Here is a 144,179-nt window from a genome sequence, read left to right on the forward strand (position 1 = left end):
GAACCACAGGAACTCAAGAGCCATGAGGATCAGTAGTCATAACAGTAAAGCTAAAACTAGCTGTGGATTTTTAATTAGCTCTCCGATGTGTGATTTACCAAATGTAAACAGCTTCTCCGGGAGCTGGAAAGTCTAAAAGCACATTTGTTTAGCCCAGACATTCTATTACTTGGGTCAGGAATTAAAATCCTGTGACTCAGAGTCTCACAAGAAAAAATTTCACATGTAACTTGATATTTCTAGTATTTGTTAAAGCTTAGGCAATAGCACATTTATTTAGCCAAAGTGGCACAGTTAAGTATCTTAGAATCATAGGTTCACATCAAAAATGAGGAAGAAGAGGACTTCTGGGAGGTCATAAGCCTAGTTGGTGACAATGACATGACGAGCCATAGCTCAGCTCTCTCATCTAGTGCTCTTTGTAACACATTGTGATTTTTTTTTGCCAGGAAAAAAATGATATTGAAAAATTCATTTATGATCCTTGGCGTAGACAATTTTATGAACTGTGGTGCCCTTCTCTCTATTCTCTTGGGAAGGCTGTATAAATTAAATTGAAACCATTTATCTTATGGCATGATCGGTATGGAGACTAATGGATTAGTGTAAAACCAAAACAGCCACTCAGTTCCATCAGTTCAGGGAAACAATTAGGAGTCTTGGAGAAACCATTAGCCCAAAAGTTTATTTAACTGAGCGAGCTAGTTTATTCTGAAAAGTTGCATCACTTGTCCTGGGTGGATGGCGTCCAGCTAGGAGAATGTGCCAGTGACCGTATCATTCCATTCATTTCAGTGGACTTCTCTTTCACCTCCCATTCCCTTCTGAAAATTGAGTGTATTAAGATATCTGTGGAGAATGAACACAGCCAGAGGAAAGGAAGCCATCCTACTGCTGTCTTCATAGTAGATGCTCAATAAATTTATATTGAACTAAGCTGGAGAGTCATGTCTTCGCTTTCTGAATAGGTGATTCTGTACTGAGCTGGAAAATCAAAGTGACATCTATGAATTTTCAACCAAGCTGTGCCTATGCTGGTGAAGGTATTATTATTTTGAGGGTGAAATGAAATATAAAAGGGAAAACATTTTAGAGCCAATAAATTAAATTTACTACAAATTGTTGTATTTCACAGAAACCAAGGATGTTGATTTTGGGGGGCTGCTTTCTCTGTTTCCAATTCTATGGTAATGAATAAAATAATGGCACTGACAAAAAATGTTCTCATGGGTCAACAAACATTAGTTTCATTAATTAATTCATTTTTGGGATTCCTCACTAAAAGAGTGTGTGTTTTTGAATTTTTAACTGAAAGCATCCAGTTTGCTTTCTATGTGGATTCATTGCCGTAGCATCGATATACTGAAGTCACACTCTTCTCAAGGGATTTCATGGTCATGACCTCTTCAGAAACTTACTATAGAGCATGTTGCTTTGAGTTTTCCTCCTGATGAAGGTGTTTTAACAGTAATTTTGAGAATAATGACAATGACAGTCTCCTTTGGATGAGAATTAATGAAGAGAATTATTTCCTGGCCTCCTGTTTCAGTTTGTTGGGTAACAAATTACCTGAAAACTTAGAGACATAAAGCAACCATTTTATTATGCTAATATATTCTGTTCATTTGGTATTTGGGAGGAGCCAATGGGAACAGCGTGTCTCTGTTCTACGGTATCTGGGACTTCAGTTGGGAAGATTCAATGGCTGGAGAACTGGAGTTATCTTAAGGTTCATCTACTCACATGACTGGCAGTTGATGTTGCTGTCAGCTGGTGTCTCCACTGGGGTTATCAGCCAGAACACCTAGACATGGATTCTTCACGTGGCTGTTGAGCTTCCTCACAGCATGGTGCCTGGGTTCCCACAGCGAGTGGCGCAAGAGAACCAGAAAGAAGCTGTATCATCTTTTATGATCTGGCCTCAGAGGTCACATTGTGTCACTTTAGCCCTTGTCACAAGCCTACCCAGGTTCAAGGGGAGAAAAAACAGACCCCACCTCTCAATGGGAAGAGTTGTCAAAATCACAGTGAAAGAGGACGTCTTTGGAAAATACAATCTGCTACATCTCTGCTTCATGAGGAGGTATGCCGTGCCATGTCTCTGTGCTCCGTGCTTTTCCCAGCGCCTGTGCCATGGTCTGGCTGCTTCCCCATATTTTACAGAGTGTGTGGCTGGCTAAGTACTCCACACCTCATCTATTGAAAGGAGACCCTGATTCAAAAGTGAAACCCTACACTTATGTGTTCCAGAAAACTTTGTCACAAGAGAATTTTATCTTTTTAATTTATTACTGCCTTCTCTGTGATAGAACTTTAAAATTGTGTCTCAACTGGTTCATCACTTACACAACGATTGTCTTTAATTCTATACAATTGTAGGATTTGTGGTGGGGATAAAATGATGAAACAGAAATCGCCTTAATCCTCAAGAAGTTTACAGTGTACCAGTAGAGACCTCTGTATGAAATGACTGTGATAAGAGCTATAGGAGAGCAATATTCAGTTCTATTTGGAAAAAACACTTGATGAGGGATCATTGTGTAAACCAGGCACTGGGCTAGGCAGTGGGGCTCCGAAATGAATATGACATGGTCCTTGCTGTGGATGGATCAACTTATAGTTTAGTAGGGGAAACAGATGTACAGCTATATACCGTTAAGGTAACACATTTAATGATTGATCTATTAGAGGCATGGAAAGGATGCTATATTAGGAGCACAGAGGAGGGACATTTATCCCAGCTTGGGATTCAAAGAGAGGGGTGGGTGAGGACACTGGGCTGCATACAGAAAGAGGCTTTATTTAAGGATATTAGTCAGCTCCCTTAATCATTGAGAGAGCTGGAGAAGCAGATTAAGGCTGAGCTTCCTGAACAGTGCTCAGGAATTTTGGTTCATTGAGGTAATTGTCAACCATACAGCATCACTACCACTAACTCAAATCTACTGCAACCACCGCTGTTGCCAGCAATGTGTACTTCTCTTCGGGAACGCCACCATTCAACCATTCCAACTTCTGCAAGCTGGCCTTCTCTCCTGCCATCTGCAATTTACAGCAAAAACAGAAGCTCCACACAGAACCTGTTTCCTCACATGGCCCACATCTGAATTGCGTTCCTGCTCAGGTGCAAATGATGCATGACATAGAGAAAAGGATGATTCCATTTAGGTGAACTCTTGGGCAGTGGTTCTCAGTTTGGGACTTACATTGCACTTGCCTGGATGCTCATGAAAAATACTTACGTCTGGTTCACACTCCAGAGATTCTGATTTAATTGATCTGAGGTTCAGACTTGACAACTTAGGCTTTTCAAAGCTCTCAAGTGATTCTAGTTTATAGCTGAGATTATAAACCAAGATGTGATGATTAATTTTATGTGTCAATTCGACTGGGCCATGGGGTGACCAGATACTTGGTCAAACCTTATTCTGGGTGTGTCTGTGAGTAGTTTTTAGGTGAGATTAACATTTGACTTGGTAGACTGAGTAAGGCAGATGGCCCTCCCTAATGTGGGTAGGCCTCATCCAATCAGTTGAAGGCTTGAATAGAACAGAAAGCCTGACCTTCTCTGGAGCAAGAGGGAACCCCTCCTGCCTGAATGCTTTAGATGGAACATCAGTATTTTTCCTAACTTCAGACTTCAACTTTTCTTCTTGGGCTCTTCCTGGGTCTGGATCCTGCTGGCTTTTGGACTAGAATTTATACCATTGGCTCTCCAGCTTGCTGACTGCAGATGCTGGAACATCTCAGCCTCTATAAGCACATGATCTAATTCCTTATAATCTCTCTCTCTCTCTATTATATATAGATAGATAGGTAGATAGATAGATAGATAGACAGATAGATAGATAGATAGACAGATAGCTGTCTATCTATCTATCTATCTACCTATATTTGGTTCTGTTTCTAAGGAGAACCCTGACTAACACACAAGGACTTAGGGTATAGCTTCTTGCCTGCTCCAACACTGAAGTACCATTTGGTGTAGATTCCAGGCCCCCAAAATAACGAGGTGTTATTCTCTTAGTCCCCTCAGTTCTCTGCCTTGACCCTGAATGTGGAGAATGGTAGGGAAGACTGTGGGATGGTAAGGGTGGGGATAACAGACAAGAGATTGCCAGCTTAACCTCTGTTGCTGTCATGATGAATGACAGGAGAAGTCCTGGTGTGGGAGGTATTGGGGGACGTGGACAGAGCTGATAATGAAAGCATACCTCGCATCAGTCTGGATGTGGCTTATGTTCACTGGCATTAGGATGCAAGATAACTGGCTTAGAAAATGTTGAAAGATTGAGCAAGTTAATTCTCCAAAAGCGTAGTCTTCAGCAGAGGTCCTGTGATATTTGAGAGGCTGTAGTGATGGATGCATGTATGCTGAAAGGTCATAAAGAATCCTCAAGATTAAAACAGAGTATCTACTGAGCATAAATACTGTGAAATCAAATCTGTCTCCAGCACTGTGACGCTTTGCAATTCGTGGGGGAGAACTAGCAGCAAAATTCACACAATCAGCACATGGCTGTTCCCCAGTTACTATCGGGAGAGACACAGACAGTGCTGTGGAAATCAGCTCAGCTCACTCTTTGCTGATAGAGGAAAGGCTATTGCCCTGTGTGCGGCGTACATCTTTATTCTCAAACAGGGAGTGATTTTGTAGTGTTTGTCAGAGACAATGTTCATAAACCATTTGTCATCTTCTGATGGGAGGGTTTGCATTATTTAAACTGAAAATGTAAATTACTACTTTTGTTTTTTCCAGATGATCGAACAACTGCAGTATTCGAAAGGTTTGGCTCCCTCTGCCTTGTGCACTGAAAACACACACATACACACACACAGGTGCACACGAGCGTTTTTTCTATGATAATGAGCTGCTTATTTGCGTGTATGGGAGAGGTAGGCGGGGAAAAGGACATCATTGAAAACCAACCATTTCATATTTTGGATGCCAAACCTGCTAAAAACGAAAATATTTTCTCAGTGAGCAATGTGACAGTTGATGCTAGATGAACTCAGTTTTCCAGTCCAGGGGGCCAAATAGTGTGAAGAATGTCTCTGAAGTTAATATGCGACTGAGAGAATTTGGCTTTCTACACTCAGAGCAGTCCGTGGAAAATGCTTTCCCCAGCAATCGATATTTCACAAAATTCAAAAAATATTCTCAGGTTATTTATCATGCCTAAGCTATTACCTATGGTCCTTTTATCCTTTTTATGTTTTTCTTCTTAAATGTTTCACTTCTAGCAGGTGCATTTCTGTGTTAGATTAGAAACTCATGGGTAAATGAGTTTATTTTTGAAAGTCTCATTGTATTATTTTTTAATTTATTTGAATAATTTTTATCATGATTTTTATAATTAGAAACTCTCTATTTGGCATTATTTTTGCTGCCAAAATAGTCCTTTGGTGTTAAAAATATTTTGTGCATAAAATATACGCCAATCATTGGGTCTCCATCTGTGGTACATGGTGATTCATGAAGAGATCCTCTGTTGACTGGAAATTTAACAAACTGAGGCGGCTGCGACATGGGCCACTTTGTTCCTAAGCAGGATATTTGTCCATGGAACACAAGATCGAAAACACTGGTGCCTAGTGGGCCAAGGGCAGGAATTGTCCAGGAAATTACTTGCACACATTTTCAAAGGAAATGTCTCGTTCCTCTTTTCTAGATTGGCTTTTTGTTCTTGGATCATATTGGCTAGTTTTTGCATGCTAAAACAGGAAAACACAGCCAAGCCACCCAGGAGACGTAAATGAATAATGCCACTACCCCTGTCTTTGTTTGCTCGGGTTGCTATAACCGAATACCACAGCCTGGGTGGCTTTGATGGCAAATGTTGATTTCTCACAGTCCCAGAGGCTGGAAAGTCCAAGATCAAGGTGCTGTAGATTTGTGCCTGGTGAGGGACAGCTTCTGGTCTGCACATGGCCACCTCCTCCTCATATCCTCTCATGGCGGAGAGCAGAGAGAAGAAGTAAGCTCTGTAGTGTCTCTTCTAATAAGGGCACCCTACGACCTAGTTATCTCCCAAAGGCCCCGTCTCCATACACCGTCACATTGGGTATTAGAGTTTCAACATATAAATTTTGGGGGGACACAAACATCCAGTTCATCACAACCCCCTCTCTTTTTAGCTTTTCTTTTCATACATATTCATTATCCATTCAGGTTAAGGATGTCAGATTATCACACGCATGATCTTTTCCTCTTTCCGAAGACCCCATTAAAATGATAGCAAAGGGACCAACAGGGAATAAGCTTACAGGGACAAAGTGAACTGGTGAGGCGGAGTCTGAGCGATTTGGATGGAAAGCAGATGGGGGAGGGTAATCGGTAGAGCAAAGTCAGAGTCACTGCAGCAGGGGCTGGGTGCAGTGAGATTAGCTAGAAGATTCCAGTTTGTCCAGCAGCACTTCAGAGGTATCAGGTTCACAGAGACCAGGTACGGGGATGGGACGTAGAGCTCCGCAATTCTCTTTCTCCACTCACTTGTAGCTTCTCACCAACGAGGCATCCACTCCCAGGCTGGAGGAGAGACAGAAAGTTACCAGGGAAAAGCCCTCCTCATTTTGGCGTCTGGGAGTCCCGGAGCATCAGACTCCTGGTCCCCTTGCACTTCAGTGAATCCCAGCAAACAGCAAACTCTGTGTTCAGACACAGGACTGCCAGTCACTCTTTTAATATTTCCTTAAAATCAATGCAAAGAATAGCGAATAATAAAACGACCACCCGTGTAACCACAAACCAGCTTTATCAATGATAAATCTTTTGTCATATTTGTTTAGATATTTTTAGGAAAAATAAAAGAAGAAAGAAAATGTAATCATGATTTTATACTTAGTGTTGCAGGAAAAAACATGATATATATATTATTTACATAAATTGATAGCAAACAGTGATTTACTTAAATAGTGATATAGTAGAAAGATGAGTGAGAGGTGGTGTGTTAGTAGTATAAAAAAGAGAACTCTTTACCACAATGGCAAATTAATAATGCCTAACATTTAAAAAATTAAGATGCAAACATAAAGTATAATATTTAAAAAAATAGAGGTTACCAACAGAAGAAATAGCCTCGGGAGTAAAACAAAATCACAACTGGGAACTAGCCCTATGGGTGATGAGAGATGAGCAGAAGTCATTTTAAGACTTCCGGTACGTTTGATAATTTTCCCCTTTGGTTGATGAAACTAAATTATGTAAATAAAATTTAAAATAAATTTATCTACGAAAATTGAAAAAAGAATGATAGAATATCTTTCAGACAAACAGTGCTACTGATTCATTACCTGATTGGCTTTTAAATATCATTTTAAATTAGGAGCAAATGCAATCCAAGAGAGCAGGGAATAATTCAATGGTTTAATAGTAATTATTTTCACTTTCTACAGAAATATCAACTCTTGGAAGGCAGCTGTGACCTGTTTTATGAACGAAGTAGACTTGTTTGGGTAAAAATCAGTAAACAACCTATTTTTCACTGGTTTTTCACTTGCTCCTATGATGTCTGAGTTAGATGTGTCATAAAAACCAGCCTCCTCTGGGAAAATCTCTTCCTATTTTTTTTTCCCTTCCCTTCCCTTTTCTTTCTTCCTCCTTCTCTTTCTTTCGTTCTTTCTTTTCTCTTCCTCAGCCTCTTCCTCTTCCTCCTCCTCATTCTTCTACTTCAACCTCTTCTCCTCTTCCTTTATCTTCCTTTATCTTTGTTAAATAAGTACCATCGCATCTGTATTTCTCATTGATTCTTGAAGTCTCATGAATAAGCTCATGAGAAAGAGTTTAATGAACAAACTGGATTTAATAGAAGTAAAGCTATAGAAAAAAAGATTTTTTTTCTTAATGATATTCCCAGGATGATATCTTTGATGATCTCATAGATTTTTCAGTCACTTCCATGTTTTCATGTAGAGTCTTATGTTCAGATTTTTCAGATTATGTTCAGATTTTTTCAGTTTATTCAGTTATAACAGAAAAAAAATTTCATCTCCCATTTACCTTGAGGCTTTCCCTTCCCTCTCAGCTCCCAGTCTGAGGTAGGGTTAGAAGCCTAGACAGAAGGGTGGTTAGACATTTCAGCTATCACTCCTGGGTCTTTCTTTTCCTGCTCTCTGCTGGTCCTGCTCCTCCAGGATTGGCTGAAAGGGAAGAAAGATGGGAGAGATAAAGAGTACTAAAGTCTAGGATGGCTCATGTTGTGTGCAGCTCTCCCTTGGTTCTCAAACGCCCTTGGTCATGGTAGACATCTTAGGGTTGGGTCTTTCTCTCATGGCAAGATTTGTTTTTCCTATGAGAGGACTCTATCTCCCTTGCCAGCTTTGAAACTAGTTGCTATGTTGTGAGATGCCTGTGGAAAGGGCCATGTGGCAAAGGGAGCAGCCTCCAGCTAACAGCCAACAAGAAACTCAAGGCCTCAACATGACGCTCACAAGCAATTGAATGCTTCCCACAATCACATGAGATTGGAAGTGGGTTCTACACAAGTCAAGTCAAGGGTGAGACCACAACCCCAACCAACACAACTGCAACCTTGCAGAGGACCCAGCTAAGCCATGCCTGGACTCCTAACCTGCAGAAACTGTGAGATAACAAATACGTATTTAAAAGTTTGTGGTCCTATTTTTGCATAGTAATAGATGACTAGTAACTAATACAGATTCCTTCAGAAATCCTCCCACTGGAGACTTCTGACCTGGAATTTCATGTCGTACTCTGACTAATGCCTTATTGCTTACTCTTCTGAGGCTCACTCCTCACAGTGTCTTTCTGTTGGAGCCACCTAACTCCTTGACAGACCTTCTAGACAGAGTCTCTTTCAAGATAAATCAAGCCCAGCTAACTTCTATGGGGTCTACTCTTTTCCATCAGTAAATTCCTGAGTGGAATGGCATTTTGCTTTCATGATAGCCTCTTACTTTGCTATCAGGACAACTCCAGCAAGTTCTCATTTTCAGACTTTCTCTAAGTAAGTGTCAGGCACCAATCTCTATGTTGTTAACTCAAGGGGACACATATCAGAGTCTTTCAAATTATCTGTCTCCATACTCTTCTTAATAGATAGGGACTCATGTATCTGTGCAGCTTAACAAGCGTCCAACCAGAAGATGCTTCCATCGTAGAAAGAATCCCCACAGTCTATGAGTAGTTCCCTGGAAGCTTTCCTTGCTTGGCTTGACGTGGAGGTATGAGAGATAAATTACCCTTTTTTTTTAATCACCTCTTATCATGTTCTATGTTGATCATTCCTTTTTCTAGAATATGTGCACACCTAACTCGTTGTATTCCCAACTCTTAGGCTTCAGCCACAGTTTTGTCATGACAAGACAAAAGCTTCTCACTTAACACCTTGCTAACATCTTCATCTTTTTATTTTATGAATGTTCATCTTTCCCTTGCATCATAGTTGTGTGTTTGTGTGTGTGTGTGTGTGGGGGGGGGGGGGGTGCGGAAGTGTTATTTAAAAAAGGAAAAGAAGGTAAATGAGTGACCTGTTGTTTCCAAGAAAAGAGGCTTCCTTTTAACCTTTTTTCACAGAAACTGTTAACTTCACTTTCAAAACACAGAGAAAAGAGAAGCAGCCTGTCCAAATTGCTGAGCGTTGAGTCCAGAGAGATAAATTGGACTGTGGGATTAGAAAATTCCAAAATAGTCACTTGGATCTGGAGGCCAGAAGAGATCAGAGGAATCCCTGGGAGTCAAGATTAACAACAAGCAAGAGCAGAAATGGCAAATAGTCTACTCCCTACTCTACACACAGTAGGCTGAATCGATGTTATGTGTGTAAATGGGTATTTTTAAAATAAAGGTTAATGGTATGCTTTCTTACAGTGTTGCATCAATTCTTCTCAACTAGGCCCTCTTACTCTATTATTAATTTTTTTGAGAGGAAAACGTCCTGTAGTTGCTTTTTAAAAGTAGTGTTCCCATGACCCAGGTGGACACAAATGGTCATCTGGAAATCCCAAGAATTGTTTCTGGATAGGAACATAAACAATGGGGCCTGGTGATAGGAATACTTACACAAATGATGCTCAAACACTAACCATCCTTGAGTTCAGGTGAGTCAATTGTCACTGATTTGGTGACTTAGAAGCTCCATTCTTGGTCTGGGCTTGCAACGTGGGATTAGAACTGGAGCTATTGCTGATTGGGTGACCCAGCCATTACAATGTCCCAAATTTTCCAGAAGTCCATATCCTGGGGTTTGCTAAAGTGCTATCTGGTAGACAGTGTGTCCAAAGCAAGGTGGGGTAGAGATCATTCTAGAAACAGACATTCCAGGGGACACCCATGGCCCTGTTGCATAACTAGAATGAAACATTTTTAGGTCTTCCTCTTGAGTTATTTGCTTGAGTGTTGCAGGCACAGGTTCATCTCCCAAACCTGGGGCAGTTTGTGAAATTACCATTTTGCATCTTGGCCTACAGGTTTCAATAATGCTGCTTTTCAGCTCTTGTGGCATGGGAAATGCGTACAGGAATCTTCTAAGAAAGTTCCACCTAACAGCTTTGAATCTTATCATAAGGGATTTCTTACTAAAGGTGCCAGAAGATCTCTTTATAACCTTTGGATTTGTTCTATTTTTAAACTTACAATGTACAATTCAAGCTCAGTATGAAAGTAAGTTTCTAGTGTATTCTCTATCTTTTCTACTTCTCTACTCTATTGAGAATTATTCGTATTACTATTTGGTTATTATTCCTTTTGGTTATTATTATTATTACAGAGAAACCAGAAGTTGAAGAAAAGCCCAGTGATTTTTCTCTTGGTAGAAACTGTCCTGCACAAGTTTCTTCTGGCTTCTCTTCATTTTTGTGTTTCTCTCTCCCCGAGTTTTTCATTGTACACAGTTGATTAATGTAGTTGACTGCTAATCAATATTAGCAGCCAGGGTAGTAGAGATATTACTGAATTATAAAGGATCTTTAAAGATACATTCTAAGAAGCAATCACTTTTAGGGCTGTATTTGTTATCACAATGTTGACAACCTTGATATCAGGATTTTAATATCCTGTAGGATAATGAAATTTCTCCCCAACACAGCTTTTCTCTGTCTTTGTACTATAATAACTGAATATTGCTTCAGGTTGGTGAATGGTAATATTCTCTTGGCCTCTTTTCATATAAAGATTCTTAAGAGGGTTTCTTTTTCAAGCCACAGGAGTTCATAGACATGAGGATAAAGTAACAAAGGAGAAGTACTTATCCAAAAGGAAAAATGATGTTCTCTTAGCCTTCAGTTGGTTCTCTGCTCCAGGTAGAGGGGCTGCAGGTTCTATTTGGGCTGTCGATCTCTCATCAGCAGTTGACAGGAACAATGACAAGAATCTAGGAAAAGAAAGTGTCTTTGTGGAAGCGAACACTGGAGACAGGCTCAGAGGGAACCTTGCTGATAAGATTGTTTCATGGGAACATAAAGTCAGAGTATCATAGGATCTCAAATATGTATGAATTACTGCAATTGCTGGGGCTCAGGAAGGGAAATGGCCCTTACCCTTCATCTTGCTCTAGCTCTCTATGCAACTCTTCCGTGATTCAGTGTGTTTTTCCAATTTTTTTCCCTTTATTTTGTTTTATATGTTAATTAAAATAAAAACAAGAAGCCAGCATTTATAGACCCTCTTGATACTGGTGGCAAAGATAAGCAATTTTTATATTCTGAAAATTATCATCTTGGGATGCCAGGCATATACTTTCTGATGTTATCGGTTATACATTATTACTGGTATTAGTTAATATGCTTGGGCTGAATATTGGCTGTGTTCAGAACATCAAACTGGGCCCGCCTCATTCCCAGCTCCCATCTGCTGGCGCTTAATTATATGCTGTCCTATCCTGACCCCACTCATGGGCATGAGTCTGGTTTCAGGAATCACCTTGTAACTTTGGTGGGTCAGAGACCAGGTTACATCTTGATTTTCCAAAGTGTAGCATGGCCTTGCCCTCAATAACTAATGACTGAATTGATGGAAAAGAAAAATGAAAGAAAATCTACATTTTGGAGAAACGTATTATCTGGTAACAAGGATTATTTTTTCACCTGTTAGTCTTGAATTGTTTTCTTTTCTTCCAAGTGGTCCGTTTCACAGTAAGTATCTGAAATAGAAAGGTCCTATAGAGATGGATCTGTAAGAAAACTCAAGGAAGTTACTCTAACTGCAGAGGAAGTTATTCTAACCCCAAATATGCTGTAAAACATTGAGATCTTTAAATAAATGGAGAAGAAATTGACACTTTGTTGAAGTCCTATTGGTAAGAATAGTTGACATTTTCCGTGTTACAGGCATCGTGTCTTTTCTTCCTCACCACAGCCCAAGGAGGCAGTCGGGGATCTGGAAACTTAATTTGCTCAAGTTCTCATGGTTAGTAAGAAGTGGGATGGAGATGCGAATCGGCAAGCACCCAACTCCAGAGCCAGCACTCTACCTACCACAGGTACCGCTTGGAAAACCCTGGAAGCAGAGTCAGTGCTCAGAAAGGTCATCAGGCGAGGGCTTCTGGGTGTGGCTGGTTCTTCCCAGCAGCAGGATGGAGGTACAGCTGGATGGGATTTGGCCAGGAAGTATAGAATGCATATTGTCCTAAGAGGAAAGGAACCGCTTAGGGGTAATTAGGTCAGTACTGATGGCAACTTATCTTCTCAGGTCAAGAATAGTGATTCACAGTATAAAATCAGAAAAGCCTGATTACGAATATAAGAAATAGAAAAAAACCCCCGAAACCAAGAGCCCATAAGCTGCTCCATAAGCATGCTTTTATAGATGACAGCAGAATAAGAATGTTATACTTAATAGAAGTTCTTTTGGAAGTGAATTTAAAAACTGAGTCAGCTTATGCACTAGAAAGAAGAGTTAAAATTCATGAGTCCAGTAGAAACTTGGAGCATCCTAAGAGACAGCATAATTAAACACAGCAGACTTCCTGCCTCCAAACAGAAAAGTAAAGTGGAGTGGCTTATATCGCTTCAGTCTGAACTTCTGAAAATCCAGCTGAGGCCTAAGAGATTAGGGAGTGGTCGGACTGAAAAGATTCATTAGTTAGGGAGCAACTGGGGTAAAAATTATCCATGAACTGAAAAGCAGAGTGTGGGAATCAAAGGAAATAAAAAGGAATTTTTATGAAAAGATACTAGAAAGTTTAGGGAATTTGAAAAAGAAGCTATAAATGAGAATCTATCAAAGGAATGATGACTGCAGAGACAGACAGAAGAAAGTAATATGCTTCTATATTAGCAGACGTTTTAATGAGTGAGAAAAATGTGGAATGTATGAAAAGAAAATCCTGCTAAACTGACACAATATCTTTCCTACCAATGACAAAGGCCATGGTCATGGATGGGAGCATGTTTTATATAGTCATTGGTATAATGAGTTGCTGTGGCAGGAAGGAGCAGTTGTCTATGAGGCTATGAAAGCTCTTGGACCTGTTTGCCAATGACAAGTGGTTGACACCGTATTCCCAGGGTATAAATAGCCAAAGTTAATTAGTAGGGCTTTTATAATCTAGTCGTCCTGGAACACTGGCCCCTGTACCAACTCTGTCTTTTTATTCTATGTAATAGGAGCATAGGCATCTACATTACTGAAAAAGTAAAAAGAAATCGGGAATGTTCTAGATCTCATATATATGACTCATTATACCACTAATTTTTTTAAAGCTGTAATGGAAATTTTATTGTTGATGGAAAGCTGGACTGGGTGAGAAATTTGGGCTTCCAGGAATATGTATGGTTTCTGTGTTTGTGAAGCGTTTTGGTGGATACTCCAACCCCCGTGATTAAGCATTTAGAAGAATGTCTGTTTTGCATGCTTAATAAGATTCAGTTAATCAGCATAGCTTGCTTTGCTTGAATTTTTGAATTGACTTAATGTAAAATGAATTTTGACCTTTTAAAGCTTGTTATCATACGAATGTCTTGCCTGGCTTGTCATGCTGGGGTGAATTGCCAATTTGCCACAGTAACTCACTTCTTGTTTCCATCTTCACATTCACCGGTGGGGGACCCTGAAGGCCAATGCAGTTTATGGCTCTCTGTAGATTATGGAATTATTTGATTCCTCTTGGCGGTCGGGTACCATTAGCTTAAATAGACTAGAATGGAAGAAATAGAACAGAAGATAGAACAGATGATTGGTAGCCCAAGTCTGCATCCTCCCTGGCAAGCCATGCCACCCCCCTGTAACCCTCCTTGACTGTGGAACCATGTGGCAAAGTTCGAGTGAACTCTCCATGTAAATTTTCTTTACCAAAATGATCTTTGTAAAACCCAGGGTGGCATTTGATCCTATTTATCAAAAATTTTTTTCTATCTAAAATGCTTAAACTTTTATAACCAGATACTAGGGGCCAGGCTTGTCTCTGAGAATCTATAAATTCAGCATGTTGAATTTTGGGATTAGAAATAAAAACCCACGCAAATACTCATACTATTTTATTTTATGGCAGCTTTGTCCAACATAACATCCTGTTTTGAGTTTATATGACTTCCTGATTGAGAAACACAAGCATAGTAATACTGACCATTTTTATAGAGTTTCTCATTTTTAAATATGCTGTCACCTTCAATGGAAAATAAGGCTGTTTTTATAACTACCGATTTCAGAGTGTTCCCAGTGCAACTGGTATTATTTTATTTGTTCTTGTCTATTTTGTAATACGTGGTTTATTTATTTAATTTTTTGGAGCATAAAGGAAGGGAAAATAAAATGGAACACAACCTGGACTACTTTTCAACTAAAGCAATTTTTTTTTTTATTTTTTTTTTTTTTACCATTTTGGAATTTCTCAGTCTCAAACCCTAAAAGTGCTATTTTAAAATAAGGGCATTGTATGAAAGGGCAGAAAAAGGGTCAAGTTATAAAAACATTTTTTTAAACATGCATAATAGCTTAAAAACTGGGTTCAGTAGCAGAAATCAGACATTTTGGGCTTTGTGATCATTGTAGGAGAATAAAGACATTCAAAGAAGTGGATGAAAATCATCCAGAGCTGCTGCTCACTAAAGACAGGAATTATTGCAGCCGCAGCTCATGCAGGTGACCGTCGGGCTACTTTTTAAATAGAATCCCATCTCCTCATGAGGCTGGATGTTTCATACTGGAAAGGAATTTTCTTTCATTGGCTGAGCCAACATTTGTCCTTCACAATTTACATTTTCTGCCCTTCGTTCCATTACTCCCTACAGCAAAAGTCTTCTTTCATTTTCCTATCCAGTCCTTCAAATACATTTACTTTCTCCTCATTAAATAGCCTGAGTTACTCAAGGCAGTGGCTTTCCAACTTGTTTTGGTTCAGACTCAGAGTAAAAAATTTGAATTTCACATTACAACCCATGACACACACACAGCTTAAATAAATGTTTCAGGAAACAATGCTCACCCTTAATACAGCCATCTTTTTCTGATATTTTCAACTCTCTTCTATTACATTAAAAAATTTGCTGATTGAGACCTACTAGATTACTCATGACCCACTAATGATTCATGGCGCTCAGTTAGGGAGACACTGCTCTTGGCGTTCTTGTTTTATTCCCACAGCTGGAATCTGGAAATGGAGTCCTAAGACTTTCTAACCTTGAAGGTAAAATCCACGACCATTTTAAGTGTGCAATTAACCTTGTAGAAAGGAGATCAATTGAGTGATATTTTACTGATATCCTATAGGCTGTGGGTCCATAGGAAAGCATGTGCCTACCCAGGGTGGGGTTGGGTCAAGCAGATGCTGCCCAGATGCAGAATGAGAGCTCCAAGTAGCAGCTCATACTTTTAAACTTGTGCTCTGGAGTGGTAGTTATAGTCCTAGAAACCCACACTTTAAGAACTCGATATATCTCCTCTCCTCATGGACGTCATTCCCACATCTCCAACTCAAAAGATGTAAGCACTATTCTTGGGTTATGAGTCAGGCCAAAAGTCAGAGCTACCCACAAGGTCGAGTCCGGTGGCCAGTCCTCAATGTGGAGCCAAGGGTGGTAGTTGTCATCTTAGAAGTCCACAGATCAGGAAATGGGCTTACTCCTGGTGGATTCATTATAATAAAGTAGATGAAATTGCTTGATGAGCTTCTCAGCACTTAACTGCTGCCTCCAATCAGTGCCCATTTAATGATAGACACACAGATTAATTCGTGTAAATTGTAAATGCTGAGTAGGCTGAAAGTACAGAGAAAGGGGTGAAGAAGGCCACTACTGTGTTTTTTCAGAAACAGGAGAGTTGCTTTCATTAGAACCAGCTTTGGGAATGACAAGTATTACACAAAGAGAAAAATGAAGATTATGTCTTTTCACACAGAGGAGTTATGTTTAAAATTCACAGTTGAAAATAAAATCTAAGTCACTAGTGAAGATCGTTACGTGGCACTCGAATTATACAATATTTCGGTATATTGTAGGTGATGAACTATTAACATAAAAATAGAATGATGATGGAAAATGTTAACTTAGCTTTGAACCTGTTATAAAACACAGAAATATTTCTGAGTTTTTAATGTGTTGAGCTAAAAAAGGCTGGAAAGAGACTACAATATGCGAGAGTTTTTGGGGGGATTTTGTATAATATCGAGTTCATCGCTTTTGGCAGTTGTGTAAGCACAAATTGTTTTTGGAAAGGGGTAGGAAGAAACAAGGGCACACTATTATGGGCCAAAACAGAACATAAACAGCATCTTTTAGTGTCCAACAACAGTTTCACTTTTCCAAGTTTCCTTGGCTATATCATTTCTTCCTACAGTCGTCATCGTCCTCTTGTTCTTTTTCTTCGTTGTTTTTAACAACTTCACTGTTCTTTAAATAGCTTATCCAGCAGGGTGAGCGTACATCCCGGTTTGCCTGGCACAGTCAATCCTGGATTATAGCAACTGACCTGAGGGCCATCCAGGTTTTGTTCAAGTTCTTTTAAACAGAGTTTTTTATTATTAATGGTTGCATTGATGTGGTTTTTAATTATTATTAATCTTACTATCAATAGTTGCATTTAAAATAAGGCTGGAGGTTGATAGGCTTTCATTTAACCCTTCCATCTTCTGGTATGGTCTCATCCTACATTACATCAAAGGCATTGGTGAAGAGTTCTCCCTTAAAACATGGTTAAATGTAAGAGAAATGTGGAAGATCACCAGCAATAACCTCTCTCTCTTTTTGTGAGACTTTCTAGACCCAAATTCCCTTTTAAGGACAGTTTTCAGGGGATCCAATGATAAAAGCAAATGCTCTTGGACACAAATAGCAGAGTAAGTAACTCCTTCTTGTTTCAGATAATGATAAGAGAAGTATTTGATGCTGCTTATCCAATGCTCCTTGGTGTACCGGCTAGTTGTGTTATAGCCTTGCTGTAACCTTCAAAATGCATAAAATCATCGGGCTGCTGGTCAGTGAAGTCAATGGGAAATGGAAAATTATAGGCTATATATAGATGTATATGAAATTTGTGTGGGACCTCGAGGCTGAGCATTCCCACCACAGAGAGTTTAGAGAGTGCTCTGAATGCTTTTAGTATGCTAACTGTCATCTATTCTATAGTATAAATCTACTATTTATTTCTTTTATTGTTTGGTAATTGAAAAAGTTTTTGCAACAAACCATCCAGAGCTATGACTTAAAAAAAAAAAAAAGAAATACTGCCTGAAAAATTAAATACTGAATTTTAATTTTTTCAGGGAAGTTGATTAGGAATGTGTAACTTACATTTCTGATCTACTAAGCAGATGATAGTGGTATCAGTGACCACATGAAGACCAGAAGACACAAGTCTGCTAAAGAAGCAATATCATTAGGGCTGGCCCCGTGAGCTAGTGGTTAAGTTCAGCGAGCTTCGCTTTGGTGTCACTGGATCACGGGTTTGGCTCCTGGGTTTGGACTTGCATCACTTGTCAACCATTCTGTGGTGGCGACTCCCATATAAAGTAGAGGAAGATTGACATGGATGTTAGCTCAGAGCTAATCTTCCTCAAGCAGAAAAAGAGGAAGATTGGCAGCAGATGTTAGCTTAGGGCTAATCTTCTTCCACACACACAAAAAGAAGCATCATTATCTGTCTAAAAATTAGTAGTTATTTTGAGAATATGCCCAGAGATGACAAGTTATCACATGCACTGTAGAAGATGCGTTTACACGTCTCTTTGAGAAGCACAACTTTTCATTTAGATCAAGTGGCTATTAAATTATTTTGCTCATGCCTTTGGAATAGGGATCACCCTCTAGAGGAGGAGCATTCCTTAGGATGAAGGAGAAGACTGAAATAGACCTGTCCTGACAAAGAATAAAATAAAACTTCACTGGATTGAAAAGATAAGCCAGTAATTAACTGCCTGCCAGAATAAAATTCAATTCTAATTAAAGGAAGACAACAATCCACTCTCTACAATGTATTTATCATCCACAAAGTCCAGCATATATTCACAAATTATGAGACAGTCAGAATAGCAGGAAAATATGACTTATAATTAAGAAAAAAATGGTCAATTAAATAGACCCTGAGATGAATGAGATACTATGATTAGAATATGAAAACTTTAAAACTGCTATTACAAATATGTTCAAGGCCTTAAAGGAAAAGATGACCATAATACATGAATAAACAAGGATGCTTTTTTCTTTTTCTAATTAAAAAAAAAGAAAACTAAGCAAAAATAATTACGTTGTTCTGTGGGATTCCTAAATGAAAGTAAACTATATGGTGATGTGCTGTTGAATGTGTGTAGGGGGTGATTCCTGACTTAAAGCATTTGTCAACTTACTTGGTGTAAATACTCTCACTATCACCAATTTTAAACTACCAATGTTATGTCAGTGAGATTACAAATTTCCTGAAAATTTAACAATCAACTCTTATGAGCCAGTGTAAACCAGCTCTAGTGCATCATGGAAAACATATGACAAAATAGCAAAGAATGAGGGAGCAAATGGAATTGTACTGTTTTAAGATTCTTATATGTCACATAAAGTGGCACAATATTAACTTTAAGAAGGCTGTTCTAGGTTAAGTGCATAATCTGAAATTGAATTATTAAGAATGATATGAAGTTGTATAGCTAAAATGTCAATAGATAATTCCAAATGGATTGCTGAAAAGTAACCTAACATAAAGCAAAAAAAAAAAAAAAAAAAAAAAAAGGAGGGAATAAAAATATGGGACAATTAGGGGGATATCTTCTTCATTTTTTTTTTTTTTTTTGAGGAAGATTAGCCCTGAGTTAACTGCTGCCAAGCCTCCTCTTTTTGCTGAGGAAGACTGGCCCTGAGCTAACATCCATGCCCATCTTCCTCTACTTTATATGTGGGATACTTACTACAGCATGGCTGTCAAGCGGTGCCATGTCCACACCTGGGGTCCGAACTGGTGAACCCCAGGCCACCGAAGTGGAATGTGCACACTTAATCGCTCCGCCACTGGGCAGGCCCCAAGAATATCTTCTATTTAGCAGGATTTCCTCTCTTTATGAAGCACTTCAGCACCAACAGAGTAAGTCTTCTGATTTGAAAGAATGTATTTTTTCACTATTGCATACTGATTGTATCATTAAATCTATCAATATCAACTAACTAAATTTCAAAATACTTGAACATTTCTAACCAGGAGACATTAGTGTAAGATAAATATTTTTGGGAAATGCTCTATATTATGTTCTTTTCTTGGGTTAAGATATTTTGCAAAATCCTACAATACAGACTTACTTAACTCACTTCCAACCAGTGTTTTCCACACAAATGATGGCCCAGTATTGTTCCTGAGAACTCTGTTTGGGAAACAGTACCCAATGAATAGGACATTGTGATTTAAAAAAATAAAGACCATAACATTAATTCCTTATATTTGTTTATAGCTTTTCTCTCACTGTTCAAGAGTTAATTTGTTCCTGAAAAACTCTTCTCAAAGTAAATTCTCTAAGTCAAATATATAATTACCATTAATTTCAGTGGAAAAACTTCTAAAGCCTTCTTGGATCACTTAATACCTATTTATACTAACACAACACTGAATTCTATTAAATGGACCTGATCATGTGAAAAGTTAACATTAGCAATCATGGTATAGCAGGCAGTGGACATTCTGTGATGATTCTGTAATATGGTGTCTTCAAGGCTTGCTCATCCATCCAGCTCTTGGGTAGGTGACTTATGTAACAAATGGTATGTAGCATGTAGGATGCTAAGGACAAAGCTCACAAAAAGTGCAAACAGAGCCAGCCATGACTGCCTAGTGGTTAAAGTTCAGCGCTCTCACCATTTTGGTGGCTCAGGTTTGCTTCCTGGTTGTGGAACCACACCACTCATCTGTCAGTTGCCATGCTGTGGTGGTGGCTCACACAGGAGGCCTAGGAGGACTTACAACTATAACATATAACTATGTACTGGGGCTTTGAGGTGGGGAAAAAAATAGAGGAAGATTGGCCATAGGTGTTAGTTCAGGGCAAATCTTTCCCAGCAAAAAAACCCCAAAAAGGTGGGAACATATGATACACAATGTCTTTATAATTGAACATTTAATAAAAGAACCAAACAGAACAGTAGAGACCAAAGAAATCATTGGAAGCCAGGCACCCATTCCATGAGATTCTCACTACCATAAAATGAGCAAACCACGAGTGTCCTGAGAGAGCCATACGCTACATGTGGCAACAATGCAATGGTGAGGGTCACAAGAGGTGGCTCTTGTTTTACTGTGCCAGCTGCTTGGCATGTGAAGTCTAAATTTGTCCTTGTAATTGAGGGGAAAAGTGCTGCAGTGAGAACCAGGTGTTGAATTAAGCTTCACACCTAATTAAATTCTTATAATCCAAGTGGATTCATCCTAGAGTATGATCATGATGCCATTCGGTTGATGTTTAGATTCTGTTCATTTTCTCATTGGATCTTTGCGGTAACTCTGAGGTGGTACTGTCAGGGCTTAACATCAAATTTTCTAACTCTGAGTTCAGTCCTATTCATTTGGTCTTTTGGGCTCATTGTCTTAGTTCCTAAACTCTCTGATATCCCTACACCACAGGCTCCAAGGTCTTGGCTTTAGAGCCTTGAAGATTCCCATTTGTTTTGAGTATGATACATAAAGGCAATATCAGGTTCGTATTGAAGAGAGCTGGGGCTCTGGAGCCAGGTGCCTGGGTTTCTTCAACTGCAGAGAGTAATAAGAGGACTCAATTTCAAGAGCTATTGACCGGAATAAAGAGTTAATCCACGAAAAGTCCTTAGATTAGTGGCTGGCAGATAATAGACACTAGAAATGGTAGCCATTACCATAAGACATTGCGATACAATTCCACAGATGGTTACTGAGCACTGTCCAGCAGCCAGGTCGTGTCCTGGGAGGGCCACAGCTGTGCTGACACGGCTCCTTTCTTACTAGAGCTTATGGCCAGTGGTGGAAGCAGACACAAAAAAGATAACTCTTGTATAACACGGAACGAGCAGAGACAGAACTATACATGGAAGAGAAGCACTTGAGAGTAAGCCTTTTTTTTGGGGTTTGTTTTTAAATAGCTTTATTGGGGTATAGTTGACATACCATAAACTGCATATATTTAAAGTGCATGATTTGGTACATTTTCACGTATGTCTCTACCCATGAAACCATCACCGTAGTCAAGATAATGAACATACCCCAAATTTCCCAAAGTTTTCTCTTGCCTCTTGGAAATCCCCCCCACACCCCCATCACCCCTAGTCTCAGGTAACCACTGACATGCTTTCTGTCACTATAAGTTAATTTTCATTTTTCAGCATAATTAGTTTGAGATTCATCCACATTGTCGTGTGTATCACTAGTTCATTAGTTTTTATTGAGTAGTAGTATCCCATTGTATGGATATGTCACAACTTGTTTATTCATTCACCTGTTAATGGAAATTTGGGTTGTATCCAGTTTTGGGCTATTGTAAATAAAGTTGATAAATTTTTTTTTTAATAAAACTTTTAAGGTGTACAATTTAATGAGTCCTGATAGATGTGTACCCTCATGAAACCACTGCCACCGTCAAGATGTAGAGCATCCGACCACCCTCACGAGTTTCCTCCTGACCCCCTGTGGTCCACCCCTCCTCTACCGTGATCTCCAGGCAGCCACTAATCTGTTTTCTGTCACTCTGGATCAGTTTGCAGTTTTCAAGAATTTTATATAAATGGAATCATGCTGTATGCATGCTTTTGTGCTTGTCTTATTTTACTCACTGTAACAATTTTAAAATTCACCCGTGAAATTGTGTTTACCCATATTTTATTCCATTTTATTGCTGAGTAGTATTCCATTGAATGTAATACCATAATTGTGTATTCATTTTATGGGCTGTTTCCCATTTTTTGGTTATCATGGAAAGTTGCTAAGGATATTCTACAACTGTTTGTGTGGACTTAGTTTCATTTTATGAATTCTACATAAGACTAACCTTACATAGAAGCTAGCTGTTTACTACTTAGTGTAGTTTCTTCTGAACAGTGTTTTCAGTCTTATAAACCATGTGAATTCATAAATCTTATATTTTTCCCTGTGCTTTGTCTCTAGGATGCTCAGAGGTAAATTTGAGGGCCAATTCTAGCAATCATTCAAGTTGTTATTGTGTGTTTATTTTGTGTGCTAACATGATCCCTGACTTATCCTACCTTCTGTTACTGTTTCTACCCTCACCCTTAATTTTATCATCTGTTAATTTTTTGTTACATTGTATACTTTACAAGATATCCCAAATCCATTTTTTAAAGAAGTTAGAGTATAAATCAAAAACGTTAAATCTGACATAATTTGAAAGGCACCAAAAAACTTCCCTCTGCCCTCAAATATCTTTCATTTTCAGTTGTCAGGAATACTCGAAATTCTTCCATTAGAGATTCCTTTGCATCAAGAAGTATTTCCTATTAAGATAAAATCCCCAGAGAGAGAAGACACCTTAATCTCAGGTCACAGAAGTATGAATTCATTTATCTGAACCTTTCCAAGTGGACAGCAGGAGGTTGAAGTGGATGGAAGCGGAGATGGTACAGGCGGAACAAGAAGCCACCACCTGATGAAAAGTGAAAAGGTGCCAGAAAAAAATTGGAAGGAAAAGAAAGGAAGGAAGGCCATTTTCTGATTTCACTCATCTCCTTGCTGAGATGTAAGAATTTTATTTTAATTAATTTATTTCTTTGCCTTTTTTGCAGGAATCTTCACAAGGTAAGAATTAAGTTAAATAACAATGACAGCTAACTCTTCTTTGCTGAACTACCTGGAAGCATCAAAATGGAACACAGATGAATGTGAAGGGTCCCACTTTAAAGGCACCCAGTTCTGAGTGGAAATCATTTACTTGTATTTCATTCTCTGCAGTACTGATGCTGACACGGTGCCAGCTAAAGCAGCGGCAGACAATATATAGACTGCAATGGAGAGAAAATCCTATTTATGTACTAAGAAGAAGTAGGTGCCAGATACAATGGCTAATCGTGAATATATACCCCGAAATCGATAAACTCAGAGAAGAGTCAATGCAGTACCTGAAAGCAATTCTAAAGAGAAAGGGAGGGAGAGAGAGAGAGAGACAGAGAAAGATACTTCCCATCTCCAAACAAATCAATTAAACAAAACCATGCTCATGCAAAGGAAAACTGGATGTCAGGAAAAGTACTGAGTGCTGGGAAGAATGAGTCAGACGGCAGAAAAAAAGAGAAACAGATAAGGAAGCAGCCAAATTGTGGATTTAGAACAGTTGTCGATTGCACACTCCTTGCTGTTGAAAATCTTGTTGATGCAAGCAAAATTCCTTATGATGTCAAGTTCTTGCAAAGATGTTACCCCTTGTAGATGCAAATCTAATATCATTCCATGGCTTGGTAAATTTAAGTTAAATGACTATATAGACTTGTATTTGATTCAAAGTTCATTTTTGTAGCCACCAGGAGGAACGTCAATCAGGCAGTACTCCATAGAAGACAATAGGGTAGAGAGGGAAAAATGAGCAGTCAGATTCTCAGAGGCAGTGGCTTATTGGATAAAGTTTCTGCACTAAGCTAAGTTTTTTTTGTCACTCAGTACTGAATCCTGAGCTCAAGTGGGAGGTGGCATTTCCTTTTAGAGCCAAGCTATAAACATTCCCGCTAAGGAAATTCAACTAAAAACATACAGGGTATAAACAGATGTACATTACGGCATTTTCTATGGAAAAGGACTTGGGGATAGTTTAATTGTACCACCCCCACGGTGTGGGAGCCTAAAAGGATTATAGTAAATTGCTTCATGAATATTTATTAAAGTGGTAAATAAGGATGGCTGGATGGGTCTCTATCTCAATGCAGCAGTATCCAGGGAGAAGGAAAATGATGTTGGAAACTCTGAAGTTCTTATTGCTGCATATGTCAGAGAATCATATTGCTCACAAATGGCACAGCCGTACTGAATTGCAGCTCTTCTCCACATCACAACTGTATTTTACATACCCATGCAGTTCTCATCTGGTTGCTTTCGCTGCCTGTGGGATCCCCCAGTTTTCTTTCCTTAGACTTGCAGGTGGGGATACATTATCACACACAAGCTGAGCTTTGGAAAGCACACCTCAGGTCTCCAATGCGTGTAGGATCACTTGGCGCAAAGTTAGTTATTTGAGGCCTTTCCATCTGCAGGAGAATGTCTGTCCTTTTCCCTCTGGTCTCTCTCCAGCACTCACAAGCTCTTTCCTCTTGCTTTCCCCGCTGCCTCCATGCCTCCTCTAGTCTACACACCCTTGTTCTACGGTTCCCTCTGAAAATCCTGCTTCACCACTTGTCAGTGGGGCGCTGTGGGGTTAGTGGGTATAATTAATTAATGGTTCTCCCAGATAGAAGTCTTACCTTTGACCAGGAACTCTTATTGCTTCGATACAAAGGAGTCTCTTTATTTTATATGCTGTGTTAGGCTACTTGGGAGCTTTTTTTTTTTTTTTTTTTTTTGAGGAAGATTAACCCTGAGCTAACTGCTGCCAATCCTCTTTTTGCTGAGGAAGGCTGGCCCTGAGCTAACATCCATGCCCATCTTCCTCTACTTTATATGTGGGACACCTACCCCAGCATGGCTTTACCAAGTGGTGCCATGTCCACACCCAGGATCCGAACTCGCGAATCCTGGGCCGCTGAAGCTGAATGTGTGAACTTAACCGCTATGCCACCAGGCTGGCCCCTGGGAGCTTTTTTTAAGTAGCAGGGCCTTATCACAGTCCCAATACACCAACATTTGTAAATTTCAATAATTTCTGACATAGTTGTGGATTCTATTTAAAGGTTTTAAAAAAAACTATATGAGAATCACAGTTTTAAATCGCTTTATCTTAGAATTTCCATTTTGCCCTGTGTGCCAGGAGGACATTGAAGATCAGCAAAATTCTCCTAGTGATAAATCCTGAGGTTTTAATCTTGTGGGCTGGTTCATCCTTCCTTTCCCCGATCAGAACTAAGATGAGCAAACTCTTCACGTCTAATTCATCGGTTGACCCTCTCTGACGGCAGTCTTTTGCAATCCATTTTAAATTTAGGTCGAAAGCCCAAAGATCACAATATTTTTGTTTTTTAAAAAAGAAAGGTAAAGAAAAAAAGGGAAGGATCCCTTATATTTTGTGCTATCGCTCTGTTATGAATCTGCGGTAATTGCTACGCTCATTCACTCGTCTATGTCTTACTAAAATCTTCTTCGATTGAATGGGATTGAACTAAGGTCTATATTTGAGTAATTAGAATTCCACTTTCACACCTACTCTGGTTTTGTGGTTTTTGAAATGATAGTGTTTTCCCAGCCATATCTCTGCCAAATAATGTGACAATCACGGTTGGGAGGTTGTGTTTTTATCCCTCGATCTTTTTAGTATATTAGTCTCCTCAGGTATTATTACTTACTGTATAAGCTCATTTCTGATCTTCAAACATTTCCAGAAATGTGGCTTCTCTAGAACTTTCTTCCACTTCACAAAAGTTCTTTGAATCCCGAAGAAAGTTATTTGTACCTAACTTTGCTTTGAAATCTCCAGGCTGCCGCTTGGGTCCTGCCAAAGCCACAGCTGTAGCTTGTTTCCACAACATCTTGCGGCGATACGGTTGGTAAACACTGTTTACACTGCCTTCTCTATCCCATTGTTGGGCTTGGGTGTAAGTTAGGCAGCACCATAGAAATCTAAACAATTTATGTCATTTTGCATTTCACATACTGAAGGTTTCCCAATCTTGAAAGGCAGAATCTGTTGCGGTCTGGTTTTCCTTGGTGTCACTGACCTTTGTTTTATGAAGATAGTGTTGTCTCAATAGTTGTGTCCATCTTCGGGGGAGGTTTAATGCTGCTTGCTGATTTTCAGCATGCCATCTTGTATTTCTCTAACAGGAGAGGAGACACATTGGGTTGCTGATAGGTGATGGAATTTTCACCTATGCTCTTTTAGCAGAACTTGGTATACCACTGGAGACGAAAGCTAACACTTCATTTTCACAAGATATTGAAATTTCAGTGTAACCATAGCATACCCTTTATTATTTTTTTCTTCCCAATTCATTCTGACTTCTTGCACTGCATCCTGGTTGAAGGCAAACTGTACCATCTACTTATCTACTTTTATAAGATTTTGAGTGTAAGCTGTAGGAAGGAAAAACTTCTATTTAAAACGTAAAAACGTAATTCAGTTGTAAATTCTGGAAAGGCTGGTGAGCAGGCATTTCGTGCTTCGGTTTCTGCTTTCCACTAGTTTGAGAAAGAGCCTGTCCTCGTAGGGATAATTGGGTGGAGGAGGGAGTAGAGGCTGGAGGGGACATTGATAACATTCACTTCCTTCAGCAGCCTCACAGTTTTCAGCAATGTGAATTCCTAGAATGTCAGAGCAAACCCATGTTCAAATATAAATACCCAAATTAACCTCAAAGCTCAATCTAGATTTTATTTTTTCCTTTTTCTCCCCAAAGCCCCCCGGTACATAGTTGTATATTCTTCGTTGTGGGTCCTTCTAGTTGTGGCATGTGGGACGCTGCCTCAGCGTGGTCTGATGAGCAGTGCCATGTCCGCGCCCAGGATTCGAACCAACGAAACACTGGGGTGCCTGCAGCAGAGCGCGCGAACTTAACCACTCGGCCATGGGGCCAGCCCCTCAAAGCTCACTCTAAACTTAAAAACGTTATGCCTTTGTTGTCATTAATAATGGTGTCACTGCTCTCTTTTGACACATTGAAATTTGAGAATTGAATAGATGTCTCTACTCATCAATTTTCCCTCTTAATTAGGGTTGCCAGATTTAGCAAAGATACAGGGCAGCCAGTTAAATCAGAATTTCAGATACACACCGAATGGTTTTTTTTTTTTTTGAGGAAGAGTGGCCCTGAGCATCTGTTGCCAATCTTCCTATTTTTGCTTGAAGAAGATTGTCCTGAGCTAACATCAATGCCAATCTTCCCCTACTTTATGTGGGATGCTGCCACAGTGAAGCTTGACGAACAGTGCTAGGTCTGAGCCTGGGATCCACACCTATGAACCCCAGGCCACCAAAGCAGATGGCACAAACTTAACCAATACACCATGGAATAGTTTTTGAGTGTAAGCATGTTCCACGCAATACTTGGACAAACGTTGCATGAGACACACTTTATACTAAAACATTATTCTTTGTGTATCTGAAATTCAAACATAAATGGATTTTTTCTGGCAACCTTCATCTTAATGTAACTAAGTCATCCAATTAAACCATTCTCTGCTTCCCCTTCTTGCTACTTGCTGATTCTGGACTTCTGACTGAAGAAAGGGTGCCTTAGAGCATCACGCTGAGAATCCCATAAATTCAGTATTATTAGCATCTGCAAATAGAGGGAGAGGCCTTTAAAAAAAAGAGGCATAAAGAAGAAAATCTGACTTTTTAACTATAGCAATTCACATCTATAATCCTTTCCCAGTTCATCCTAACTCAAGTCATTAGCACATGATATTTTGCAGCTGGCTGGGGCAGCTGCTGTTACCAGGCTTCAGGTGGGGATAGAAGGACATTTATAATATTTATTTCAGAGTGCCTTTGCAAATCCAAATAAATAAATATGTAGCCACAGTGATACAAAGAACCAAGGAAAAGAGTTGAAACCAGAATCGCATCATTTGGGCAAACGAAAAATGCAAAATCTAGTCTGTGGTATAAAATTCCGGAATGTAGTGCCTGCCATTTGCTTTTCCCCAGGTGGGATATTTTATATCTGTAGTGTGAAGATGTGTGAGGTTTATATTACTTCACAGCATCTTTGTAAATGGGCCATCAGGGCCACTCAGAGGTATAAATTTGTCCACCAAAATGGTCAAATTACTAAGTTATCCTCCTGATTCCATGTTCAGCTCCATTTTTGAAGTCATAAATTAGAAGAACAGAGCCATTATGTTTGAAGTTTCCTCTGTTAATTGTCCAGACCTGAGGGACTCAGGACTGTATGTCCTACTAAAATGCAGCCTATAATTACTTCAGAAACACCACCTAGGTGTGGCTTTTCTTAGAACAGAGGCCTGGAATGTTATTGTGTTTTGCACCTGAAGACTAATGACTCTATCTTCTGGCAGGGCCGCTCAGGACCAATGGCAAGACTAAACCATCATTGTTGTAATACCTCTGGAACTGGATTCGACTTCTAACATCTGTTTATTGCTGCATTCTTTTTGAAAAGTTGCTCATTTGAAGTCTTTTCCAAAACAATAAAAATGTCTTTCAATTTCAAGTCAGAGTACAACAATTTGTTGTTTTCATTTCAAAATCAAGCTTAATCTTTCCGGAGAGCTTGAGGAAACTCAAGAACTATTCCTATGGTGCTTCGATTTGTTCACACAGGACCTCTGGGGCCGGGTGAATACCATGGTGCAAACTTCCAAATGAGTTTTTGGCCAGGATGCTTTGATCTCTGCCTACAATTGAGAAGGATAAGTGAGTAATTCTCTTTTTATGGCCACTCCTACTCGGGTTACCCCTGGGTTGTGGCCAGAACTTCTTGAAGACGGATAAGAGGTGCAAGCCTTATTTTCCACATATCTTGTCCCTGCTATAAAGCCCTCGGTCACTCTGCATTAGCTACCAAACAGTGTTCTCTCTTTAGCCTGACTTTCAAGACTTCTGAGGATGTTCAATTGGTCCATAATGACATTTCAACAAGACATTGTTGTGGGATTGCCCTGTACATTGCAGGATGTTTAGCATGCATAATCTTTCTGTCACTGTGACAACCAGATATTTCCAGATGCTTCCCAGGGGTTGGTAATGTTCCTAGTCAGCACCACCCTTCAGAGTATGTCCCAATTTGCCCTTCCCATCTATACTTCCATCATTCCATTGGGTGAGTACTATACCGCAGACATAGTATTTGCTATGTGCTGCTGTGAACATTAAATGGGATAAATTAATGAAGCATCTTGTACACTCTTTGCACCTAGTCAAGGCTCTGTGAGTGCAGGATCTCCTCTGCCCTTGTACCTGGCTTGACACAACTTTGCTTTCACCCTCATTCCATTGATTGGGGTGGCATACCCTTTTCTGAATGTCCAAACCCTACCTTCTCTTAGGTACGACTTAAATGACATATGAACTCTCTCTTAACCCCCTTATTTTCTAAGTTCCTTCACTGCTCAGAGTCTACGTTAGGCACTCAAGGACTTAGATGGGAAGACAAATGAAATGGTGTTTACTGTGTGGTATGATAAGTGCCGTGACAAAGAGAAGCCTAGCCTCAGGGGTAGCATAGAAAAGAGTCTTCATGGAAGGTTTCCTACAAAAGTGATGCTTGGGTTGAATTTTGAAGGCAAAGCGTTCATTAGATGCAAAGGATGATGGGAAGCATATTCCAGCTTAAGGGAAAAGTTACGTGCAAAACATGGTGGTAGTAGTTCATTTGGGTGGAAGTAAACAGAGCATATAGAGAAGTGTCAGGAAATAGGCAGGAAAAGTAGCCAGGGGCCAAATCATAAAGGGTTTTATGTGATGAGTTATGGAGCTTAGACTTTATTCTGCAAATTATGAGAGTCGTTGAAAGATGTTATTACTTATCATCTATCTCTACCTTACATTATAATTATATATTTATATGTGTATTTTCCAAACTAGACTCTCTCTTCCTCATGGACCAAGCCTCTATTTCTTTCATCCCTGCGTTCACTACTGAGTTTACCAAAGCATTTTGCAGATAGCAGATTTTCTAGGATTGTTTTGGATGAATGAATGAATGAAATAATGAGCATTTAGAATTTTTTTCTCATCTAAAGAATGCTTATTCATGTGTTTCATTTTAATAGACAGACATGGGGATTTTGGATTTACTTATAAGCTTATGCATCAGGTAACTTTTTTGTGTGTGTAAGCGTTGGCTTCCAGCTTCTTTGGGCACTGACAGTCAGTTGTGAGTAGAATCATCTAGTCCCTGTTCTATTATTTATTTTCATATTCATAACACAATGTGTTGAGTAGAGAGTGGTCACCTGGTGCAATGATAAATCAAAAATGAAAACAGAGTGATTAAAAATTAGAGACTAAAACCCATATAGCTACTCCATCTTTCTTCTTTGGAAAAAATCTGAACCCCAGATAGTCTTGTCACTCTGTCCTAAAGGCTACCTGACTCCAGCCAAATGGCTTCAAGAAAGGAAGGGAGGCTCAGAAATGTGGCTCCTTCATGGAAAAAGGCTTTGTCTTTGTTCTCGAAATTGTCAACATTCACACCCCGGCTTATCTCAGTTGACAGAAAATTGGAGGAGAAATATTTTCAAATCCTCCTGGGCTCTAAGGCTGGAAAGCAGCTGGACTGCTCCGTTCCAAAGGAGCTGAAACTTTGAGGGATGAATTATCTTTGTAGGACATGAAACAGGGGACGTTTCTGTCATCTGTCCATGTATACTCATTGTCTGCAATGCTCTTTTTCCTCTTCTTTATTAGGAAGGAGGAAATGACTCAAAAGTCGTGGGGTTCTGGTTCGAGAGGAAGGTAGTTGAGTGGTTAAATTAGCCTTGTATGCCCCAGGGTTTATGGGCAATCCTGCTGGGAAGAATTTTTGTAGCTCTGATGGTCAAGATTAATTAAGCTGATTTCATGTTTCTATCAAACCCACGTAATGAGGTGAAATTTTCCAAGAAGTGCCAAACTGACCAGGCTATAAACTGGTTTTACCAGCTTTTTCATTCACTAATTTAAATGAATAGAGGAAAAACCAAAGTCAGCATTCTTTCTGTCTGCTCAGTGCAAATTGGTCTGCCTGGGTTGAGGAGCTCAGTAGATCTGTGTTGAAGGTGATGCTCCCTCATTGTTTTGTAGTCTGTGATATGCATGGAGATACCGTCAGAGCAAGAGCAAAAGGGGAAAACACCAAATGATGTAATAGTTGTGTTATGTAATGCCATTTGGGCTATTTAAAATGAATGTCATGCCTTTTTAATGCAGAAGTTTAGAAAAAATTGGTAAGAGTTTGAGTGAGTCCTGCCCCAATCTGATCTCATTACAACAAATTGGTATACCAGGTTGACATATACGATACTGGAACATAGATGGTCTCCCGTGAATATTATAGCCATTATATGTCAACATTACTTTAAGGCAGAGTTTCTCAACCTGGGCACTACTGACATGTGGGGCTGGGTAATTTTTTGTTGTGGGGGGCTGTCTGAGCATTATGGGATGTTTAGCAGCATCCCTAGCCTCTACCACTGGATGGAATAGGAAATCCCCCGGCTCCCTGCGAAGTCTTGACAATCAAAAGTGCCTCCAGATATTGCCAAATCTTCCAGGGTAGAGGGTGGGCACAATCCACTGCTTGAAGGCATAGTGCACTTAACAAGCATTCACTAAATGCAATTACAGACTTAAAAGAGTTAAGAAATCTCCGTCTACAGTTTATGTATCTGTGTGACTAGCCAGCATCCACTGTCTTTCCTTGCACAGCCAACGTTTACCTAGAAGCTAACTCCACCGTCACTGTTCAGGTGCAACAGACCCTGGTGGAGATACTGACCAATAGTTAAATGAATAAACTATTGCATTAAAATTAGAATATAGACTAGCTTCCAATTTGCCACTCACAGATGGACATTTGCCATGAGCTGAAGAGCACATGTCAACAAATATTGAGGCAAAACCCAATGGCCAATCGGGGGCTGGACACTGCAAGCCTTGGTTTCATGTGCTACTGTCACTCACATTTTTTTTTTTTGAGGAAGATTAACCCTGAGCTAACTGCTGCCAATCCTCCTCTTTTTGCTGAGGAAGACTGGCCCTGAGCTAACATCCATGCCCATCTTCCTCTATTTTATATGTGGGACGTCTTCCACAGCATGGCTTTTGCCAAGTGGTGCCATGTCCTCACCCAGGATCTGAACCGGTGAAACCCGGGCCTCGGAGAAGCAGAACGTGGGCACTTAACCACTGTGCCACCGGGCCGGCCCCTGTCACTCACATTTTATCCAAGATAGTCATAACAAATTATGAAGGGGTTAACAGATATTTTGAGAGAGTTTGGCTTCTCCAAAAAGTTAAGGAAAGCCTCATGCTTATTTATTTGTTGGTTTACATTTTGGTCATTTTATTCGTGATGTTTTTCTCTTCCAACTCTCCCTGAGAAAACTCATCTAGGTCTGTAACTTCAACTATCACTTTTGTGTTATGATTGATTATTTTTTTCTGTGTCCAAAATTCTTTTTTTATTGAGATATAATTCACACATCATAAATTGTATGTACATCGTAAGTTGTATACTTTTAAAATGTCTGATTTAGTAGTTTTTGGTATATTTACAAGGTTGTGTAGCCATCACCACTTTCTAATTTCAGAACATTTCATCGCCCCCAAAAGAAACCCTGTATCCATTAGCAATCACTCCTAACTCCTTTCTCCCCAAGTCTTTGGCAACCACGAATCTACTTTCTGTCTCTGTATATTTGCCTGTTCTGGACATTTTACATAAATGGAATCATACAGGATGTGGCTGTTACGGTCTGAATGTTTGTGTTCTCTTAAAATTCGTATGTTGAAACCTAATACCTAAGGTGACGGTGCTAAGAGGTGGGGCCTTTGGGAGGTGATTAGGTCGTGAGGGTGGAGCCTCAGGAATGGGATTAGTGTCCTTATAAAGGAAACTCCAGAGAGCTAGCTTGTGCCTGCTGCCCTGTGAGGTTACAGCAAAGACTGGTGTGAAGTGGGCTCTCACCATGCGCTCAATCTGCCGGCCTTCGTCCTGGCCTTCCCAGGCTCCAGAATTGTGACAAATAAATGTTTGTTGTTTATAAGCTACCCGGTTTATGGTGTTTATGTCATAGCAGCCTGAATGGACTAAAACAGTGGTTTTTTGTGTCTGGCTTAGCACATTAAACACAACATTTTCAAGGTTTATTCTGAGCTCAACACCCATTTCTCCAACCATCTGCTTCAGTGGCTTGCCTGTGCCTCACTCTGCTTGGGTATATATAACTGAACACACCCCTCACCTCCCAACTATTCCTGTTCTCAGCCAGTCGTGTCCAGTCTCCCAAGCCACAAACCTGGAGACCGTCACAGGCATCTCCTTCTTCCTCACTGACAGCATCCAATTGGTCAATGAAACTTGTCCTTCCATGATGCCAGTGCGTTCATTCAGATCCCCACTATTTCATCCCTAGATTGCTCTAACGACCCCTTAGCAGGTCGTTTTGTCTTCAGGATCACCTCAGCTCCAACCATTCTCTATAAACCTTCTGTAGTGATCTTTTGACTGTCTCTCTCTCCGGCTTAAATTCCTCAGCGGTTGCCCTTTGCCCTCTTGGAGCAAGGCTAGCCCCTTCAGCGTGGCAAATCAGGCCTCTTCTGTTCTGATCCTTTCTTACTTCTCCAAGCTGTTCTCTTGCCTTCCCCTCCCCACTTCTACTCACGCTTTAGCTATAGCTAAACTGTGTACTTTCTCAAATGCCCTGTGTGTTTTAACTGTGTCTTTGTCTCAGCACCTGCAATTCCTTTGGTCTGGAATGCCCAGTAGCTCTTCCTCCTCCAGGAAGCCTTCTCTGATGTCTGCCACCCTCAATCTGAGCAGTGTTTCTCTCTCTCTTGCTTCCTTGTGTCAGAGCATTTACCACACTGTAATTTTCTTTCTTTTTTTTTTCTTGCTGGGAAAGACTCACCCTGAGCTAACATCTGTTGTGAAGCTTCTTCTCTCTCTGTTTTTCCCTCCCTAAAGCCCCAGTACATGGCTGTATGTTCTAGTTGTAGATCCTTCTAGTTCTATGTGAGCTGCCGCCACAGCATGGCTACTGACAGATGAGTAGTGTGGTTCTGTGTCTGGGAACTGAACCCAGGCCACTGAAAGAGACCACGCCAAACTTTAACCACCAGGCCATCAGGGCTGGCTCCACACTATAATTTTCTGTTTCTTACCAGCCCCTCTCTCTCAATTGTGAGCCCTTTGATATAGGAATTGTGCCTTTGTATTAGTCTGCTATGGCTGCCATGATGAAATACAACAGAGTGGGTAGCTTAAACACAGAAATTTTCTTTCTTAGGATTTTGGAGGCCAGAAGTCCAAGATCAAGGTATTGGCAGGTTTAGTTTCTTCTGAGGTCTCTCTCCTTGGCCTGTAGAGAGCCATCTCCTCTCTATGTTCCCACATGGCCATCCGTCTGTCTGTGTCCTACCTCCTCTTCTTATAAGGACACCAGTCATATTGAATTAGGGCCCAGCTGAACGACCCTATTTTAGTTTAATTACCACTTCAAAGGCCTTATTTCCAAATAGAGTCACATTCTGAGGGACTGGGGCTTAGGACTTTGATATATGAATTTTGGGGAGACACAAGTCAACCCATAACAGCTTTCTATTTGCACTTTGCCAACACCTAGTCCTTACGTCGAGACTCAATATATATGAGAATAAATGAGAGAGTACAAGATGAAAGGTCATGGAGAGGAAGGTGATCAGGAAGGAGGACGGAAGGAAAAGAGAAGAAAGGTAGGCATAACAAATCACACCAGAAACCCAAGGTCTTGAATTTGCTAAATCTTTGCACTAAATTTAGTGCTGGGCTCAAGTCTGACTTCCTGGGGACAGGGGGAAAAGGAAACACTAAGAGTTATCCTTTATAAAAGGTTAAGTATAGGGGCTGGCTCTGTGGCCGAGTGGTTGGATTCACACGCTCCGCTGCAGGCGGCCCAGTGTTTCGTTGGTTTGAGTCCTGGGCGCGGACATGGCACTGCCCATCGGACCATGCTGAGGCAGCGTCCCACGTGCCACAACTAGAAGGACCCACAACGAAGAATATACAACTATGTACCGGGGGGCTTTGGGGAGAAAAAGGAAAAAAATAAAATCTTTAAAAAAAAAAAAAAGGTTAAGTATAGAGTTAATAAAATTTAGAGAGAGATGTTTTATAATTTTTAATTTCCTCCTTTTGTTTAAGGCTATTCATGTCTACCACTTCCTTTTGGATTTTTGGAATGTCTTTAAATTTGGAAAGCTAGAAAAAAAATCTGTGTTCCAGGACTTATAAATTTTGTTATAAAACTTAATTTCATTTATTTACTTGGCCAGGTGGGGGAATGAAAATAAGTGGTGTTTCAATGTAATTCACTTCTAAAGACAACTTTATAATGCTTAGCATGAGCAGGATTGTCACCACATTTTCTGTTTCTACCCTCCGTGTGATTAAATCTTCCTACCGAGGATTTGACATTGATATTTGAAGGGAATTGATAGAGAACTAGAACCAGACAGGAAACAATTCATTAACCTGTGCTTTGTTTTCAGGAAAGAGGACTAATATAAAATTGTGTCTAGTTTAAGAGTTCAGCAAAGGTCTTTGATTTGGGATGCTGTTAACAATGAGGACCACAGACACTTCAAAGTGGTCTCATATGACACCCAATCCAGCTGGTGCTCAGCTTCTTCCTTGAACAAATGAAGAGGTTGGACAAGGATCTCTAAGGACCAGTGTAGCACCATTATTCTGAAATTTTATGGATCCTGTGAAGTTCGAAAAACTCGTATTTCTGATGTTCTCCCAACAATTTTAACCTGGTAACTGACATCACTATCAATCATCATCATTATTGGCAACATTAATTGAGTAATTAGCATGTGCCCAGTCTGTGCTGAGTGAGTACTTTGTATGCATTATATCATTTAATCTTCATTACAAATGAAATAAGTACTATTATACTATTATTTTACAGATAAGATGACTGGGGTTTAGAAAGAATTAGTAACTTATGGCTAATAAATAGAGTTACTTCCAACTGAATGCTGGTAAGGTGGTTTTTTGGTGGGTTCTAAGCTCTAACTATTATGTTATGCCAGTGAGCATAAGTATTTGATTCGTACTGAGGTTGCTAGAGCAGAGTTAGCAAAGCATGGTGCCTATATCATGGGGGTAAGACAATCTAAAATGATATTAGAACTTTTGAGGTCCAGCTGTCAAAGACCACCAGGAACACATCTGAAGTCAAAGTTAAGATGATTCAACTTGCTGTGGAAGGGAGAGTGCACAGAGGAACCATGGAGCATTCTGCCAGGAAAGAGTTGGGAGCCATCTACTATAGAGTTTAGACTTGTGCTGAAGGATTCTAACAAGGGATAGTTATGGGTTGAATTGTGTCCTCCTCAAAAAGATGTGAACTCCCAACCCCAGTACCTCAGAATGTGACCTTATCTGGAAATAAAGTCTCTACACAGTTAATAAAGTTAAAATGAGGTCATTAGGGTGAATCCCAATCCAATATGACTGGTGTCCTTATAAAAAGGGAAATTTGGACACAGAGACAGACATGTAGAGAGGGAAGATGGCAAGACACACAGGGACAAGATGGTCATGTAGCTGGAGTGAAGCATCTACAAGTGAGGAATGCCAAGAATTACCAGTGAACACCAGAAGCTAGAAGAGGCAAGGGAGAGCATGGCCTTGGTATACCTTGTAGCCTCTAGAATTGGGAGAGAATAAATTCCTGTTCTAAGCCACCCAGTTTGTGGTACTTTGGTACAGCAGCCCCAGGAAACTAATACAGGGGTTGAGGGAGCTGAGCTCAGTTCTGGATTGTTCCTCTCAGTTCGGCAAATGGGTATCTCAGTGATCTTTGCTCAGAGGACGGGAGGAACGAGGGGGAGCTGGGAATGTTAATCGTAAGAAATCACCTACATTTAAAAGAAAAATTCTTGGTCATTTAGCAGCTGCTCTGTGGCTTTGCATAGGTTCTGTTAGAAATATCGCTGATCTTCTATTAAGAACATCCCAATCAGACTACCAACAGGGCTGATTTTTACTTTCTTAGGTTTTATCTTAAGAAGGATTTATTTATTTTAAGTAATTAGCAATTTTTTATTTTTGATTTCAAGTAGTAACATAAAGTTTCCTTTTATTGTAATTTCAACTAAAAAAGCATCAAGGACATGTTAGGACTGTGGTCTGAGATACGGCAAAAATTGTGAAGGGAATGCCTGAGTGATTGAAATTTCGGAAAATTGTGTGACAGGATCACTACAAGTTTCTACCAATTTGAAATAAAAAGAAAAGCTACATTTTTAGCTCATGGATTCTTTTTCAAGTGTTGAGAACTTTCCTAGGTAAACCCTTCCACTCCTTGTGTAGAGGTTGCAGGGATGGGGCACAAGGAGAGAATAATTACAAAAAGCGATATAACTTGAGACAACAGGAATTAATTCAGTCCAAAACATGAACTTTCTTTACATTTACATACACTGAACGTAAAACCTTTGCTGCTTTTACTTCCTTTTTTTTCTTTGTTATAAATTTATGATTTAATTAGGCTAAAAAGATTCTTATCTTGGGCAAGAAACCTTCTCTTTGGCTGAAGTTTATTTGTTTAAAATAAGCTGTGTTAAGCTAAATAAATGACCAGTTTTCCTTGTGACTCAGTAATGCATTTCTTTTTAATTATAAGTCCACTCAAAGAATCAAAAGATTCTTCTTGTTCTGTATACTGTAACGTGAAGCAATTTTATGAAGTTATTTCTCTCCTGAAACCCAGTAGATGGGGTTGGTAGGGAGGGCAGACCTGAGCACTCTCCCTCTATTAAGGGCTGATGTTTCTAGAAAATGTACAGCCGTGTGTCATCCCATGGGGACACATTCTGAGAAATAGGTTCTTAGGTGATTTCGTCAATGTGGTAACGTTATAGAGTGTAGTGAAAGGCAACAAAATTTGCCACCCCAAAATGTGTCTCTTTATCATGAGGATTATTTTAGGCTGATTATTTTTAAGAAACAAAAGACTCGGTTTTTCTTGTTATCTCCCCCTTAACTGCCTAAAAGAATTCAGATGAAAAAACCTGCCTCAGGAAGCGAGCTAGCCCCTTAGCATCACATGAACTGGGTGGTAGATGGGGAGGAAACTAGAAAAAGCTGTTTGTTGGGCTCCCCTCTGTGTTCTTCTGTTTCGGTGTGACCAAACACTTCTTTTCCAATTGTTTACTCCTTTACACCTACCTGTGAATTGTCTTCCTTCCCTTTGAAGTCCCTGATTCTCCCCACTCCCAACATCTTCTTTTGTCTTTAGCTGAGGATGGTATTTAAGGTGAGGGCTTTAGCCATTTTGGCGAGTTACTTGGTTTTCCTGGGTTTCTTTCATTTATACGTTGTTACACTATTGTTTGTTTTCTCCTGTTAATCTGTCTCATGTCAATTTAATTCTTAGACCAGCCAGAAGAACCTAGAAGGATAGAAGAAAATTTCTTCCTCCCCTACAGTACTTACACAAACCTAGATGGTATAGCCTACTACACACGTACTAAACACCTAGGCTGTATGGCTTATGGGACCACCGTCACATATGCGATCCATTGTGATCAAAACATCATTGTGTGGTGCATTACTGTAGTCACCTAGGACAAGGAGAGTTGTGGAAAGGATGGCAGGCCAAAGACTCAAGTCATCTATTGTAAAGTTTCTCTAGGACTAGCCCAGCAACTAAGAAAGAATGAGTCAATCCAGACCCACCACTCCCTTCTGCATATGCCTTGTGGCCACTTATTTCCATACTCTGGCTAGAACCAACAGTTCAGTTATTGACCTGCATTGGAGAATGGCCCCTTCATAAGTTTAGATTTACCTGCCCTTATACAAGTTCTATCTTCAGATAACAAGCTATGAGCAGGACTGATGGAGAGCAAACATTGAGGGAGGTAGAAATTGTACTGACTTTATTCTTCTAATTTTTTTCTTAATTTTTCTTACGACCTCTTGAACTCATTAGTCATGCCCTTGAATCTGGACACTTGTAGGCCATCAACCAGAGGTAAGTTCAGACTTGGAATGAATCATATTTTTCTTCAGCTTTCACGTGCCCTAATGATTATTTTAAATTTCTAATTTCAAATACAGTTTAGTTATTAATCTTTTTTGTTTGTTTTCTTTTTTGAGGAAGGTTAGCTCTGAGCTAACCTCTGCCACCAATCCTCCTCTTTTTGCTGAGAAAGATTGGCCCTGAGCTAACATCTGTGCCTGTCTTCCTCTATTTTATATGTTGGATGCCTGCCACAGCACGGCTTGATAAGTGGTGCATAGGTCCATGCCCGGAATCTGAACCAGTGAACCCCTGGCCACTGAAGCTGAGCGTGAGAACTTAACCACTATGCCACTGGGCCGGCGCCTCCATTTTTTATTAAGGTATAATTTATGTGCAGTTTAATCTCACCCTTTGACAAATCCATCCAGTTTTGTAATCAACACAAAGAGCAGTTCCATTATCCCTCAAATCGTCTCAAGCTCCTTTTTTCCTTTGTAGTCAACCCTTCCCCAGCCTCTGGCAATTGCTGATTTGTGTTCTGTCTCTACAATTTTGCATTTTCCAGAATGTAATGTGAATTGAATTATACAGAATATAGCCTTTTGAGTCTGGCTTCTTTCACGTAGAATAATGCATTTTAGGTTTATCCATGTTTTCACAGGGTTCAGTAATGATAGAAAGGTTGCTGCTGAATAGTATCTCATTGTGTGTACCACACAGTTTGTTTATCCACTCAGCAGGTGAAGGACATTTGAGATAGTCCTAGGTTTTGGAAATTATGAATAGAACTTCTGTAAATACTCGTGTGCGGGCTTTTGTGTGAACATAAGTGTTCATTTTATTTATTTGTTTTTAATGTGAAATACACTTAGGCCCACTAAAAGCAGCAGAGAATCTCTAACTTGTGGAAGAATCTATAAAAGCTTAGTTAGGAAAAATGAGAAACAGATAAGTACCTGCCTTGGGGAGCAGGGAGATGAGAGAACCTAATTAATTCAGCCTGTATTTCTCCATTGACAACTGAGCCTGAAAGCATTTATTTTGGCAAAACAAATTTTTGGGAGTAGACTCTTAAGTGAAAGCAAAGGGAGGTGTTTGGCCAAGTGAAGGGAGATCTTAGAACAAGATATCTTGTGTAAAGAAGGCAACCACATTGCTTGGTAAAATGCATCTTCTGCAACGTATCCTCATCATTGCCTGAGAAGGGATGAGGTCAGCTTCAGCAACATTCTCCATCTATCAATATCTATCACTATGTAACTCAGAAAAGTTAGAAGTTGATTGGTTTTGAAGAACTATAAGTGAGGACCCCAGGAAGACAGGTGTGAAATGGTTCTAACTAGTTGGTACTGGGGTGAGTTATTTAATGATATTACAGTAAGTGTCATGGAGGCCACGTTTCTATCTGATTGGATCCGTTGTGAACTCTACTGGTCTTATACAGTCATGACTCCAATGCCTAGAGTAAGAAAACTCAGTGAACAAGATCCCTTACAGGGTGATGTATAACAAAGATTTTTTTTTAAGATTTTCTTTCACTTTCTTCTTAGGTTTCCATGCAGCCTGCCTCAGCTTCTTTTCATAGATCAGATCCTACATAGGCACTTGGGAGTCATTGAAAGTGGAAGAAAACATTACCCACCAAAGACAAAGGAAAGCCTACTCTGATTGATGTGGATTGAGTCTTAGCCTTTTGTTCTGACATCAGCTACAAAGCATAGATTTGAGAAACTGCCCTGAGCTCAAACCCTTTGTGGTGGTTACACATTTACTAGATACCAACACCATAGCTTTCCTTCCCTTTTCAGTGAATGTTTTCCTTCCTGAGAAAATGTGTTACTACTAATTGAATCTTGTGTCTTTAAGATGCTTTATTAACCAGCCTGCAATTTGTTTTCTTTGCCTCGTCTCCAGGCTTTTGTTTGTTCTCTCTGTTTGCCTCCAAGGAAGCTGAAATGGATGCAGGTTGTCTTGCAATGCCAGGATCTTTTTGAACATCTGTCCAGTCATCTGATCATCCATTTCCTCCTCCCACTCACAAATTCCCACAGAGTCAGAGCTTGCCCAGGTTTGCACATATGGTTGATGTTCACAGCTTGAGAGTGTCCAAGCTATTTAAGTTTGATTTTCGTTTTAATGAAAGCTCATAGTTTTGCCCAGAGATGAAAGCAAGGTGTTAGAAATCCCCAGATTTCCGGGTCGTCAGATCACTTAAACATTAGTTCAACCACAGCTGCTCCATTTTCAGTAGAGGAGTATGCATTAATGGGTAGAATCCCAAAATATCTACCTTACAATTTTAGAGAGCCCAAAATGTACTTTAGGTGGTCAGTTTCAAAAGTTACTTTGAACTTTTAAAATTCAGTTTTAGTGGATTGTATGGTTATCAAATAATTTCTAAAAACCATCAGAAAAGTAGTTCATGGAAATATCCGATTAGGGAAAAAGTGAATGCATTCTTAACTTGCAGCATCCCCAGTTGGATAAAAGCTTTAAGGTATAATTCTTCAGCCAGGATGCTGACCTATTCCATATGTTTTCTCTGGTCACTGGAATTGTGACTGGTCCTTTGGGCTCCACCTGGCTTGTCACGGCAATATTTGGAGGGGGATTTAACTAGGAATTGTAAAAAGATAAAAGGATTTTGAGAATGATTGAACTCATACTTTTTGTATGTCTGGGGCCTATCTAGCACACTTCCTGGTCCATAGAAGGTTTCCAGTAAATTTATTTATTTGAAATAGAATTATACTTATGGAATGAGAACAATAGTTTACCACACAGTTAACTGAAGCATAATCATGCTGTGAACCAGACATTGTACATAAGAATGTTCTGATATAAACTTCTAAACTTTTAATTCTTCAATAGAAATTGATGACAACCTCAGCCAAGTAGGGCTGGGGAATTCTCTTATTTCATCATATATGATAAATATTCTGCTGATTCTGTTTGAAGAGTCCTGCCCCAGACTCATCGTGTGTCATTCTGTATTGAAACTGACTGAGGTACATGGAGAACTAAAAACTATTTTTAAGCTTTTGGAAAAAATTCAGAAGCTTTAGTCTGTACTTGTGCAAAAAACTCCCCAAAACTTGAAGTTCACCCTAAATACAGAGTTTTATCCATTGCTTTTCAAGTGGTTTATTCTCCATCCAGCATTCTGCAGACACACCCGCTGCTGTTATTTGTCACCCCAGAAACGGTGTCGCCCCTGATGTGCTAGTATGACAGCTCCTCTCTGCCTATCTGGGTCTCTTGCTCAAATGCAGCTTCGATCCACTCACTTAGCAGTGATGGGAGTCGTGCTCTTAATTTTTCTTCTTTCATTGGGAAGAGTAACTTGCTCTTTGAGATCAATCTGTAAACGTCCTCTGTGGTGCAGGAAGTCATTTTACAGCACTCCCCGTGCCACACTGCCCCATCCTCCTTGGGTAAGCACGCTTCCTGCTTTCCCCCATTTCCCACTCACTCTAAGTGAGCAACACCACATCCCCAGAAATGACTACAGTTTTCTCCTCTAAATGTGTGAGAGAGAATCTCAACAGGGAAGAATGTGATGGCATGGGGAAGGCGGTATTTGTAGTTGGATTTTTTTGGATGTCTATGTTTTAATAATACCAACTACAGAAAGTAAAGTATGACACAAAGCTTCTAGGCTAGTAGAGAGAAGAAGATATAAGAAGAGCTTTTTTCTTTTTCTTTCTTTAAGTCAAGGAACACTGAACATATGGTTAATTTGTCAACACATTCTTTCTCTGTATTCCTTCTCATGGACTGATATTCTAATTGGTTGGTGTAGAGTTTTGATCCTAACGTAATCCTCAGGGTTCTGCTCATTCTCTGTAGAGCGATGCTTCAAGTATGTCTATACTTTCCTCTTAGATATGTTCCCCTTTCCACCCACACCACACTTCAGCTGGGAACATCCCAACAGGCTTTGAGCAGCCTTCGCTTCTCCTTCCCTCTTACTCCCGTGGGCCCTGACAGGGTCCCACACCCTTAGGCAGCTATGAAAGCCTGGTCAGACATGGAGTCCGGTGTTTCCTCACAGGGGAGCTGTGTCCAAGCCCAGTGGGTCAGAAGTGAGAAACATGCACCCATTTTTCAATCAGGAGACATTAAGCCAACTGTTCAACATTCAGCCTCATGAGTAGGGCATCCGTGAAAGATGGTGACAGAATTTATGACGGGAAAGATGAGGAAAACATCAGAGGCCTTGGTGCTAGGAAAGGAGATTCCCTCACCTCGGAGGGAGGGGTATTCAACACTCTTGTGACACTTTTAGAGTTTTGGGTTTAGTGAGGTTGCCATGGAATCACAAGCTTAGTGTTTTGACGAAAGCAAGGGACCAGATGAAATTCAAGACTTTTAGTGTCTTTTCATAGTTTTTCAATAACTTATTTGATCTTCAGGTACTTCCTGTGAGATTCAGTTTTCCCAGAATCGTGACTAGGGTACTTCTCATTAGAAAGGCAAATTGCTTTCTACGGTAGAGAAGTTGGAAGTCTATCATAAGGCTTTTAGACCTTTTTGAAATGGCTGTTTGGTTTTTATCCTGGTTTTACTCCTCATTGGATCATGGCATTGCACCATTTTTTTTCCCAGAGCTGCCTCTTTTTTTCCATTTACACCTCTCCTCCTCTAGGCCAGTCTTTTCTGCAGTCATTTGAACCAAGTTTTAAGGACTCTTGAAGCATATCAATCATATATTCATATCTTTCCTTCTCTTGATAAGGTGAGAATGTTAGCAAATAGGCATTCATTCATGAAATTAATTTTTAAATAATAATGGTGTGAACTCACTAGTTAAAGTGTCCCAGATAATCAGAGTTCTCATGAGTGCTCCCAATTTGATTTGAGTTTCTTGTGACTGACGCTGTGCTCATATATGTGTCTCCATTAATGTCAGCTATGGTGAAGAAGAAAGCTATAACCCTTTTTCTCAGGCCCTTCTTTCCTGGGAATAAAATCAGAATGACAAGAAGAGTCATAAATAAGTGTATTTCTCAGGCGCCTCCTCCACCATCCTATCCACAGTCCCTCCTCAAATTCCTCCAGAGAAGTTAAGTTGGTTCCTAGAAGATGTTTCATACGTGTTCTGAACACAATTCTCCTTCCCTGCGGCATAATGGTTTTTCCCTCATTGGGGGATTTGCTTGTCATTCCTGGTAGTGTTGCTGGCTATAGATGCTGCAGAGGCAGCTCCCAGATGCCTTCAATGTGGCTCACCATGTCTATTGCCAGGAGTACTGTCTTCACTAGGGAGTGAGGGCTCTCGTTCTTGACTGCTGGGTCTTGAACCCTCAAGGCTACAGACCCTTCAGTCTTTATTCCTGTGTTTTATACTTTGCCCACAAATCCATGGGTGAGGAGCTAAAGGTTGTGTACATGATAGAACTTCTACTGTGCTCAGAATGGTTCTTCCTTTTAATAACTCTCTCCCAATCTGATTCTCCCTTCTCCCTACTAACCTCAGGAAATGCCTCAGTTCATCTTATAGATGATCTTATGAAGATCCTGCCCCACCAAGTCACCATTCCTGAATCCTAAGGTGAACATAACTTATGTTGATCTGGAAATCCTACCGCAGAAGCTTTGTCCAAGTTCGTGCATTAGTCTCACCCCTCTTTCTATGTGGAATTCTGGTCCATCTGTGTCACTTGCTTTGCCCAGGTGATCTGCCACCTGAACTCTGCCTGTATAGCCTGCAACTGACTATTCAGGCCTATGGGAAGATGTGTAGTGATTTATACCCAGGCTGAACCTGGCAATCACCTCGGAGTTTCTAACATGCATCCAGGATGGAGAAACCCTGGGCTAGGCAAAGAGGTACTTCTGAGTTGGGTAAGGTTTTGTTGCGTAACAAAAACGTATAGTATTGAAAGAAAGGGATCTTGTAATGAACATTGCAGTTCGTAAGGAAGGTAGGTGCTGTGGGGTACTTGCAAGGTGCTTGTATTAGTTTCCTAGGGCTGCTGTGACAAAGTACCACATATTCCCTCGGAAGACTCTAGGGAGGATGTGTTCCAGCATGCCCTCCCAGTTTCTGGTATTTCCTTGGCTTGTGGCAGCATAACTCCCATCTTCACATGGCGTTCTCCCTGTGTGCATGTCTTTACAAGGACACCAGTTATATCGGATGAGGGGCCATCCTACTCCATTTCGACCTCATCTTAACTAATTACATCTGCAATGACCTTCTTTCCAGATAAGGTCACATCTGAGGTAGTGGAGGTTAGGACTTCCACATAATTCATTTCCTAACAGTCCTTTACCTGCTCTACGCCTGGATGTGGCGTCAGTTTAAACCAGAAGCCAGACCAAGACACAGCTCCTGGCATTGCTGGGACAAAAGTGCCAAAGCTCTAGACATGGCCTAGATGGGCTACTCATTCCGAATTCCTGATATTCTTCTCCCAGACAAATATGGTTCCTGAGTAAATGATAGATCTTTCAGATATATTTGTTGTGCAACTGAGGGACCATCTAAAGGTAACCAGACTCACAGTGGTGGCTAAAAATGAGAGAAGAGCAACACAAAAACAATAAAAAAAAAAGTTCTACTTGTGTTACTAACATTCATGAACCAAATTGCGTTAGGGCAGACACTTCTAATTCAGAATTGCAAAATAAGAGAAGGCTGTTTCTGCTTAGATCAGCACTTATTTTGGCCACCACTTTAGAATTTAGAATATAGGAGGTTATAGATCTCTGTGTTCTACTGCTTGAAAGGAACAAATCTCCATGCACAATTATTTCTTTTAAGTCCCTTCCAACTTAATGATCAGACTTGAAATTGAGCAAGCCCTTCTGATATTAAGTGTGTCAAGGCAAGGACTCCAGAGATGAAGGAAGCTACAGACTTAATTTTTCAACTTGCTACAATTGACAAGGGGGAAAAGCCCCATTCTAAAGGTGATTTTGGGAAAACATTTTTAAAATTCGGATCCATTTCTACTAATAAACCAGTCTGGGTATTCAAAGGTGAGACTTTCTTATAATCACTTTGTACCAGGCCCTGCAGCTTGGAGATGGAAAAAGCCTTTATTTCAGGGCTGAATTTGGTGTGGGACAGAGACTGGGCCAGGACTTCCCATGCTGTCACATGGCTGCTGCCCTCCGTGACATGTGCTTTCTCTCACATTTCCTTGGCTTCATGTGTTAAACAATGGACTATAGTGACTAAACTTCCACTTTGTGCATGGGGACTTTCCATAACGCTACATTGGTTCATATGATCAAATCCCTCTCATGTTAATTAAAACACCAGTAGACAGAGGTTGTAACTTTAATTGTGTTCTCTCTAGCAGATTCAGAATGAAAGATAATGTTTCTCATTTGATGACAAATGTATGGCATGCTGTCCTCTCCTGGTTTTCTTTCTTACACAATTAAAAGTGTCATTGAGAATTGTATTTCAGATACTTCCTCTTCTTATTTATAGCACTGCGTAAAATCAGAATGCTTATCTGTTTGGGGTTTACTGCTGTTAAACCCTTCTTTAACCTAAGGTGGGAAGATGGCACCATGAATTATGTACTACAAAAAAACTCATTAACAGACTGAAATATCTGTGAGAAGGAGGTGGGGAGAGAAATAAGCAGACATTCTTGTTTTCTGCTTTCCCTCTTTCCTGACCTCCAGCGCATTAATAAGTCTTGTCTTTTCTATCTCTAAAATCTGTGTAAAATCCACCCACTTCTCTCAAACTGCTCCTCCCAGGCTCAGCCATCATCAGCTCTCACCAGGCCTAATACACTACTGCTACCTACTGCTCTTACGCTTTACTTTCCATCCTTCAAACCTAGTCTCCACCTGGAAGCCAGGGTAATCTTTGAAAGCATAAATCTGTCACAGTCTTTCTCACCCTTTGACTAAACCCAAACTCAGCCTGTGAAGTGCCTCATGAGCTGTACTTTGAGTACCACACGGAGCTCATCTTCTCCCTTGCCCCCCGTCCTCCAACCCAACGCACTCTAGGCAAACTGCTCTCCTTTCAGGGTCTCCAAACAGGCTGAGGACTTCCCTGTCTTAGGCCCTGTCTTAGGCCCTCCCGACATACTGCTCCTTCTTCCTGGAATCCTAGGCTCCCACCACCACTTTCTGCCAGCACACACACACACACACGTGTATACGCAGATACTCCCACACATGCATGCATACACACAGACAGACACATGCACACAACTGGCTCCTTCGCATCAAGTAGGTCTTGACGTCAATGTCTCCCCTTCAAAGGAGCCTCCTCAGGCCACTATGTCGGAGTGTTTTCCCTTGTGTCATCCTCTGCCACTTCATCTTGTTCCCTTATTTCACATCAGCCATACAGTTTTGTTGAGTGTTTCTTATTTACTGAGCTCTTCCTGTCTAATTTCTCCACTGGGTGGGCATCACGTCAGTTTTCTTCAACAGTACATTTCTGTTCTTGGCACATGCCTGACAAATAATAAGCACTAAATATTTGTTGAATGGGTAAACAAATGAGAAACATAGAAAGAGAGGGAAAGGGAGAAAAAAATGAGAATAAATGGGTCTCCCCCCACTGATTTTAAAGTTGGAAAACTTTTGAATTTAAAAAGAGTGGTAGAGAATGTAGCAGGTGAATGGTTATTATATAAAACTATGTACTTGGATCATTACATGTAATTTGTCTGGAAATTTCATATTAGGCACTGTGTGTTTTGAGTAGAACTCCTCTAGATGGAATTATGCCACAGTAAAAATGGTTGCCTTTTAGTTGGAAAAGAAAAAAAGTAATTATTCTGGGTGAGTCTAGAGTTTTTCGCATATCTGATAAGATAGCAAGCCTATAGTACTCCTCCTGGCTTTCAAGATTTAGACTACTCTTTCTCACACTAAATAAATCTTATTTCTTGAGGTCGTCCAACTAGGCACCCTTAACTACGTTCATTTATTCAATATATATTTTTGAGTGCCTACTATGTTTCAATATTTTCCGGATTTTTGTACTAATTTCCATATTATTTCCTTTTCTATGCTACTTTTCCTGACTGGATAATCACTTCCTCTTCTTTCTTCTACTCACCCTTTAAAATCTAGCTCTGTGCTACCTTCTCCAGAAAGCCACTCCCATTTTAACTCAACAGTGATTCCTCCATATTTAAAAGTCCTGTTGTGGTTTTTGTTTTATAGTGCCATTCGTGGTTAAAATTTTTTTTTGGAAGATTGGCACCTGAGCTAACATCTATTACCAACCTTATTTTTTCTTCTTCTTCTTCTCCCTGAAGATCCCCAGTACATAGTTGTATATTCTAGTTGTAGGTCCTTCTGGTTGTGCTATGTGGGACACTACCTCAGCATGGCTTGATGAGCGGTGGTAGGTCTGCGCCCAAGATCTGAACTGGTGAAACACTGGACCGCTGAAGGGGAGCGTGCAAACTTAACCACTTAGCCACAGGGCTGGCCCCTTAAAATTTTTTTACATGTGGTAGTTTGCCCTCCACAGACCGACGAAAGCACTTGGTGGCTGGAATCCATCTGCTGCCTCTCCTGTATACATCATCCTGTCTAGTGGAGTTCCAGGCACATCATAGGTCCTCATTAAATATCAGATTTATTAACTGACATAGTTGCTTCTGTGAGTACACAGAAACCACAGCAAGAAAGGTCCAAGCACTCACAGGGCATATATTCAACCATCTCAAGGACTTTGGAGTTGAACACAGTTGGTGGGCTTACTTGCTGTGGTTGTGAACGAATGCAAGCCAAGGTATTATCCATAAATGTATGAGCCAAAGAGGCTGGTCAATAATGAAAGCTGAGACAAAAGAAAGTTCCCCCCATATCAAAGCTGCCACATCCAAATACCATCCAGGAAGGAGGAGACCTGGGTACAATATGTTGACATTAAGGTTTAATTTGCAGAGCTGTTCCTGTGGCTGGTGAGAGCGCTTGATGCCCCTTTCGCTGGGAGATTCATTTTAAGATCACCGCGCTCCTGTGTTCTGCTTCTAGGCTCTCCAGGAATCCCTCTAATAACTTGGCTTCCCGTATGCTTGCTTCTCATTATATGATAATAAACAGGCATTCAGTCTCCGTGAACTTGATTAAGCCAAGTTCACCTCTGAGGGGTGACAGAACTACTTCCACTGCACTCAGGAAAGTCAGGTTTCTTAACCTGCCAGCCTGAGATTAGAGCTTAGGATGTAGTGAATTCATCAAAGTAAATGTCACCTTGTGGGGACTTCCTGAGCAGCCAGCCATAACATTCGGAACATCTCTCTGTATGGTAATTTTACCCTCATCTTGCTATATTTTATTTGACTAGGGGAAGGAGCACAATCTGCCTGTCTTTGTCTTGATAGCAATGGAGAAGTCCTCATCTAGACGCCTTTAGAAGGGAGAGAGAACAGAGCGGGCAGATTCTCTTACTTGTACTAGGCTCTCTACGCTTTGCTCTTTTCGGACAGGCTTTCCTGAACTGCAAAATTTCCTTGAAGAGGAAAATGAGGGGGACAAGCAAACTCTTAATCCATGATGCATTTAGAATTCTGTAGAATTCCCAAAAAGTCAACTTGCATTCATATCAAATTCTGTCACCTGCTCTTGAAATTCAGAAATAATTTTAAAGTGACTTAGACTAGTTTTCTTACGACAAAATCAAGAGCGCACATATCCGGAAAGTGGAGTGGCTTTGATGGATGAATTACAGTCAACATTAGCAAAAAAAGATTCTGCTGCTTGTCGCTTCTTGAATGATTCTTTGCACTTACTTCTGTTGCTGCCACCCAAACAAATCTGGAGCTGTGAGTACAGACTCAGCACATTCGAACAGCAGGGGCTCCAAAAAAAAAACACATCTGAGAACTATTATGCTGTTTTGGAAGAAAATTAAAGTGAGATTGACAGTAATGTGCCTCTTTAATTTTGTAAGGAATTTTTGGGAGAAGCATATGTTTTCCCATCGCATAGGCTGTTTAAGTTTCTTCTCCTTTAGAGAAGAAATTTTAAAATATCAATGATATTCCTTTTCCTTACTGAGTTAAAAATTGGAATTCACAACCCTGCATTCAAGAAAATATAGAATGATTGCCTCATTAAGTAATTGGTGAGGAACTTCTGTGAAAAAAGAGGGTAGCTTGAATGCCAGCTCATTTGTGGGGTCTGAAATACAGAAAGATCAGTGGTTCTGAAGCATTTACTCTACAACACATGGCCCTGGGTCTCTGTGAGTTGGCAACAGGGTTGAGAAACAATTGTCGTGTGCTATCGTATAGTATTATTCCAAGATGTGATCAGTAGTCTCTAAGAGTATTAGAGGATATTAAATTTCTTGGATCAAAATTAATTTAAATATACTCGAATTTAAAAAAGACATCTAGGGTATGACTAGAGAAAGATGTAAGGGGCTCCTACCACTAGAGGAGTATAAATCATGTCACAGATAAGCAGCACTGGCTTTGATGTGTGGTGTTGGTCACCTCATGCTATGTTTGTTTATATATGTTATTTCACGTCAGCATAAAAATAAATAACCATTCTTTAGAGCAAAGACTATACATTAAAGTGCTTAAACTATCTTTGAGTAGCCGCCGTGACAAGGTAAAGGGAGCATTTGCAAAACCAGGCAAAGAGTGAGGGCTGGGGATGAGTGGGGGGTTTCACAGGCAGAAGACAGGCATCTGTGATGAAGCAGGAAGTGACTCTCCAGAAGTCAGAGGCTTGGGTTTCTCCAATAGACAAGTCTTCAAGTTGTTGAAGATTCAGATAAGCAATTAGACTTGTTCTGAAAGAAAAGTATGAACATGAAAAGTATGTCTATGAAGATACCATCCTATCTTGGGAGAGAAATAGAAAGGGTCTAATATTTGTTATATTCTTTTCAAAAAAGCAGGTTAAAATGGCCTAACGTTGACTGTCTCTGCTGGGTTAGTTCAGGCACAGGACAGGTTGCACGAGGCCCACTCTAGAGAGTGAGACAGAGGTGGAAGGGGAAGTGAAATTAGGCACACTGAGGGAAGTCACTTGGGCCGGCCCAAGGACGTTGGGAATGAGGGGGGGAGTGGGGAGGCAAAAGAATCATATCTAGATTTGATCTGGATCAATGGTGGTCTCTAAGAAGATCTGATCCTGGCATGGGACATTGTGGCTGGTGCTCCAAGGTCTTGGGAAGAGTGTCAATCAGTGTATGTGTGTAGGAGGGAGCCATGCAATTTATTAGAATTCCTCCCTGAGCACAAATGAGAGGATTCAGTGGCTACAGGGGAGAATAAGGGCAAAGTCAGGGTGACTGGCCTTTGAGATAAGGTCCCCTAAGAATTTAGGCAGAAGCCTTGTCAAATCGACTTGGGCGAAGAGCCAAGGTCACCTGAGGGCCCACGCGCAGTGAGCAGGCAGATGACCTGGGCTCACCCCAGCCTCCCTGGATACTGGGTCTATTAGCAATCAGAGTATTATTGGATGGCACCAGCTGGTAGATCAAAGCCTCCTGCTCTCTGGCTCACTTCGGTCAAGATTGATTTAGGAACTTGATGTCTGGACGGGTTAAACTAGCACAGGGGCCAGAGAAGGCAAGAATAAATATTGAATAGAGCAGATTCTTTCTGCTGTGATGAAGAAACCAAATATCAAAGCCAAACATCTGACACTTAAGAAAGCACATAGTTAAAATGAGCGAAGACGAAGTTGATTTGTTTCTTTGAGCTCAAAGACTTTGCTCTGCAGAATACGTCTTCACAAGGGCAGACTGGACATCAAGTTCTGAAGTATTTAAGATAGTCTATGCAAAGCAAAGAGAGTGACCTAAGTCCTGTATTCGATGCTTTCACTGTAACAAATCTCAACAGTGTGCTTCCTATGAACCATTTTTCTCCAACAGAAATACCCAGCTTGGTAACTTACCTCAATCACTTGTTTTGGCTCTGAATAAGATTGTGGGTTTGCAACCTGAATACTATGTGCAATCATCTTAGCCTTTGAGACTCAAATAAAATAGATTTATCTCCACCCCACAAGTCCCAAGACCTCCAGTGTTCTTGAAATATCTCTGAATTTTTTGTAGGGAGAGGCAGAAGTGAGGGAGGAAGATGTTTTACAAGGTCTCTGATGGCTCTGAGCTTTACTTCATTGAAAGATTTCTGAATGATCTTGCCATGTTTTGCACGCTCTTTTTGTTTTGCCTTATGTACACATCACCACATTCATCTCTCCAAAATGCAACAAATAGAAAACTGTAAAACGCAGCACAATTTTAATGATGTTTTTTACCAATGGGGTGGCTATTTATTTTACATTGCTATCCCTAGACACTTTAAGATAGACTATTAATCTTCATCTTAAAAGTCTTCTTGCATTTTGTCACTGACAATTTCTCCCTGGCTAGTTTCTCCAGCTTCCAACCTCTCATCATGTTCCTCCGTCTTTGCCTCTCTTTTCCCTCATTTTCTTCACTCCTCTTTTTTATCTCCAGATTCCTGTTGATTTTTCATTCAGAGCGGATTAGCTTTCTCTGGGTTTTACCTATTCTTTCCAGGCTAGTGCTTTTCAAGTTGCAAGTTGTGACCAAATAGTGGACCGAGAAATCCATTCCATAAGTTGAAACAAGCATTTCAGAAAATGAAATAGAGTCAAATAGAAAACATCCAGTACATTGCTTATAGTAGAGTGGATTTTGTTGTGGACCCCATCACCTTGTGAAACATGTTTAACTCCACAGTGGCAGGCCATGCCATGCAGACCTTCTTTCCACCCACAAGTGTCCTATCACGGCATTTTCCTAAACAAATGACATTTTTCTGCTACATAGGTTCTCAAAAATCAAACCTACTACTCATGAAAAATTGTGCTCTACCATTGCTGCTGTTGAAAAGAATGCGGCACAAAGGCTTTAAAGGTGTTCCCCATGAGAAGTTTCAAAAATCTTTGCATGGCAGAAGCAAAGCCTCCTGTGATGACACCTTTCTGGGCAACAACCTTTATTTAGATGTACGTTGAGTTTTGTTTAGGAAAAACTCCAGTTTGATTCATAAATATTCATACTATGCCTCTGTTTCTAAGCAGTGTAAAGAGGGAATGAAGAGTATGCTTAAAGAAACTAAGGGGAATGATTTGACTTTCCCAATTCAGGGATTTCTCATCTAAGATATTGGTGTCACTATTGCCCACTTGGTATCTGCCATGCCAGGATGCTCAGATAAAATGTAAGAGACTCCAGTTTGATAAGCAAGAAAAGCCAAGAGATTTTTTTGGTTTGTTTTACAATTTGTTTTTTCTTTCTGGGTCATTGACCGAGAATTTCCATTTAAAAATATGACATCTTTGGAGTGGTATTTCTGCCTGCCATTAATTCCTAGATCAATATCCCTAGGATTCAGAAAATTTTCTTCCCCAAAAATCTAGAACTTTCCTTGAACAAATTCACAAAAATAATTATAAGGAAAATTCATAAAGTATACGTAGGTACCGTGCAAAGAAGTCTTCATCTATAACAACGATAAAAAAATCTCATTTTTCCTTGCTGAGTGAGACCACATAATCGATTGGCCCTAGACACTCCAGGGCAAGAAAGCAGACTCTCAGACTCTTGATGTTTTAACATGTTTATATGTCCCAATCTAGTGTTCTGATACACAGAGAAAACCAGTTCTTTGTAGCTCTATCCAGCTCAGGGGAGGGAGTGCTTTGTTGTAACAGCGGTAAATTACTACAGATGACACTCTCTTGGATGATTATTTCTAAACCATAAAGTATTCGGATTTATTTGCAAAACAATTTGATAGACTGATAACCGTACTGCATTTGTATTAAAATCCATGATGCTAATGTAAGCTAAGGAAGAACTTTGACCAAGATGGATCATAAAGCTTTAGAGCCTATCCCATTCATTGTATGTCTGTGGTTATTTTCAGTTCACTGACCAAAAATCTTTATGAAAGTTTGATTACAAACAGTTATTGCCTATAACCAACTCCATTTAGAGTAAATGCGATTTTAATACACAACAATAGAGGTTTCTACTTTAGACAGATGATATGGAATTTCCAATGTCAGCAGCAGCAATGAAGCTATTTTTCAATTACTAGAATGCAAGGCAGCATTTATTCTGTTTTATTTTTCATGAAACAGTGCCATACGTCATTTTTTTCCCTTTGAGGAAATGGCTGTTGTTATGAAGTACACTTGGTCATTTTATGACTGCAAGGAGTAAATTGTACATCATCTTCCCTATAGTGAATTTTAATCCATCATTAAGAAGTATGGGTTTCCACTTCTGGTTAAAACATAGGAGTATGTGCATTTTATTCTTGTTGAGACAAGAAATTTTAGATGAACCAACAAAGCAAAACAGAACAAAACATACTTTTCTTTAGCCGTGGATAAGCTATGGACTCAAAGAAGTCTAAAAGAAGTAAGTTCCCCAAAGATGAGGTCATCCTAGATGAGCAAGAGACAGAGGACACTTTCATATAGGGAACCAGTTTCTGAGATTGGAGCAGGTTGGACAGAGGAGAGAGCTTGCCAGAAAAGGACAATCTTTACTCAGATTAGGGAAAAGAAACCAGACTTTTGACAAATCTGTATAATGATGAGTTGGACTTGGATTTTGGATTTGGAGAGCTCCAAACTCTGTAAAATGATCAAGTAATTTTTTTATGTATGATTATTTTATGTATGAGTAAGCAGCAGTGGGAGCACGGCTGAAAAGAGGTAGGAAAAATCTATGGAGACAGTAAAAGATCAGTGATTGCAGGGGTGATGGGCGAGGGAGGTATGAACAGGGAGGGCACAGAGGATTTTTAGGGCCGTGAAACTACTCTGTATGATACTATGAAGGTGGACTGATGTTATTACACATTTGTCTAAACTCATAGCATGTGCATCAAGCGCAAACCCTCATATAAACTACGGACTTTGGATGATAATGATGTGTTAGGGTAGGTTCATCAATTGTAACAAATGTACTACTCTGGTGGGGGATATTGATAATGGGGGAGGCTGTTTGTGGTGGGTGGATGGGGGATATATGAGAAGTTGGGCCAGCACTGGTGGCCTTGTGGTTAAGTTTGGTGCTCTCTGCTTCAGTGGCCTGGGTTCAGTTCCTGGGTGTGGATCTATACCACTTGTCTGTCAGTGGCCATGGTATGGTGGCAGCTCACGCACAAAAAGAGGAAGATTGGTAGTGGATGTTAGTTCAAGGCAAATCTTCCTCAGCAAAAAAAAAAAAAAAGTCTATTAAAAAAAGGGAAGATGATCCCAAGATCTCATATCTTCCCAGCTTCAAAATCTCTTGCTCTTGAACACTTGTGATTCCTTATCTTCCTGGTCTGCATTCTCAAAGCCTTGAGAAATTAAGTGGTCTTGAAGTTTCACAGTCTTGCAATTTCACAGCCTCGCGGTCTAGCAGACCAGACAGCTTACACATTAGAAATACTGAAGTCCTGCAGTGTTTGGTCCTAGGACCCTACTAGAGGAAGTGGCCTGAAATCATCTTCAAAGCATTTGAAGGTAAATGTGATCTGAGTCTGAAAAAAGCTACAACCAAATCCCCACCCAATTCAACCTGTGACAAGACCAAAGATATCAACCCCTTGATGGGGCAGGAGTTTGAGGGATAGTCTAAAAAACAAAGAGATTCTTCTTAGATTCCTGGAATTCATACTCAGAGGTCTTGCTAGTGGGAATAAAACCACATCCCAGCTCCAAATTTCAGTCTCTACTGAAATTTTAGACATAAAGTCTCGCATCAGATTAAAAAAAAAGTCTTGTAATAAAGCAGGAGAAGTCACCCATGGTCAAGAGAAAAATCATTTAATAGAAGTAGAGCCATAGACCATCCAGAAACTGAATTAGCAGACAAGGAATTTAAAATAACTATGATAAATATTTTCAAAGTACATAGAAAAGGACAGCTGTAATGAGTAAAGGTATAGTAAACTCTAGGACGGAATCAGAAACCATAAAAAAGAACCAAATGGAAATCAAGAAGAAATTTAAAGGATTCACTGGATAGACAATAGCAGATTGGACACAACAGAAGAAAGGAGAAATGAATTTGTAAACAAGTCAACAAAAGTCATCCATGAAGTACACAGAGGAAAAAAGAAGGAAAAATATGAAAAGAAGCTCAGCGGCCTGTGGGACAACATGAAGCATTCAAACATATATAATTGGAGTCGAAGGAAAAGTGGAGAAGGAGAATGAGCAGAAGAATATTTGGATAAATATTGACTTAAAAATTTCCAAATTTGATAAAAAATAACCAATGATACAGTAAGCTAAGTGAACTCAAAGCAGGATGATTATGATGTGAAACATACCTGAACATACCAGAACACCAAGACACACCTAGAAACACACCCACACACCAGAGCCAAACTTCTGAAAACCAAAGATAATGAAAAAATACTTAAAAGAAGGTTCTCGCCTTAAAAAAAATAAAGACACCCTAAGAATTATGGCTGACTTTTTGTTATAAACAATGGAGGCCAGAAAACAATAAAACCACATCTTTGATGGAAGAAAAAAATGCTGATCAAACTAGAATTTTACATCCAGAAAAATGCCTCTCAAAAGTAAAGGCACAAGAAAGACATTTTTAAGGAAATTAAAGCAGAACAAATTTGTTGCTGCAGTCTCAAATTATAAGAAGTGCTAAAGAAACTTCTTCAAGATAAGGAGAAATAACACCAGTTATGAGCTGGATCTGCAGAAAGGAATGAAGAGCACCAGAAAGAGTGAATATGTGATAAATATAAAAGATAGTTTCTTTTATATTTTATATTTAAATATAAAAGATACAATTTGTACCTTTAATATATATTTTGAAGACTATTGTTTAAAGTAAAAGATTGTGGCTTGTTTAAAGTAAAAGTAAAAGGTTTTTGTAGGGACTATAGCATATATGGAGAAGTATAATATGTGCCAATTGCTTTCAGGACAGGAGAAGAGGAAATGGAATTTTAATGTAATAATATTCTTCCATTGTTGATAAATTAGTATCTTATTTGAAGATAGATTGACAAGCCAAATTTCTTACTGTTAGAAAAGGAGATAAAAATATGAAAAGGGGAAAATCTAGAATAAAGTCTGTGGTGTTTAATTGGAATTGGAGCTATCAGTATGAATTCAGAGTTTTTTATTTATATTTATGTAAGTAGAAACAGATATATATATATATATATTTATATTTATAGGTGTCTGAATGTCTCACTTCAGTAGCAATAAAAATCCTCAGCATCCAGAAATCCCACTTTTGGAATTTCTGAATTCCATTTTATGTTTTTATTTATTTATTTATTTTGAGGAAGATTAGCCCTGAGCTAACTACTGCCAATCCTCCTCTTTTTGCTGAGGAAGACTGGCCCTGAGCTAACATCCATGCCCGTCTTCCACCACTGTATATGAGGGACGCCTACCACAGTTTGGCTTTTGCCAAGCTGTGCCATGTCCACACCCAGGATCCGAACTGGCGAAGCCAAGGCCACCAAGAGGTGGAACGTGAGAACTTAACCATTGTGCCACCGGGCCCGCCCCTGAATTCCATTTTATACCAAAGGAACCAGAGCTCCTTAGATAGAGAGATAGATAGATAGATGGATAGATAGATAGATAGATAGATAGATAGATAGATAGATAGATAGAAGTTAGATAACTTGCATCTCAATAATATAAAAACAAACAACCCAATTAAAAATAGGCAATAGACTTGAATAGACACTTAAATAAGATCTACAGATGGCCAATAAGCAAGTGAAAAGATGATCAGCATCAATAGTTATCAAGGAAATGCAAATTAAATCCACAATAAGATACCACTTCACCCTCACTTGATTTGCAGTAATTAAAATAACTGACAGTAGTAAATGTTAGTGAGGTTGTCAATCTACTGGAATTCTCATTCATTGCTGGGGGATTCTAAAATGGTACAAACACTTTGGAAACAGTTTGACTATTTCTGATAAAGTTAAATAAACCTTCTCTTCCTAGGTAATTTTCGAAGAGAAATGAAAATCTATTTGCAGAAAAAGACTTTTATAAGAATGTTCATTTCTGCTTTATTCTTTTGTGTGTGTGTGTGTGTGTGTGAGTGAGGAAGATTTACCCTGAGCTAACATCTGTGCCCAGCTTCCTCCATTTTATGTGAGATGCTGCCACAGCATGGCTTGACAAGTGGTGCTAGGTTCAGGCCTGGGATATGAACCTGCGAACCCTGGCTTGCGGAAGTGGAGCATGCGAACTTAAACCACTATGCCACCAGGCCAGCCCAATTTCTGCTTTATTCATAATAGCCTCACACCCGAAACAAACTAAATGTCCACTAACAGGTGAATACTACTCAGCAATTAAAAGGAATAACATATCAATACACATAATAACATGAATGGATCTCAAAACTGTAGGCTGAGTGGGAAAAAAGTCACATACAGAAAAGTATGTAGTGAACTATATAGTTATATGAAGCTCTAGAGCAGGCGCACATCAGCTGTGGTGACAGAAATCAGATCCATGATCATCCAAGTTTAGGGTTATTGAAGGAATTTTCAGAAGATGGAAATGTTCTGTATCTTGATGGGGGTTATTTATGTAGGGATATACATTTGTCAAAGTGCATCAAAGAGTATACCTAAAATCTCTGCATTTGAGTATATATAATTGGCATTTGATTATATATGTGATACCTTAATAAAGTTGATAAAAAGGAAACAGTGGGTCCAGAATATTAGAGACATACCCAATCATTTGTCTATTGATTGAATACCTACTACATGCAAAGAATGCTGAGGATATATTAACGAATAACACTAACAAAATCTCTGTCTTCATGAAGCTTACGTCTTAGTGGATGATGACAGGCAACAAAAGAACAAACAAACAAATGGATAACATGCCAGGACACACTGCCTAACCCTAGAGATTGGCTGTGAGAGTTCTCGTATACACTCCTGCAGATGGTTTTCTATACCTGCACTTACAGTGTTCTCTGATGCAAATGCCAGAAAGTTAAAGACCCAGGAGCCATCTTGACAATAAGGGCCAAGAGTAGGTGACTGATATTGACATATTTATATCTCAGTTTCCCTACCCCTCTGATGTATATTCCATGAATTTCTCAGAGGGTCCCCAGGGGGATTGTGTCCCGCTTGCCCACAGAGGTAACTGATCCATTAACATATTCTTTAGTGGTCTTTCTTCCTCTCTTACTTCCTCACTCCCTTCCAATACTCCTGAGATCACCTCCGAAATATGCTACTCGTATCCAAATCATTTTCTCAAGATCTACTTTTAAGAGGAACTCAGGCTAAGACCCTGAGGAAGGGGAGTAGAGAGTGGTGAGGATGGCAGGGTTGGGAAGAGACTATTTGATATAAGATGGTCATAAAAGGCCTCTCTGGGAAGATGACAATTGAGTAAGGAGAAGTTCCAAGATGGATATATATTTGGAAGTTGTCAGAATTTGGCTGGTACATGAAGCCATGGAATGAATGGGATCATCCAGAAGGTGAGGACAAAGAAGTGGCTGTGGACTGACCTCTGAGCACTCCAATATTTAGAGGTTGGAAATTTGACGAGGAAAAAGGAGAGGAGATGAATAGAAACACCCAGTGAGGTAGGGAAAAAAACCAAGAGAGAATGGTGTTCCAACAGCCAAGCACAGAAATTGTTTCAAGAAGAGAGTGATAAACTAGGTACAATGTTGATTATAGGCCAAGAAAGATAATGGCTGGAATTGACTATTGCATTTTGCAATATGGAAGGCATCGTTGGTGACTTTGACAAGAGTCGTTTCACTGGAGAAGTGGGGATATAAGTCTCAGTGGATGGAGTAAGATCAAAAGAATATCGGAGGTTAGAAAGTGGAAAATCTTGTGAGGATTTCCTCTGTAAAGTATTGCTCAGAAATGGGGCAGTAGCTGGAAGGGAATAGTGAGTTCAAAGAATGATTTGTTTTCTGTAAAGGCAGGTATTACAGCATGCACATTTATTTTTTGATGGGAATGATACAGCAGGAGGAAAAAAATGAAGGCCGCAGAAGAGATGTGGGACAGCAGCTAAAACTGTGTCCTGGAGTAGACAAGAGGGGATGGAATCCAATTGCTTAAATGGAGAGATTGATCTAGATTGGGGCAGGGCCTTCTCATCATTTGTAACATTAGTAACAGGAGAGAAGGCTCACAGTCTGGGTACAGATGCCATAGATTAGCAGAAGTAGTGGCGGAAGACTGAACATTCTCTTCTAATTCTACTTCTCAGCAAAATAGGTATCAAGGTCATCAGCTGAGATTAAGGAAGAGAGGAGGTTTGGAGATTTGAGGAGAGATGAGAGGTGTGTAATGGACGCCTAAAACAGAGGTAGAATGAATTGAGTAGGTCAATGTCTGAATTTCAGGCAGCAGGGAAAGTCTACTTAAAGTTAGCGGCCACGACTTTGACTAGAGACCAGTCAGCATGATTTTGTGTTTTTCTTCAGCAATGAGTGCAGCAGGTGTGGAGAAGGCGTAGAACTGGATTTAACCAGGATTGGTGTTTTGCTGATGAAGAAAAATGGAGGAAGAAAGGAGCAAGGTCTCTGAGGAGGAATACAAAGATTATAATAATGGACCACGGATGCTAGGCTGGGTAAGGAGGAAAATGAGGACACTAGGAGAGTGGGACGCAGTGAAAAAGTGAAAGTGTCAATGGATTGTATGACCTGTTGGGGTTGAAGAATTGTTAAAGTTGGAGAATTAGAGGGAATAAACTAGAAAAAAAAAGTGGGGTCAGAGAGTAAGATGCTTCCATTTGAGGTAGTGGAAGGCCTGGTATGACTGTGAGGATGAATATTTGAGTAAGGTTGAGGAGAAGGTCATAAGAGAAAAGGGGTTGAGGAGTTGAGAGGCCAGGGTATTGAAGGAGCACCCATATGGACATTGAAATCACCAAGAGATGATGGCACTGAAGACAGTAACAATGAGCCAAGAGCTAAACCTTTAAAGACCCAGGGGTGTGATCTAGAGGTGACAGATGACTGTGACATGATGATGAGCAGATAAACTTCCTGGTGTCTTGGACGCTTCTTGAACATACCAGGCACACTTTTGCCTTAAGACCTTTGCCCTTTCCATTCCTTCTGCCTGGAATGCTAGTTTCTTCTGACATTAGCATCACTTCCTCCTTCACCTCATTTAGGTCTTTGCTCATATTTCATTTTCTCAATGAGATCATTTCTAATCATCCTATAAAAATGAACCTCCTTACTCACCCTAACATATTATTTTCCCCATTTCCCGCTTTATTTCTCTCCATAGGAATTATTGTTCTCTAACACACTGTGTATTTCACTTACTTTATTTAGTATATTTCCTCTGCACTAGACTATGAGCCCCAAAGGAGCAGATGTATTCTACTCCAGCTTACTGCTAAGTCACGAATACCCAGGACAGTGTCTAATACAGGCACATGCTGGAGAAATATTTATTGATGCTCTTATGACATGAGCTTCAAAGCTTTTGGGTTTTGGTTGTGCTGTGAGTTACAGAGGGCCTGGGGAAAGGTTTCAGGAGATGAGCAGGTGTGGCAGCTTGTAGGGGACAGAGCTGTATGGAGGGAAGTGGGCATCTGTGTGAGTGAGGTAAACCAGGTGGGGCTCTTCCTGATGGCCTTTTAGGAGATGGTGGTGGCAAGGCTTTGAGAATTTGGGTTTAGGAGGTACAGCAGTGTTCCTAGGATCACACAGGTTTCTGGAACTCTCCTTGGGTGTGAATAACCTTGTAAGAAATACACACGGAGGCCATGTCTCCCCACTATTTAACACATGTGATTGATGTCTAATAAATATTTGTTGGCTGAGTGAATGAATGAAAAAATTAGCGCTGAAATTGGCTAATTCTGAAGAGGAGAAAAAATATCGAGCAATTCTTTAACTCTTAAGGAGTCAGTGATTCGAGAGAGCACTATGTAAATTCACAGAGGAAATGCCAAAGAAACGTAACACACAGTGTTTGGTCTTGAACAACTTGCCATTCAGATTTAAAAATAAGTCATGTTCTTTGTTACAGGACTCTGCATTGTTTCTTTTTGTTTTTAAAGATTGGCACCTGAGCTAACAACTGTTGCCAATCTTTTTTTTCTTTTCTTTTTTTTTTTCTGCTTTATCTCCCCAAACCCTCCTGTACATAGCTGTATATCTTAGTTGCAGGTCCTTCTAGTTGTGGGATGTGGGACGCCACCTCAACTGGCCTGACGAGCAGTGCCGTGTCCGCGCCCAGGATCCGAACCCTGGGCCGCCGCAGTGGAACGTGCGAACTTACCCACTTGGCCACAGAGCCGGCCCCAGGACTCTGCATTGTTTTAATGAAGTACACAAAAAAGTATAACATAAATAAATGACCTTCTAGTTTTAACACGAAAGACAAATACATTTGACTTACTGAGTCAGGAACGTAGTTTACCTTGCATACAGAGGCACAGGAGACAATTAATTGGACTGTGGGTGATGATGATCAAAGATGACCTTCGTATTATTCTTGTCTAGGCCAATTACTTGTATGCGATCCTGGGAGATTTACTTCCTCCCCATGGCTCAGTTTATTCTTTCTTAAAAATAGGACTTAGCATTTCTGAGTTACTAGATAAGAAGTGCTAAAAGGTTGCCAAATACAGTTTTGGTTGGCCTTTAGCATGAGTCGGAGTTTGCAAGGCACCAGCAAAAGCAAAGTAGCCTGGCTCCTGATATGCCTGGGGAGTTAGTGTGGGTTCAGTGTGACCCGGGCCAAGAAGAAGAACATGCCTACATGTCCATCAGATGGTGAAGACAAGTCTTCCAGCCCCTGATGACTTGTGTTGGGTTTAATTAATTTACTTGTCCATATCATGGGATGGGGGGGCATGAGGAAGTCATTTGTAACTGTGTTTCCAAGCTACTAAGTTGTTAAAAATCAGTTTTAAGGGCTCAGAGGGGAAGGAAGCAAAACTCTGAAGAACTCTAATCTGGAGAACAATTTGCCAACTGTTTCAAAGTTACCTTTGCCATTTTGGTAGCATATACAAAGTAAGTAGGTCACTCACCTCTCCTTGAAGCTCACTACTACTACAAAGTGTTTTGGTGCGTGTGTATGCTACCATTACTAATCCAGAGGCAACTTATACAATGGCAGGTATTGTCAAGAACCGTCAAAGTCTTAGCCATTGCCTCTATGGCAGTGGTTCTCAAAGTGTGTTCCAGGGACTACTTGGTGGGGGCGGGGAGGGGTGTGCCAGGATCCTCTCAGAGGAACCATGAGGTTAAAACTATTTTCATAGCTATACCAAGACATTCCCTTTTTGTTACTCTTTGTCTTTCAAGAGTGAATAGCAGTAGAGTTATCCAGGGACTACATGTCATGTTAAAAATGTTATTTATATTAACATGTAGTAAATTCATTATTACTATTTTAAAAATAAATGAATAAATATTTAAAAATTCTCTCCTTTAATTTCTAATGTTATAAATATTGACAGGTCACCCTCATAAACAAAAGCACCTGGGATCCCACAAGCCTTGGGCCTTTTCCTGTTGCCTGCTGAGAACTGGTGCTTGCCAGATGCTTTCAACTGATAGGGGCTTTACCAATCATGAGTAAAGAGAGAAGAGAACCAGGTTTTGGGACAGAGGTACTGGTGGAGATGAGGGAAGTCCCGCACTCCGGTGGTCCTCATTTGTCTAGACCTGTCTACTATCTCTGCTTTCAACATCGTGAGGTCTTCTGAGGGCCTAATCAGTCTGTAGGGGAAAGGCTTTGTAGATAGGTTCAGATGTGTATTTTTTTTTGAAGAAGATTAGCCCTGAGCTAACATCTGCTGCCAATCGTGCTCTTTTTGCTGAAGAAGACCGGCCCTGAACTAATATGTGTCCCCATCTTCCTCTACTTTTTATGTGGGATTCCTGCCACAGCATGGCTTGACAAGTGGTGTGTAGGTCCACACCTGGGATCCAAACCGGCGAACCGCGGGGCCACTGAAGCAGAAGGTGCGAACTTAACCACTGTGCCGCTCGGCCAGCCCCTCAGATATGTATTTTTGAATGAATAATATTCAGTCCTCATACACACTGGATCTTTTTGCTGACCTGGAATATCTGCCAAATGCCTCTTTAATTTGGTCCCAAATCTCTGGATCTAATACTTCTTCACGATGTGAGCAAATCACCCATCACGGACTCATTTGAAACTTCTTTGCTGTTTGGTTTGACCTGTAGCTGGTGAGAAAAACCATTTTTGTTGGTGGTGGAGTTCAGAAAGCTCTTTCCATTTTAACCGTGATTTTATTTTTCCTCGTGGCATTTAATTATAAAACTTTTAAACATACAGTCAAATGGAAAAAAGTTTATAGTGAACCACCCATTTTTCTATGGCTTAGATTCTACCATTATCTTATTGGATTTATTGCTAATCGATTCACCCTGTATTCAGTCATTAAATGTAATTTTGCAATTTGAACTTTACCAAACACCTCTACCAAAACGAAGAGAAAGATCTTTGTAGCTAAGCGAGTTCCCATGTGAGAAATAAAATCTAATCTAATAAGTTTTTGTCTGAACCACTTATGCCTTTAGAAGCACAATGTTGATGTCAAAACACACTGTTTGGAAATGTGATGCCAGGATGGTACATTTGGGCATAAACACTCTCTTTTCCTTGGTCCATAGTGAGGATCTTCACCTTTACTGATTTTTTTCTGGAAACTTCCCAGATGTCTTGTTATGGAACCAACATTAAAAAGTTCAGCTGAATAAAACTTAGGCAAGAGCTGAGGCCACTGGATTTTCCTGAAGAAAATAAAATTGAATCTTTCAAACATTTAAAAAATACATAGATCTGAACTTTGCTTCTGCTGTAGGAAATCAAGTTTATAGGAAAACAAAACAAAACAAAGAAATTTAGCTTGCGTGGGACCTTCTAATTTATCATTTTTTACTGTACTTCCTTTAGAGTTTGGGAAAATAAAAAAATCTCAGGGAAAGACTGAAGCCTATTCAGTCCATTAAGGTTTATCTTCTCATAATATATCAATTTCCCCAGGACTCTGATTATGGTAATTGTTTCTTGAAAGATCTCCCAGTGTTTATGTTTTGCTCTCTTTTCCTGGTAAGCTATTGTATACACAAGCTCATGATTTCTCTATAATGAAAAAAAAGTAAGAGTGAGAGGTGATTTTATGACATCTGTTTCAAATTTATTTCTCTTTATTTTGCAATATGCTTGGAGCTTTCTTATCTGTTTTTTGAAGAAATAGTAACTGTGTTTGGCTGGTTAAGACTCTATATAGAAAAATTAAATTTCCTCTGAACTGTCTTTTGTAGGCTATAAATTTCAGTTTTTTTGGTTTCTCCTTAAAGTTTTCCTTTGTTCTTGTATCAATAGACCTGTCTTTTTTTTTAATAACTTAAAAAAAAATGAGGTAAAAACCTAAAGAGATAGTGGCCAGGACTGGCCGTCAATTCCTAACACTGCCTGTTAGGAATGTAAATTACCCTGTACCTTTTATCCCGCTTTTGGTTTTTGCACTATTACATTTTCACCTGGGCAGTGACCATTTGAGGGACTCACAACATTTTCTTCATTTCTTTGACATAATTTCAAATGCCAGTGGTCACTGGATCTCTAAAAGCATTGTATTTTTATATTCATTTTTTGCATGAGACAAGCTGAAGTCCATTTTTTACTATTCCATTTCCTATCCATTCCAAACGAAAGTTGTTTAAATGGAAATAAGACATATTATTCATCCTTCAATAATTTTGACCGGGAAGTCATACCAGCAAGAAAGTATTTCCCTATCTAAAGTACTGATTTCCAAGATTCCATTCACATTAAAGTGAGGTTATTGGAGAGAAGAGCTGATTTCAATCTCTCTCCCTTGTTAGGAAACCTCATATTTCTAAATAACCTAGATCTGGCAACATTTAAACAGGAAAGTCACAAGATATTCATTCAGGTGGACTTGTTGTTAAACCTAACATATAGAGCAAAAGAAAATAAACTGCCAAAGACATGAAAATTAGAGTGGCTATTTAATCATATAATAAACACAGGATATATATTCAGTTGATGTGTCTTAAAAACAAGAGAGCACTTTACCATTGTCTCCATGTTTTAAAAAGACCAGCATGCATCTGGCTTTCTGATTCTTCCTTCCAAACTGGCATTCAATCTCTGTTGTAAGAGAAGCGATTACCATCAGACCACAGGATATGAGAATTCTCTGACCAGCTCAGATCGCCAAGTAAGCAACCTCTGGTGATAATTTAATAATCTCTATCTGCTACATTATTGCTCATTTACAAAGCAGGATATTTTTATGATATTGTTTGATGAAAAACGAATGCTTTTCCTTCTTAAAAGAGCAGCATAATATGGAAACTCATTGGACATTGAGTGAAGAGACCAGTGGAAAATTTTCATCCTGGTGTGGCACGTAGCTGATGCTTTGTTCTTCATCGGGTGATTCTTGTCTCAATGGTTTCACAAGTTTCAGCTGAAGTAGGTAGAGGGAGAAGCTGTTGACTAGTGGGTCTGTTGGGTTACCCTGCGAAGTGGAAGTAGATGTTCTCTCTCTAATTTTTTTAGCCTTCAGAGGTTTTGCTCATAAAATGAACAGGATGATGCTAGCTAATCCCGTCTAGTTCTAAAAGTCTTTCATTTTTGGTCTTTTCAAAATGGATTGGTTTATAAACACCACTCAATCTGAGCATATGCATAATGCATTTTATAAAGAAACCATCTTATCTCTTGGCTTTTAATGTATGTAAAAACATCAACTTTTGCCTGTTTGAAAACACAGAATAGCACCTCTCTCTGTTTCCTTTAGCTAGATCTGGTGATTGTCATTGTGGATATATCCCTTCAAGTGTTTCTAGGTGACATGTGTCTATCAACTGTGATGTAATAACCACCGTTTTCTACATGAGATTTCTAAAGTTAATTTGATTACGTGATCGATGGACTATAAAGAGAAGTTTCTATTCTTTCAGTTAAGCTACACAAATTGGACCAGACAGACAGCTATGACTTTCAAGAATATATATTTCAGATCATGGTAGAAACAGCACTTGAAGGTATGGGGGCTGGGAACGGGTAGAGCAAATCCTTAATAAGCTTTCAACTTTAATTTTATGTCTGGGTCAAATTTCCAGTTAAAAAAAAAATCCTGTGGTAATGGATCCTCCTCTTCTATCCTTTATCTGTGTGAATCTACATCTGACAAATTTATTCCTGTCAATTCTAGGAGTTGAACTTCCAGTCTCTTTGAACCTGAACTTGAATGTCTTGATTAAAAGTGATTTATTGATGAAATCGAAAGTGGTAGCTTTTGTGGGCAAGAGTTTTATTGTGTGCACATGGAAAAAAATGGTGTGGGGTGTAGCTGCCACTTGGCTTTTCATTAGATGATTCTTGCCATAATAGCTTCACGTTTCAGCTGAAGTAGGTAAAGGGAGAGGCTGCTTACTGTGGGGTCCGCTGAGTATAGCCTAAAGAGCAGGCGTAGAGCTTCCCTCTGAAGTGAACAGTTGCAGAGGTAGTGATGTTTGGCGCTTCCGCAGAGCGTTAAAGATGGCCGCAGTAGGAAGCCATATTATATAGGGAGACGGGAGCCTGTGTTATTGAGATGCAAAATGTCCCACTTAAGTAATCAAGTGCTTTGTGTGCTATTTTCCAGAATTATTAATAAACTAACCTAAGAAACGTAAGTAATCATTCCCTACTTTTTCAGAAAAGCACATGACTGAGAAGAAAAGGTTATATCTGACAGATAAGATGGCAACTTTTCCGTAGTTCCTGCTGGGCGTGTCAGCTTTTTGGTTGTTTGATTGGATGCTTTCGTGCTGTTGTGTGTCATCCTTTCTTATTTTGGCGCCTGATGAAAGGGGTTACCTGGCACAAGATTCTTGGAAATGACATTAACGTGGATACATAGCACATGTCAATAAAAGTGTCTCCCTTTTCAAACACTGTCTTAAAATCACTATGTTGAGTTTGATTGCTGAAATTTTTCCAGACTACATGCTTTAGCTGAGTAAGCAGAGTGAATAAATAAGTATCCAGCCAAATGTACTGTTATGGATAATGAGCAAAAAATGTTCCATTGCTGGGACAAGGAGGCATGCATTCTGCTCCTAGAATTGCCCTTTAGTGATTCGAGTATGTGTGGTTGAGTGGGTGAGGGGGAAGGGTGAGGAGAGGTGAAAGGATGGTCAGGAAAGAAGAAAAGAGAAACATTGTGAATACAAACTTGGCCTCATTTTGTGGAAAGAGCTTGTAAGTGATGGATGCAATATATGAACCATTTTGAGCAGCCAGTAGCTTTTTTTTTTTTTTTTAATGTCATAGCAGTGACTCAAACGTATTATTCTGTATTTGAACAAAGATATCAAAGAAACTCAGTGGAGGGGCTAAGAGAGAGGCAATTTCTGAGGAAAATAAACAGGTATGAAGGCAATTTAATGAGCTCCTTAGCGTGAGGCAAGGAAGTGGTTAAGCAAAAGAAAAGAAAGTTCAGTCAGCTAGTGTGTCTCATTTGATAAAGTTTCCAGTCCTGAAAAAGCTCATGTTGGAAGGTGAAGTAAAGGGCATCTGAATGCTGTTCAATTCAGCACCAAGGTTTCTATGAGGACTAAGAACCTGTCATTTTAATCTGCATGGTGTTCTCTGTTCTTTTCTATAATTATATTGTTCTTCAGAGAGGAAGCCAAGTATGCTGGGGAGATTTCTCTGAGAAAGAAAACCTGAACAATCTCCACAGGGATGAATCATTTAAAATGAAAGAATCCTTGATCGTGATTTTTCAGATCATTTCACTCCTATCATAGAATATTCTCTTAAGAGGTGACATGAGCTATTTAAGCAGTTCCCCTGAGGTGGTGTGGCTCCCTTCCCAAGAGGTGACTTGTGGTGGTGGGGTTTTGAGAGCTGAGGTGGGAAGTGAAAGGGAGCGGGGGTGGTCTCCAGTTTGAAGGTGGGGCATGGTCCCCCCAAAGGGGCTTCTCTAGGGTCTCAGATGAAGCGACTCTTGAGGATTAAGCAAGTAGCTTCTGAGGGCTTTTTTCATACTCTAAGATGAATATGCACTCTTAGAGTTACCTGGAAGAAGAAAGTATGGAAAGGCAAAAGCGAGGTTGGATTCTGTGTCCCACTTATAACCAGAGTAGCTCTACTTGATTCTGCTTTGAACCATTTGAACTTCTCTATGCAGTTTCATATACCAAAGGGTTGAGAAGTACAGTGGATGACACGGTGCACTGCCAGGTCCTCTTTTAGCATCAAGGCACTCATTGCCCCAGCTGCCATGGGTGTTGGCTAAGGACAGCTCACAGCTGAGCCCCTCTCCAGATGCCCACTCATAGGGGCAGCCCTCATCTAAAGACAAAGACTCAGCCTCCAGCCTCAATCCAGGAGATCATTGAAGGGCCAATCCAGCTTCAGAGCTCCCTGAGGGACTGACTGTGGTCTGCCTCACCACTCATCCTCTTCCTCTGCCCAGGCCCACTTCCCTGACTCCCTTACAGGTGTTACTCCTAAGAGTACCTCCCTAGTAAACCAGCTGTACACATCTCCAGCTGAGAGTCTGTTTCCCAGGAAACCTGACCAAAGAAAAGAAACTAAAAGAGATGTGAAAACAACTGGACTAAATGATCGCTGTTCTTTGACTTTATGTCCGTTCATTCAATAAATATTTAATGAGTCCCTGCCATGTGCAAAGGATTGTATGATTTGCTAACTGTGGCTGAAGGTGTCAGAGGACCTTAGCATTTTCAGGGTGCATTGATTAAACTTGAATTTCTCCTTGAACCGTTTGGAATCACCTCACATATGTAACCTGAGAATACTGTTTGCACCTTGGTAGCCTGAACATCAAATCTGCCCATAAGTAGTATTTTTTAGTGACCCATGGACTGGTTTTAATAATTTTATTTAGTTGCAAATTTAAAAAATAAGGTGATTTCACATAAGATCAAGATTCTGCTTGCTTTTAAAAACAGAAGATCTGGCAACACAAGACCTGCATTCCTGGAAGACAAGAATCAGCTGGAGTGAATTAATGGCTGCCTTTAAAACTAGCATCCATCCTTGTCTGCCACAGTCCTCACTATGCTTTATTGTCTTATGGCTGGCCCACATTACTTAGTTATGTAGTCATGCATCACTTAATGACAGGGATATGTTATGAAAAATATGTTGTTAGGTGATTTCATCATTGAGCGAATATCACAGAATGTACTTACACAAACCTAGATGAGATTGCCTACTACACATCTAGGCCATATGGTTCTAATCTTATGGGACCATCATCATATGTGCAGTCTGTCATTGACTGAAACGTCATCATACAGTGCATGATTGCACTTTCTTCTAGGCCTCTGAATGCATTCAAATTTGTGACCTCTTTCTCAGTTACCAGGTCCGTAAGAGTTTCTCTTAATCTCCAGACCATTCGTAATGATCCCAGGTTGGAGGAGATTTGGGGCTTGTCCCTTAAGCCTTCCCTGCCCATGTGAGACAGTCTTGAAAGTATCTGACACTCTTCTTTTGATGTACTGAACAGCACATCAAATTATCTTCATTCCTCTAGTTTCCTTCATTCTTGAAGAGTGCTGTTAGGAAATAGTCATTCAGTGCACCCATCACATTAAGCACAGGGACCATCACAGAATTTGTGAACTGAATCTATTCTCCAAGCTCCATGCTCTCTTTCAATAGCTGAGGAAGCAAGCTGAGAGAGGTATGGGGTTCTCCCAAGAGGCAAAGCTAGGATTGGAGCCCAAGTTTCCTCCCACCCAGGCCAGTGCTATGGCTCCAGGCTTTCCTGACTATAGCATTTTAACTCAGCAGAAATGATGACACGGCAAGAGCTGAGCCTTAGAAAAAGTTGTGCTGAGAGAGACAGATTTGTTCTGGCAAAATTAAGGACATTGACCATTAGCCTGAACATTCACAGAAGTCTTTGGCACCGAGTCCAGGTCAAGTTGGGTTAAGAGACCCAGCTCATGGGCAGAGGAGAAGAAACCTATAGTGCTAGGCAAACGTGGCACTGAGAACTCGAGATGCACCTGAAGTTGAGTGAGCCAAGAGGGAGCGAGGAATTCAAGGTACTCAGGTTTGCTGAGACAGCCCCTCTCTGTGCCTGTATCACTAGAGACAGGACCTGGAACTCTGTGTTCTCCTGTTAAGATCCACCCCCTGCCCCCTGGTATAAATGATGTGAACTGACAGTAGTATAAACTCTTACCTAACAATGTAAATTAACAATGTTAATTATCTGCCTTGAAAACATCAAGACTATTGTCGTTATATTCTTTATCCTTACTCCTGTCAGTTTCCACAAACACAGAATTCTTATCCCCAGACTCTAATCACCCTAAGTGGTCTTTTCCTCTTACTTCGCCCGCCCTCCGACCCCCAGTTCCTGACATCTTCTGGATCTTCCCATCAGTCATCTGCAACATCCCCTCCGTCCTCAACTCCTTTGCCAAAAGCAACTGTTACCTCCTTGTTCTGACTGAAGCTGGGCCCAGCCCTAAGACCACGGCATCCTCCCCTGCAGCCCCCTTGGGTCGTGGCCATTTTCTTTCCCACAATCTTCATCCCATGGGGTCTGGAAATGAGAGAACTTTAATCCTTGCTTCTTTTGCCACTTGCAGACCATGCTCTGTCTTCCATAAAGTTCTCTGCCCTGTCTCTCTTCCTAAAAGCCATCGACAGAGTTCTAGGCCCCATCTTGGCTCATGTCTACGGGCGATGTGGAGGCAGAGGAGGGGCCACCTCATTCAATAAGGCCACCATGTCATCAGACTATTCAACCCACTGCCCCCTGTCATATTATTCACCCACCAATCCCCAAGCCACCTCCCACATTCCCTGATTTCAGCTTCTGGTTCACTGTTACTCTGTCCAACTATGTTCTTGTCATAATTATGGTGATGTCAATACCCACATAGATGAACTCTTCAATATATTAGCCTTTGAATTTTTTGTCTGTGCTCCTCCAATGATAATGCCTCGGCCCTGCATACCTTGGAAGTTGCTGTTATCAAGAACTGAAACCCCTCTATAATCTCTGTAATTTAAATAGTTTATTCTCCAACCACCTCCTCCTACTTTTCCAGCTCACTCCCTTTAGGATCCCAATTTCAGCAATTCCTTGACCCCAACAAGACATCCATTGATCTACCATCTTTTAGTTCTCTTTCATCACCCTCATATTCATACCTCCTCTTTTACCCAGCTTAAATTTCATGGTTTATCGCTAAAATCACTTCCTGACATGAACTCTCCACTCCTTCCCTCCTCTCTCCCTGCATTGTACTTGCCTGGCGAAGTCCCAGGGTCTGTTTTATTTAAGCTCCTAGCCTGTACAGTCCCTGCAATGGGTCCGCTGATCACGGCTGCAGAAAAACACAACCACGCAGATTGGTCACACCTTAAATTCATGACAATTAACTTTAAATGAGTCCTGAGTGCTACCTGAAAATCCTATTCAATTTCCTTAGTCTACTCAGTCTTGTATTCTTCTTGACAAGTATTTTGTATCTTTTCTTGGATCTTCAAACCTCTAACACCTCCTCTGTTCTCACCTTTCGCTGGTGACTTTGCTTCCTGTTTCTCTAAGAAAATAGAAGCATTCAGAGAATAACTTTTCTAAGCTCCTACCACCACATCTACTTTCCTTCCTGCACCTGGGTCTTATACCAAGCCCTTTTCCGGGAATATGGGTGACTTTTCCTGGCTCCTATCAAAGGTCAACCCTTCTTTTTGTGCATAGGTCCCATTCCTCTCATTTTTTCAAGGATACTGTTCGTGCAATTCTCTTCTCTCTTTTCTGCATTGTCAATTTTCCCTGTTCAAACTTTCATTCCTATTAGCTTAAAAACATGCTGTTACTTCTCTTATATTGAAGACTAATCTCTTGACTCTATATCCCCTTCCACCTCCTACTTTTCTCCTTCCCTTCACAACAAAACTCCTGGGCTTGTGTCAATGGTTAATCTTGTGTGTCAACTTGGCTCAGCCACAGTCCCCAGATATTTGGTCCAACATTATTCTAGATGTTTCTGTGAAGGTATTTTTTAAGATGAGATTAAGATTTAAATCAGTAGGTTTTGAGTAAAGCAGATTACCTTCCATAATGTGAATGGGCTTTGTCCGATCAGCTGAAGACCTTACTTGAAAAAGACTGACAGGAATAAGAGGGAATTCTGCCAACAGATGGCCTCCAGACCTGAGCTACAACATCAGCTCTTCCCTGGGTCTCCAGTCTATAGGCTTGCCCTGAAGACTTTGGACTTGCCAGCCTCCACAATTACGTGAGCCAATTCCTTAAAATAAATCTCTCTCTCTCTTGAAATTATATATGTGTGTGTGTGTATATACATATACACACACACACACACATATATATATATATATCCTATTGGTTCTATTTCTCTAGAAAACCCCAACTAATACGTTGTCTGTATCCATTATTTCTATATTTTTTCCTCCCATTGTCACTTACTCCTATTCCAGTCACCTTTGGCCCTCATCACTGGATCAAAACTGCTCTCGACTAGGTCTCTAACGATTTCCATATGGCTAAACCTGAAGGTCAATTCTTAGTCCTTATTTTTATTACTGTATTAATAACATATGCTAACTTTTACACTATTCACCTCCATCTTGAATATTTTCCTTACCTAGCCTAGGACTCCACACACTCTTGATCATCCTTCTACCACACTGGATGCTCCTTCACAGTCTCCTTTGCTGGTTGCTTCTCCTTGCCCTTCTAAGTCCAAGTGCCCCAGGACTTAGTCCATGGACCTTGTCTCTTCTCTATATCACCTCCTTGGTAATCTCACCCAACTCTCATCTGGAGGGATCCCAGATTAATGTTAGCAGCCTGGACATCTCCCCTGGGCTCCAGACTTGTATATCTAACTGCCTACTTGACATCTCTACGTAGAAGTCTAACAGGGATCTTCAAATGAACATGTTCAAGACCAAACTCCTGATACTCTCCTTACACCCAAACCGCTCCTCCTGATATCGCCATCCTTGTACTTGCTGTGGTCCCAAATTTAGATTTAGCCTTGACTTGTCCCCTCTTTTCCTTGAACCTTACATCCAGCTAATTAATAGATTATGTTTTCTCTACGATTAAAATATCTATAGAATCCAACTATGTCTTACCACCTCTGTTGTCACTGCCCTGGTGCAAGCTTCTACCATCTCTGGTTTATTTCAGTAGCCTCTGAATTGTTCTTTCAGCTTCCACCCTTGTGCCTCTCTAGTTATATTTTCAACAGAGTATACACAATGGGCTCCTACACTACCTGAACTAGATTACGACACCACTCTGCTGAGACCCTCCATGACTTCTCATCTCACTCAGATTAAAGGCAAAATCTTCACCACATCCTGGAAGACTCTACGTGACCTGGACAACCTCTTACTTCTCAAGCCACTTCCTACCTCTTTCCCATTCATTCTCTTCCTCAAACACAATAGGCACTCCTTGCATGTGCTGGCCCTTTGCAAGTGCTGTTCTCTCTGCCTCACTCCACGCACCAGTATGCCTTGCTCCTTGCCTCTTTTGCATCTTTGCTAAAATGTTCTCTCCTTGAGCCCTTCCCCTGCCACACTTCATAAAATAGCATCTCTCTACCAGCCTCCCTTCGTTTACTTTGGATTTGTTACCACCACTTGATGCGTTACAAATTCATTGTTTATTTAATTGCAGATCTTTCTCTACTAGAATATGAGCCCAAAGTCCTGTGGAGATACATACATAACGCATGTCTACAAGCGTATTCATCTTTATTTCATCTTTTTAATGTCAAAGTCAGCTTGTTTTAAGTGATTTGAACCTTCCAGAACAATTACCTGTCTCTCTGTCAACAACAGTCTGTTCTTTATTGACCTCTGTACATTTCTTTCTTTTTAAAGTCATCTTCAAACAATTCCTAGATGGGGCATTCATAATTTTGATCTGTGATCATGTTAGGCCTGAAACAAGGAGTACTTTTCTTTGGACAACCAACAGATGCAATGCTTTAAGACCCTTTGTCTAGGTCATTTGATAAATCTTCAAACTCTCTGAGTAAATAGCAGTTGGGACAAAGGGTCTGCTTGTAACCAAGGTGTAGCCCTGAGAGCATAATGAGAGGAATGGGCCAGGGATCCTGAAAGAATGGGCCTAGCCTTAGACAAATGCCACTAAGACCAAAAGCAAATAGAAACCTCCAAGAGCAAGGATGTTCTCCTTGCTTAGGAGAGACCTTGGTGAGGCAATTCATCAAGACAGCTCAGTGAAAAGGAGGAGACTCCGTCCTGGCAGAGCTTTGCCAGAGGTCAGCAAACCCAGGATAAATTGCAGACACAGTAAATAGGAGCACTGACAAACAGAGACATTTCAACCAGAGATGAGCCTGCAAATTGATGAAGTGTAATGAAACCCATAATAAAAAAAAAAAGAATGAATAGGCAAAAATGCCTACTCCCAAAAGGAGAAAATTGCATTTTTTCCCTTAGAAACAGTTATTTAGACATTATTGTCTTCCAGAAATGGGTTTTCTGGAGCCTTGGGCAAAGGCTTTACGTAGCTTGACCTCATAAAGCTAATCCTGAGCTGTGTTCACTCTCATTGCTGTGCCTGGATGGTAATTTTTATTTTTAAAGCCTGGAAAAAGGGTCTGCCTTGTCAAGGCACCAAATGGCTATCCCAGGTTCCCTTGAAATGAGCACTGACTTGTTTAAAGAGACAACTATACAGACATGTATTCAATTACAGAAATTTAAAAAATGAATCCACTCTCGAGGAATGAAGGGGTTTTACCTAGGTTATGGAGTAACTGAATTGAAACTTTCAGTCCTGACCCCTGTTCATTTTCTCCCTTTCAGCCTTTTACTCAGAACCCCCGAAAACAACCACCACACACTCCTTGATCTGTAACCCCCCCCTTACCAATGATCGAATACTTGCTCTCTTTTTTTCATCAAAGCATCTCAGAATCAAAGACTTCACCCCCTGACTTCACTTTCTTACCTGCCATTCATTCCTCAGCTGTTTGGCATCTGACTTCTGCCACCTTCGCTCTACTGAAATCGAAGGCCACCAAGACTTACTCATTGTCACACACAATGGATAATTTTTTCAGTTCTGACCTCACTAAACCCTTTGACTCCTTTAACGTCGTTGATTATTTCCATCTTCATCAAACTCCATGGTCACTGAGAGCTCACTGTCCTGTATGTCTTACCACATCTGTTTGGCCCCTGCTCTTCTCACTCTGCACATTTTCTGTGTGTGCCTTTGTCACCTCTGATGCTAAAATCCACTACTTTTAATCTGAAAGATCCTAAATCTTCAGGCCAGAACTGTCTGAGTCTTAGGCTTTAAAATCGAGTTGCTTTTGGACAACTTGACAGTCCGTTCTTCAAGTACTCAAATTTGAAATGTCCAAAAAGAATCGTATTTCATTTCCCCAACTAATTTCTAAGTCACGCCAATCAGTTCTCCTTCATCTCTCTTATTAGTGCCTTCCAAGGCTGGTGTCATCTCTCATTTGGGTTTTTATAACAGCCTGCTTAATAGGTTCACTCAGGAAAGTCCCCTTCATTGGCCTCGAGTCATCTGAATACCACCAGATAATGGTTTCTCATGGGAAGTGGATAAGGTTAACAGTTGTGGGTCTTGTCTGTATTATCTTAAGCCACTTCCTGGAGCTAGCCTGCCATTCATAATGAATAGGGAGAACCATAAGTTTTAAAAAATCCCCTTTAAATGTCCCTCCTCTAGAAATTATGCTGCTTACTTTTATGTTTTTAGTAAAGAATAGGAGGCAATTGGCCTAATATCATCTCCAATAAAATAAGACTGCGCATGTCACCGTCACTTACCCTTAATTTCCACCCTCAGTGACAATGGGTCAGGACATGTGCTTTACCCAGACCTGCTTGCAGAAGTTGCCCTCTGAGTGATCTGCACCTTCTCTGGGACCTTGAAGCTCCCTGGAAAGCTGAGGAATCCCGTCTTCAGACAGAGTGCAGGAGTGGTGTGGGTGTTCCCAGGGTATTTCTCAACACTGATGTGGGTAAGCAATAAAGGGAGAATGGAATGAAGCTCTTTGACAATCTTTTGCCTCTTATTTTATTGATATTTCTGTTTCATGATTATCAAAAGAATCCAAGCACTGGCTTGCCCATAAAAGGAGGCATCCACAATTTTGTCAGATGCTAAGACAAAGAGTCAGAACTGAGTTCTCAGCTAAGAGTTTTGTTTACTTCACATCGGTTTAAAGCAGAAAGGAGAGAGTGTCACTGATTATGGGTTTTCTCCCCACCTCCTCTGTTCCTGCTCTCCAGCCACACTGCCTTTTAGTTAAACCATGGGCTCCCCACCGCAGGGCTTTTGTACTTCCTGTTCTCAATGCTGGAAACACCCCTTCTTCTCTGCTACTCAACCTCCATACCTAATCAATTACCATTCATTCTTCAGATTGCAGTACAAATCCTTCTCCAGATGCCACGTACAACCACCCTCAGGAAGTTCTATTTTCCTATGATCTCTTAGGGCCGCATTTCTTTCCTTCTCTTCGTAGCACTTTGCCCAGTTCATAATAAACAAACATTTGGATTACTATTCAGTTAATGTCTCCCCATTGGAGTGTGAGTGCCATGAAAGTGTGGGCCGTGATTGCTTTTGATTTTTAACTTTCACCACAATCAATTTTATTTATTTTTATTATTCTTTTAATTTTTTTCTCACTTAACATGAGATCTACGCTCTTAACACATTTTTAAGCACACAATACAATATTGATTACCTATAGGCACGATGTTGTGTAGCAGATCTCTAGAATTTTCTCCTCTTGCTTAAATGGAACTTTATTCCTGTTGAATAGCAACTCTCCATTTCCTTCTCCCCCAACCCCTGGCAACCACCATTTTACTCTGTTTCTATATGTTGAATAGACATTTCTCCAAAGAAGACAGGCAAATGGCCAACAGGTATAGAAAAAGATGTTCAACATCACTAATCATCAGGGAAATGCAAATCAAAACCACAGTGAGATATCATCTCACACCTGTTAGGATGGTTATTATCAGAAAAAGAACAGGAAACTAGTGTTGGCCAGGATGTGGAGAAATTAGAACTCTCATGTACTGTTGGTGGGAATGTAAATTGGGGCAGCCACTATGGAAAACAGGATGGAAATTCCGCAAAAAATTAAAGACAGAACTACTATATGATCCAGCAGTTCCACTTCTGGGTCTATATATAAAAGAACTGAAATAAGGATGTTGAAGCGCTATTTGTACTCTCATTATTCACAATAGCCAATCTGTGGAAACAACTGGACCATCTTTGTTTTTGTTCACTGTTGTTTTTTTTCTTAATCCTCTACGTCTTTCACCATGCCTGCACACGGACAGCATTCAATAAATAGTTGTTGACTTAATGCAAAAATGACTGCGCTCAGCACCGCCCTGAAATAGCAACTTTTCTCCCCAGAAAGCTCTCTCTGCCTCATGCTATTTCTCATCAGGGAATAAAAAATGTTGTGCATTAAGTGAGCTCTTGTCTCCAACAGTAGTGCTGGAAAAGAGTTTTTGAGAGGGTCTTTTTTGTGTTGTTGTTGAGGAAGAATGGCCCTGAGCTAACATCTGTGCCCATCTTCCTCTATTTTACATGGGACGCCTGCCACAGCATGGCCTGATAAGTGGTGTGTAGGTCCATGCCCGGGATCCAAACTGGTGAACGCCAGGCCGCCAAAGTGGAATGCACAAACTTAACTGCTACAGTTCTGGGCCAGCCCCTGAGAAGGTCATTTTTTTTTCCTTAACATTCTCTCGAAATAAATATGAACAGGCCTCAAATCATCCCAGTTTTTCTCTAATAGCCTATTATATATTTCTAGTGCATAAATTAGTCATCTTGAGACATTTCCTCAGCATATTTTTGGTCTATATTTCTGTGGGGTGTGCTTTTAAGAATTGTACTGTGTCCCTTAGTTGATTTTGACCTATATGTTAAATATTTGATGCGTATCTTTAGAAAGCAAGACCCCTTTTCTCATTCTTCCAGCTACTATTTTATTTCCCCCCTCTTGCTTTTCTCACACAGAGCTAACACTTCTGAGGATTTATTTTGTGTTAGGCGTTCTGCTGAGGATTTCTTTTTTCTTATTAGTCCGCATGACACACCAAACAATCCTCCAATAAGGATGCTATTATTATTTCCATTTTAAAAATCAGGCAACTGAGACTTAGAGTGGTAACTGGCTCAAAGTCAAATATATTAAGTGGGGGAGCAGATTCTCATTCTCATTCTCATTGACTTTTTGTCAATTGTGCTAATCCAATCGCATTTTGACAGTTTGTTTTTAACAGATGGCTGTCACTAGAATAACAAACAGATTATGTGCTATTACACTGTGAAAATTTATTGCTCAAGACAGACAGTGAACCATTTGCTTATACACTTTTATGTCTTCTAATATCTAAAGATATCATATTTTTGTCAGGAGCTTTTTTCTTTTGGTGAAGAAGATTGTTGCTCAGCTAACATCTGTGCCAATCTTCCTCTGTTTTGTGTGGGATGCCACCACAGCATGGCTTGATAAATGGTGTGTAGGTCCTTGCTAGGGATCCAAACCCATGAACCCTGGGCCGCCCAAATGGAGCATGTGAACCTAACCACTACACCACTGGGCCAGCCCAGGAACTTTTAAAATGTGAGCATGCCATCCCTCTCACTGTAGTTCATTCATTCCCTATACCAGATACCTAGATGGTAATTTCACCACCCAGCCCTGCCAATGCCCCTCGGAGACAAGGGGTAAACAGAGGCCCGGAGCCAATAAGACTTGTTCACCAGTGTTTAGGGTGACTCTGAATCCCTTCCCCTGCTTTCTTCGTCCTGATGACACATTTATCTGTTATTTTCTGGAAGAATTTGCAGCCAGATGTATTACTGTAACTTTTATCTTGGTGTGGCAGTCTCCTTACACTGCAGAGGGTTTGGGGAAGGGATGGGAAGAATTTTTTTTTTTAAAGATTTTATTTTTTTCCTTTTTCTCCCCAAAGCCCCCCGGTATATAGTTGTATATTCTTAGTTGTGGGTCCTTCTAGTTGTGGCATGTGGGACGCTGCCTCAGCGTGGTTTGATGAGCTGTGCCATGTCTGCGCCCAGGATTCGAACTAATGAAACACTGGGCCGCCTGCAGCGGAGCGCAGGAACTTAACCACTCGGCCACGGGGCCAGCCCCGGGATGGGAAGAATTTTAACAACCAAAAGAACATCTCTACAAAGGGGGAATGATACTTTAGGTTTTGCAAACAAAACCTAAATCCATTTAAATGGTGCATTTTACTAATTCTTGGTTATTTGTAATGATTGGCTGAAGGAAAATTCAAGTACTAACTTCTACATTCACATTTCCTGACTGGAGCAATGTTTTGTTCTCTGGGGAGAGCAGAAACTCCCTTGGGCAGAAGGAGAAAGAAGATGAAAGAATCGAGTGAAGCTCTTTTATTTATCTCTGTGGGGGAGATCTAACTGATTCTCTGGTCTTTGCCCTCAGATTTGGCCCCAGCGTTACTCTGAACAGGAAGAGTGAAGAGTTTCACTAGCTATGCTGGAATGATGCAAATGAAAACATTATCAAGAAGCAACTGCTGATTTTCATAGTTACAGAGATTTGTTCAGAAATCCCTTAACCAGGAAAGTGGCATGAGGATTCCACAGTCACAAAGAGAAGTCAAAAAGACAGACGTGAATCCAGAGAAATCTTAAGGGGTTGGGGCCGGGGATGGGCGGGGCGGGGTGGGAAGCTCTCTCATGTCACCTGGAACTTATTTTCTAAGATCTTTTCTGAATTTGCCAACGACCTATATAGATGATTTAAAGGAATTTTTTGAGGTGGAATGTAAAATTAGAAGATGAGACATGAACATCAAGGTCATCACAAAGATGAAAATCATTTCGTTATTGAAAAATCCACGTGATACCATGAGAAAGAGTAAGAGGATATTTTAGTCAGTTCCAGAATCAAAGCCTAAGTTTAATTCAGTTCCTATCTGGCAAAAGACATTTAGCTAAATGCATAGTGGTGAGACTTGGGGACCATGCCTCACCTTTTCAGGGTTGACAATATCTACTGTTATGGTCTTCCACAGCTTGCCCTGCAGTGCTACCAAGAGAGTTAGCACTTGGATTTCTCTTTGGGACAATTTATAAACCCTCATTTTAGAAGGGTGATACTCTTTCTATTGTCTTCGAGTTCTCTAAGGGGCAGCCACAGATCTGGTATACTGGCCAGAATTCATGAAGGGGTCCTTTTGGGTTTTTATATGGAGGTGGAAGAAAAAGAAACCTTGCCAGTTACTGTCCCATGAGATATTTTCCCAGCTCACAGGCTCATAAATGTACCTAAAAGCACCTTGAAAATAGAGACATAACTTTTTGTTGAGACACAAATTGACTGGAAAACACTTTATATGTCTACAATGTCTCTTTGGATTAATCTATCCAAGAGGGATAAAAATCCCGAAAAAAAACCATTTTCACAGCTAGTTATATCCTTGAAGCTACGTGTAACATAATTATTATCATGTGGTCATACAACCCTCTCTCACACACTCAATCAACAAACTTTTGGGTGTGTGTGTCATGTACATGTATGTATATATGCGTGTGTGTGTGTCTGCATTTTCTCTAGTAAAGGTCTAAGTAGACATCTTCTATTTTGGAGATGGCCAGATGTTTTGATGTTTTGCTGGAATTCACTTGTAAATTAAGCTTTGGGATTTTCAGAACCAGTTAGTATGCACCAAATAGTACCTGATAACTAGCAAAGCTTAACAAATATCTGTTGAATGAATGAAGAACTCATGGGAAATGTATTCTTCTTTGCCTAAGAATTCTGAGAGCGGTGGGTATAGACCTGGCTGTTTCCACCTATCACTGTAGCTCTAGTGACCAGGGGAGATTTCTGTTACTCACAGGCATTTCCAGGAAACTTCCTCAAGTCAGAGTCCTGGGCTTAGAGTTTCCATCAGTGAGCATCCTCCTAAATTCTTGTCACTTTGGTATGGCCTTTAACATATATTACAGTCGCCTGGAGCATCCTTAAGGATGTACGTCACTGCATAGTTACATACTTTGCAGGAGGACAAGATGATTTCCTGGAGAATTGGTTGAAACAGTTAAATTATGATGAGGACAAATATCCCGGACCACACCCCCAGTCTGTAAACTGTTGAGGCATCTACAGATAACTGAAATTGGGACAAGGTCTGCAGGTCTTACACTGGCCATAATCTCTTGTGTTGACATGTAAGGTATCTGAAACTGTTTCCTTTCCCTGTATAAAGGAATTTACCAATTACTAAAGCCTTATATGCAGGAAGGCAATATTTTGACTAAAAATGTACCTGAGGTGTAAGGAAAGCTTCAAAATCTGCCTTATTTTATTTCAGATATCACGTTACCTCACTTAGAACAAATATAAAACAAAAGCAACAAGCATCTTTCCTCAAATACTAAAGAATAAATTAATAATTGTTCCAGGTATTTTAAAAGATTTTGAGAGAATTGCAGAGAGAGATTAAAACTTGGCTTATTAAATTCGCTTTAACCTATGATCACCCAAATACCCCTTTTTCCCCCAAGATGCTGAAAAACCCTAGTAATATAATTATGAGTGTGAGAAGCAGCTAATAAACATCCTGGCCACTGTTCCTGACAGAGTTTGTATGTGTGCCTCAGATAATTGATTCCAGTTCTTGCCCCATCACAAGACAGCATCTTCCCTGGGCTCTCAGGAAAACACGCTCACTCCCCCAAATTGCGTTACATCACATCAAGAATTTTTTCCCCTCAGAGATTAACATCTAGGAGAAATGGTAACTCCCTGGAAGTTTTACACTAACCAGCACAGGTATCGGTGCTCAGGATAAAGGAAACCAATGGAAGGTGAAATTAGCAGTCTTCCCTACAGATAAGCAGGGAGGATACGCTTTAAAATAAGCCAGACTGGTTTCACTCATTTGAATAAGCCCAGCCCCATGAAGACAGAAGATGCTCATCCTCTGAGAGGCCGAGGCACAGGTGCCTTGTTAGTCCCATTAAATCTTACTGATCTGACAAAATGGTTAAATAAATTCCTATAGATATTGAAGTGGCTTTAAGTCAAAATAATGTGTTACATATATTTTGTTTTGTACCAATGAAGTAGAATTAGCTCTTAGAAAACTGTATGTCACATTCAAATAAAATGGAGTCTTGTAACTATCATCAAAAGTTTTTGCTGAAAATTCAACTTTCGTTGAATCAGTCAAGGCATTTAAGAAAATCATCATAACATGGTTTATTCTGTCTGAATGTGTATTATATTACAATTACATCCCTAATAATAAAGTGACAGTGTGTCAGTCTTACCAAGGCAAAAGGACACCCATAATGAATTACACAAGATGTCTCTATAGCTAAGCTATACCTCCATTGCTAGCATTTATATAAAGGTCAAATTAGGAGTCTTTCAAGCACTAAAAATTTGTCATTGCAGAAATAACCATGAAAAAGTTTGGCAGGTGCTACACTGAGCCATAGTTCCTCCACTCCATCCAGTTCTTGAAGATCTAAATTAATTTAAGAAGACAAATCTTGTAAGATGAGAATAGTTCCAAATTACACTAAAATCTCCTGCCATCTCTCCCTTCTCATTTTAGGGACTGTATCAAATGCTCAAAGAAGTTTCAGCTCTGAGTCTAGTTGGCTATTCCACAGTCTTGGACACTGCCTTCAATCCTCTGGGTCTCGGTTTTTCTCATTTATGGAATAAGGAGACAGAACTAGTGAAGTGTAAATATTGTTTTCTGACTCAGAAAAACCTAGAACTTTATTTTGTGGCATGTTTCTCTTTTAAATTATTAGAAAAAGTCAACAAATAGGTCTCTTAAGAGAACTTTGTACATTGCAATAAAAGTGTATTGTATAGTCATGAGGTGCACAACGACATTTTGGCCAATGATAGACCACATACGCGATGGTGGTCCCATAAGATTAGTACCATATAGTCTAGGTGTGTAGTAGGCTACACCATCTACGGTTGTGTAAGTATACTCTATGATGTTTGCACAACGACAAAATCACCTAGCGACACATTTCTCAGAATGTGTCCCCGTTGTTAAGTGACACATGACTGTAGCTGTGACTTGCCAGACACATCCAGTTCTATAGTTCAGAAATCTCTGTTTTTATTTTTCCTCTCCGAAATGAATTTTTATCTTAAACAGAATGCTATATATAGCTTTGTGCATATTAAGGAAATAACCCAATGGTAGCATTAAAAAAAACTTAGATTGACCAATGCTTAGTTTGGCCATTTTTTATTTTTTCACTTGCTTTGTATTCAGATAATTGAGCATCTAAAAATGAATATATGCATATTCCTTTCTAGTTATTATGTAATCTGTGTGTGTCCACTTTTTGTTCCTGATGATGATGTACTGGAAAATATATGTTTGTAGAGGAAAAAGACATGGTTCAAATCCCGCTCTGATCCTTAGTCATCAGTTGTAAAAATGGAAATATCGATGCTTATCTCATGGGGTTGTAAATATGTAACGTATGTTCATATAATAACATAAGTAAAACAGCTCAAATAAAGCCTCATACAAAATAGGCATTCCCAAATGTTGTAGTCTGCCAACAAGTTATAATATAAGTGTAAAATATAGTCGAGCAGAGCAGAGCGAAAAGAGGGCTTTCGAATTAAATACTTTAAACTATAATTTAAGAAAATTTCCTTAAACTAAAGAAATCTTGAATCTGCATATTTCAAAAGGCATATATATCATTTTTCAGGAAAAACTGATCCAGTGGAGCCAACACTGTGATAGATCTGATAAAATTATTGGACTTTAAACCCAATGATCTTACAAGACAGCCAGGCAAAAGGACCAAGTCTTTCAGAAGTGGAAGAAAACTCCACTTCAAACAAATTTTATTTAGGCTCTAAGTGGTATGGTGTTCCCAGTTAACACAAGGGTTACGAAACTCTGTTCTTAATTTTTAATCCTTCCAGAGTTTATTAACCTAAGTACCTTATTTTTTATATGGATGTGACACGGGAGGAAAAGAATAGATCTTCGTAAGTTAATATAGTTCTAAATATTAGATCCAAAGAAAGAAGGGGAACTGATTTAAATAAATTAGAATCAAATATATTGTGATTTCTAAAAGGTTGGAAGGCATTTACAGTCATGCCTCGCTTAATGATGGGAATACATTCTGAGAAATGCGTCGTAAGGCGATTTTATCGTTGTGTGAACATCACAGACATTACACAAACCTAGATGGTATAGCCTACTACACACCTAGGCTATTTGGTGCTAATCTTATGGGACCACTGCCGTATATGTGGTCCATCGTTGACTGAAATGTCGTTATGCTGCCCATGAATGTATTACATACTTTTATTTGAAATATCTTAGGTTTAATCAAATAACTTAATTAGTTTTTTCTCCTCATATTTCACCCCCAAAACACTAACTGGTCCTCATTCAAGTGCAGCTCTAAAATTTAAAAAGAAATTCGGTATCTAAGTTAACAGAATTTTTTCCATTTATTCACTTATCTCTATATCTATAATTATAAAACTTAAATAATTAAAAGTAAAATAGATGAAAATAATCCATTAGTGTTAGGAATATTGGTATACATTTCATTCTCTCTCTTTGTTTTTTGAGAAATAAATTGGAAAGCTCAGCAGCAAATGCCCTGATCCACAAACCATCGTTTAACTCCCTGAGGCTTTTGCCCCAAAGATCTCGTTTATTTACACAGTTCCACCAAAAACTACTCAAGGACTCTGGATTGCCAAAGATAGGAGTTATCACTACTTACTAAAATATCCTTGCCCCAAATACAGAAAATGTGAGTTGGTTTTACAAACATAATTTTCGTACTGAATAGTCTTAATTTTAAATAATAATAATAAATTAAGACTATACACCAGAGTAATGCTGCTAAATATATTGTTCATGGATTGTTTTTCCATGAAAAGTTTTGTGACTTTTTTCCTGAAGAATATGACCTGAGAGAGGGCCAGACTATAAGACAATTGATTAGATTGGATAGCTCCAAATGAGACAATCTTAAATTGCTATCAAGCTCTTTTGGTACCAAGCTGCCATTCTCTTGAGATTGTCAAGGGCTGACCTTGCTTTAGGAAAGGAGATGGATTAGAAAATCTCTTAGGTTCATCCATCCTTAATTTTCATGCTCTTGAAAGCTCTGATTGTCTTTGGAATAGTGTTAAGGAGGACTGAAACAGGAATTACAGGAGAAAACGTTTCCCTCTGACATTTTGGTCTGGGAAGTGGATGTTTACAGATGAAAATGTAGAGGGAGCAATCAGATACTAGCCTGGAACCTCTTAGACCCAGCTGTGGGAAGATCATTTTACTCTGGAACACATGACCTTAAAGTCATTTGAATTCCCAGGCCAGCACAGGCATTGCCTCCCATGATTAAAAAATGATGTTAGAATTGCTCAGTACCCACATTTAAAGGGTGAGAATGGGAAACTGAAGGTCATCAGGAGATACTGTGGAGCTGTAGTTATTAGATACAGATGAGGAATCAGATAAACAATTTTTTTTTTCAAAGAATGGTTGTGTAGCTTCTCTGATTGAGGTGTATGATTTTTCACTTACGGCCTCCCTTTAAATCAAACAGAAAACTTACAACCTCGTTCCAAGAATGCACACGGGAAGCTAACAAGAACTAAATAAACAATGCTCTGTTTGTTCAAATATTTAGCAAATAGCTCAGGGATTACTGCATACACCATCGCTGAGATTTTAGCCAATTCTCAAAGATGTTTCTATGCTCCACTAATAAAACAATTCATGTATGTATAATGACACATTGTAATTATTTCCACATGGTTAGCACTTAGACAAAAGCTAAGGGACTAAAGTCAACATTTGATGAGCTTTATCAGAAATCAACATTTATGGCAGCACAGTGAAAACCCAAATCCAAAACAGGATAAAATCAACGGTAGCAACCATCTGATATGTCAGTACACATTTTTTCTCATACTTTTTTCTCCTTATCACTATTTTTTCTGGTCATGACCTAGGTAGATGCATGATAAATTTCCAGGAAATAACACATTGAAGTTTTATAGATAAAATCTTACTAAGTGTGTAGGGGTGGGTCAGTCTACTTTAGCCATAAATACTCAGCAAAGCATTGCCTGTGATGGAAAAATTTGTCGTGGGAGAAACCTCAAAGAGGATTCTTTTGGTTGAGCATCTGGATGATGGGACAACATCCAAACGATTATGATTTGTGACTCTAATCTCAAGCAAAGACTTCTTCTGGGATTATTCATTGTTGCTTCAGCAATTAACTTATATAGTTGAATTTCTACATGAGGGAATAGCTGAATAGAAGAAAATAAAACCCTTTTCAATTTTACAGAGTGGAATTATTCAGTTTAGAGAGAAGTCACAGATCTCCACAAAAAGACGCCTATTTTTATGCCTATAACTTAAAATTACGTCTGTCTACAATTTGGAACCAGGTAGTAGTGTGAATTGTTTTGAGTGACCTCATGCTTTATCCTGGTGATCAAAGCTCAATCTCTTGAATGAAATTTAGTACTTATTAACATTAAAAACTGATGGATTAGAATGTATTTTCATTTATCACTTTATCCAGCTCAAGGATTAAAGTAAATCTCTTGATCGTTCATTCACTCATTCAGTAAACATTTGTTGAGTGCCTACGAAGGCACTCTAGGCACCAGAGATAGAGAAGTGGGCAGAACAAATTCCCTGATTCATGGGGATTATATTTGGAGGAAAGAGTCAATAAACAAATATATAGTATAATGTTACCACATATAATAGCCCATTATAAAGAAAAATAGAGAAGAATGGAAGAGAAATATTGAAAGCAGGTGAAAGGACTCTTTTATGTAGGATGGTCACGGAAGATTTTGAGGTTCTAACATTTAAGGGGGGACGCAACGAAGGGAGAGAGAGAGCCATGAGAAAGTCTGGAATCTTGAAGAGTCAGAAGGAAGAACAAGAACAAGGGTTCTAATGCACAACTAAGTTTGCCTTATTGAGGAACCTCTAGAAAGTCAATGTTGCTGGAGTGGAGTGAACAAGTGGAGAGAGGAAAGAAAGAAATTTAGAGCATAGTTAGGGGCCAAACCAAGAAGAGCCTTATGAAGTCAGTTTAGGATTTCTATTTTATTCTAAGTGTGATGGGAATCACTGAAGGACTTTGAGAAGAGCGATGTTACACGATTAAGATTTTTGCAAGTCTCTCCGGCAGTGTTGTGGAAGACAGACTGTAATGGAGAACCGGCGTGGGAGTGAGGAAGCCAGGTGAAAGATTACTGTGTCGGCACTGACCATAGGTGATGGGGGCTTGGATCAGAGCAATGGCAGTGGAGTGAGAAGTGGTTTAACTCTAGATATACCTCAAAGCCAGGAACGACAAGATTTCTCTGAAGGATTAGGTAGGTGTGAGGGAAAGTGTGGAATTGAAGATGATCCCAATGTACTTGATCTGAGCCCCTGGGAAACAGTTGAGCCCATTATTCTTTTTTGTTTTCCCTCAGGTATTAATTAAATGCAGACTTGTGCTAGGCGCTGTATTAGGTGCTTGAGGCATGTCATTGAGAAAAAGAGATAAAGACCCATGGAAGAAAAGGACAATAAAAATGATCATAAATAAATACATTTTAAACTAAGTTAGGAGGTGATGTGTTGTGGAAAAAAGAAAACAACAGAGAAGTTTAAGAGAAGGATGGCAGAACAGGTTCCTTTATTAAATGGGATAATCGAGATGAACCTCATTGAGAAGGTGAAATCTGAGCAAGGACAAGGAGGCCAGTGGGGCTGCAGCCCCATGAGGTGCAGGGAGAATGGTGAGTGATGAAACAAGGCAGACAACCAGGAGACATGACTGTGTAGTCTTGAAGGCCATTGGGATTTGGCTTTTATTCTGCATGAAATATAGAGTCATTTCAGGGTCATTTGAGCAGAGCAGTGACATTATCTGACTTCTGTTTAAAAGTCTCACGCTAGCTGCTCACCTGAGAATATGTTACAGGGCAGCAAAGACAAAGCACGGAGACTGATTTGGAGCTGCTGCAGTAATCCAATTGAGAGCTGATGGAGGCTTAGCTGAGAGAGATAGCAGTGAAAGTGGCAACAAAAGGCCAGTTTCTGGATACATTTAAAAGTAAAGCCCTCTTGAGCCAGCCTTGATGGCCTTGTGCTTAAAGTTCTGTGCTCTCCACTTTGGTGGCAGGTTCGCTTCCCAGTCAAGGAACCACACCACCTGTCTGTCAGTAGCCATGCTGTGGCGATGGCTCACATAGAAGAACTAGAAGGACTTACAACTAGAATATACAACTATGCTTGGGGCTCTGCAGAGAAGAAAAAAAACAGGTAGAGAGCTTTTGCTTTCCTGATAGATTAGGGAAGTGATTTTTGGCCTGAAAAGCTAGAAGGATGGAGTTGCCATTGACTGAGATGATGAAGCCTCTGATTTGAAAGTGAGGTAGGGAAAGCCAGGAGTTCTGTTTTAGACACTTTAGGTTTGAGATGCCTAGTAGATATTAAAGTGAAGGAATCAGGTTGGTAGCTGGATATTCAAGTCCAGAGCTCAGGAGAAAGTTTTGGGCTGGAGATATGCATTCTTAGATGGAGGTATAAGCATGTTGGTTAGTACCACAGGCCGTGGATGAGGGCGCAAGTGAATGGGGAGTGAATGGAGATAGGAAGGAGGTCCAAGCCAGAGCCCTTCGCAATTCAACATTCAGAAGTAGGGAAAGAGCAAGAACTAGCAAAGGAGCTACTAAGGTAGGGGAAGAACCAAGTGGATGCGTCATCAACTGAAGAGAGAGTATTAAGGAGGAGAGAGTGATCAGCTGTGATAAAAGCTGCTGGGAAGTCAAGTAAGATGACTGAGAATTGATCATTGAATGTAGCAATATGGGGGTCATTAGTGACTTTTGAGAGCAACTTTGGAGGAATAGTGAGGGAGAAAGTTTTGAAGAGATGTTGTAGGGAAGAAAGTCTATCACTAAATCGAGGAAAACTAAGGGAGAAACAGACAGGGTCAGAGGATGAAGGGATCAACCCAAATGATTGGATTGGTGTAACCAATTTTCCTTGTTGGCCATGTCCAGCCAAGTTCTTAGGCAAATCTGAAGGAATGTTGAATCATTTATTTTCTCAGTGATTAGCACTTAATCACTTCATTAAAATATTTGTTGCTTGTATTCAAAATCAATTTTGTACTTCCCTGTTAAGCATTCTCAAAAATTCATCTTGCCAAAAGAAATATGAATCCCTTATAGGGTTTTTATGACTCAGCAACAAAGGATTTCTTTCTTTTTATTGAATTCTTTGGGTTACCGAGTCTGGCTATGTTCTGAATCTCATATTGTAATAAGTTAATATTTATTGTTGTGCAAACACAATAATGTGGTGCTTGGCATTGAGTTAACTATAAAAATAATTGGATTTTATATATACCTTTCCAAAAGAAAGGCAAAGATTGTGATTATCCACTTTGTAAATAACAATACATTGCTTTGTGATCTCTCCTAACAGTTGTTTTATATTTGTCTTGTATTGATGATCTTATTTCTTCCTATTTAGATTGTAGCTATTGAAAGGCAGAGATTATGTGCCATGCATCTCCCTCATAGCAAAGAGACAGCTTGGTATGAAATCTGATGTCTCTTCTGTTGAATGATGAATACTCTCTTGCTTAAAAGATGGATAGTGACAAAGGCGGAATACCTGTCGTTTCTGGTAGGACAGACCTAGAACGTCTTCTAATTTGGGGCTTAGTTTTTCATACTGCTAGCCTTCACTGAAATGAGATCAATATTTTTAGGGGCTTTTTCATCCTGCTTGTACTTCCAACTCTCCATAAAACTTTTTTGTTTCTTTTTGTAGGGAATATTCGCTCTGAGCTAACATCCGTTGCCAATCCTCCTCTTTTATTTTGCTTTGGAAGATTAGCCCTGAGCTAATCTGTGCAATCTTCACCTACTTTGTATGTGGGATGCCTCCACAGCATGGCTGATGAGTGGAGTATGTCCGCACCTGGGATCCGAACCTGCAAACCCAGGCTGCCAAAGCAGAGTGTGCGGAACTTTCACCACTTGGCCACAGGACTGACCCCTCTCCATAACACTTTTGATCAGGGGCTGGCCCCGTGCTGAGTGGTTAAGTTTGCACACTCCGCTGCAGGCGGCCCAGTGTTTTGTCAGTTCGAATCCTGGGCACGGACATGGCACTGCTAATTGAGCCATGCTGAGGTGGCATCCCACATGCCACAACTAGAAGGACCCACAACTAAGAATATACAACTATGTACCCGGGGGCTTTGGGGACAAAAAGGAAAAATAAAATCTTTAAAAAAAAAAACAAAAAACTTTTGATCACTGAAATCAATTTGACCCTTTGGGAATTGGTACACTTTCATCCTAATTAGAATCTGCAGTTTAGTACAACTGGTTGCATTTAATCATTTCTTTCATAAGTAAAGATATTTAATAGTCCTTGTAAGTCTTGCAATTGATAAATGAGAATTGGCATATGTTTTGATTTCCACTTTATTGACTTTATTACAAATTTCTTTGAAATGAAAATTTTTCAAGAGATTTTTGATCTTCCCAAAATATGTATTGACACATTTCTCCGAATATATGCAATTTTATTTGGTGGTCTTGTAATTTCATATAGGCCTTATAACATGAAAACAGGCCATTTGCTATTTTAAAATCTAGCTTACTTTCATGTAAAAAAATGTGCTGACTCTCTGCTCATCTTCCCGTTTGAAGTATCTTTAAAAACAAATAGAGGAGGCTGAGTAAATATTACGAACTACAGGGAATTACACAGCTCAGTTACCAAACTAAATAGGTGCTTCTTGAAAGAAACATCTGAACGTGCAATTTCTGTTTAGTGCTTCAGATGAAGAACATTACAGAGCATTCTTTCCAGAAAATCTCCTTGGCTTGGCTAGTTTGCTTTCTTGTCCAGCTTAGAAGCTGCCACATACTTCTTAAATCCTTGCAAAGCAGTTAAATATCTTTTTGGTTCTTAAGGATCTCCTGAAGATTTGGGACACAAATCAGTACAAACAAGAATTTTTGTAAATTTTGAGAGTAGAAACTTCAGGCCCTAAATTCCTGCCACAGAAGTAAAGGACTCTCTGGGCCTGATATTTTAGTCTGTCATTTAGCACACTTTCTTAAGCTCGCCATATGTCTTTAGGTTACATGTTCCTCCCTCTTGTATCTTGTGAAATAGCAGAATAGATCCTTGTGCTTGAAAGTTTATAATGTATGTAGTTAGGTGTTTTGGTGTTAAGACATTGCTACCAACTCTCTTGATATTTTATTTCCCTTTAAACTTATTTTTCTACTCATAGAGTCTGAAACGGAAATATTAGGGATAGGAAGAAACATGAGACAGCTGTTTTCTAGTGGAATATACACTTGTAATCATCAGACATCACTGGGTACCTACCACATGCCAAATGCTGTGCAATTTACTGGAGATAGAGACAGAAAAGACACAGTTCTCTCCTTAATGGAATTAGAGGCTAGTGGGATCATTTTATTTCAAAAATGTGACTAGACGACAATTACTATTAGGTGATGGTACCTGGCTTCTTCTCTGATCTTGGACTTTATGGAGTTCTGACTTCTTCCTCATCTCTCACTAAATCTAAAGAAGAGGGCTCAATGAGAGCCAGATGAGGCTTAAGCTTGCGTACAGAATCAGAAGTGAAGGGAAATCAGGGGCGGCGAAGAGGCCCAAGTGCTTGGGCTGGAGTAGATGACAGTCAGTTCTGTTATAATGCTTATTCTAAAAGCATGAATTTGTTCCAACATGATATTAGGGAACAGATTGGAACATGAGAATTTTGTGTTTACTTGTGCCGTTTCATCCACAAGAAACACTAGGTGAAAGCATAAAATTGCACCAGCTGAACACAGCCACTTGGTAGCACCACTGAGTTGATTCCAACTCCTGGCACCCTGAGTACAGCAGCGTGGAAACTTTCCAGGTTTTTTCGTGCCATCCTCTCACCTTCCAGCACTCTATGAGACAGTGTTCCACTGCTATTCACAGGGTTTTCATGGCCAATGTTTTTCGAAAGTGGGTGGCCAGGCCCTTCTTCCTAGGAAGTCTAGTCTGGAAGCTCTGCTGAAACCTGTCTACCAGGGGTGACCCTGCTGGTATTGGAAATACTGGCAACACAGCTTTCAGCATCACAGTAACACACAGCCGCCACAGTAAGACAGCTGACAGACTACAGATGGGTGATGTGGTTCCCTGACCGGGAACTGAACCCAGGCTGCACTGATGAGAGCACCGAATCTTAATCACTAGACCACAAAGGCTGGCTACACAGCCTCTTACAAATACACAAAACACACACACCTCCAGCATCTACCAGGGACCTCAGGTCACTGTGTGTTATAAGTCGCCCTCATCCACAAGCAGTGCTACAACTTTTCTTCCATTTTGACTGACCCTCCTTCAACCTACACAATAGTTTGCAAGCTGCCTCACTTGCTATGCCCACTAGCTCAGGCAAACTGCAGGTCTTTTCAAGGAAAAGCACCATGGGGGCTGGCCCAGTGGTGTAGTGATTAAGTCAGCATGCTCTACTTTGGTGGCCTGGGGTTCACGGGTTCTGGTCTTGGGTGCAGACCTATACCACTCATCAAAGCCGTGCTGTGGGGGTATCCCACATACAAAGTAGAGGGAGACCGGCACAGATGTTAGCTCAGGGCCAATCTTCCTTATCAAAAAGAGGAAGATCGGCAGTGGATGTTAGCTCAGGGCTAATCTTCGTCAAAAATAAAAAAGGAGGATTGGCAGCAGGTGTTAACTCAGAGCCAGTCTTCCTCACTAAAAAAAAAAAAAAAGATATGGCACCAAGTGTGACTATTGAACATGAAGTCTTGAGTGATCTTGTTGGTGTCCCGGCCTTAGGCTCGGGCTGCTCCTGGTATGATCTAGGTAAGTCAGTTATTTCTTTGCATTTCAGGTATTAGCAGCTAAAGGTCAATCTTTATCAGGTCTTCCACGGTTCCCTGGGCCTGTTTGAAACCATATGTGTATACTTGAAAATGGAATCAGTCCCACAGCTGGTAGAGTAACAGTTTATTCATGTTGAGAGCAATGAGAAACTTCCCAAAATGATCAGAAAACTAATTCTCTACACTTGCAAAAAGATCTTGTACTAAAAAGTGCAATGAAGTTGAGCGGAAAATGAGTATGTGGTAGCTGTGAATAGCTTTTGAAGACAGGAACAATGAGCCTGATTTAAACCTGATAATTCTCTAACTTTCCTAGTTAACAAAGAAGAAAGTTTAGTAAATATAAGATAAAGATTACTGTCCCTGATGAGTTCTGAAGTAAAATATTAATTGAAAGACTCTCTCTGTTGTTATCTAGATATTATTATTCACTAGATAATGCTGCTATAGTTAAAGTTATTTTCAGACGCTGGAATAAATATTTGCTGAAACTTGCCTTTTTCAAATTGTTCATTGGTAAGTATAGAAAGGGTAAATGAATGTAAATGTCTTTCCCAGTAAAACTTTGCAGACCTACCTGCTGAGCCTGGGAAGGTGAACTGCACTCTAGGTTAGTTTTCCTCGGTTTTTCAATCCAATTGTAGGGTTGGAAAATGTGATAGGAAGTTATTTGGCAGTTTTTCTTTCTTGCGTTTAGCACAGCTCATCTCAGAAATATGTGGTCACAGTTTCCCGTTGCTTAGTCCCAAATCCATTATTATTTATTTTGTTGTTGTGGTTGTTGTTACATGGGAGCCTCTTCACTTGCAGTTTTCCCTTGCTCATGAGACATAGTCCCATTTGCCCTGCTGGCCTTTGGTGATATTGCACCTAATTAGATTATCCAAATGCCTTCAGGCAGAACGAGTAGCAGTCAATTAAAGCCTCATCAATATGTTCCAACTTCTAAAATAGTAATAAAAAAAGTTAAATGTGGAAGATTGAACACATGTGTTAATCACTGCTCCTTTCTCAAGTCCCTTTCTCAAGTGACAGTCACGGGACTTTTTAAAAAAAGAGTTCAAGGAAGGAGAGATGGAAGGGGAGAAGGAATCATTAAGTTGCAGAATGTAGAAGGCAGGATAGTGGCATTTTATCTGACAAGTCTGAGAAAGCTGATTCCAATGGCAAACCCCTGAAAGGCTCTGGGACTGGCAGACACATCTTAAAGTAAGGTTAAAGATGGCCAAACGAGTGACGTCAGCAAGATGGTGGAATAGGAGGTCCCCCGTTCATATCCCTCGACAGCAACAATAATTTGGCAGACCCCCAGGGACAAAAGTGCCTTTGTGGGAACTCTGAGATCTGGATAGGAGGTTGTGAAGCCTCAGTGGAACTCAAGACTGAGGAGGGCTGTTTTGAGAAGGCAGGTCTGTGCCTTGCCTTCGCGGCAGGCTTGCCAACCATGGTCCCAGCTGTACCTTGCCCCCATGTAGGCTCAGCTCTAGCCCCATTTGATTTGGACCTGCTACCAGCACCTTCACCAAGGGATCCAGGAGGAATTATGCCCACTCGTGCTTTGAGTTACAGGCCCACCAACCTTGGCCCTGGTTGTGGACCTTGAAAAAGCCCCTGACCTGGCTTCAACATTTAAAGAATTAATACCAATTCTCCTTAGAGTCTTCCAAAAACTTGAAGAGGAGGGCACACTTCCAAACTCATTTTACAAGACTAGCATTACTCTGATACCAAAGCCAGATAAAGACACTACAAGAAAAGAAAACTACAGTTCAATACCCCTGATGATCATAGATCCAAACATCCTCAACAAAACACTAGCAAGCTGAATTCAACAGTGCATTTAAAGAATTATACACCACAATCAAGTGGGATTTATCCCTGGGATGCAAGGATGGTTCAACATATGCAAATCAATAAACATGATACACCAGATTAACAGAATGAAGGATAAAAATCGTACGATTATCTCAATAGATGCAGAAAAGCATTGGACAAATTTAACTTCCTTTCATGATGAAAACTCTCAACAAATTAAATATAGAAGGAATGCACTTCAACATAACAAAGACGGTTGTCTTAGTCCATTTGAGCTCTTATAACAAAAGATCACAGACTGGGTAGCTTATAAACAACATAAATTTATTTCTCGCAGTTCTGGAGGATTGAAGTCTGAGATCAGAATGCCAGGATGGCCGGGTGAGGTCCCTCTTCCACGTAGCAGACTCTTGTGCTCTTATATGGTAGAAGCGGGCTAGCGAGCTCTGTCAGATATTTTAAACAAGAACTCTAATCACATTCATAAGCATTCCACCTTTATGACCTAATCACTTCCCAAAGGCCCACCTTCTAACATCATCACTTTGAGTGTTAGGATTTCAATGTCTGAATTTTGGAGGGACACAAATATTCAGACCATGGCAGCCATATATGACTAGTTTACAGTTAACATCCTACTCAGTAATCAAAGGCTGAAAACTTTTCCTCTAAGATCAGGAGCAAGAAAAGGATGCCCACAGTCACCACTTTTATTCAAAATAGTACTGGAAGGTCTAGCCAGAACAAGTAGGCAAGAAAAGGAAATAAATTGTATCCAAATCAGAAAGGAAGAAGTTAAATTATCTCTCTTTGTAGACGGCATGATCTTATAAACAGAAAACCCTAAATTCCACTAAAAAACTGTCAAAACTAATAAACGAATTCAGTAAAGTTACAAAATACAGAATCAACATGCAAAACTCAACTGCATTCTGGGGCTGGCCCCGTGGCCAAGTGATTAAGTTTGCACCCTCCGCTGCAGGCAGCCCAGTGTTTCGTTGGTTCGAATCCTGGGTGTGGACATGGCACTGCTCGTTAAGGCATGCTGAGGCAGCATCCCACATGCCACAACTAAAAGGACCCACAATGAAGAATATACAGCTATGTACCTGGGGGCTTTGGGGAGAAAAAGGAAAAAAAATAAAATCTTAAAAAAACCCACAAAGCTCAAATGCATTCTATTCATTAAGAATGAACTATCCAAAAAAGAAATTAAGGAAACAATTTCATTTACAAAAGCATCCAAAAGAATAAAATACTTAGGAATAAACTTAACCAAGGGGTGAGAGGCTCATACACTGAAAATTATAATACATTGATGAAGGAAATTAAAGAAGACATAGATAAATGGAAAGATTTCCCATGTTCATGGGTTAGATGAATTAATATTGTTAAAATATCCATATTATCCAAAATTATCTACAGATTCAATGTAATCCCTGTCAAAAATCTAATGGCATTTTTCACACAAATGGAAAAAACAATCCTAAAATTCATATGGAGCCATCAAAGACCCTGAATACCCAAAGCAATCTTGAGAAAGGTAAGCAAAAGTAGAGGCATTACATTTCCTGATTTCACAGCATATTACAAAGCTATAGTAATCTAAAGGATATGGCACTGGCATAGAAAGAAACACACACCAAAAAAAACTGGAAAACAACAACAACAATAAAAACAGACACGCAGATCAATGGAACAGAATGGAGAGTCCAGAAATAAACCCATATATGATCAACTAGTACATGGTAAGGGTGCCAAGAACACACAATGGAGAAAGGATAGTCTCTTCAATAAATGGTTTTGGGAAAACTGGACATGAATATGCAGAAGAGTGAAATTGGATCCTTATCTTACACCATGCACAAAAATTAACTTGAAATGAATTAAAGACTTAAATGTAGGACCTGAAACCATAAAACTCCTAGAAGAAAACATAGGGAAGAAGCTCGTTGACACTGATCTTGGCAATGATTTATTGGCTTTGAAACCAACAGTACAGGCAGCAAAAGGAATAATAAACAAGTGGGACTACATCAAACTATAAAGCTTCTGCACATCAAAGGAAATTATTTTCTTTTTAATGGAAGAAAATAATTGCAAATCACATATCTGATAAGGTATTGAAATCTAAAATATATATGGAACACATACAACTCAACAGTAAAATAAGAAATAACCCAATTAAAAAATGGGCCAAGGACCTGAATAGACATTTTTGCAAAGAAAGCCTACAAATGGTGAACAGGTGTATGAAGAGGTGCTCAATATCACCAGTCATGAGGCAAATGCACATCAAAACCACAGTGAGCTAGCGCTTCACAACTGTTAGAATGGGTATTATGCAAAAGACAAGAAATAGCAAGTGTTAGTGAGAGTGTGGGAAAAAAGCCTTGTGCACTGTTTATTGGAATGTAAATTGGTGCAGCCATTATGGAAAGCAGTATGATGTTTCCTCAAAAAATTCAAACTAGAACTACCATGTGACCCAGCAATCCTACTTCTGAATATAAACTCAAATTTAATGAAATCAGCAGCTCAAAGAGATATTTTCACGCCTGTGTTTATTACAGTGTTGTTCACAATAGCCAAGGTATTGAAACAACCTAACTATCCATCAGTGGAAGAATGGATAAAGAAAATGTGGTTTATATGTATGATGGAATATTATTCAGCAATAAAAAATAAGGAAATCTTGCCATTTTTTACAGTGTGAGTGAACCTAGAGGACATTATGCTAAGTGAAATAAACCAGGCAGAGAAAGACAAAGACTGTATAATCTCATTTATAGGTGGAACCTAAAAACGTCAAACACACAGAAGCAGAAAGTAGAATGGTGATTGCCAGGGGCTTGGGTGTAGGGGGAAATGGGTATATGTTGGTCAAAGGGTACAAACTTTCACAAGATGAATAAATTCTCCACATATAAGGTACAGCATAATGATTATAGTTAATAATACTGTATTATATATCTGAAATTTACTAAGAGAGTAGATCTTAAGTGTTTTCACCACACACAAAAATTGTAACTATATGAGGTGATGGATGCATTAATAATTTGATTGTGGTAATCGTCTCACCATGTTTGCATATATCAAATCAACGTGTGTACACTTTAAATATATACAATCTTTATTTGCCAATTGTACCCCAATAAAGCTAGAAAAAACATGACCAAAATAGGATGGTTGATGAGAAGTCAGTTTAAGAAGCAATTAGATCCTCAGAATTTCTCCCCTCCTCCACATAACCTGATGGTTGGTATGCCTCACCCCTCTTAATATTGAGGTGTGCTGGATGTCGACAAAAATAATCCATAACCAATCTATAAATGAAAATTTGGGTGAGTTTATTCTGAGCTAAAATCTGAGGACCATGGCCCAGGGCCTTTCTTCCCAAAGGAAGAAAGGGCACCGAAGAAGTGAGGTATACAGAGTGGTTATATACCCCCAAACAGGACGTTTCACATATGATTGAAATGTCCCTCCCACAATAGTCACAAGATTGCCCTGTCGGCACAGCGCTTGATGGACACAGCAGGTAGTGGGTCTGCTATCTTGGAGGGTGTAGCAGGAGGCAAGTCTATTGTCTCGAGCTGGGTGGTCACAGGTGAGCACAGCAATCAGTTCCTAGCCTAAGGAAAGATGCTTAATCCTTAAGGAAATGCCAATGTTGGGAGGGGGGAGGGAAGTTGCACCTTTATCTCAAGGGCCTTTGTTCTTGCCATAGGGAATATCTAAAGCAGATATACAATGCATGCTCAACGGCCTCCTCAGGCCCTTTTGGAAAGACAAGGTCAGGCCGAATTAGGTTTACACCAAATGGCTTCCTCATATACTCCAATATATCCTATTAATTGCCATTTTTATTTGTTATGAATATCTCTCCTGGCTTAAATTAATGGACCCCCTTGTCCTTTGGCTTCCCATTGGGTTTGGCCAATGGAGAGTACTGACAGGAGATCATAGGTTGTTAAGAAAGAAGGACATTTATCCTCCAAGTTCCTTCCCTATGAGGTCACCTTGGGATGACTTCCTCTCTCCACTAAAGGTCACAGTTCCTCAGAAGTTGGCCCCTTTAAAGAACTTTCTCCTTCTAGATTCTAACAATCTTCCCCTTCCCTCATCTCTTGGACCTATAGGTGGTAAAAACAAGAGGTTCAGCACTCTCCCTAGAGGTTTCCTTACACACTTCACATGCTACCCATAACTTTGTAAAGAGTCCTTCTATGAAACCATTTTTAAGTTATCCTAATTTGAATTACCATCAATTTTATGCTAGGATCCTGGGGGAAATGGATGATCTTGGGTTGGAAGACTTTAAGAAGAACTGAAGATGGACAGACCATTCTACAAACAAAAGGACTAAGTGAAAGTTTACATCCTGAGTTTGCAGACACCTGAACTCTTTCTCACTTGGGCTCCCCAGACAGAGGGGACAGGCTTTAAGCCTTAAGGCAGGAGATTAGAAGAGCCTTCTTTGGGCAATTTGATGAGGCAATGAAATAAAAAAGTACTGCTGCAGGGTTTCTAAACAAAAGAGTACAGCAGATTCCCATGCACTGAAGGTCACAGCTGATAAGGCTCATCAGCATGCATGGGTTTTCCAGTAAGTTTTTGCTTTTTAAATGTAAACTCTTCAAGATCACTGATCATCTGAAAAAATCTTCTAATAAGAAGACAGTGAATAATACAAAGAAGCAGAGAAAAGCGACTTGAGAGAAGCCAAGATTATGCAGGGAGGAAAAAAACACTCTTATTTTAACAGAAAGATAAGAGCAGATATGGTATCTATGTAATAAAAACAGATTCTGTACACACAGAACAATCACTGAACAAGAACAGAAAAAGAAAGCTCCAGAAAATAAGAATATGATAGAAATGAAATATTCAACAGGAGATGCAGGAGCATAAGAGAAAGAAAAAAAACACAGAGATTAAAGGTTAGTCTATAAATTTTAACATCTAAATAACAGAAAGAAAAAAGAAAAGAGAGAAAAATTATTAGAGCAAGAAATTCAAGAAATCACCCAGCATTGTGGAAGATGAGTTTGTAGATGTAAAATGTCCATTGTGTGTACAGCGTAATCTACAAAAATAGAAATATACCAAACACTTAATTGTGAATTTCAGATACTGGGGCAAAGAGAAGTACCCCAAAGCTCCCAGATGGGGGGTTCATATGAAGGATCAGGAATCAGAATGGCTTTAGACTTCTCAAAAACAATATTGGAAGCAAGATGTGAGTGGTAATACCTTAAATATCCTGAGGGAAAATGACTTACTATCAAGAATAAAAATATTTTCAGATCAAGGCTTTATAAAATTTGCTTCCCACACACATGCTTTTTTTAGGATGCTCTTGAGATACTCCACCAAAACAAGAACTATACTAACAATGAGGAAGACATGGGATCCAGGCACCAGATGCCAACCTTATGTTAGTGGTTAAGAAACAGCTGGCTGAAGAGATGGCCCAGGAAGAAACCTGTCCAGACTGGAATTAGTCAGAAGGAGATAGCTCCTGGGAAGTGAACTTGATAAGAATACCTCATGTGCTTGACACTTCTGAGAGGAAGTTTAGACCTGAGGGAAAATTTGCAGACGAATTAGCGATAGGTATGTATACAACTAAGCAAACAAAAATGTGGCAATGATTAACTCCAGGTAAAACAAAGATCTTATGCAACAAGAAAGGATAAGTTATTGTAGATTCACATATGGCCCGGCATTTATATAAAAACTTATAATAAGGTAAGTATTGAATAGTAATTGTGGGGGCCTGGAATTGGCCACCCCAAGACATGTCTCTTTGTCATGAGGATTATTTGGCGCTGGTTACTTTTGATAAACTGGGACAGGGAAGGAGGCTCTCAGGAGTGGAACTTGCTTGCCCTTTGTTAGGAGACATTTACATTTGTAAGGGAAATCTCCATCTATAAAGGTGCCTCCCTCTCTGTACCAGGAAGAAGGGAGATGACTTTATCTCTAGAAACTCTTAATCAATGCCAAAGGCAAGGACTTAAATCTGCATTTGTTTACTACACTTGTGTGGTAATCTCCCAAGATCAACTCCCCCTCCACCCCCAACATCCTCCTTTGTCGGTAGCTGAAGATGATATTTAAGGTGGGGGCTTCAGCCATTTTGGTGAGTTGCTCAGCTTGCCTGAGCCTCTCCCATGTATACATGTTATAAAGCTTTGTTTAATTTTCTCCTGCTATTCTGTCTCATGTGAATTTAATTCGTTCTCCTGCCAGACGAACCCAGATAGGGTAGAGGAAATGTCTTCCTCCCCTACATAATCTAACCAAACTTAGTATGAGATGACACTGGAGGCTAGTTGGGTTGAGGGAGAGTGAAAGAGACTTGAATCTTCATCTTCCCAAGAGAGAAATATGTAGGTTATTCTTAAAACAGAGATATGAAAAGGAGTAATACAAGCTATTTAGAACCGTGGAGGTAACTATGAACAACAATACCAAAAAGTTGTAAATTGAAAATGGTTGCTACCAGAGAGTAGGAAATGCACACATATGTTGGACACTGGTGTCAGGACACCGTTGTTCTTCCTAATGTTTTTAAAAGAACTATTTGACTCTTTCAATTCTATGCATTTATAACTTTGAGGAAAACAAAAACCAAACTAAAAAAAAAAATCAGAATAAAAGAACCAAAAAAAAAAAAACAAAACAAAGAAAAGCACATGCTGTTCTGTCAGAATTCTGCCCAAGCAATTTTCTTTTTTAAGAAGTCTGACATTAATCTTTTAGCTAATCTGCCAAGATCGTGGATTTATTTTTAATGGATGTCTGTGGAAAAGAAGAACATTGAAGTGAGCATACTACCTAGAATTCAAGTGAGTAAATTGTTTCCCAAAAAAAGAGATTTATAATGAAAGAATGATTTGCTGATGTGCTGGGTGAAAACGGTGAGGCTTATTTTGAAAATTGAGTCTTCAGAAAGCCTCCTGATCCCAGAGCATCTTCAGATAGTGAATCCCACCATGAAACTGAGCGTTCAGCATCTGCATCTGGTATTTGGTACTTTGGAGCATCAACACCTGCATACTTATCAAGTGAAATGATTTTCTGTTCCTAAATATAAATTCATTATCTGATGATTCACAAATAGGAATGTGATCAGTTAATAACAACTAGCCAAAAAAAAGGGTCATGAAACTCAGATGTGGCTTTCTATGTGGGTTGTTTATATGGTGAAGAAAAAACCTGTAATATATTTGTTAGCTTATTTGTATATATCATGCCTAAGTTTATTAAGACCCCTGGAGGGAAGTTGCTGATAGCCATCTGTCCTGTCCTTTCAGATATTTCAAGTGATGCTTGTGCAAACAACACTGAGATGCTCACTTATCTGATTTTGGTCGGTGATGTTACTAAACTTTAAATCTTGTAGACGATCTAGTGTACTAACTCTTGTCTTTGGAATTATGAAGCAGTTTTTCTCGTACAATTTGAAGCCAGTCCTAAGCCGGATGGAGTGAGATAAAAGAGAAGGGTAGATAGAAGGAGAGTGAGGTCAAGGTTGGCATCAGATGCTGGGAGAACTTTTAGGCAGTGAGGTAGAGAAGAGAGGAAAGATGGAGGAGGAAGCAGAAATAGAACTAATTGGTCTGTTGGATTCCTTCAGATTTCCTATTTTTGCGTGTAAATCTCTGGCTAGTTTGTGTACTAACAGCATTGCCTCTACTCCATATTTCACCGTTGCAGTAAATAAAGATGCAGGTTCAGAGAATTAGATATTTGGCTTAAGCATGACATAGTTCAGACTAACTAGTGGAGTGGCCTTGGGCAAGTGTATTTCATCCTCCGTTAAACGGTGTTCATGATCGTGTGCTGCTGTGAAGATGAAATGCGATAATGGATGGGAAGTGCTTAGCACGTGGACTGGCATGTAGTAAACATCCAATAAATACTAGAAACGTTATGGGGATAGGAATAGAAGAAATGGTCAATGGGACGAGGAGAGGGAAACCCTGTAAATCAGGGGAAAATTGATATACAGAATTCAAGTTCTTCATTTCCTTTCTGGCTTGTTTTCTAAATTTTGTTTTCTCACATCTGACTGCAATAAAGAACATATTTGGATGAGTTATGTGCTTTGGCAATTAGCTTACAGATCTCTCTAAATGTAAGTCAGGATATTTTTAGCCTTCGTAAAACCAGAGTGGATTATGTGGAGCGAAACAGATTGCTGTCCGTGAAATTCGACAGCCACGCCCTGAGAGTCTTGTGTGGGCTGGTCATTGTGCCAGGACCTCTGGGAGGAAGATGGTTAGGCACCTGCTCTGTCCTTGAGGCATAAAGTAGACTGGAAATTGCATTATTTCAGTTCATCTCAGTTCAGTTCCATTCAATTCAGTTTATTTTAGTTCATTTCATGCTTCAGCCAGTTGTAGAATGAAACTGGATCCTAAAATAGCAGCACAAATTATCAGAGGGTTCTGATCTTAGGTAATTGTGGTTTAAGAGGGAAAAGAAAGAGTCTGCTAATCAGCTCAGGTCTTCTCTGTTCTTGTCTGATTGTTAAAAAAAAGAAGAAGAAAAAAAGAAGGAAGCTATCTAGCGAATAAAGGGGCCAAGATGTATCACTCGTGTAATCATAAAAGAGCAATAAAATTATTTTTATGAAGGTGATCAAGAATTCTCTGAAAAAGATATATTCTCTGAAAATGAATTTTCCAAGAGTGGTTCACACATCCACCACATGAATTCTTTATTTCTTCTCTCTATTTAGATCCATTCTTACATATATGTATATTCTCTTTTCTAACGGATTTGTGATTATTGAGTTCATTGTCATAGCAAAATCATCATAATAAATGTATCCATTATATTAAAAGCTAGTACAAACAACTGAATACTAAAATTAAAGTCAAAAATTAAATATCTAAATCTGTGCTAACCTCAAAAAGAGTTTGTCTTTGAACTGAAGGAATAATTATATATATATATGTAATTTTTTTCCTAGACCACGAAGAACAAACCTGTAGTCTGACAAAGTCAGATTTATAACCCCCAAATCCTGGGAGACGAATAATAAAGCTGACACAGAAGAGCCAAAGAGGTCATCAGACCCCTGGTTTAGTGCAAAACTCATGCATTTGGGGTAGAGAAGCCTGGAGCAGGTAGATTTAAGGGGTCTCGAATGTGCATATTGTTACCTAGTTAGGGTCTTTGTCCATGGCATTGAGAGGATCTCAGCCAAACCTCCAATTTACGAAAGCCTAGTGAGTTACAGATCACTGGGGACAAACCCTAGTGACTGACAAAATCAGATTTATTGACTTGCAGCAAGGGAAGTCCCTTCAGAAGGGTTGGGAACGCTGCTTGACAAGAGGAAGTGTCTTTCACAAGATTTGGGTGGTCACTGAAGGGTTCTGAGGAGAGTCCAGTGGAAGCCCGTGGAGATCAGCTCTGGATTCCTTGCTGTTTCTGAGGTGGTTTAGGTTAAATGAAGATTAACGAAGGATTATGACATGCTGTCACAAGGCAAGAGATGTTTAGCCACTGGGTATCCGCAGTAATGGATGAGTTACACAAAGTGGGTCTTCGAGCATCATTGGCGACAAAGCAGGAGTCATTCAAGAGGAGGGTTGTTATGGCATTTTACAGCTGCTGTGTGGCCTTGGGAGAAACAATGTCTCTTGTGGAGTACACAGCTGGCTTTATGTGTCTGTCCCCACTGCCTGATTAACAGCAGGGTTCCTTGTTTCTTTTTCAGTCTGAGTTGATTTTCACTCTTTCATTTCTGGGCAGGTTTTCTCTCTCATATATACATGTAAAAAAAATATGTAAAATTTGGGAACAAGTTCCCAATTCACTTATTCAAATATTCAAATGCAATACTAATAGATGTCTGCACATTTCAGGTTAGAAGAAATTCTATTTTTAAGCTGAAGACACCCAGTGAATTGGAACTGAACCTGGAGCTTCTAATCCATTGTTATTTAAAAACATTAGGAAGCAAAATTTTTTTGGACGTGTTGGTGGGGAAAGAGTTGTGATAGACTATAGGGAGGTCCAAGGTTAAACCTTCTTTCTTTTCCAGGAAAGCCTCTTTGCAGACTTTCCTAAAACCATAGAACATTTACAGACAAACATTCCATGGTTAGTCATGAGGGAATTTAGATGCTGTTAGTGAAAAAAATATCTACCCACCCCACAGGTGTTGTCCACACACTGAGGGCGGCATTTATGCATAGTTTCACTTCCTGACACATCAAAACACTGCATGACATGGTAGAGGTATGGTAATTATTTCCCTGTCATTAGATGGGAATCTTGGTGATGGATGGAAACCTCTATTGGCAATTTATAAGTTGTGTGACCAATATGTTTCTCTGGGAATAGATAAATGTCTTGTTTTGTCAAAATCCTATTATTCTGATTTATTTGTTGACTTTTATGTTGTCAAAGAAGTTCTATGATAGATTGGGATGAATTCAATTGTATTTATTATTTATTTATATTCATGTTCCAGAATTAATGTGTCGCCTAAAGTCGCCTGGAGTGAATACGTTAGTACCTCTTCCTCTTGTCGGTACTTTTGAGATGATTTGGGGCCTTTCTGAAAAGTGGCTGCAGTTACCATGAGCTAGTAACATGCTGCCTCAGTGCAACTGTGTTTTAAGCTTGTGGGATGGATTTTTCTTGAGCCTTTTCTGAGAAGCAGCTGCCGGGTGATCATTGTCGTCATCATCTTTATTTGCAATCAAGTGACATTATTTTAGGTACTATAGATTCAGATTAAGCAGACATAGCTCTTGCCCTCTGGGGACCTAAAATGTAAAAAGCAAGCCACCATCATAAAACAGATACTTTAAGACTATAATTTTAAAAATGCATGAAAAGATTAAATTTACATTCATTTAGTGTTGAAATCTTGCAAAATTAACAAGAAAGGGAAAATTAGAGGCTTATATTTTGCCTTCTAAAAAATCTGTTTCACTTTTCAGTATTTAAAATAGACACTGTGTAATCCCTCCACTACCTCCTCTTACTGTGTTTCAGTTGTTTACATCTCAACGTATGGATTGATTTCCCCTGAGCATAACCGTGCACAGAAATTATCTTCAGTCTCTTAGAATAAAAGTAAAATCAGAGATAACGCATCTTAAGGTTAATCTCTGCTTCATTTCACAACCATATAACAATATTTATCCTTGCATATGAACATATCACATTGACACCTGCTACATATTACCTTTTACGAATTAATGTGAAATATGCATTATAGGGAATTATCTACACATCCACTCTTTAGTTTCTGAGACTCCTGAAGAGCTGGCTTCACACCTGGATTAATTCAAACCAGGTGTCTAATCTGTGTATCCTGAATATGAAAATCACTCGGTCCAAATTAGTTCACAAGGGATAGAAAGCAAAACTTTGAGATACGAACAGGGTTCTGCAATTCACACCATTTAAATTCTGTGGACTTTTTTGGTTCATGTTGAAAAGATTTTCTCCTTGACCAAACTCTACTTGGGCTTCCCTGAGTTTTTCAACTAGGCCTTGACTTCTGTGTTTGTTTCTGCATTGTCCAGTTTTTGGAAGAATTCTGTTAAGTTGTGTGAGCAGAATCCCCCATATCTGAGTACCCTCCATTTCTGATCAGGCACCTCATCCTCCACCATCCCCCAGGTCGTGTCCGATCACCCTGGCCTGCCTTCAGCAAGAATCCTGTTAGGTCAGCTTAGCCATAATCCCTCCTATCCTTGATGTTTCCTCTTTGTAATTTCCCATCCACTGACCCCTACCCACCTCCTTGGCTATCCCATTTGCCTATGCTGTATTTGGAGTTGAGTCCAATCTCTCCCCCAATGCAAGACACCATTGCAGTAGTCCCCACACCCATCGCAATGTCCCCACCTTGAAAAAGTCTTCCTTACCATCTTTAACAGTGTCAGTGATTTTTTTCTTTAACAATGTTAAGATTTATTGAGACCTATGTAAAAGGACAGCTGACCTTATCCAAGTCAGAGTTCTGTGGAAATAACCACAAGATACATTTACCTGTGAGTGAAGAGATGCTGCATGTCAGGTACAGAGGTGATCATAAGACTATGGCAATGTGAAAAGGGAAATGAGATTCTGTTACCTCCATAGAGTTATTTACAATGTAATTTTAGTATTTGAATGAGTTTGCATGTCTGATCCATCTAAAACAACACTTTTTCTCAATATAAAATAATTCATACTTACCAAAATGACAATAAAAATAAAGTAAAAATAATTTGTAATTCTATCATTTAGAGAATCAATCTTTCTTTTTGGCTTTTGAAAACCATTATTTATTTGAAATGTACAATGTTTCTTTGTAAAAATGTTGAAATCATATTGTTTTTGTATATATTTTTTTCACTTAATACTGTCAGAAGCATTTCCCTATTTCACTAAGTAATCTTGAAAGTCTCATATTTAATGACTTCCTATTATTCCACTGTATAGAAGCACTGTCTTTTTTCTTTTCCATTTATTTCCCATTGTACATTTAGCTCGTGATTCCTTTTAAGTTTTCTCTTTTAGTTAAGTGTATTGTATAATTGTGAAGATATGTATTTGAGGGGCAACCAAATAGGCTAAGATTGGGGCTAGGTAAAAAAAAAAAAAACCTTAGTTTTTTTCTTTTGTTGTGAGGAAGATTGTCCCTGAGCTAACATCTGTGCCAACCTTCCTCTATTTTATGTGGGATGCCGCCACAGCACAGTTTGATGATCGGTGCTAGGTCCGTGCCCAGGATCCAAACCTGTGAACCTCGGGCTGTCCAAGAGGAGCACACAAACTTAACCCCTACACCACCAGGCCGGCCCACCACTCTACTTTTTATATAAATGTTCTTGCTGGTTTAGGAAAATGCTTTTAAACAAGCCATCCTTTGTGCATTCCTTCTTAAGTATGCTTTATAAAATGCATGAGTTTAGAAAGAATTAACACATTGTGGTTGTAGATGTTTTAAGCGTCTTGACATTATGATTTAATTTACTTGACTAACTCTAAACTTGTTCATCATATTCTGCCTATGACCACAGGAAACCTTGGTATTAACGCTTGGGGAGGGGCTGGGTAGAGAATTAGGAGATGATGCTCTAACTTGTCCTCATGGCTCAGTACGGATCCTGCATAATTTAGTGCTGCCTTTGGGCGTTGTATCTAGTTCTGCGTTTACAGTGTTTGATAAAACGGAAGATGGTACAGGACGTACTGTACAAGTTAGAACCCACAGAAAAAAGCACTTGTGAAATGTTGGGGGAAAACAGCACAGTAACTGACAGTGGTATTTCTGGAATTCTGGACTCAGTTGCAGTTCACTGAACACAAGTCTACTGATCAATTGGATTATCCCTGATGGGATTGATGTCCAGAAAGCAGAAGACGAAAGAAAGAGGAAACTGTTTTCAGTGTGAATATAGGACTAATAAATGGCATATGCATTCTGAAAAGCATTTGGGTAGACTAAACTTTAGTTCTAAAAACTGTATGTCTCTCTCTCTATATGCATATATGTGTGTGTATATATATAAAGTAAATTATAACCAAAATACTTTATCTGTCACTGTAGAACATAATCAATAAATAGTAAAATATGAGAATTGATTTTTAAAACACAGAGGAAACTTCGTATCCAACCACTAGATTTTGCAAATGAAGAAACGGAGACTCTGGGAATGGAAGTGACCGGATTCAGTGACTGGATTCTGACCACCCTGTCTTGAGCAGTTTCTACTGCACCGTGTACTTAGAAGACAAGGCGGGCTTTGGCTATTGAACTATCACAACACCATTTCTGCTCTAGAGAGTAGCTGCCATTTATAAAGACACTCATCCTCCTGATACTCCTGGATTTCTAAGATTGCAGATATTTCTCTGGGAGTGTTTCTTTAATGATCTTTGTATTGCAGACACAGGAAAATAAAAGAAGTTCTATCTCTATGTGTAAGGCCAATTCTCCAGGCTGTTGACTATTCCTATTGCTACTCATTTCATGGATGACCACAGATAGACACAGGGCTTGAAATTCTGCCAGCAGGCTGATGTCCCCAAAATATAAATATCAAAATCTGACTGCTCCCTTAAACATCTAACTTGTGTATCTAAGTGACTGCTTGACACTCCATCCTAATAAATAATCCAATGTGACAAATCCCAAACTGAAGTCTTGATTCCCCACATGCAAACTTGTTCCTCCCCTATATCTGATGAGGATCAAGGCTGCCCCAGGGAGAAAAGCCCAAGGCGTCCTGGCCTACATACCAATCTATATCATCCTCCAGGAAGGACAGGACGTCCTGATCTGGTCCCATCTGATTCTTATCTAAAGTTATAGGACCACCCAATAACCAGACCCCACCTACAGTAATACCATTTTAACGACTTTTTTACATAATCTTTCCTTGGTCTTGTAAAGAGATAACTCATGTACCTATGCCTTCAAATTTAGCCCTACCCTCAACCCGTGTTTACAGCTCTTCCTGCCCATGAGTCTTGTCCCCATGCTACTCCATGTTATTCTCTGAGCACTACTGCCAGATCTTGAGAGTCCAAGAAATCCTTCTTTTAAATCCTCGGGTCGCCAAGCCCACGTCATATCCTCATTTCAGTAAATGGCAATGCCATTTTTCTGATTGTTCTGGCCCCCATATTGGAATCATCCTTGACTCTTATCATAGCCCCCTGCCCCAATGTGACCTTTCTGACCACTTCACCGCTATCTTCACCACCACCTTGACCACTATCACTCTGTTCAGCTATCAGCATCTATCCCAGGACTATTACAAAAGCCTCGGCCTCATTCTCCAGCTTCCTTCGGGGTCCTCCATGTTCCATTGTCCATACGACAGCAAAATCACCCTTTTAAACTCAAAATTGGAGCAAGATACTGCCTGTTTGTACTCCTCCAAAACTTTCCATCTTAACCAGAGTAAAAGCAGAATTCTACCACTCTTCCTCCTGTTCCCTTTGGCTGAGCTATGCTGGCCTTTCAGATGCTCTAGGATACCCCATGACGTTCCTACCTCAGCGTCTTGGTCCTACTGTTCCCTCAGCCTGGAATGCTCTTCCCTCAGACATGCACATGGTTCACTTCTTCACTTCATTCAGGCTTCCTGCAAAGATCTCTTCCTCAAAGAGCCTTCCCTGTCATGTCACCTAAAATAACACATTCTATCACTTTTTACCCCCTTCTCTTCTTTATTTGTCTCTTCAGAATTTTCCATTCTTTGAAATAGGCTTTATATTTATGTGTTAATTTTTTTCTCCTGGTTCCATTAGAAGGTAAGACCCCTGAGGACAGGGACCTTTCTTTTTTATTTTTTTGAGGAAGATTAGCCCTGAGCTAACATCTGCTGCCAAACCTCGTCTTTTTGCTGAGCAAGACTGGCCCTGCGCTAACATCCATGCCCATCTTCCTTTACTTTATATGTGGGATGCCTACCATAGCATGGCTTGCCAAGCGGTGCCATGTCCGCACCCGGGATCCGAACTGGTGAACTCTGGGACACTGAAGGGGAACGTGAGCACTTAACCACTGCACCACCTGGCCAGCCCCCAGGGACTTTCCTGCTTTGTTCACTACCACATCCTCAGTAACTTCAATAGTCTTGGCATATAGTCAGTGCTTAATTATGATTTATTTATTGAATGAATGATGCCATGTCTATTTTCAAGTGTCAAAATTGGAGCAAGGGTTGAATTCTAACAAGAGGTAGGAAACAAAAAGAGTGTCTTCTGATGAGGATCTTTAGGCTGCTTAATTTTAAAATGGCTTATGATGAGGATTTTTAGGCTGGTTAGTTTTAAAACTACAGATGAGATTCAGGCTCCAAGGAGTGGAATTTGTTTGCCCCTTTGTTGGGAAACATTTACATTTCTAAGGGAAACCTCTATCTGTGAAGATGCCTCCCTCTCTGTGCCAGGAAGAAGGGGGGATGGTCTTATCTCTAGAAGCTCTTAATCAATGCCAGAGGCAAGAACTTAAGTTGGTTGCTGTCTGGCAATCTCATGTAACTGGTTTAGGGTGGTAGCATCTAACCTTTCTAACCCTTACTTAATCCGATTTGATTCTTGTGTAAAAGTCATGGGATCACCCAATGACCAGACCCCACCTGCACTGATACCATTTTAACTTTTTTTCATGTTCTTTCCTTTGTCTTGTAAAGAGATGAATCATATACCTATGCCTTAAATTTAGCCCTAACCCTCAACTCGCGGCAGCAGCAGAAGCTCTGCCTGCCCATGGGTCCTGTCCCCATGTCAGCGGGGGCAGCAGCAGGAGCTCTGCCTGCCCATGGGCTCTGTCCCCATGCCAGCGGGGGCAGCAGAAGCGGCGGCAGCAGAAGCTCTGACTGCTCATGGGTCCTGTCCCCATGCTATTCTATACTATTCTCTAAATAAAAGAGCACTACTGCCAGATCTTGAGAGTCTAAGAAATCTTTCTTTTGACTCCTTGGCTCACCGACCCCGCATCATCTTCCTCTGGTCTTGAAGAAGAGCCTGGCTCATGTTCATCCTCTTTTTCCTTTATCCTAATTCCGGTCTTTCTCCGCGTCTCACTCACTGCAGTGCTCGGACACAACAGTTGAATCAAGGAAGAGTGGCTTTTGGTCCAGTGGCTTGGTTGTGATGTCTCTCATATAGTTGTACTACATCTTCGACTCTTGAAATTATTAATAGTTTTTGGTTAAGATCCATTAAAGTTAGAAAAACAAGAATGACCCTTCAAAAATCATAAATAATTGATTAGCTAAACCTGTGGGCAGATTTTGGTGATGTGCTAATTTGCAGATAATATGTATCCATGTACAGAAAAATGTTTGATTTGACATTGTGAGATAATAAATATATACCTTGGTCTGTCTCCAGTTCTTGGCACAGAGCTCCTGAAACCTTTGTAATTTCCTGAGTGATAAGAGCACTAAGAGCATTTTTTGTTCTAATACTTGGACTTTGACCCTGGTTCCTGACACAGGGCTCCTAAATCCCTTGTAATTTCCTAGGTGATAAGAGTATCTTTTGCTCTAATGAGGTGACTCTGGGTAGGCTCTTGGGTGGGGGCTGGTCATCAGAAAGACCAAGCTATCATCAGAAGCTTGGAAATTTCAGCCCCACCCTCCATTCTCCAGAGATGGAGAAGGCTGGAAGTGGAGATAATAACTGATGGTATCTATGTGATGAAGCCTCCACAAAATCCCAGTAGCATGGGGTTCAGAGAGCTTCCAGGTTGGTGAACACATCCACGTACCGGGAGGGTGGTACACCCACTCCACAGGGACAGGTCCTTCTGCACTTGGATGCTCCCAGACCTCATCATATGTATTTCTTTATCGGCTGTCCATCTATATCCTTTATAATATCCTTTAATAAAAACAAGTAAGTATTTCCCTGAGTTCTGTGAGCTGTTCTAGCAAATAATTGGATCCAAGGGGGAGGAGGTCATGGGAATCTCTAACCTGTAGCTAAGGCAAACAGAAGTTGTGGGTAACCTGGGGCTCTACTACTGGCAATTGGCATCTTTGGTGGGGAGCAGCCTTGTGGGGCTGATCCCTTAACCTGTGGGATCTGGCTCTACCTCCGGGTAGATAGTGTCAGAATTGAGTTAAATCGTGGGACATCCGGCTGCTATTGCAGAATTGCTTGCTGAGTGTGAGCTTGCTGAGTGGAACGCCCAGTATCTGCGATCAGAATTGTTGTGAGTGTGGTAGTAGTGTGAGAGTAAGGGAGAAACAAAGGGGGAGGACTGACGTTTTCCTACACAGGGGTTCGTAAATGACAAATTAATGGCAAACAATACTGTGATAGCTAAATTAAAAAAGAGAGTTTGAAACAATGTTAAAACATGCTTTTAAAGTCAGAGAAATTATTAAAAATGAATTTTACTGTTTTTGAGCTCATCAACTAACGCATGATCAATGTTTCCCTCCTAACTATCTTTGTGTGATTGTTTTATGTAAAGCATTTGATGCAACATGAGAAAAAAGTTTTGCTATATCTGAAAGTTCTCTCTGATCTCCTAATTTTTTTCTAAACTTCACTGTACATGTAGGAAATAAAATCGGCAGCAATTCCCCGGAGGAAGGAGGGGCTGAAAACTAAAATAAAAAAATTGGCTCCAAGAAGATCATGTTCAAGTTTATCTGTGCCTTGGAGAGGCCTCTTTGATGTCCTTTCAGGGTTGCCTCTGCATAAGATGAAGCTCCCAGCCTCCTATCTGATAGACAGACAAGCTGGCTAAAATGGGACTTCTCTATTGCTTTCTCTTTCTCTGAAAGGATAATTATCTATATTCTAAATCCTCTGTCTTGTTGCTTAGAAAAAGTTACTGTACTCGTGTGATCATCATCATTTTTTTTAAAGGCCATTCTTGAAAAGAAGTTCAACAGATAATTTAAGTTTGTGGTGTGAAACTCATTTCTGCTAATGGGAGACAAGTTGTTATTTCTCTACAGACTGTCTCTTCAGAGTAATAGAATAATTCAATCAAATTAAAAATGTGAAGACATTTTTCATCAAGCCACAGTGAGCAACCAGCCAACACAAAGCACACTGTGCTAGGAAACAGATAATGCAGTGATGAAGCTTTTCTATAGAAAGAAAAGGACTTCCATTAAAACATATAAACTAACTTAATAGCCTACATGGTACAAAAAGAAAGAGTAGTTCAAATTTTTGTCTTAATCCACTGGGAGTCAAGTCCTCTGTAATGTTGATCTACTTAATTGTCAAAATAATTATTTTCTTCACTTTATAGATGAAGAAATTTGGCAGTCCTAAGATGATGGAAGCTAGGCAAGGTCACACAGCTACTGAGTGGCTGGGGTTGGATTTGAATTTAGCTCTGATTCGAAATGTCATCTTTTCCCACTTTACTGCACTCTCTCCTCCATGCTGTTAATTTTGCACCAATCCAGAAAGTTTGAGTTTTATTGATCTTTCCCAGCCCAAACATTTCAGCTCATTTTTTCTTCCTAAGTTTTCTTATAGGCATGATGCTCAAAATGTAGGACATGGAGTACCCCAGGCGGGAGTAATTTGGGGACCTCTCTGTGCACTTGGCACTGCTGATCTGCCCTTCTCTTTTATTTAGGCCCACATATCTTATAAGAAGCAAACTCATGTTCTGAATACAATTGTAGCAAACGATTGGAACCCGAGCCTCTCTACCAAGAAAGGAAACTTGAACTTTCTTCAGGAAGACATTCACTCTCCTTCAAGAGAACTTGGTAAAAAGAAACCAGAATTTGATTTGTAACTTAACCTGGGCTTAATGATGGCCTGGCCTCTTTCCTGTCTTCACTTCAGTGTCTTCGTGAATTTAGCACGCTGGGAACTCTTCACTGGGCATTGTGCTTCATCGTTCCTGCCCGTTTGACCTTAGGTATAAGACTAGATATATTTAGTCACCTTCTCACTTGCTAGCCATAATTTTTGAAATTCTATCTCAGGAAAATTGAAATTGAAACTGGCAATTTTGCCATCCACATAGTGAGCGTATGATTACTGTGACCTGTCGGGCGGTTGGCCCTCTGTAAGGGACATTAAAACACCTCCCAGGACTGAAACATCACTGAAGATGTGATGAGATGGGTAATTTTTGTAAGGGATACTTGGACAAACCACTTCAAAAGGAAAAGGGAGGGACATTCAGTTTTAGGATAATGAAACCATCTTCTATGATGCTGCAATGATGGATATATGACATTATGCATTTGTCAAAACCCATAGACCCATGCAATACAAAGAATGAACCATAATATAACTATGGCCTTTAGTTAAAAATAATGCATTAGTATTGGTTCATGAGTTATAACAAATGTACCACACAATGCAAGATGTGAATAATAGGAGAAACTATGGAGGGCAGGGGCCAGAGAGGAGTATATGGAAACTCTCTCTACCTTCTGCTCAATTTTTTCAGTGAACCTACAACCTAAAATATAAAGTCTACTAGTTAAAGAAAAAACGAAGAAGAAATGAAGGGCATACTTTAGCCATAATAGAGGCATGCTTTAGTCATGATAGATGACCATTATTCCTCAAGTACCTTCTCAAGGAGGACAGAGCCGTAATTTCAGGGCTTCTATTTTGCAGGGTGTGATGTTAAGTCTGTGGCCAGAGCTAAACTGCTTTGGGCAATTAAGGAACGAGGATGGTCTGTCTCTTGTCTAAATGAAAGCTGAACACATCCTAAAGAGCATTGGTTTGAAGGGGCACCAAATGCGATGCCCAGGTGGCTGCACGTTTGCATCTCTGTGGCTCCTAAGCTCTTAGGCTGATGAGGAAATTAAGTCAGACTCATCATCCAGGCTCTTGGCTCGGCTCCCCCAAGGGCTCCTCTTGCTGGAGCCTGATGGGGTTTCAGCCCTGTGAGCCATCCATCCTTTACTGCTCAGACGGAAGCTGCTGTGAGACAAGGATACACAGAGGAGGGGGAGGGCAGAGCAGCCTCCTTCCCCACCTCGCCACTCTTCATCATGTGACGCATGGGGGACCCACCTTAGAAAGATTCCATCCTGGGTGTATATTTTGGCCTGGCTTTTGAGAACATGAAGGTCCTACAAAGTTTCCATGGAATTTATCGGTGAAAGAGAGACATAAAGCTATCATCGTGACACGTCTCAATCTGAGATTATTTGTTTAATGCTTATTCCTCAATCACAATGAAAAGTTTCACTCAGTCTTGGAATGAGTTAAAGAAATAGCTAGTTCTTTCTTTATTCATTTTTTAAAAAGATTTCCTGAGGAGCTCAAAGTACTTCATGAATATAAAATTATTCAGTAGATGACATTAAAGCGGTCCTATAAAGTAGGCATGTGTTTGTTTTAAAAAACATTATCTGCCTCCATATCTGTAAAAAAGAACACAAGAAAGGAAAAGATAGCAGTGTTAAATAATGTTAAATGCAAGGAGGGCTATTTATTTTTACATTATTATAGAAAATGGCCTGAATAGATATTGCAAGATTATTTCTCACTTCAAAGTTTAAAATTTTCCATTTTTCATGTAATTTTTTGGTTAATGATACTGGTTTGTATTTTCTGATAGACTTATGAATGGTAGTTTTCCTCTTCTACTTGGATATTGAAAAGGCCAAAAAAGAGAGAGAGAGAGAGATAGAAAACACAAAGCAGGCGGAAATAAATATAAAAAATAGCTAAGAAAATAAAGTCAAATTTGGAAAAGCCTGTTTATGTTAGCAGGGATTACAGAGTATAAAAAAGTTCTAATGGAAGATAAAGAGCATATGGTTTAGTATTTTAATTTAATTTAAATTTTTTTGAGGAAGATTAGCCTTGAGCTAACTTCTACCATCAATCCTCCTCTTTTTGCTGAGGAAGACTGGCCCTGAGCTCGCATCCATGCCCATCTTCCTCTACTTTATATGTGGGACGCCTGCCACAGCATGGCTTATAAGCAGTGCGTAGGTCCACACCTGGGATCCGAACCGGCAAACTCCAGGCTGCCAAAGAGGAACATGTGAACTTAACTGCTGCGCCACTGGGCTAGCGCCTAGTATTTTAATTTTAAATGTTTTGCCCCAAATCACAACAGTTAAAGGCAGCGCAAGATTGAGAATCTCCATTATGTTAATTACCAATCCCACCGCTCACAGGAAGCAAGGAAAAGGACTTCCTCCTCCTTCCAGTCTCCCTTGAATGCGCTCCCATCAGGCTTTTGTCCCCACCACGTCTCTGAAGTAACTCTTGTCAATGTCCCCAAAGACTTCCATGTTGCCAGAGCCCACAGTCATTTTGTTGTCACCTTGTCTACCTATTAGCAGAATTTTTCACACTTAATCACTCTCTCCTTTTGGCACTTAATTTGCTTGGCTTTTAGCTTGTGCCTCCCTATTACTGACCTCCTTTTCAATCTTCTTACCCAGCTCATCCTCATTCGAGCTCTAAATGTTGGCATACCTTAGAGCTCAGTCAATTTTACCTCTTCTCATCCACTTCTTTCACCATCTCACCTGATGATCATCTGCCTACTACGATCCTCCTCTCAGAGAAAACACCTTAATGTATTTTGAACTCAACATAGCAGAAACTGAACTTTCAGTTCCCTGTCCTCCTGAAACTCGCTCTCCCTTCCGCAAATGGCAACTGCCTTCTTCCAGTTACTTGAACCCAAATCTTCATCCTCTTACCAAACTTTAAAAAACCAGGAGCTTCTAAAAAGCAAAACCGTGTTGTTGTATAATGCTTCACTCATTGCTAATTTTCCAGCATTGTCACAAAGGTTTCAGCTCTCTTTCTTGTCTGTTCCTGGGTTGAATGGCTCTTTCCTGTAGAACCAGAGGATAGGCCAGGAATGTGGATGGAATTCGGATTGTTGCTAGGTTACTTTGTATGTTCTACCCCTGTTTACCGTTTACGGTGAAAACTCATAGATTTTCAACAGGAAAACAAACTCTTTTGAAGCGTACTTATGAAAAATCAAATAACAGGTGAAAAGCACAAATAAAAAAAAATCTTTGATGTTCTTCCTCTTTTCTTCTAGAAAATATATTTTTGAGTACATAAAATAGAATTGAAATTGAAAAAAAAATGAGTGCTTTCAGAATCTCAGTGTCAAAGCACGCAGTATGGGTTATAGACTGAACCAGAACAAGAATATGACACTCAGCATAGGCCTTGAGGTACGGCAGATTTCATTTAGACAGAAATGTACATAAAAGAAGGGGGCTGCTATTTTATGATTTTTAGATACTGTCATTTACCATTCAAATAAATGAAAGAGAATAATTATATTACATTCAAGTGTTCAGAAAAGTGTTTTTACTTCATAAAAGAATGCAAGTAGTGCACTTGGATATCAGAGTGCTTTATGTAAGATATTTTCCTGGTCAATCATGCATCATGGAACCCTTTCATACAAATACTCCCTGAAGTTCAGAGTCGTTCTCAGAAGCTCCTCATCTGCTGCATCATTTCAAGGGGTCTACTGGACCAGGTCTCTCCTGAGTAGACCTTGATGACAGTGTTGCAGTGAGCCTCTGGCTCTATTTCTTTTGTAAGTTACGTAACTTCTTGGTTATCAGTCAAATATATCTTTTCTTGATACACTACTTTATCATGACATAGAGAATAAAAAGAGGAAAAAGAGTTTTAACATGTTAACCAAGAAATACAAAGTCCATTAAAGACATTATATATAGAAATAATAATTGCCTTAAACAATACACCCAAAAGATACTTCATAACATCTAGTTATTTCAGATTGTTGTATCATTTATGGCCATTGATAAAGCTAGTAGATGTAACCAAATGACAGGCAAAAATAATATATTTTCGTGTATATTATATCACATGTATAGAGGAATATATATTTTCACATATATATGTTATATATTATAGTTTTATGTGATATATTATATCATGCATATTATATATCACATATGTAGAAGGAGAGAAATGCCATCTACATGCTCCATCTGGAACATCTCAAAATGAATCTAAGGATCAATGAATGATGTACAAACCTAAATAAATGATCTTCAAATTCACATGGTGGTATATTTTTATTATTTCTAGGGAAAAGTCATTCTGAAATGAATAACTATTTTTCACACATTTTCTACATAGACACACCCAAAATTAAAAGCAATTGAAAACGAAAAGATTGTGCATTATTGGCTATGTGTTTCATCCTCTACTAGTGTCTTTCTTAGTAATATCTAATAGCTGTGGAAAAGAATACAATTTTGAGAAGATCCTCTCTGATTATTTCAAACAAAATGTAGGTATTGGTGTGTGTGTATACTTGTGTGTATATGCGTTTATGTGTATGTGTATGAAGGTGATATTTCATGATGGTTAAGAGCAAAGGAATATATTTCTTCGAGAACCGTAGTCAGTTCCACCACTAGGGTGGTAGCAGTGGTGAGGTGAGAAGAAGTAAGATTTGTAATACGTTTTGATGGAAGGGCCATCAGGATTTACTGATGGCTTAGTTGTGAGGTGTAAGATAAAGGAGTCAAACCTGGCTCCAAGGTTTTTACTCTGAGGAGCAGAGTGAATAAAATTGCTTTATTGAGATAAAGAAGATTGGAGGGTTGGGCAAGTTTAGGAGGATGTGGGAATCAAGAATTTGCTTTGGGGACATTTTAAGTCTTGAGATGCCTATGAGATGTCCAAGTGGAGAGGATGAGTAGGCAGATGGTTCTGATCTAGTTAGACAGAAAAACAGAAAAGAGAAGAAGTGAGGTGAGTTTACAGAACAAATGCAACAAGCATGTCTTTGGGCTGTGTTTTCCTGGTCCCAAGAGTGCTTGCAGAGTGTGTGACTGCTGGTGACATGTTTGGTAGAGGTGGGATCTTGCCAGTAGAGAAACAGCCCAGGTTTTGGGATGTCTTTGCCACTTCAGACACAGGCTTCTAAAACCGTTCAGGACCAACAGGCGTTAGTGCACCCAGGAAACTTGCCAGACTTTGAGTTCTCCTAGTTCTTGTGGCAAATGTAACAACACTCAGGTGCCTTCAGCTCAACAGTGTTCCAGAAAGCCCGTCTCCTTGCAATGGGAGACCCAGAAGCTAATGAAAGAAAGAACAGGCACATTGGACTCTATACATATGAAGGCTTTTGTATAGCAAAAATGCCAAACACTCAACATAAAGAAATATATATAAATACTACAAATATAAAAACTTTGATATAACAAAACTAAAAATATTTGCAAAGCAGTTGACAAAAAGGGTTAATATTAGCACTATACAAATAGTGTTTACAACTTGATAAGGAAAAGACAATAAAAATGGTCAAAGGTTATGAAAACATAATTCAAAGAAGAGCAAATCTGGTCAATAAACATACAACTGCAATGGTATTGATTTATATCTGGGTGGTAGGAATTCAGGCAAGTTTTATTTTTTCCCCAAATGCTTGCACCTAAGGTGTGAGTTTTGTATAATGAGTGTGCAATATTTAAATAGTCATAGAAAAAAGAGGTATTTTGGTTGTGAACAAGAAAAAGTATTTTAAGGAGATAAAAATATGAAAGCCTGCACAAAGAGACCCAGAAAACCACAACAAAGAACATGAGAAGAACTCACAGTGTGTAAGTCAGTTCTCCTGGTAGTTCTGGAGAATTGTCAGCAGCTGGCAAAGCCCAGGTCAATTTCTTCTATCACTCTTATAACTTTCTGTTCCTGTAATAATTTATCCTGTCATCACAAACTGTTCACCTGCTTCTACATGTTTCCAGATATTTCCTTAATGTAGTTCAAGATACTTTGGAAAACTTAATTTATTATCTTCTATTGATCTCTCCTTAAAATGGGCTCCTTAAATGATTCCAGCAGTTCCCAGGATGTGTGCTTCACACCGGACTGTGGGCAGGGAGAGGAGGGGGTGTGTGGTGGCATTTGTGTCTCAGCAACAGATTTCTGAATCTGTGCATAGAATTTTCTCTGTCAATGAATTCTAGAAGTAAAATTGCTACGTTGGCACTGAGAGTGGAGTCTGGGGAAGGGTGGGGAGTGGCAGAGGGGAAATCTGTGGGATTTTTTCTAAGTTGAAATATCTTTCCAAATCTACTGTAGTTCATCAATAACTGTAAATTGAGTTTAATCAATTCAGTTTATTTATCTACTTAGTTTTGCTGAGGGAGATTCGCCCTGAGCTAACATCCACTGCCATTCCTCCTGTTTTTGTATATGAGTTGCTGCCACAGCATGGCCACTGACGGATGAGTGGGGTAGGTCCACAACCAGGAACCGAACCTGGGCCACCGAAGCCAAGCACACCAAACTCAACCCCTAGGCCACAGGGGCTGGCCCTCAATTCAGTTTAATTCAATAAGTATTTATTAACAAGCTATGATGTCATTAGGATCGTGTTAAGTATAAATAGGGTTTTATAAGTGGTGTGGGACATAGTCCTACGTTGGGAGATAAGTTCAAGTGACGTTTGAAGACAATGTATAATAGTCCCTAACAATTTACATACCAAGAGCTGTGGGCGATATCATTTTATCACTTAATTTTGTAAGGCTAACTCCCCAAGGGGGATTTATTTTCCTTTTGTTTCCTGTATTTGGGATAGATGTTGCTACCAGGGGATATAGATTAGTTATTAAAAGGAAAAATGATTTAAAAATTCCAGTCTGGGGCTCTATCCTTAAGTCTTTTCTCTTTTACCTCTTCCCTCTAGTTCTTAACTGGAATGTGTGTGTGTGTGTGTGTGTGTGTGACAAAATATTTTTCTCTAACAAATGTTATATGTGAAATAAGGACTTGCTTTATAAAACTTACTTGACATTTGAGTTTAGAGAAAATTTGGAAAGTAAACAATTCTAGAGTATAATTGGGTATCTTTTGGGTTTCATAAATATTGTTATCCTCATTTCTTCTCTCTTTCCTTGATTTATTCTTTTCCTATTAATCTTGACTTGAAAGATACCAGGATGCTTCTAGTCTGTTTATTGTCTTTGAGATAGAAACTTTTCTATCAGTTTACCCTCAACTCACATTCAGATTTACCTACATCAAAGGCTAAAACCTTCTACAAATTTCCCTTTAGATCTCAGTGGTTCATCTTGGTCCTTTCCCAAGCTGTTGATTTGTATAACCACTTCTCTGGGGCTCACTTTCCTCACTGATGCTTGTGCTAGATGATCTTCTGAGATTAACAGCTCTGTTCTTCTATAATACTTTCTGCAACTTTCCCTCTCTTAGATAGCATGAAGAAAAGTCTGGTAGGAAATAAAATGATCTTCGCTCTTCCATTACCAAAATTTTCCAGCCACATTTTTTTCCCAACTCCTCCCCCTCGAAATGATGTATCTGTGTTAGATAATGCAAAATCCTTGAAATTACTGCGTGCTCAAGCATACAGAGCTGTCCTCTTTTGTTTTACTTCTGCTTCTGCTCTTTATGAAAGAGTTCATTTCACTCCTAAACGTTTTTAGTCTAAGAGTTGTTGCTCTGATTTAGGCTCAATTCAGAGGTCACCCAACTTTTCAGCAAATATACCTTGAAAACCAACTGAGTAACTAAATTCTTCAAAAATTGTCACAAGTAGAGGTAGGATGATTTATGATGGACTACATTGTAAATACAAATTTAAAGAAAAGATTTGTATGGATCATCTGAGATTAGAAATGGCATAGAAATGATTGGTAAGCTTTGAATAGGAAAGGAGTGGTGGGTGGAGCATCTTGCAGAACTTTGGAGACCTAAGACTTTTCTTAGTCAGCTACACTGATTGATTTCAGTGGGTAATTGATCACTTTTTCTCCGTCTGTTAGTGCTGATACGGCTTTCGTGAATCTTCACTTGTAACTTGTATCACACGAATAGTTCAATGAGTTTAAAAGTCTTTTTAAAAATGAGAGTAACATCTAAATACTTTTAGCATCCTTTATAAAAGAATTAGAACACAGTCATTCTAAAATGGTAGATTTTTTTTCACCTTTGGAAGACTTTATTTAAATGCACCACCACCACCAGACTCAAATGCCAAGAGAGAAAGAATATTCTAAAGATAAGACGGAATTAAATTGCACTGTGAGAGAGCTCAGTTACTGGAGTCCTGTGCTCCTGGGGCCTCGAGAGAATGGGTAGAAAAGCTAAATAGTGTTTAGAATCTGACCCTGGTCAGCAACTGGGAAGTTATAGTAAGAGAGTTTTCTACAAATGTGTTGGGCGGTACTAAATAACTCTTTCATAGGTGAGTAAGCACAACGTTAAACGTAACATGCTCAGTTTAGCTAAACCTAAAACTGTAAACTAGAATGAGTCTGTTGTTTCTGTACAACTGGATGAATAAGCAGCTAGTAACATAGTAAAATCATACCATGGCAAGTATATAGTGATTTATTATTTCCTGGGTTAATATATGATATGAAAATCTTTCAGTACTTGTGTGCGTGTGTATTTTAAATTGCAGATTTAGCAAATGCAGTATCACCTCCCAGAAAGTCAGTGTTATGTTCATTGTGGTTTTTCAAAAGGCAGTGTGAAAAAGGCAAACATCTTTGGATCTAATTCATAACATGGTAGCTGGTTTCTGGTATAGAAATTCAACCTGTTACAAAACCATTTGAACAATAATTTTGTTCTTAACCACTGATCTTAACCACTTATCCAAATTCTTCATAATTGGCTTATCTCAAGACTTACTTCCTTCATGAAACTTTTCAGTTCACAATACACTCACTTTTTCCCCTTTCTTTGTTTTATGGCACTGTGGAATTAAGTTTTGAAAGTATACTTTGCCCTTTGGATAAGATTTGGATTATTGTGAATCAATCTGTGTTTGCATCTGTTAAGGGAATAACATTGAAAAAGAGAGGTAAGGGAAATATTCTTCAATTTTAAAAATGGGAAGATCTTAAAGTTGAAAAGAATGACACAATAATCAGTGGGTTAGTGGACTTCTCTTTCCTGAAGGAAATAATACAGTATTTGTGGGAATAGCTAACTTTACACACACAAGTTGACAGGGAGAACGTGAAAATCACAGAACTCTGAGACAGGCTAAGCATGTGGGAGCTAAAAATAGCCACCCAATGGAAATTTCTACTTACGTTCATTTAAAATCTGCCTCCATGGGGATATTCTGGGAGTTCAGAGAACACTTCAATAGGCTTGAATCTCTCCAACAATCTTCCGATTTCTTTCCCTTTCTCAGTGAAAACAAGCAGGATTAGCAAATTGTGACTCTTGCCTATCACTTATACCAAGGTGCAACTTCCCTAGAATATAGTTATGTGTGTATCACAACCAGCGAAACATGTAATACTTAGAAAATTCAGGCAGAAAATCCTCCTGTCCAGAGTTGTTTATGTTGCTATTAGTGAATACAGTGGTTCTGTCCATTGAAACAACGTAATTATGATTGAATATTACCCATACCCTAAAGAGGCCTCTTTTTTGCTAATCACCTGGCTGTGCCCCTACCCTTTTGGCTAAAGGATGCAAACAACTCCCAATGGGTTTGCTCCCCAAGACACGCAAACTATGCCAGCTCAAAAGTCTTACTCCTGAGACTTCTGGAGTGAAGACACCTTGGTTGTGGCCTATGAAGCAGTCTGTGTAATGTTCGTGTGTTGTCCAGCATTGCCTTAGTTATGTGGCGCAGTGTGGAGGATGACTTTGACTTTCTGTGTCTCATAGCTGAAATGTCCATCTTAAAACCATACCTGGCTCAGATAAGGGAGTCACACTTGATTTTGGCAACGAACTAAGATGGTGGTCTTCCTAGGTAACAAATAAGTTAATTCCCTCCCCATCCTCCTTTTCTATATCACAAGTTTAATAGTTATGTGCTGATGAAGACAATACATGTGCACCTTCTTTGGCATACCTCCTGTTTTGTTCCAAATCTGAGGAAGCATGCCCGGGATGCTTTTATTTCCATGAAGCCCCAAAGGAGGAAATCCTAAGTCTTTCTAGGATTAATCCTGAAATCTCAACTTCTTTAACAAGTACTACCATCACCAATCAATTTAATGCTTTAAATTAAAGATTGTTTTGCATTGCTCCTTCATTGTTTCAAATGTACTAGTGTGGTTTCTACAAATTGTTTTCAAGACTATTATAAAACATTATGACAGTTTTTCTAATCGAAACATACAACAAATCAGTGTTGCTCATTCAAAATAGCCACCTTAGGAAATTGCACCCTTATTTGGGTTATGGCACCTACCAAAGTTTAAGACAACAGAAAAGATATGATAGAGGCAGGTAGGACTTTACAGTGGTCACCATATTATAAGGTTTGCTCCTTAGAAATCTGATTTTATTTTATGTGAAAATACAGAAGTTTTCGGTCCTTGTTCAATCATAAAAGTGAAAGATGGCTCTTATGGAAAATCTGGAGATTAGGAAGGGAAGTATAAAACTGAACCTAAATGCACTGCCTGGAAACAATCACCCTGGCTCTTCTGGACTCCAGTGTGACTTCATGGAGTGGGTTTAGATGCCATCCACACCAACCACTGCCCCTCCCCCCCCCCCCCCCCCCCCCCCCCCCTGCAACCGGCTAGCCTCAACTCACCCATTCCCAGTTCTGCTTCTCCCATTTCTGTGCCAAGACATGTGTGCCAAGTCATACATGTGGTCAAGATGTGGGAAGGCTAAATACTTGTGTGTCTAATTTAACCAATTAATCAGAAGTGACACATTCAAGAGTATCATTCAACATTGAGTGCTCCCTATTGCCTAGACTCTGTGCTAGGCATGGAGATGCAACGAGGAATAGCACCATCTTGTATGTTCACATGTTCAATCTGACTGGGGAGTTGGACACTTATTCATATAAACTGGTTACAATGAAGTGAGTGTGAGTCAATAGAAGAAAATGCAAAGTGCTACAGGAATCAAAAGACAAAGCATTTCATCAATGGAGTGACATCTAGGCTGGATCTTGAGAGATGAAAGCAATAAACTTTCCCCTGGTCTAACAGCAGTTCAAATCTCGACTTTAACATAGGGATAAAGATAATGAGATCTTCCCCCACAATCAGCACCAGAATTATTCATATGTCTGCAAAGGGCCAACACAACCTTGTAATGATAGCAATAAAAATTTATGGTTATTTAATTTTTAAAAAATGAAATAATAAAGCAAAAGCTCTGGGTCTTATTACAGACTTCAGTGTACTGACATTTCTTCAGTGGTAAAATGGCCTAAGATTTCTATAACAGATTCTGCCAAATGGTTCCCTGAATCAATTTACCTGGCACACAAATGAAAATGAGTTTATAAGAACTGTGAGCACCTCCAGCACAGGCACACTTTGTAGATAAAGCCACAAAACTTCTGAATTCTGTAATGAGTTATGTGGCTGGCCAGCAATCAGGGAACAAAATGTACTGGCCCTGTCACTTGCTGCCTGGACCTGAATGGAATGGGTATTTCCATCATACATCTGCCTCTCCTAGTATATATAGACCTGCACTCAATTGTGGAACTGCCATATCCAGTTTGTCTGAAATTCTTTGAGAACATAAAGAATAATAAAAACTGGGTTATCTCTCACATTTACCCATTGGAATTCTCCTGCATTCTTGGTGTTCTTCTAGAAGCTAGCAGTGAGACTTGGAAGGATGTTCAAAAATCATCTAGTGGTACTCACCACCCCCAGATTGAAGCAATTGCCCCTTCCTCTGAATTCTTATAACTATTACTCTCTGGGTGATGCATTTAGTTAATGCTATCCGGTATACACTTCAATCTATTTTAGTTATTTTAACTCTTAGTTAGGTTCTGTTACTTAAGATTCCTTATGCTTATGCCTCATGTGGCTGACAAAATTATGGTTAACTTCATGCCCAAGATCTCAGTCTTGTGCTTTCTAAAATGCCCTTGGCTTGTGACCTTGCAGTTTAAAACATCTTTGATATTATTTTAATTTTATCTACTGGGAGAATTCTATCTCAGAGACTTTTTAAAACCATGTTAATAGAAATCTAAACCCCAGATGTTATTTGGGCTGCTAGCCCATGTAGGGATTTGAAGTGAGGGAACCCTGAGTAGCATGAGAGCAGGAAGCATCTTGGGTGCTGTGGCCAAAAATAAAGTTGAAAGGCACAAATGCACATTTGTCTCTCTCATTATTGTGCCCAGGACAAGCTCTGCCCATTGTCTCGGGGTTTGAAACACTAATCCATGTAGAGATGTTCTCTTCAGGCTAATTGGAGGTGAATGTGTGTGGGGGCACAGCCTCTCTAAACGCCTCCATCTGTCATTCTGCAGTAGTATGATCCCAGGACTAAGCTGCGACTGGGTGAGTCTCGGGTGGCAATGAAAGCAGGCAACACACAGCTGAGAATGTTCTGAGACAGGGCTGAGTGGAGCAGGTTTTCAGGCCTGCAGGGGTTTGCAAACCATACATTTGACTTCTGGTATCAGCTCTGACAAGTAAAGAGCTTAGAAGTCTTCACTCCCATCTTTACAATAAGTCTGAAAGTCAAGGACTTTTCTTGGGTCCATTAGAGAACTGAGTTGTAGGGCAAATTATCACCCCAAAATCTGGAGAAACAGGTAAATACAGAGAATCAAAGCTGAGATCAGCTTAACTGGAGTAGAAGCCACTGGAGCCATAAACTGAGGGGAACACTTAAATGATTGTTTTGACAAATTGCCAAGGCTGAGTGTGGAGTAGTGTGAGAATGATAAATTTCAGGGGGCCACAACCTTGGAGGATCCCACACTTTCATGGGTTTTACCTCCAGGAACCCTAGTAGATGCTCCTAGTGAATAGCCAAGACAATCCCCTCATGTTTCCTGCAAAGAGAGGGGAAAAGTGACTATTTTGAAATATACCCAGAGCATTCTCCATAACAAACACCTACTGTTCAGGTGGAAAGACCTTATCAGAGCCTTATACACACTGAGGGAAGGGAAATTACACAACTCCACCATCCTCCAGCCTTCCTGTCTCAACTAATACAGAAAAATAAAGTTAAGATGCACTGTGTTTCAGAGACACAAGCCCACTGAAAGACTGAGATTTGATTATAAGATTATAGAATACTTGCTTTTCTTCACACCTTACCACCACATCAAGTAGGCTGGAAAATAGCATCTGGATTACTGCTGAAAGAGCTATGGGTCACAGATTATTTAAAAGAGGGTCAGTAGAGAAACCTAAAGACACCAGGGGAGACAAAAATAGAGACAATAGAGAAGATTGAAGTCTCTGATATTTACAGATATAGCAATCATTAAACACAGCCTAATTCCTAGCCAGATTAGCATAACACCTCACACTACAGATCTACTTACCTCAGTTCCTAATGCCTAACACGTTGTGTTTTAGTTTTCAACAAAATACAACACATACTAAAAAACAAGAAAAAACTCAACATCTTGAGGAAGCAAAACAAGCAACATAACAGACTCAGACATGATGCAAATTTTGGAATTACCAGAGGACTTCAAATAACTATGATTAATATGCTAAGGGCTCTAATGGTAAAAGTGGACAACATGCAAGAACAGATGGATAATGTAAGCAGAAAGATGAAAACTCTAAGAAAGAATCAAGAGGAAATGCTAGAAATCAAAAACACTGTAACAGAAATCAAGAATACCTTTGATGAGGTCAGTAATAGACTGGAAACAGCCAAGGAAAGAATCAGTGAGCTTGAAGGAATGTTAATAGAAACTTCCCAAACTAAAATGCAAAGAGAAAAGAAAGTGGAAAAAAAAGAACAGAATATCCTATAACTTTGGGACAATTTTAAAAGGCATAACATATACATAATTAGAATACCAGAAAGAGAAGAAAGAATAGAGAAGAAAAAATATTTGAAGCAATAATGGCTGAAGATTCTTCAAAAATAATCATATACACAATACCACAAATCCAAGAAGCTCAGAGAACACCTAGCAAGATAAATACCAAAATACACCTAAACATATAATTTTCAAACTGCAGGAAACCAAAGACAAAGAGAAAATCTTGAAAGAATCCAGAGGAGAAAAAACACTACCTGTAGAGAAACCAGAGTAGTAATCACATCAGACTACTCCTCAGAAACAATGCCAGCAAGAAGAAAGTGGAGTAAAATATGTAAAGCGTCAAAATTAAAAAATCACCAACCTAGAGTTCTGCACCCAGTGAAAATATCCTTCAAAAGTGAAGGAGAAATAAGATGTCTTCAGACAAACAAAAACTGAGGGAATTCATTTCCAGAAGATCTACTTTCAAGAAATGTTAAAAGAAATTCTTTAGGGAGAAGGAAAGTGATAGATCAGAGATTTGGATCTACTGAAAGGAAGAGCCATTAGGGAAGTGATACATGAAGGTCAATGAAAATCTTTTATTTTTTTATTGGGTGATCTTGGCATATGGGTAAGTGAAATGAACAACCACAATGGCATGAAAGGGAGGAACTGGAATACTCTGTTGTAAGTTACTTGAACTGCTCATAAGGCAGGATAGTGTCATTTGAAAGTGGACTTAGACTAGTTGTACATGCATATTGCAAACTCTAAGGAAACCACTGGAAATTTTTTTTCAAAAAAGAAATATAACTGATATGCTGAAAGGAGAGAAAATGAAGTCATGTAAAATGCTCAGTTAAAACCAAAAAAAAAAAAACCCCAGAAAGAGAGTGGAAGAGGAAAAAAGAACTACAAGTTGGAGATTTTCTTTGTTCCTGGCTGGTATACAGATTTCATTAGTGACATTATGATCCTTTTCTGCCCAGAATGACCTGGTTGGAGTGCTTTAATTTCTTTTCATTTAAAAACTTTTGAGACATAATTGACATATAACATTGTGGAAATTTAAGGTGTACAACATGCTGATTTGATACATTTATATATCGCAATATGAATACCACCATAGGGTCAGCTAACACATCTATGATGTCACATAATTATTTCTTTTTTGTGGTGAGAACAATTAAGATCCAGTCTCTTAGCAAGTTTGAAGTTTATAGTAGATACTTTTGACTATAGTCACTATGCTGTATATTAGATCTCCAGGACATATTTATCTACTAGCTGCAAGTTTGTACTTTTAAACAATATCTCTCCTTTTCCCCCACCTCCCATCACTCGTAACTACTATTCTACTCTATTTTTATGTGTTGGGCTTTTTTAGATTCCACGGTAAGTGATATCATGCAGTATCTGTGTTTGTCTGACATCTCACTTACTATAATGCCCTCAAGTTTTATCCATGTTGTCACAAAAGGTAGGGTTTCTTCTTTCTCATGACTGAATAATATTCCATTATATATATGTAATGATATATATATCTTCTTTATCCATTTATCTGTTGACAGGCACTTAGGTTGTTTCTATATCTTGGCTATTGTGAAAAATGCTGCAATAAATGTGGGAATACAGAATCTCTTTAAGCTCCTGTTTTCATGTCCTTTAGGGACATACCCAGTGTGGCATTGCTGGATCACATGGTAGTTCTACTTTTAATTTTTTGAGAAAACACCATATTGTTTTCCACTGTGGTTGAACCAATTTACATTCCCATCAACAGTGTACAAAGGTCTCCTTTCCTCCACATCCTTACCAACACTTGTTATCTCTTGTCTTCTTGATGATAGCCAATCTAACAGGTGACATCTCACTGTGGCTTTGATTGACATTTCACTGATGATTAGTGATGTTGAACATCTTTTCATGTACCTGTTGCCCATTTGAATGTCTTCTTTGGAAAAATGTCGTTTAGTTCCTCTGCCCATTGGATTAATTGGATTATTTATTTTTGTTATTGAGTTGTATGAGTATTTTATACATTTTGGATATTAACTCTTTATCCAATATATAGTTTGCAAATATTTTCTTCCTTTCTATAGGTTATCTTTCCATTTGTTAATCATTTCTTTTGCTGTGAAGAAGCTTTTTAGTTTGATATAGTCTCACTTGTTGATTTTGCTTTTGTTGCCTGTGCTTTGGTGTCAAATAAAAAAAAATCATTGCCAGGACCAATGTCAAGGAGATTTTCTCCTATATTTTCTTCTAGGAGTTTTGTGGTATCATGTCTTATGTTTGAGTTTTTAATCCATTTCAAGTTCATTTTTATGTGTGGTGTAAGATAAGGGTCCAATTTCATTTTTCTATGCATGGCTTTCCAGTTTTCCCAGCACCATTTGTTGAAGATGCTGTCCTTTTCCCACTGAGTGCTCTTGGCTCCCTTGTCAAATATTAGTGGACTATGTATGCAGGAATTTATTTCTTGGCTCTCTAGTCTGTTCCATTGGTCTACACGTCTATTTTTATGCCAGTACCATACTGTTTTAATTAATATAATTTTTCAGTATAATTTAAAATCAGGAAGTGTGATGCCCTCAGCTTTGTTCTTCTTTCTCAAGATAACTTTGGCTATTCCAGGTATTTGTGATTCCCTGCAAATTTTAGGATTTTTTTTCTATTTCTGTGAAAAATGACATTACAATTTTGATAGAGATTGGGCTGAATCCATAGATGACTTTGGATGGTATCGTAACACTGTTGACTCTTCCAGTACATGAACAGAGGATATTTCTATTTGTGTCTTCCTCAATTTCTTTCATCAAAGTTCTTGTAGTTTTCATTGTTCAGATCTTTCACTTCCTTGCTTAAATTTATTCTGAAGTATTTTATTGTTTTTGATGCTATCATGAATGAAATAGTTTTAATTCTTTTTCAGATGTTTCATTGTTAGTATATAGAAACCAACTGATTTCTGTATGCTGATTTTATATCTTGCAACTTCATTGAATTCGTTGATTAGTTCCAACAGTTTTTTAGTGGAGTCTTTAGGATTTTCTGTATATAAGATCACGTCATCTGCAAATAACGACAATTTTACTTCTTCCTTTCCAGTTTGAATGCCTCTTATTTCTTTGTCTTGTCTAATTGTTTTAGCTAGGAATTCCAGTACTATGTTGAATAGGAGTGGTGAGAGTGAGTATCCTTGTCTTGTTCCTCATCTTGGAGGAAAAGTTTTCAATCTTTCACCCTTGAGTATGATTTAGCTGTGCATTTGTCATATATGGCCTTTGTTACATTGATGTTATGTTCTTTCTATACCCAATTTATTGAGAGTTTTTCTCATGAAAGGATGTTGTATTTTGTCAAACGTTTTTTCTGCATCTACTGAAAGGATTATATGGTTTTTACCTTTCATTTTATTAATGTGGTGTATCATATTTGTTGATTTGCATATGTTGAAACATTCTTGCATCCAGGGATAAATCCGGCTTGGTCATGGTGTATAATCTTTTTAATGTGCTTTTGAATTCAATTTGCTAATATGTCGTTGAGGATTTTAGCATCTATCTTTATCAGGGATAGTGGCTTTTAATTTTCCATTCTTGTACTGTCCTAATCTAACTTTAGTATCAGGGTAATGCTGGCCTTATGAAATGAGTTTGGAAGTGTTCCTTCATCTTCAATTTTTTGGAATAGTTTGAGAAAGATTGGTATTAATTCATCTTTAAATATTTGGTAGAATTCAGCAGCGAAGCCATCTGGTCCTGGGTTTTTCTCTGTTGGGAGGTTTTGCTTACTGAGTCAATCTCCTTGCTCATTATTAGTCTGTTCAGATTTTCTATTTCTTCCTGATTCAGTCTTGGAAGGTCATATGTTTTTAGGAATTTATCCACTTCTAGCTTATTCAGTTTGTTGGCGTATAATTTTTTATAGTAATCTCTTATGATCTTATGTATTTCTGTGGTAAGAATTACAACATCTCCTCTTTCATTTCTGAATCTATTTATTTGAGTTTTCCCTCTTTTTTTCTTAGTTAGTCCAGATAAGGTTTGGAATTTTGTTTATCTTTCTGAAAAACTACCTCTTAGTCTCATTGATCTTTTCTATTGTTTTTCTGGTCTCTATTTCATTTATTTCCACTCTGATCGTTATTTCCTTCCTTCTGCTAACATTGGATTTAGTTTGTTTTTATTTTCCTAGTTTCTTAAGGTGTAAAGTTAGGTTGTTTATTTGAGATTTTTTAAACTTTCTTGTATTCTTATATCTCTTATGTTCTTCTAAATATATGTATTTATTGCTATAATCTTCCCTCTTAGAGCCACTTTTGCAGTATCCTATAGGTTTTGATATGTTGTTTTTCTGTTTTCATTTGTTTCAGGATATTTTTTGATTTCCCTTTTGGTGTCTTCTTTGACTCATTGGTTGCCCGGGAGTGTGTCATTTACTTTTTACATTCTCGTAAACTTTCCAGCTTTTGTCTTCTTATTTCTAGTTTCATACAATTGTGGTTGGAAAAGATACTTGGTATGATTTCAATCTTCTTAAATTTGCTGACTTTTTTGTGTCCTATCATATGATCTATCCTAGAGAATATTCCATGTGTGCCTGAGAAGAATGTGTATTCTGCTGTTCAATGGAATGTTGTATAAATGTCTGTCAGACATATTTGATCTAATGCATGATTGAAGTCTAAGTTTCCTTGTTGATTTTCTGTCTGTATCCATTGCTGAAAGAGGGATATTGAAGTTCCCTACTATTATTGTATTGTTGTCTACTTCTGCCTTCAGATCTGTTAGTTTTCACTTAATATATTTATGTGCTCCAATGTTGAGTGCATATGTATTTACAACCGTTTTTTCTTCTTGAAGAATTAGCTCCTTTATCGTTATATAATGACCTTCTTTGTCTCTTGTACCATTTTTGACTTGAAGTCTGTTTGTCTGATGGAAATAGAGCTAACCTAGTTTCTCCTGGTTTCCACTAGCATGAAGTATCTTTTTCCATGCCCTCACTTTGAGCCTGTGTGTGTCCTTAAAACTGAAGTGAGTCTACTATAGGCAGCATAAAGTTGGGTCTTGTTTTTTAATCCATCTAGCCACTCTGTGCCTTTTTATTGGAGAATTCAATCCATTTACATTTAAAGTAATTATTGATACGTAAGGACTTACAAATGCCATTTTTTTCTTTGCTTTCTGTTTGTTTTGTATTTCAATTCTTTCTTTTCTCCTCTGTTTCCCCCTACATTTGTAAATTGGTGATTTTCCAGGATGTGTGCTCTGTTTCCCCTTTCTTTATCTTTTGTGAGTCTGCTCTAGATTTTTGCTTATGGTTACAATGAAGCCTACATAAAACATCTTACAGATATAACAGTGTATATTAAGCTGATAACTTAACTTCAATCACATACAAAAACTCTACCCTTTTACTCCTCCCCCCACATTTTATGCTTTTGATCTCACAATTTCTTTCTTTTTGTATTGTGTATTCATTAACAAATTACAGTAGCCATAGTTATTTTTACTACTCTTTTCCTTTAACCTTTATGCTATAGTTAAGTGGTTAACACATCATCCTTTTACAGAATTAGAGTTTTCTAAATCTGACTGTATATTCACCTTTACCAATGTGTTGCGTCCTTTTCTATATTTTCATGTCACTGATTAGTATCTTTTCATTTCAGCCTGAAGAACGTCTTTCAGTATTTCTTGCAGGACAGGTCTAGTCATGATGAACACCCTCAACCGTTTTTTTTTCTTGTCTAGAAAAATCTTTAATTCTCCTTTGTATCTGAAGGATACCTTTTCTGGATAGAGTATTCTTGGTTGGCAAATTTGTTTTCAATACTTTGAATGTGTCATTCCAGCCTCTTCTAGCCTGTCAGGTTTCTGCTGAGAAATATGCTGATAGCTTAATGGGGGTTCCTTTGTAGGTTACAATTTTTTTTCCTCTGGTCACTCTCTTTATCTTTGATTTTTGACAGTTTCATTATAATATATCTTGGAGAAGGTCATTTTGCATTAAGATAATAGAGTGATCTATTAGCTTTGTGAACCTAGATTCCAAGTCTCTCTTCAAATTTGGGAAGTTCTCAGCTGTTATTTCTTTAAATAAACTTTCTGTCTCCTTCTGTCTCTCTTCTCCTTCTTGAATCCCAATTATTTAAATATTTGTACATTTAATGGAATCTCATGGATCATGTAGGCTCTCTTTACTCTTTTTCATTCTGTTTTTCTTTGTTCTCTTCAGTTATTTTGAAGTTCTTGTCCTCTAGATCACCTATTCTCTCTTCCATTTGATCTACTCTTCTGTAGAAGCTCTCTATTGCATTTTTCATTTCATTTATTGAATTCTTCAGCTCCAGAATGTGTGTTTGGTTATTTTTTTTTTTAATTTCTATCTCTTTTTTGTTTAAATTCCTCATTTTTTCATGAATTTTTTCCTGATTTCATTGACTTGTCTTTCTGAGTTTTCTTGTAGCTCATTAAATTTTCTCAATAGAGCTATTTTGGTTTCTTTATCAGCTAGATCACAACATTCTGTGTCTTTGAGCTCAATTATTTGAGGATTACTGTTATCTTTTGGTGTTGACATGTTTCCTTGGTTCTTCCCATTTCTTGTAGTTTTGCATTGCTGCTTTCACGTTTGAAACTGCAGACACCTGCTCAAATCTTTACTAGTTGTCTTCAGCTAGGGTATACTGTTCATTGGCTCTGTTATATCTGGGGTTTCCTCTGACCTTGTGTGGATATCTCCACTCCACACTTCTTGCTCCCTCTTTTGGCAGAATTTTTAAGCCTTTAGGTCTTCTCTGTTTCTTACAACTCAGCAGACTGGCTGCTGGAGATCTGTCTTTTGTTTTCCAGAAGTTAGTGCTATAGCTCAAGCTTGTGGTTTCTCCCCTGCCCGCAGATTATTATCTGTTTTTCTGATAGCACTTGGTTTACTGGACTGGCTCTCATCACTGCAATTCTGAGTTCTCACAAATAGCTGGCTTCAGAGTGGGGAGACGTACCTGTTTAGCACCCAGGGCCTTGGGGATGCCTCTGGGCCTGGTGGGGAGATCCTTGGTTAAAGTTCTCCCAAAGGCTTGTAGGGAAACTTCCTGCTGATGTCTTGATAGCAGTGAGCATGAACTATATCCTTTTAAGGTTTTCATGTTCTTATCTGCCTCTTTCCCAATCTCCTTCCTCCCACTAGTCATGGAAGTTCCACCTCAGTACTATGGGTGCTGATGGAAAGAAATGGGTTTTTCCAGCTGTATCCCATACAGATAGGGTAGCCAGGCACTCATTCACAATTTTCCTTTTAGCCATGGAAGAGGTCGCTTCCAGATAGTTCAGCCCTGTTCTGTGTCATCTTGGGGGAGGGATGGCACTAGCAAAGTTCCTTTTACCCTCTCCAATGCATCAAAATTCTTATTTTTTTTTTCTCCAATGGCATGCTGGAATCACCCCTCAGGAAGGCTGGACTTCTACAGATTCTCTTGTCTATGGGTATCTGCCCAAGTCAGCATTCCCCAGATTTTCCCCAACCATAGCCAAGAGGGGTTGGGGCACGCTTGCTGCCTCCATTGTTCCACAGCCTATACAAAGCTCTGTCTATCTATCACAGGGTGTGCAGATGGATGAGACTCCTCCCAGGTCCCTTAGCATATGGTGCTGGATTCCACAACTCCCACAGAGGCACTTCTGTTCATGGATGGATGCCTAATTAGTTGTTACAAAATGAAGACCAAAAGGAGGATGTCTTAGCTGTCTATGATGTTGATATAAGTTCTAGGGACTGCTTTAACTCATTAGAAACAATGCATTCTGTAATTAACTTGTGTTTGCTGAAAGGAGGCATTTTAAATACATGCCTTAAAATAGACTTCCAGAACTTTGAAAAGTTTCCCTCATCTTCCTAATTTTGGGGGAGTCACTGGTTCTCTGAAAATGGTGTTAAAGCCCCATAAATGTGTAAATATATAGCCACATAAAATGCTTTATGTGATTTCAAGGGGCTCACACACCTCCTGAATTCCATCTGTGGATGCTCCAGGGACCCATGAACTCCACAGTGAGCAAGCTTGCACTATATTTTGTACTTTTTAAGTAAAAATGCACATATATATTCTTTCTTCAGTCGAGAAACAGAGAAGAACATATAGATGATTTGTACTCCCAGAAGGTTTCATTAGTAAAACATTTTTGTGCATCTGCCCAATAAATATATATTTATTTAAAATTTTTACTTAGATATCCCTGTCAATTTGTTTAACAAATATCAGAAAAGCATAATTTCTGTCTTATTTTTAGATGAAAACAAATATCCAGAGAAGTTCTGATATTTTCTTCACCCAGTGCAATGGATTGTCCTGCATACCCTCAAAGTGCATGGATTCCATTTTGGAAATCATGGCATTAGGTCAAAATGGGAGCCAAGTAGACGGAGGTACGTTAATTAAACAGAGCCCTAGTGATGAGAAGACATCCTACAAGATACCTGTAGTATCCACAGGGAGAAACGAAGTGAAAGTATCATACATAATGTTTCCTTTGCTCTCCAAAGAAAGCAGACTATTACTGCAAATTTATTTCATTTCTTCACTTATATTATTTAGCAAGCACATTAGTACTTACTATGTACCCGGCACTATTTTAAACACTTTACGAAGATGGCTCATTTTATGCTTTTAATAATCCCAGGAAGTAAATTCCATTATCGTGCTAATAATATATTAACAATTTAAAATGGTATTCTCAAGTTCATTGAGTTGAAGGCTTGTTTCTTGGAGCTTGAATATTTGCCTGGAGAAGTGGAGCTGAAGTAGGACAGCTGCAGGTTACTGGATGCAGCTCCTGAGTGTAGGGGCCACGTGGAAACTCGGAACAGGGAAGCCAACCTGCCTGGGGGTTGGCTCCTTGCACCTTGCAGCTCTTTTATGCTTGCTTCATGGGATGCAGCCGTGCACTAACAGCCTGATGACCAGGGCTTGTGGAGATCAACGACCTTTGCAGCTGCTCTTTGACAGCTATTAAGGCAGCGACGTCTGTACCTTCCTGGAAGGAATCTGTGCTAACTTCCTTCTTCGCTTTGAAGTATTTAAGCTTCATCTTCAAACAAGGACCTCCACTACAAGGCTTGATTTCATCTTAACTCCTTTTCGCTTTAGTGCAAGAGTCACTGGAAAAATCGTTTTCTTTTTCTTTCCTTTTTTTTTTGTTCAGGAGGCTTTTCTTTAATATAAAAAGATGTCAAGAGAAGAGAAGAGAAGAGTAATGAAACTCAGCCAAACAATTCTCATTTTCAAAAACTCTCCCACTGTCATCTCACTTGTGTGCTTGAATAGAGGCTATACATTGTTACTCTTCCTCCATTTCCAAAATGCCTAGAAACATTCATTTCTAACTTCAGTTGATAGAATTGGTGGCGCTAGAAAACTAGATGTCAGTGGAAGGAGTTTTACATGTTTTTGTACCCTGGGACCATTTTTTCTCTTTGGCATTTACTGACTTAGCAAAATCTGCTCTGTTTGTATATCCTGAGTTTTTAGCATCCCGTGTTAAGTGATGTGCCCAGAGAATTTGCAAACATATCTGAAATCCCTTGATATTTCAGAGGGAATAAATGTCTATTTCCCTTATTTTGCTTTGCTTTTCATAGCATTTATCCCTTCCTGATATATTACATATATATTTTTGTCTGTCCAAGAGAACAAGGAGTTTGTTTTAGTCCCTACTGCATCCACAAAACCTAAAACGGTGCCTGGTACATAATTGCCCTCAACAAATATTTGTCACATGAATGGATGGATAAATAAATTTGATAACTATGAAGGGTGATGATCGCAAACAACATTGTTTTCCCAGATGTCCTTGTGGAAAGGCAGACCCTTGTGCTCAAAGGACTTGGCTAAGATTATGTGAGGAAAATGCTGTTGCCTTCACTATGATGGATGTGATAGGGAACAGGAAATATGAAGAATTGTTATGGTGATTTATTTTCACTGCAAAAAAATATAGGCTTATTGAAAACCTATCAGGAGAGCTTAAGAAATGGCATAAATAAGCAATTATTTTGGCCTTAATTAAGTAGTAATATCTAGATGCTAAGAATCAAAAATTGAAAACTTTATAAAGTCAAATGAAAATGAAGAACAAAGCAGACTAATTTGATTCAAGTCTTCCAAAATGAATTTTAAAGAAATTGCTTGACTGGTTTACATCTTATTGTATATTAATGTTGCATATAATTTTAGTCTCTTGTAAAAATCATTTGTTTTCCATTTGTATCAATAGCCTCAACATATAGAGAAATTTCTCTCTGGTACTTTTCAAATAGATTTTCTTTGATTTTTTAAGTGCTTCTTTTGAGCTTTTAATTACATTGATAGAAGATGGACCTCAATACTTTTACTATACAAATCTTTTGTCTTGAGGGAAGAAAACTGATTTTTAAAAAATTTGCAATGAGCTGTTGATGAAAAGTCACTATACAATGAACTTCTGTGTATTAAAGAGTTGAAAGGAAAGTAATACGAGCTGTGTGATCTTGTGAGAAATCAGTACCTGTAATTTTCACTATCAAAATTAATAATATAATCCTCTCTTCCATCAAATGTAATACTATTTAACTATTTTTGTTTTTTCAAATATTTTTGCATTCAAATCACAGAACCCTGAACAATGGAGCTATTTTATCAAAAATAAAGAACTTTTTAATGTTTAAAAAAGAATAACAAAGTTATAAAGTGTGTCCAAGTATTAACGGACTTCTTTTCATTTTTATCAAAGCCTGTGATTTGGAGGATTTCCATATTCTAGAAGCCAATGTGACTAGATTTCAGATCTTGGAATAATAGTCAAACAAGTAATTTATTTCTTAAGTTTTTACAAAGATCACAGCCCTACTGTTACTTGAGGCAGAATGTGCATAACATCAAATGATTGAAATGTTTTCCCCACAGAAGCTGGTAGTCAACATAGGACAAAAGGCAATCTAGTTTTTAGCATGTTGATTTATTCTCTTGGTTAGTGACTAGGGATCATGTATTAAGTATTACTGCATAACAAACCACCCTGAAACTCAATGGCTGAAACAACCATTTATTAGTAGAACTCGCACATTTATGAGTTGACTGGGGAGCAACTGGTCTAGCGGGGCTTGATTCATCTCAGCCGGGCATGGCTGATGGAGGCTGGGTTCCTTCAAGTCTGTGAGTTGGCGAACAGTTCTGCTCTGGGCCAGGCTTGGGGGCAGCTCTGCCCCATGTGTCTCTCATCCTCCTCCTGGGACCAGTTGGCCAGTTCAGGCTTTTCTTTCTCATGATGCTGCAAGCAGAACTATACAAAGCCTCTTGAGGTGTGGTCTGGGAACTGGCACACTGTCGCTTCTGCCTCACTGTATTGCCAAACTGGGCCACAAGCCCAACCCAGAAGTGAAGCATAAGAAAAATCTATTCTGCTTCTTTCCTAGGGGAAATTCTATAATGTGTGGATACAGGCGGATGTGAAGAACTAGAAGCATTCGTACAATTTATTTTAGGTGGAGAGAGAAGATGGATATTTAAAATAGTAGGAAAGGGGCTTGGTCAGATGGCATAGTGGTTAAGTTTATGTGCTCTCCTGTGGCTGCCCAGGGTTTGCAGGTTCGGATCCTGGGTGCGGACCTAGGCACCACTCATCAAGCCATGCCCTTGTGGTGCCCCATGTACGTATGCTTCCTCAAGCAGAAAGAGGAAGATTGGCAAGAGATGTTAGCTCAGGGCCGATCTTCCTCACCAAACTAAACTAAACTAAAATAAAATAGTAGGAAAAAATTAGGATATAGTTTTGAAAAAGGAGAGACATCATGGTGTGATATGTTATTGATCATCTATAATCACAGGGAGAGTTATCTGAAGACTTCTATACAGGTGGTTGATAAGAAACCATATAAAAGATATCTACATGTGCCAGTTTCCCCCATTGATTCTCTAGGTCAGTGGCTCTGAAAGTGTGGTCATTAGACCAGCAGAATCATCTGGGAACTTGATAGAAATGTAAATTCTCAGGACCTACCCAACACCTATGGAATCAGAAACTCTGGAGCAGAGCCCAGGAATCTGTGTTTTAACAAGTCTTCTGTGCAATCCTGGTGCCTACTTTAGTGGAGAACCACTGCATTGGGTCACTGATTTATTCTCTTGGTTGACAACAAGCTACAATGTCATTTTCCAGGGACTTGTATAGTTTCCTAACAATGACATGATCTTAGGATTTTGTTGTTGACAATGTCAAATGGGAAGATCTCAAGGCCTCCCTGAATTTTTGGCAGATGATTCATAAATTTTTTCTACTTGGGCTATTATTGGGTGTCAGAGAGGAAAACTGGGTTGCTGTGTTCCCTCCACACAAAGCCTTGTTGTTTTCTATTGCTTTCTACTCTTCTAGGTACTCACCTCTGTGTTTAATTACATTCACCCTTGTCATCATATCAGGTGTTGAAATTAAGGTGCATAATTTATAATGACCATCTTTTTTGCCATTTGGTTCTTTTACCACAAATAAGTTTTGTGGCATTTTTGGAAAAAAATGATGAACAAAATAGATTTAACAGGTCAATTCTTTCCCATTCATATTCCTTATTTGCCTAACCAAATTTGTTTGTGTCCTAACCTCTGTCCTCCCCTCTTTTGCCATTGTAGAAGGATATATGACTACTTTTTCCTCTGCATGGCTTTTCCCTTGACAAGTTTCTCATGACACTGGCTGCTATTCAGGATTTCTGAAGGCTAAGTTAGAACAATTGAAAAGTGGTGTGAGCTGTGTTTCATTTAATTCCGTTCTTTCAAAGTAGAGGGAGAATACTCAGCCATTGTTCATAGTCCTACAATTATCAACTAGACTTTTGAGACTCAAAGGGAACCCTTGATGCTGGTAACTACATAGTTCTAAGCCAAATCTTTCTCTTTTAAGCCATTAGGTCTCTGTTGATAAAATATCTGATACAATTACTGTTTTCATTTATTTTAACGAGAAACATTCTATCAAAAAAAAGAAGACCGTCCGGGAGTCAATACTCTTTCAATGAATTAGTGATAGAATAATGCATAAAGTTAGGAAACATTAAAAAAATTACTTAGTAAGTTATTTATTCAGTTCTATGAAAGGCATATCTTTTGCCTTTCATATAGAAAATTATTTCTAGGGTCAGTGCACAACTGAGAAGGGAAAAGCACTTAAAAAAATTTTAGATGTGTTATAATAATAAAGGATCACATTTTCAGGTATTAATAATGGTACTCGGGAGTAATTTGATGAGCATAATTTCTGAAACAGTGGCAAAAAAGGGAACAGAGAGAAAATTAATTGATGTTGAAGATAATTCTAAACTCTCAAGAAGAATGCTTATTGCTGCAAATTGCTCATATCATCCCCCAGTTAATTCTCCTAAGACACATCATTACTGAGTTATTTGCTGGATGCATGAAGCCTTCAATTCTTTTTTTTCCCCCAGTTATATATTTTGAATTGTTATAGTTATTAGCTTATCATTATTTTTCACTTTTCAATATGCATATTTGGCTTTATTGAACCATAATTCTGAATTGCTTTTGTTCTCTGGTGGAGTCTTTTTTGTAGATATAGCTGGACTATCTGGCATCAGAACTTCCTGATAACACTGTCTATATGGTTTGATTAAGCCACACAAAATTTGTACCTAGAGCTTCCCTTTCCTCTGGATCACAGTGCTTAATATTTTACCTGCACTAATCAATTAATTCCTTTGGTATGAACCTTCTATTGGTCATCTTTAATATGCTTTAAAGGTGTAACATATCAAATCAGGAACACTGCCTGTTAATTACTTTCAAATAACTTTCCCTCACTACAGTAGAGGAACTATGGGAGGACCCAAGTGTCAAAGAGAATTTCTGGGCAAGTGCGAGCAGGATTAAAAAGGAGGTCTTTGAAAATATATACAACATCTTCTTTATCCATTCATCTGTAGAAGGGCACTTGGGGTGCTTCCATATCTTGGCTATTATGAATAATGCTGTAGTGAACATAGGGGTGCATAAATCTCTTTGGATCATTGATTTCAACTTCTTTGGCTAAATCACAAAATGTTATAAACCATTATGATCTCAATAAAATTACTTGAAAAAAATGAAAAGAAGGTCTTTGAAAAGGATAAAAATGTGGGGCAAAGCTAGCTTACTTTACAGTTTCGCCTACAGGTGAAATCACCTATGATGTGGAAATTAGTGGATTCTCTGTTAACCAATTAGAAACTGTGCCACAAAGCTCTGACGAAGGGTCTTGCCACTCTTGCTCAGCCCAGAGGTCACCTATGATGAAGTCTCTGCACCAGTTTTATGTCAGCAAAGTTGTACAGATCTAAAGATGTAATGGGCATTAACAGAGTAAATCATTCAAGAGCATTGTCTTTATTCCTGAAGTTGTATTTGGTGAAATGTATTGTTCTCACTGCTCAGATAAATTGTGAACCAAGAGACTAAATGATTTGTTTTAAATTTAGGCAGCCCAGGTTGTTACATAGGCACTTGCTCTTTAAAAGGATGTTAAATGTAATCCGTAAAATATTTATTTCGTGTGTTGCGTCTATGTGTTTATGAATCTGTTTCCTACACCGGACTGCAAGCTTTTTGGAGGACAGGGGCAATGTTCCTGGTCCTCTTCATAACCCTACCTGGCTCATGGCAGATGCTCAAAATATGATTACTGAATAGAGAATAAAACTTCGAATTAATGATGGTAGCAGGTTCTGGGGGGCTTCTCAGGAGGCACCGTATATTATCTGCATTAGTTTCCTCTTGCTGCTGTAACAAATTAACACAAACTTAAAGGCTTAAAACAACTTAAATTTATTATCATATAGCTCCGGAGGTCAGAAGTCTGACTTGGGTCTCAATGGGCTAAAATCAGATGTTGGAAGAGTTGCATTCCTTCTGGAGGCTC

The sequence above is a fragment of the Equus quagga genome, chromosome 12, assembly GCF_021613505.1.
Source record: "Equus quagga isolate Etosha38 chromosome 12, UCLA_HA_Equagga_1.0, whole genome shotgun sequence".
NCBI classification, from domain to species: Eukaryota; Metazoa; Chordata; class Mammalia; order Perissodactyla; family Equidae; genus Equus; species Equus quagga.